This window comes from Oncorhynchus tshawytscha, linkage group LG09, assembly GCF_018296145.1.
Source record: "Oncorhynchus tshawytscha isolate Ot180627B linkage group LG09, Otsh_v2.0, whole genome shotgun sequence".
In the NCBI taxonomy this organism is placed as follows: Eukaryota; Metazoa; Chordata; class Actinopteri; order Salmoniformes; family Salmonidae; genus Oncorhynchus; species Oncorhynchus tshawytscha.
In genome coordinates this window covers 37,503,105-37,647,283 of record NC_056437.1, presented here as the reverse complement: position 1 = coordinate 37,647,283, position 144,179 = coordinate 37,503,105, and the positions used below count along the sequence as shown (strand labels likewise).

At 43.0% G+C, this 144,179-nt stretch overlaps 7 protein-coding genes and 1 non-coding gene across 12 annotated transcripts in view; 2 read left to right on the top strand and 6 right to left on the bottom strand.

The window, feature by feature from the left end:
* amot (angiomotin) overlaps positions 1-21,141 on the bottom strand; it is a 49,981-nt gene extending 28,840 nt beyond the window's left edge. Inside the window, exons 1-2 of one of the 5 annotated variants that reach the window (XM_042326851.1) lie at positions 20,893-21,141; positions 14,875-14,925 (exon numbers count right to left, since the gene is read on the bottom strand). In XM_042326851.1, coding sequence (XP_042182785.1) covers positions 14,875-14,925; positions 20,893-20,980 — 139 coding nt within the window. In that variant the 5' untranslated portion in view covers positions 20,981-21,141. Of the gene's footprint in view, positions 1-2,377; positions 2,973-13,441; positions 13,810-14,874; positions 14,926-20,892 lie in introns of those variants that run through there. The other 4 variants (XM_042326853.1, XM_042326852.1, XM_042326854.1 and 1 more) reach the window with 4 other exon arrangements.
* A 2,892-nt stretch (positions 21,142-24,033) lies between these two features.
* LOC112257913 (phosphoglycerate kinase) lies at positions 24,034-47,328 on the bottom strand. Its single transcript, XM_024431847.2, has 11 exons — positions 47,174-47,328; positions 36,094-36,144; positions 35,808-35,963; positions 35,455-35,599; positions 29,525-29,628; positions 29,210-29,329; positions 27,988-28,102; positions 27,560-27,739; positions 25,391-25,568; positions 24,955-25,053; positions 24,034-24,747 (listed from the first exon to the last, which is right to left on the bottom strand). Exons 1-11 carry the CDS (start codon positions 47,236-47,238, stop codon positions 24,707-24,709), a joined length of 1,254 nt encoding a protein of 417 aa, XP_024287615.1. The 5' UTR covers positions 47,239-47,328; the 3' UTR covers positions 24,034-24,706.
* An 8,719-nt stretch (positions 47,329-56,047) lies between these two features.
* LOC112257912 (cytochrome c oxidase subunit 7B, mitochondrial) lies at positions 56,048-57,334 on the bottom strand. Its single transcript, XM_024431846.2, has 3 exons — positions 57,210-57,334; positions 56,387-56,505; positions 56,048-56,131 (listed from the first exon to the last, which is right to left on the bottom strand). Exons 1-3 carry the CDS (start codon positions 57,244-57,246, stop codon positions 56,048-56,050), a joined length of 240 nt encoding a protein of 79 aa, XP_024287614.1. The 5' UTR covers positions 57,247-57,334.
* Positions 57,335-57,546: 212 nt separating this feature from the next.
* On the top strand, positions 57,547-57,657 carry trnal-caa. Its single transcript has 2 exons — positions 57,547-57,584; positions 57,612-57,657. It is a non-coding gene; the product is annotated as a tRNA-Leu (tRNA).
* Positions 57,658-65,015: 7,358 nt separating this feature from the next.
* Positions 65,016-67,974, bottom strand: LOC112257911 (membrane-associated progesterone receptor component 1). The gene is made up of 3 exons (XM_024431845.2): positions 67,640-67,974; positions 66,617-66,772; positions 65,016-65,989 (listed from the first exon to the last, which is right to left on the bottom strand). Exons 1-3 carry the CDS (start codon positions 67,932-67,934, stop codon positions 65,895-65,897), a joined length of 546 nt encoding a protein of 181 aa, XP_024287613.1. The 5' UTR covers positions 67,935-67,974; the 3' UTR covers positions 65,016-65,894.
* A 1,206-nt stretch (positions 67,975-69,180) lies between these two features.
* On the top strand, positions 69,181-75,549 carry LOC112257910 (ras-related protein Rab-24). Its single transcript, XM_024431844.2, has 9 exons — positions 69,181-69,577; positions 70,324-70,510; positions 70,651-70,719; positions 70,917-70,995; positions 71,481-71,548; positions 71,655-71,754; positions 71,933-71,983; positions 72,102-72,161; positions 72,334-75,549. Exons 2-9 carry the CDS (start codon positions 70,397-70,399, stop codon positions 72,396-72,398), a joined length of 606 nt encoding a protein of 201 aa, XP_024287612.1. The 5' UTR covers positions 69,181-69,577; positions 70,324-70,396; the 3' UTR covers positions 72,399-75,549.
* Positions 75,550-78,236: 2,687 nt separating this feature from the next.
* Positions 78,237-103,594, bottom strand: nsd1b (nuclear receptor binding SET domain protein 1b). The gene is made up of 21 exons (XM_024431843.2): positions 103,458-103,594; positions 103,068-103,240; positions 100,997-102,935; positions 100,650-100,762; positions 100,302-100,557; positions 100,004-100,101; positions 96,917-96,962; positions 96,486-96,688; positions 96,094-96,231; positions 92,722-92,845; positions 92,296-92,496; positions 89,582-89,761; positions 89,189-89,345; positions 88,673-88,878; positions 88,390-88,502; positions 86,996-87,265; positions 86,384-86,500; positions 83,266-83,407; positions 81,687-81,793; positions 81,236-81,437; positions 78,237-80,962 (listed from the first exon to the last, which is right to left on the bottom strand). Exons 1-21 carry the CDS (start codon positions 103,498-103,500, stop codon positions 80,331-80,333), a joined length of 5,460 nt encoding a protein of 1,819 aa, XP_024287611.1. The 5' UTR covers positions 103,501-103,594; the 3' UTR covers positions 78,237-80,330.
* Positions 103,595-105,776: 2,182 nt separating this feature from the next.
* LOC121847270 lies at positions 105,777-109,327 on the bottom strand. The gene is made up of 2 exons (XM_042327850.1): positions 109,095-109,327; positions 105,777-106,810 (listed from the first exon to the last, which is right to left on the bottom strand). Exon 2 carries the CDS (start codon positions 106,791-106,793, stop codon positions 105,777-105,779), a length of 1,017 nt encoding a protein of 338 aa, XP_042183784.1. The 5' UTR covers positions 106,794-106,810; positions 109,095-109,327.
* Between the last annotated feature and the right edge of the window lie 34,852 nt (positions 109,328-144,179).

The window sequence follows — 144,179 nt, the reverse complement described above, 5'->3', positions numbered from 1 at the left end:
ATATTTTGCATGGGTCCCCAGACCCTCAAAAAGTTCTACAGCTGCACCATCGAGAGCATCCTGACTGGTTGCATCACTGCCTGGTATTGAAACTGCTTGGCATCTGACTGGAAGGCGCTACAGAGGGTAGTGCGTATAGCCCAGTATATCACTAGGGCCAAACTTCCTGCAATCCAGGACCTATATAATAGGCGGTATATAATAGGTGGTGTCAGAGGAAATAAAATTGTCAGACTCCAGTCACCCAAGTCATAGACTGGTTCTCTGCTACCACACGACAAGCGGTCCCGGAGCTCCATGTCTAGGACCAAAATGCTCCTTAACAGCTTCTACCCCCAAGCCAAATGGCCACCGGACTATTACATTGACCCCCCCCACTTGTTTTGTACACTGCTGCTACTTGCTGTTTATTATCTATGCATAGTAACTTCACCCCTACCTACATGTACTAACCTATACCCCCGCACACTGACTCGGTACCCCCTGTATATGGCCTCGTTAATGTTGTTATTGTGTTACTTTATTTTTTACTTTAGTTTATTTGTTAAATATTTTCTTAACTCTTCTTGAACTGCACTGTTGGTTAAGGGCTTGTAAGTAAGCATTTCACAGTAAGGTCTACACTTGTATTTGGCGCATGTGACAGTTTGATTTGAAATTATTTAAAGTGGAAAATCGGATGTCTCAACGTCATTCTTACCGTGGAATTGCTCTTTTCGGTTCACTGTTTTTTTGAAAGTCCTTTGTTGGGGAGAAGGAATTCAATAAACCTACATTTGAATGGATTAAAAACTCTAGTTCTGGTTGGTCGGGAAGGGTTTGGGGAGAGGTGCTGACATGGGTAAAGTGATTTTATTTGATGATTTGAAGATCTTTGGCCCTCTTCCTAAATGGGAATCATCATAAACGGACCAAACCCAGCAGCAGCCATTTTGACAACGCTGACATGCTTCCTCTCTGGAGCCTCTCTCCATCACTCTCTTTTTCCAACTCAATCAAAATCTCTGTAATGTGGTTTAATTCTCTCCGCAACACATACAAATGTTCCTGATTCAGAGCCAACCTTTCAGACACCAACCCCCCCCAACCACTCATATACAACTCCCTAAACCTCTTACCACACACACACACACACACACACACACACACTTGATGGGAAGCATGTGCTGCAGAGATGAAATCGCTTTTTCTCTCTGTCACACTGGCTGTGGGATGATTTTGTCTTCCTCAACAGTTAAGGAAAATCACCCTCTCCCATCTTCTTTACCCTCTCCTCACCTCCTACTCCCTGGCTCTACCTTTCTTTCCCCCTCAACCCCCTCACCTTTCAGCTCAACCCTTTCCATGTTTCTGGATCAACAGTGTGAAGAAAATCAACTGCAGTGGCAGACTCAGACTTCCGTCCTACTCTGTCCCAGTAGAATTACACTACCACCGATTAGAACTTCATCAGGATTTGTGAGTGAGCCCTTGACGGAAATGCTCCTGTGTCTAAAACAAACTCCATCTGGAAGTGGAGCTGGACCAGGGGATCACAGCTGGGAAGTGCTGGAATGGTTGTGCCCAAAACACTGATACTGTACTGAGTAACAACATCCACCTGGGCACCTAGTGAATGATGGGTCCGGGGTGTTGCGTGTCTGTAAATGAGTCAGTATCTGGCCACGCCTTCTGCACCCCCCCACACCACCACACCACCACCTTCCATGAGTTCCAGGACTCCGCCTCCCACACTGACACATTCCAGAGTGGTACTAGATGTCTCTTCCCTCCCTGGAGTTAGCAGGTACATTGTGGCCTCTGGTCCCAGTCATTGCGTTGCCCAGCCTCCCACTACCCATTGGGACAAAGGGGACTGGTGGGCCATTAAGTTGATTTTAACAGGTTGTGTGTGTGAAGGGGAGCAATGTGGCACGGAGGCTGTTAGTAATTCACTGAAGTTGCATTTTTAATTCATTAATTAATGAGTATGCTGATATTACTAAAAATATTATTATTAAGCAGATTGTGGATCATCTACACCCATTGTGGATGTCGCGTGAGCTCAGAGGAAATCAAGAGGCATTTGGATTATTCCTAGGCTGAGTCAGCAGACATGACTTCGGGCCTCCTCTACAGAAAGAGGGGAAAGGAGGGAAGGCAGGAGAGAGAATAAGAGAAAAATGTGGTACTGAGGTTGAGAGCAAGCGGCTAAGGAGGGAGATAGAAGGGGAGGCTGAGGGAGCAAACTACAGAGAAAGAGCACTACAGAGAAAATGAGCGAGAGAAAACAAGATAGGAGAGATAACGAGAGAGCGAGGCAGAGTGAGTGGAACAGTCAGAGACATTCCAGTGCTGTGAGTCAATGGTGCTAGGCACTGCTCTGGCAGACACTCACCACCACCTCTAAGACTCAAAGGCCTCCGGCTCCTTGGCTCCCCATTGGCCCAGGCAGGGCCACCATACAGAGGAAGGAAGGGGACAGGACAAGGGAGGGATAATCAACACTGGCTCAGATCCAAACAGTCAGAGACCAGAGAAGGTCATTGTTCTTTGTAATTTGAGCATTTCTTGGAATCCTGTCAAACGGAAGGAACCAAATCACTGTGGTCAAAGAGAATAACCCTAGCTTTCCCTCTGGAATGTATCCTAACACACACACACACTTTCATGTAATATACAAATATTTCAATGGGTTAGGTATGAATTGGGCAGATGTAGGCCTAGTATCACAGAATTTGATAAGATAAAATGAATGAATGAAATCCACCTTCCTCAAAAATCCGATGAGAATAAGATCATTCCATGAGGCATCACTGTGTCAAGTGTGTAAATTAAGAACATAAGGGTCAATTAGAGTTAGACTAACTAGTGTGTAATCAGAGCAGACTGAACAGAACAATCCACAACCTCCTTGAGAATAGGGAAACTCAGCAACTCCAGCTCATATTTACCTTAGTATGATCAGTGGTTACATAGAAATAACATTCTCATATACACTTCAATGTGTGATCATTACATGTAAATCATTCTTAGTCTATAGTGATACAAGTTATTGAACGTGTTTAGTCTACATACCCTTTCTTTCAAACTACACCAACAAGGCCCGTTCCTTGTCGGAGAGCATGTGTGCCACACCAGCTACCCCCAGGACTACTACTAGCATACCACATTCCTGAGGAGCAGGGGGACATCTGTCCACACTAATTGAACCTACAGGGGGATAACATACAGAGGCATTCAGTTTAATAATGGAACAGAAGTCTCCTCACAGGCACACAGAGCTGCCAATGGTACTGTCACACAAAGGCTAGAGGATGAATGTGAGTGAAAATAGACTGGGATAAGGCTCATTTATCTGCCATGAATGGAAGGACTGACTGTTGTTATGAAGTTGGAAAGCCTTTTGAGGACCTTCACAAGCAAAGTGAAATGGTCCCATGTCTAGGTCTCAACTACTGTATAATACATGCACAATTAAAGGAATATAAGGTTCAAAACTGAGCACAGGACACAACAATGCATGATACATGCATTAGTCCATTACAGGATTTATGACACATATGAAAAGGGACAAAGGGGGTGGGGTGGGATAATGTATTGGGTAACTACAGTAATTGTAAAACTTGGGATAGGGCACCAAGAAACATTGTATGCTGTAACTTAGTGGCAATGTACTTAATGAAAAATAATATTAAACTCAATCCGCTACATCACATTTATGGAGTGAGATTTGCTTCTTTATTCTGTAAATGTGTCTACCACCATCCGTGCATATAGTCCACATAACTCAAACAATTATGATCTGTAAATATTTAGTAAATACAACAATCTGTAAAAAAGATTTCAAATATTCACTGTCACAAATAATTGGATGATCTGTAAATATATTCATCATAGCAAAAACATTCACCATGTCACAAATAAATGGATGATCTGTAAATATATTCATCATAGCACACAAATAAAACTACAATGTGAGCAAATGTTCAGAATTCCCTAACATATACAACTGTAGAATGTGCATTTGTGCATTCAAAAAGTGCTTGTTGATCTGTATTCTGTGCTATTTTTTTGGAATATGTATTGTAATCCACAAATGTGGCTTCAGATGAGTCGACTATCTCTAATCACTGGGATAATCTGTGTGTCACGGCTGTGTCCTTCTCAGCAGAATGCTTTCTAGCTAGAAGAAGAAAGAACAACTTCATGAAATATGAGTATAACATTTATTTATTCATTCAATAAATTATATTAACATTTAACAAATTACTTTCATATGAATGTTAAATTTGTCTATTGGAGCATGCAACAGGTACATCATCCACTTCAAATGATACTTTTATAAAAAATTTACCTTTAGGATGCCACTCAAAATAAAATAAAAAAACCTGTCTGACTGTGCCCACCCTTTACAAAATGAGCAAAACATCTAATATTTACACTACCGTTATTTTTTTTACGTCACTTACAAATGTCCTTGTTTTTGAAAGAAAAGCTAATTTTTTTGTCTCTTAAAATAACATCAAATTGATCAGAAATACAGTGTAGACATAGTTAAATGTTGTAAATACTATTGTAGCTGGAAACAAATGTTTTATGGAATATAGGCCCATTAACAGCAACCATCACTCCTGTGTTCCAATGGCACGTTGTGTTAGCTAATCCAAGTTTATCATTTTAAAAAGGCTAATTGATCATTAGAAAACCCTTTTGCAATTATGTTAGCACAGCTGAAAATGTTGTGCTGATTGAAAGAAGCAATAAAACCGTCCTTCTTTAGTCTAGTTGAGTATCTGGAGCATCAGCATTTGTGGGTTCGATTACAGGCTCAAAACGGCCAGAAACAAAGACCTTTCTTCTGAAACTCGTTAGTCTATTCTTGTACTGAGAAATGAAGGCTATTCCATGCCAGAAATCGAAGATCTCGTACAACGCTGTGGACTACTCCCTTCACAGAACCGCGCAAACCAGAATAGATAGAGGAGTGGGAGGCCCCGGTGCACAATTGTGCAAGCGGACAAGTATATTAGTGTCTAGTTTGAGAAAGATGCCTCACACGTCCTCAACTGGCAGCTTCATTAAATAGTACCCGCAAAACACCAGTCTCAACATCAACAGTAAAAGTCTGAGAGATATGCTGTTCTCAGCCTCTCCAGCTTCATGAGGAACAGCTGCCAGTCCAACCCTAATCCGCCAGCTCTCCTCAGCAGATATGGAATATCTACATAGGCATACAGAGGCCCATTATCAGCAACCATTACTCGTGTGTTCCAATGGCATGCTGTGTTAGCTAATCCAAGTTTATCATTTTAAAAGGCTAATTGATCATTGCAAAGATCCAAGATGGCGTAGCAGTCAGATGTCTTTGTCCTCATCGTGTCCTGTGTATTTTTTCTTCGCATAGATTTAAAAAATATTTTTCTTACCTCAAATTCTACAATCTCCTGCAATCCGCCTCACCCAATGTGGTATGGATCTGCTATTTTCTTTCTTTTGAACCGGAAACCCCAACAGAAGCTAGCCAACTAACTAGCTAGTAGTCAGCTAGACAATGCTAGCGGTCATCAGCTAACCTTTAGCCCGGACAACTCTTGCCAGGCTGCACAGCGCGACTCAAACCAGAGCACATTGGACTTATTTTTCTCCATATCTCCGAATTCCTACCGCAAGCTCTGAACCATTTCACCTGGATCATCGCAGCTAGCTAGCTGCTATCAGTGGCCAGTCCTGGCTAACGTATCTGTCCTGAAGCAAGAACCAATTAGCCTGGAGCTAGCCTTTGCTAGGCCCATCTCCCAGCTGGCCAAAGAGGTCCGTCAGCCACTCCTTGGGCTACAATACCCATTTTGCCTGGACCCCTTACTGGCGACACAGACCCCCGCCGATCCATCACGACTGGATTACCGACGTAATCTTCCCGAGGGTTTTTTTTCGAAGTGGCTCCTCCATCACGATGTCCCCTGAATGTCTGCTAGCCTGTTAGCCGCGGCCCGCTAGCTGTCTAGAGCATACCGGACTGTTAACTGAAGAAACCCATCGGACAAATTCTTTGGCCACTATACCTATTTTGCCAATTGGCCTGGACCCTTTACCACACGGAGCCCTGCTGATCCATCACGACTGGACTACTGACGAAACAGCACGAGGGGGCTACAACTGACTTCTTCAGTCGCGATGTCCCTTTAAGGCCCTTCTGCTAGCTTGCTAGCCTCGGCTCGCTAGCTGTCTGAATCGTCGCGTCTCCAGCCCGCCGAGCTACTCACTGGACCCCTATGATCACTCGGCTACGCATGCCTCTCCCTAATGTCAATATGCCTTGTCCATTGCTGTTTTGGTTAGTGATTATTGCCTTATTTCACTGTAGAGCCTCTAGCCCTGCTCAATACTTAGCTAACCCATTAGTTCCACCTCCCACACATGCGGCGACCTCACCTGGTTTAAATTATGTTTCTAGAGACAATAGCTCTCTCATCGTCACTTAATACATAGGTTTACCTCCACTGTATTCACATCCTACCATACCTTTGTCCGTACATTATGCCTTGAATCTATTCTACCATGCCCAGAAACCTGCTCCTTTTACACTCAGTTCCGAACGTACTAGACGACCAGTTCTTATAGTCTTTAGGCGTACCCTTATCCTACTCCTCCTCTGTTCCTCTGGAGATGTAGAGGTTAATCCAGGCCCTGCAGTGCCTAGCTCCACTCCCATTTTTCCATTTCCATCCCCAACTATAACATTTTCCGACAAGGTAGAACTGCCAAAGGAGGCGGAGTTGCAGTCTACTGCAGAGAAAGCCTGCAGAGTTCTGTCTTACTATCCAGGTCTGTGCCCAAACAATTTGAGCTTCTACTTTTAAAAATCCACCTTTCCAGAAACAAGTCTCTCACCGTTGCCACTTGCTATAGACCACCTTCTGCCCCCAGCTGTGCCCTGGACACCATATGTGAATTGATTGCCCCCCATCTATCTTCAGAGCTCGTGCTGTTAGGTGACATAAACTGGAACATGCTTAACACCCCGGCCATCCTACAATCTAAGCTAGATGCCCTCAATCTCACACAAATGATCAATGACCTTACCAGGTACAAACCCAAATCTGTAAACACAGGCACCCTCATAGATACCATCCTAACCAACCTGCCCTCCAAATACACCTCTGCTGTCTTCAACCAGGATCTCAGCGAGCACTGCCACATTGCCTGTGTCTGTAATGGGTCTGCGGTCAAACGACCACCCCTCATCACTGTCAAACTCTCCCTAAAGCACTTCAGCGAGCAGGCCTTTCTCATTGACCTGGCCAGGGTATCCTGGAAGGATATTGACTTCCTTCCGTCAGAAGAGGATGCCTGGTTATTCTTTAAAAGTGCTTTCAACACCATCTTAAATAAGCATGCCCCATTCAAAAAAATGTAGAACCAGGAACAGATATAGCCCTTGGTTCACTCCAGGCCTGACTGCCCTTGACCAGAACAAAAACATCATGTGGCATACTGCATTAGCATCGAATAGCCCCCGCGATATGCAACATTTCAGGGAAGTCAGGAACCAAGATTTTACTTTACTTATTTGGACCTTTATTTAACTAGGCAAGTCAGTTAAGAACAAATTGTTATTTTCAATGACGGCCTAAAAACAGCGGGTTAACTGCCTTGTTCAGGAGCAGAGCAAGAGATTTTTACCAAGACAGCTCAGGGATTTGATCTTGCAACCTTTCGGTTCCTAGTCCAATATACACCGGCAGTTAGAAAAGCAAAGGCTAGCTTTTTCAAACAGAAATCTACATCCTGAAGCACAAACTCCAAAAAGACCTGGGACACTGAAGTCCATGGATAATAAGAGCACCTCCTCCCAGCTGCCCACTGCACTGAGGCTAGGAAACACTGTCACCACCGATAAATCCACGATAATTGAAAATGTCAATAAGCATTTTTCTAAGGCTGGCCATGCTTTCCACCTGGCTACCCCAGTCAACAGCCCTGCAGTCAACTTGCCCAAGCCTCCCCATCTCTCCTTCACCCAAATCCAGATGGCTGGATGTTCTGAAAGAGCTGCAAAATCTGGACCCCTACAAATCAGCCGGGCTAGACAATCTGGACCCGCTCTTTCTAAAATGATCAACTGAAATTGTTGCAACCCCTATTACTAGCCTGTTCAACCTCTCTTTCGTATCGTCTGAGATACTCAAAGATTAGAAAGCTGCCATGGTCATCCCCCTCTTCAAAGGGGGAAACACTCTAAACCCAAACTGCTACAGACCTATATCGATCCTACCCTGCCTTTCTAAGGTCTTCGAAAGCCAAGTTAACAAAGAGAACACCGACCATTTCGAATCCCACCGTACCTTCTCCGCTATGCAGTCTGGTTTCCGAGCTGGTCATGGGTGCACCTCAGCCACGCTCATTGTCCTAAATGATATCATAACCGCCATCCATAAGAGACAATACTGTGCAGCTGTATTTATCGACCTGGCCAAGGCTTTCTACTCTGTCAATCACCACATTCTTACCGGCAGACTCGACAGCCTTGGTTTCTCAAATGACTACCTCGACTGGTTCACCAAGTACTTCACAGACAGAGTTCAGTGTGTCAAATCGGAGGGCCTAGTGTCCGGACCTCTGGCAGACTCTATGGGGGTGCCACAGGGTTCAATTCTCGGGCCAACTCTTTTCTCTGTATACATCAATGATGTCGCTCTTGCTGCTGTTGATTCTCTGATCCACCTCTACACAGACGACATCATTCTGTAAACTTCTGGCCCTTCTTTGGACACTGTGATAACTAACCTCGAGATGAGCTTCAATGCAAAACATCTCTCCTTCCGTGGCCTCCAACTTCTCTTAAATGCAAGTAAAACTAAATGCATGCTCTTCAACCGATCGCTGCCCACACCTGCCCGCCTGTCCAGCATATCACTACTCTGGACGGTTCTGACTTAGAATATGTGGACAACTACAAATACCTAGGTGTCTGGTTAGACTATAAACTCTCCTTCCAGAACCACATTAAGCAAACCAAAATTAAATCTAGAGTCGGCTTCCTATTTCACAACAAAGCATCCTTCACTCGTACTGCCAAACATACCCTCGTAAAACTGACTATCCTACCAATCCTTAACTTCGGCGATGTCATTTACAAAATAGCCTCCAACACTCCACTCAGCAAACTGGATGTAGCCTATTACAGTGCCATCTGTTTTGTCACAAAAGCCCCATATACAACCCACCCTTGCGACCTGTATGCTGTCGTTGGCTGGCCCTCGCCTCATATTCGTCGCCAAACCAACTGGTCATCTATAAGTCTTTGCTAGGTAAACCCCCGCCTTATCTCAGCTCACTGGTCACCATAGCTGCATCCACCTCGTGACATGCCCTCCAGCAGGTATATTTCACTTGTCACCCCCAAAGCCAATTTCTCCTTTGGCTGCCTTTCCTTCCAGTTCTCCACTGCCAATGACTGGAACGAACTGCAAAATTCACTGAAGCTGGAGACTCAGATCTCCCTCACTAACTTTAAGCACCAGCTGTCAGAGCAGCTCACAGATCACTGCACCCGTACATAGGTCATCCAATTACCTCATCCCCATACTGTTATTTATTTTGCTCCTTTGCACCCCAGTATATCTACTTGCACACTCATCTTCTGCACATCTATCACTCCAGTGTTTAATTGTTATTTTGTAATTATTTCACCTCTATGGAGATTTATTGCCCTTATCCTACCTCATTTGCACACACTGTATATATACTTTTTCTATTGGCTGTATGTTTGTTTATTCCATGTGTAACTCTGTTTTTTTGTGTCACACTGCTTTGCTTCATCTTGGCCAGGTTGCAGGGGTGAATGAGAACTTGTTCTCAACGAGCCTACCTGGTTAAATCAAGGTGAAATCAAAAAAATATAAGGGTGACTCCAGGATGCTGGCTTCCTAGGCAGAGCTGCAAAGAAAAAAACATCTCAGACTGGCCAATAAAAAGAAAAGATTAGGCAAGAGAACAGACACTGGACAGAGGAACTCCTACCTTGAAGGCCAGCATCCCAGAGTCGCCTCTTCACTGTTGACGTTGAGACTGGTGTTTTGCGGGTACTATTTAATGAAGCTGCCAGTTGAGGACTTCTGAGGCATCTTTCTCAAACTAGACACTCTAATGTACTTGTCCTCTTGTGCAGGTGTGCACCAGGGCCTCCACTCTTTCTTTTCTGGTTAGGGCCAGTTTGCCCTGTTCTATGAAGGGAGTAGTACACAGCGTTGTATGAAATCTTCCATTTTTTGGCAATTTCTCGCATGGAATAGCTTGACAAGTTTCAGAAGAAAGGTCTTTGTTTCTGGCCATTTTGAGCCTGTAATCGAACCCACAAATGCTGACGCTCCAGATACTCAACTAGACTGAAGGCCAGTTTTATTGCTTCTTTCAATCAGCACAACATTTTTCAGCTGCGCTAACATAATTGCAAAAGGGTTTTCTAATGATCAATTAGCCCTTTAAAATGATAAACTTGGATTAGCTAACATAAAGTGCCATTGGAACACAGGAGTGATGGTTGCTGATAATGGGCCTCTGCACGCCTATGTAGATATTCCATTAAAAAACAGCCGTTTCCAGCTACAATGGTCATTTACAACATTAACAACGTCTACAATCTATTTGTGATCAAAGTTGATGTTATTTTAATGGACAAAAAAAAAGTGCTTTTCTTTTAAAAACAAGGACATTTCTAAGTGACCCCAAACTTTTGAACGGTAGTGTATATGCTGAAACAAAATGACATTTTACTACATTCTTTAGGTCATCATTTCAATCTGGGGACCACAAGGGATGCACATAGTTTTGTTTTTACTTCATTACACAGCTGATTCAAATAATCCAAGCTTTATAATTTGAATCAGCTGTGTAGTGGTGCTAGGGCAAACCCCCCCAAGTCCACCCCTTGGGGTCCCCAGGACCGAGTTTGGGAAACACTGCTATAGGTCCTTGGACGAGTCAGCAGTCAGATCAAACAACTCACAAAGGGCCTGGAAAAAACGAGAACTTGACTAGTGGAGAGTTGCAGTAGAATCCAAAAGCAGCTGGTCAGTGGTAGAACAGGCAAAGAGGGGTCATGGTTCTAGGTTGACTCAGAATGGACAGCTCTGTAAAAAATGAATAACAATACTGAGTTGAGCAGCACACACCACTTGTTACACAAAACATTTGAAATAGCATGTTATTAAGCTATTTGGTCAAGCTTATAAAACAGGAGTCACTCAATAAATGGAGGCAAGAGGACCACATGCTGGAACCCAAGCCAAAAGCACACGGTTTTTGTTCCTGATGACTTGTTAACTCCTTCCCTGTGTCTGAATGGATGACAGGGTGTGTCAATCAGTGCATATATTGTTTCTGCACCTCCATGTGCCATCATTATGCAGTTTTACATATTCATAAGTTTGATCAAGTTGTAATAGGTTTACATTTAAATGGGTCATTTCATACTTCAAAACATGTTCACGAAAATGATCAGATTACATTGAATCATAATGGCCTGTGCATTGTTACACAATTAAACCCTCACGTTATTGTCAGGTTAATCATTTTTTACTGATAATAGTCTTTACAGTACAAGTATAATAACTTTGCCTTTTATTCAACTGGTAACATTGCCCAGCCCCTCAACGGTGCAACACAATACAGAGAGGGATTGAACTGACCGTAGTCAGACACGGAATGCATATTAATAAATAGTAGGTAAGGATGAACAACAAATGACTTGGCTAGCTAGCAAGCAAGCTTACATGGAGCAAAAAATAGCTAGCTGATTTTCTAATGTTTTTAATCAGAGAGTTATAATTTCTTAACTCCACACCAGTTGGGAAAGAGTGATTAGTCCTGCCAAAGCATCAATTGCCCCGTTTAGTCCCTGAAAAGAAAACGGATTGAAAAATATCATTTGCAACATCACCAATTCAGGATTTCAAAACTGAGCGGTTCTTTACAATTGACACATTCCTGAATTAACAACTAAGTTTAACTTTGGTTGTTCGGCTAAACAGCTGATAAGATCGAAGTGTGCAACTGCAGTCCGCAATTCAGGGCGTGTCCGAAAGCTGTGGGCAAAGGACACTGTCTACCGGTCGCCACCGCCTTCCGGGGTGCTAGCTTGCGAGTTAGTGACACTATGTGCTAGCTTGCTAGGGTGAAGGACACCGTCGACCGTTCATCCCTGCCTCCCGCTAGCACAGCAGGTGGGAGGCTGGGGCAACACAGTGTGCCGCCCCCACCTCCCGTGTAGCGGAGTCCTCCTTAGGACTAGCTGGCTAAGCTAGAACAGTGTCATACACTCCCGCCTGCCGAACACCTGCCCTCACCGTCGTTAATAGAACTGTGGGAAAAGGACATGGTCTACCAGCGTACAGCTATTCCCCCACCCCTTCTTCTGTCAGGTTTATCGGCGGCTGGCATCCAACATTATTCTGCATTACCGCCACCTACTGTACTGGAGCACCCCCGCTTGTCCTAAAAACATTTACCAAGTGTAAAGAGGGGTTCCTGCAGATTCAGGAATGCCCCGATTTGTGGGCCGCAATTGCACCCTTCTCATGAGTTACCTGTTAACTATCAGTAACGTTAGTGTCCAAAGCACACACTCGGCGTTGCATGCCCCAATGGTCGAATTTAACATTCATATGAAAGTCAGTTTCTAAACATTAACATAATTTGTTTAGTAAATAAACGTTATACTCACATTTCATGAAGTAATTTTCTCTTCTAGCTAGAAAGCGTTCTAAGGACACAGACGTGATCTGTCGGCACTCCGCGCATCAAGTAACAAAGATTATCCCAATTATTGGAGATAGCCGACTCATATGAAGTAACATTTGTGGATTGTAATACATCGACATGCAGAAAAAAACTCAATTATGTAAACAGAACACAGATCCACAAGCACCTTTTGAATGCGCAAATGAGCATTCCACAGCTGTACATGTTAGGGATTTCTGAACATTGGCTCACAAATTGTTCTACATTTGTTCAAATTGTAGCTTTATCTGTTAGACATGTTGAATATATTTACAGATCATAGATGTATAGTTTAATTTGTAATATTTTTACGGATTATGGTTTTTATGAAATATTTTAATACATTCACGGGTCATGGTTTATTTTTGAGTTATAGAATTAAGAAAAACAAATGTCACTCATACACAAGTAATGAAGCCAGAGAAAGAAAGAGGAAACATGGCCAACCCTTTCAGTGCCAGTACATAGGTGAGTCCAAACATGAGCATCATTGAACACTGTTCCACTGTAATATCACTGTTATGCCACCGAAGTGTCTACAAACGTATCTTGGACTACTGTTTGGTTCTCTTTCATAAACTACACAAATCTACTTCTGGTAGAGTAACCAACCAATAGCATATATCATACACTTTTAGAAGTTATGGCAAACAATATTCCGTTATGTAGTCGTGTTTACCTTTCAATTAAACTTCACGTAGAAACGACTACTGCTCCGTTCTCGACGTCCCTGCTCGGCTATTTCCATAGATTTGATACAGATCGGATACCGTGCAAAATTCCTCAAACAATTCTAAAAATTCTGATATGACTAATCCATGTTACTTCACGAGTTTCCTTCGAATAGCAGGCTGTTTGCTCTTTTCCACATAATAAAGCGTATGCTTCTGTTCCCATTTCATATTTAATCTGATGAAAAAGATTAAGAATCTTTTTTCCACTTGACTGCGCTATGAAGGGAATGCATAAAGGAACAGCCCCGAACCGCAAAGTTGCAGTAGCAGTGTATGCATCTGAGAGCCGACAAGCGCAACCCCCAACCCCTTCCTACCAAAGAAGTCAAAACTTTTCATGGAGAAAATCCCTCCTTCTCCAGTCTGCTATCGGAAGTAAGCCAATTTTGCTGACGTTTCGGTTGGCTTTTGGAACCGTCACTCAAGCAAGAAAAAAAGAAAAAAAAAAAATACAAAAGCCTTTTGTATGTTAGGAGATCAATTCCTTGGACCTGTCCAAAGCACCTACACAACCGAACTTGGTTAAACCTTATCGATATGAAAATGGTTACAACAGTAAAAGACGTATCTGTAAAAGTATCTAGGCTATATGAGCAGTTTACCGATTTTACAAACGCACATAGACCTGTCCTGGTATTATTGTTCTCTGTCTTTTATGAACTCCCGGGTAGGCCTATATATTCATATGGCTACAGTTCATGAAAATAGTCTACTGGGAGAGGAAAGTGATTTGCACCATGGAATCCCAATTAGATTCAAACTGTTTTAATACAGAGTTGACTCCTGGGTCCTGATAAGTGCACTTTGGGAAAAAATGCAAACTCCTTTTCAGTCACAATTCAATTATTGCCCCTGATGACTGACTGTATGTTGCTGTCACATCAGACCAAATTAATTGCAGTTACCAACACTCAACTGTAGCCTAGGCTATATAGCCTAGGCTATTAATACGCATAGCCTAAATGACTTAAAATCTCAAGCGTTTTAATAATGTTAATAAAAAATTCAGTCAAGTGTGTATTATCTGGGAAGTAGTCTATGATGCATCATCACCTTTGTGTACACTACAGGTGAACCGAGGAAGAACACATGATTAAACAGAAACATGGAGGAATGTGCACATCCCAGACAAATTAACTGCAAAAACATCACTGACAAGACTCATTACATCATTCAACAAAGGACAAAACACACCTCACTCATCATGTGATAAGTAGGCCAAGGTAGTGTTTTTCCCCCCATTTAACAATATTCTCCTACCCACAATAGTATGAATGTTTTGACAAAAGAATTCAAATGGATTTCCCATTCAAGCTCACCAACGGATGGGGGGGTGATATGTCTGAAAAGATAGAATGTAGGCTATAACTTAACTCACCTAACACTGAATCACTGATTTCCAAGAGATCCACGCCAGTTATTGCATTTTCTGTGAGAGAAAAAAGATGTCCTCCGACAATTTGTGACACATTGATAGACAATGCTGAACACAGCACTGTGTGATCTCCTGTAGACTACATTATTGCCCAAATGTAAGCTAGAGAGCAGGGATGATAGGCCCAGTCCTGGCCATTCTGCCACCCTCACTCAAACAAAACAATTTGCTGCCCCCTGCAAAAATGTAATTATCCTGTAAAATTACATTGAAAAGACATTTCAGGTGTTGAAGTTATGTTAAATTTAGGTTATTAATGAAAGGTGAAAAGATGTCTTTTCCAGAAGGTTAAAATAGGCATTTCCGGACGTTGAAAAATAAGCATTTAAAACAGACATAGAAATCAGGTTCATTTTCTGTTCTCAAAAGAAAGCTGAAAATACATAAATTCAGCAAAAAAAGAAACCTCCCTTTTTCAGGACCCTGTCTTTCAAAGAAAATTCGTAAAAATCCAATTAACTTCACAGATCTTCATTGTAAAGGGTTTAAACACTGTTTCCCATGCTTGTTCAATGAACCATAAACAATGAATGAACATGAGTCTGTGGAACAGTCATTAAGACACTAATATCTTACAGACGGTAGGCAATTAAGGTCACAGTTATGAAAACTTAGGATACTAAAGAGGCCTTTCTACTGACTCTGAAAAACACCAAAAGAAAGATGCCCAGACTCCCTGATCATCCACGTGAACGCATCTTAGGCATGCTGCAAGGAGGCATGAGGACTGCAGATGTGGCCAGGGCAATAAATTGCAATGTCCGTACTGTGAGACGCCTAAGACAGTGCTACAGGGAGACAGGATGGACAGCTGATCGTCCTCGCAGTGGAAGACCACGTGTAACACCTGCACAGGATCGGTACATTCGAACATCACACCTGCAGGAAAGGTACAGGATGGCAACAACAACTGCCCGAGTTACACCAGGAACACTCAATCCCTCCACCAGTGCTCAGACTGTCCACAAAAGGCTGAGAGGGCTTGTAGGCCTGTTGTAAGGCAGGTCCTCACCAGATATCACTGGCAACAACGTCGCCCTATGGGCACAAACCCACCGTTGCTGGACCAGACAGGACTGGCAAAAAGTGCTCTTCCCTGACGAGTCGCGGTTTTGTCTCGCCTGGTGTCGGATTCGCATTTATCGTCGAAGGAATGAGCGTTACGCCGAGGCCTGTACTCTGGAGCGGGATCGATTTGCGGGATCGATTTGCAGGTCCGTCATGGTCTGGGGGCAATCATCGAACTGAGCTGGTTGTCATTGCAGGCAATCTCAACGCTGTGCGTTACAGGGAAGACATCCTCCTCCCTCATGTGGTACCCTTCCTGCAGGCTCATCCTGACATGACCCTCCAGCATGACAATGCCACCAGCCATACTGCTCATTCTGTGCGTGATCTGTGCGTGATTTCCTGCAAGACAGGAATGTCCTGCCCACCGAAGAGCCCGGATCTCAATCCCGTTGGTTCGGATGGTGAGAGCTAGAATTCTCCCAAGAAATGTCCAGGAACAGGCAGGTGCCTTGGTGGACGAGTGGGGTGACATCTCACAGCAAGAACTGGCAAATCTGGTGCAGTCCATGAGGAGGAGATGCACTGCAGTACTTAATGCAGCTGGTGGCCACACCACTTCGCACTGGTTTTTATTTTATGCTGACTGTTATTTTTGATCCCCTTTTGTTCAGGGACACATTATTCCATTACTGTTCGTCACTTGTCTGTGGAACTTGTTCAGTTATTGTCTCAGTTGTTGAATCTTTTTATTTTACCCCTTTTTCTCCCCAAAGTCATGGTATCCAATTGTTTTTAGTAGCTACTATCTTGTCTCATCGCTACAACTCCCGTATGGGCTCGGGAGAGACGAAGGTTGAAAGTCATGCGTCCTCCGATACACAACCCAACCAAGCCGCACTGGTTCTTAACACAGCGTGCATCCAACCCGGAAGCCAGCCGCACCAATGTGTCGGAGGAAACACCGTGCACCTGGCAACCTTGGTTAGCGTGCACTGCGCCCGGCCCGCCACAGGAGTCGCTGGTGCGCGATGAGACAAGGATATCCCTACCGGCCAAGCCCTCCCTAACCCGGACGACGCTAGGCCAATTGTGCGTCACCCCACGGACCTCCCGGTCGCGTCCGGTTATGACAGAGCCTGGGCGCGAACCCAGGGTCTCTGGTGGCACAGCTGGCGCTGCAGTACAGCGCCCTTAACCACTGCGCCACCCGGGAGGTCAGTTGTTGAATCTTATGTTCATACAAATATTTACACATGTTAAGTTTGCTGAAAATAAACGCAGTTGATAGTGAGATGACGTTTCTTTTTTTGCTGAGTTTATTTTCCGAACATTGAAACCGGTTTCCTTTTCGGTTCTGAATGAAAGTTGAAAATATGTTAATTTATAGACATCCGTTTGGACTAAATCAAGGCCGGTCCAGACCGGATCAAACATAGATGATGTCGCTAATCACATAATTATTTCCAAAAACAATGGCAATTTCGCAAAACCAGTGGCATTTGGGCTTATTAGCGCTGATGCCACCCTGTGCTAAGCAGTGCCCAGTTTTCTTTTACCCCTTTTTCTCCCCAATTTCATGGTATCCAAGTGGTAGTTACAGTCTTGTCCCATCACTGCAACTCCTGTACGGACTCGGGAGTGGTGAAGGTCGAGAGCTGTGCATCCTCCGATACACAACCCAAACAAGCCGGAATGCCTCTTGACATAATGCCCACTTAACCCAGAAGCCAGCCGCACCAATGTGTCAGAGGAAACACAGTACACCTGGCAACTGTGTCAGTGTGCACTGCGCCCAGCCTGCCACAGGAGTCGCTAGTGTGCGATGGGACAAGGACATCCCTGCCGGCCAAACCCTCCTCTAACCCGGACGACGCTGGACCAATTGTGCGCCGCACCATGGGTCTCACAGTCTCGGCCCGGCTGGACTCAAACCCAAAATCTCTAGAGGCACAGCGATGTAGTGCCTTAGTCCACTGCACCTCTCAGGAGGCAAGCAGCGGCCACTTCGTCAAAGGCAGGGGCGCAACATATTTTGCGTGTCCATTCCTCTCCATGGTGCTGTTGGAGAAGCACATTGCTGTGGCTCTCATCCAACGTTCTGTAAAAAATTCCAACATAAATCCTGGAGCAGATATAGCTCACAGTGAATTCTGAAAGTATTCAGACAACTTGACTTTTCCAACATTGTCATATTGCAGCCTTATTCTAAAATTGATTAAATAGCCGTCGTCTCCCCCAGCAATCTACACACAATACCCCATAATTACAAAGCAAAAACAGGTTTGACATTTTTGCAAATGTATGTAAAAAAAAAAAATTAAACAGAAAATCACATTTACATAAGTATTCAGACTTTTTACTCAGTACTTTGTTGATGCCCCTTTGGCAGTGATTACAGCATCAATTATTTTTGGGTATGACACTACAAGCTTGGCATACCTGGATTTTGGGAGATTCTCCCATTCTCTGCAGATCCTCTCAAGCTGCACAGCTATTTTCAGGTCTGTCCAGACATGTTCGATTGGGTTCAAGTCCGGGCTCTGGCTTGGCCACCCAAGGACATTCAGAGACTTGTCCCGAACCCATTCCTGCGTTGTCTTCGCTGTGTGCTTAGGGTCGTTGTCCTGTTGGAAGGTTTACCTTCGCCCCAGTCTGAGGTCCAGAGTGATCTGGAGCAGGTTTTCATCAAGGATCTCTCTGTACTTTGCTCTATTCATCTTTCCCTCGATCCTCGTCTCCCAGTTCCTACAGCTGAAAAAGATCCCCATAGCATGATGCGGTCACCACTATGCTTCACCGTAAGGATGGTATTGGCCAGGTAATGAGCGGTGACTGGTTTCCTCCAGATGTGACACTTGACATTCAGGTCAAAGAGTTACATTTTGATTTCATCAGATGAGAGAATCTTGTTTCTCATGGGCTGAAATTCCTTTAGGTGGCTTTTGACAAAATCCAAGCGGGCTGTCATGTGCCTTCTACTGAGGAGTGGCTTCCGTCTGGCCACTCTACCATAAAGGCCTTTTTAAATTTTTTAAATGTCACCTTTATTTAACCAGGTTGGCTAGTTGAGAACAAGTTCTCATTTACAACTGCGATCTGGCCAAGATAAAGCAAAGCAGTGCAAAACAAACAACAGAGTTACACATGGAATAAACAAACATACAGTCAATAACACAATAGAAAATGTCTATATACAGTGTGTGCAAATGAGGTAAGATAAGGGAGGTAAGGCAATAAATAGGCCATAGTGGCGAAATAATTACAATTTAGCAATTAAACACTGGAGTGATAGATGTGCAGAAGATGAATGTGCAAATAGAGATATTGGGGTGCAAAGGAAAATAAAATAAAAACAGAATGGAGAGTGCTGTGAGCCTGATTGGGGGAGTGCTGCAGATGGTTGTCCTTCTGGAAGGTTCTCCCATCTCCACAAAGGAACTCTGGAGCTCTGTCAGAGTGACCATCAAGATCTTGGTCACCTCCCTGACCAAGGCCGTTCTCCACCGATTGCTCAGTTTGGCCAGCTCTAGGAAGAGTCTTGGTGGTTCCAAACTGCTTTCATTTAGGAATGATGAAGGCCACAGTGTTCTTGGGGAAGTTCAATGATGCAGAAACATTTTGGTTCCCTTCTCCAGATCTGTGCCTCGACACAATCCTGTCTCTGAGCTCTAAGGACAATTATTTTGACCTCATGGCTTGGTTTTTGCTCTGACATGCACTGTCAACTGTGGGACCTTATATAGACAGGTGTGTACCTTTCCAAATCATGTCCGATCAATTGAATTTACCACAGGTGGACTCCAATCAAGTTGTTCAAACATCTCAATGATGATCAATGGAAACAGGATGCACCTGAACTCAATTTCAGGTCTCATAGAAAAGGTTGTGAATATGTTTTTTAAAACTTTTAATACATTTTCAAAAATGTCTAAAAACCTGTTTTTGCTTTGTCCTTCTGAGTTATTGTGTGTAGCTTGACGAGGAAAATTATTTGTTGAATCCATTTTAGAATAAGGATGTAATGTAACAAAATGTGGAAAAAGTCATGGGGTCTGAATACTTTCCGAATGCACTATATAGTAGAAGTAGTATTTGGCACAGACTGACGGCGACGTCTTATTTCCACATCCACAGATGTTGGTTTTTGGTCCGGACCGCACCAAATCTGAACCAAAAAGATGTCTATGTTTGGGCCAAACCAAGGCTGGTCCAGACCGGACTAAATTTGATTGGTTCAGATTTGATCCTGACCAAAATCCAACTTCCGTGGAAATAAATCGGTCTGTGCTTACTGAGGTGTAGCCTACAGTGTGGAATTACATTTTATTTTATGAATGCCCATCTGTGGTTGGCCTACAGTTGGTAAAACACAAAAAAGACTAACAAAATACTTTTGCATTGGTCTGTGCTTACTGGGGCGTAACCTACAATATCAGCCACAATGGCATTTTATGAATGCCCATCCATGTGGTAGGTCTACCGTTTGGAAAACAGGTAGTTGCATTGGTTTTATTAGTCCTGATTACAGTGAATAATTCATTAGATTATTTTTTGGACGGAACGTTGGTAGGAAAGTCGTGCATGGGAATGAACAAGCGCCCCTGCCATTGACAAAGTGGGCACTGCTTATCACAAGGCAACATTGTCGCTAAAAAAAACCATGCCACTGGTTGATTGAAATTATCATTGTTTTTGGGAAGAATTATGTGAGGTTGGAGGTGTTGGAAAATGCCGCCCTCGTCAATCGAATTGACGAATGAGCGGGCTGGTCCTGGGGATACTGTTTGGCGTAAAACGTGCACCACTGTGTGGTGGAAATATGAACTGTAATGGGGCCTGAAAAGAATGTTGTGCCCTCTTTAAAAGTTTGGAGAGCTATGTTTACCATGTTCAACCATCTATTCATGGTGGTTATGAATTTGGATGCAAGCTGCGCATTATTGAACTCACCGAGAAAGCTCTGTGCGCATTCTGTAAGCCCGATGAGATGGATCCATTCCGCCACCTCCTCGGGACTCCAGTGTTCGACTGAGATCATTGTAAATGGTTTTCTTCAGATCTCACCGCCATTCCTCCCTTCAAAGGAACAAAGTGTTACATAACGTTATAGGCCTACGGTCCAGTTCCCTTGTTGGGCAATACCGATAAACTAGGCTACAGATAAGGTTGACAAAAATGTTGCCCGCTCAGATGCAACGTTTTAAATCGCCATTGAAATGGCGTAAACTGTCACATGTTGTCACTAGTGCAGTCAATTACCGCGTAACTCCCACTATTCAAAGGTCACGCAAATTACAATGGGGAATGGGCATGTAAATCAACAATAGAAGCCCTCCCTATGCTACTTTTAGTCTTCCAAAAGAACGCCCCGGTGTAAAACTATTTGCAACAATTGTATTTCGTGACCGCATAAATACACCTAGTGCTTGCACACCTTTGTAAAATTTATCATCGTTTCTCAACAGTAAAAGCTAACAAATCCACATTTTTCCTAGCATTGTCAAGAGCTGGGATTGCTGCAAAATGCACACCTCGCCAGGTAGAGGGTTGGAGCCTGAGAGAACGCTAACAGTTCGGTGCATTGTAGATAGTGTAGTTTTACAGCCCCACTGTATTTGCCAACTCCTTCATAGCCCCTGACATGATGAAAATGTACTCATACCATGCATCATCTCAGTCCCTTGAAATGTATGATATATGGAACCATTCATATATACACAATTCATACAAAAATAAAAGGCTACCAGTATGTTGCCTTTCTTGAAGTTCATTACTTAATCTGGAGAGCAATGTCCTCAACCTGTCCTCAATGTTAACATCATGTAAATCAAACTGTTGTTTGAGTATGACTTGTTAATTTCTGTTCATTCTCACTTTAAAGATATGTAGACATAGTACATGTAGCAATTTTATTTTACCTTTATTTAACTAGGCAAATCAATTAAGAACAAATTCTTATTTTCAATGACGGCCTAGGAACAAGGGGTTAACTGCCTTGTTCAGGGGCAGAAGGACAGATTTTGAACCTTGTCAGCTCCGGGATTCAATCTTACAACCTTTCAGTTACTAGTCCAACACTCTCACCCGCTAGACTACGCTGCCGTAGAAGGGTCAGGTAGGTTACTTTCTAAATGTAATCAGTTACTATTTACCTGTCAAATTGTAATCAGTACCTTAACCTTGTTACTTTTGGATTACTTTTCCTTTAAGAGGCAACAAGAAGTTGTTCTTGTTCAATTTTATTTAAATTATTACATTAAAAAACGATCCATCAAAGCATTTGCTGTGTCATCATGGTGGTCAGGCTTACTCATGTTGAACAAACTTAAACTTGCACCTTTTTTCAATGCTGAATCAAATGTAATTGAGAAAACAGTAGTGCTAAGCGATGAACGGAATTGTTGGTTATTTTTTGTTTTTTAAACAACTAATTAACCAAGGTCAGTTCGGACAACTGTGTGATCACACTCTCCGCAGCCGATGTGAGTAAGACCTTTAAACAGGTCATCATTCACAAGGCTGCAATGCCCGACGGATTACCAGGGCGTGTACTCCGTGCATGCACTGACCAACTGGCAAGTGTCATGTTTCAAGCAGACCACCATAGTCCCTGTGCCCAAGAACACTAAGGTAACCTGCCTAAATGACTACACACCCATAGTCTGGCTCACATCAACACCATTATCCCAGAAACCCACTCCAATTTCCATACCACCCCAACAGATCTACAGATGATGCAATCTCTGTTGCACTCCACACTTCCCTTTCAAACATGGACAAAAATAACACCTATGTGAGAATGCTGTTCATTGACTACAGCTCAGCATTCAACACCATAGTGCCCTCAAAGCTCATCACTAAGCTAAGGACCCTGGGACTAAACAACTCCCTCTGCAACTGGATCATGGACTTCCTGACAGGCCACCCCAGGTGGTAAGGGTAGGTAACACATCCTCAACACGGGGGCCCCTCAGGCGTGCGTGCTCAATCCACTCATGTACTCCCTGTTCACTCATGACTGCACAGCCAGGCACGACTCCAACACCATCATTAAAATTGGCGATGACACAACAGTGGTAGGTCTGATCACAGACAATGACGAGACAACATTTAGGGGAGGTCAGGGACCTGGCCGTGTGATGCCAGGACAACTTCTCCCTGAACGTGATCAAGACTAAGGAGATGATAGTGGACAGGAAAAGGAGGACTGAGCACGCCCCCCATTCTCATCGACGGGGATGTAGTGGAGCAGGTTGAGAGTTAAGTTCCTTGGTGTTCACGTCACCAACAAACTTACCTGGTCCAAGCACACCAAGACAGTCGTGAAGAGGGCACGACAAAACCTATTCCTCTTCAGGAGATTTGACATGGGTCCTCAGAAGGTTCTACAGCTGCACCTTCCTGACTGGTTGGATTACTGCCTGGTATGGCAACTGCTCGGTCTCTGACTGCAAGGCACTAGAGGGTAGTGCATACGCCCCAGTACATCACTGGGTTCAAGCTTCTTTTCATCCAGGACCTTTATACCAGGGGGTGTCAGAGGAAGGCCCTAAAAATTGTCAAAGACTCTAGCCACCCTAGTCATAGACTGTTTTCTCTGCTACCGCAACGCAAGCGGTACCGGAGCACCAGGTCTAGGGCCAAGAGGCTTCTAAACAGCTTTGGTTAAGAGCTTGTATTCAGCGTATGTGACAAATAACATGTGATTTGACAACATGTAATCAGTTACTCCCCAACCCTGTGTGGTAATGCCATGGTATTCAGCATAATAGTCACTATTCAGCATAAGTATAGTACATGTTTTGGGGCGGGAGGTACCCTATTGGTTAGAGCGTTGGGCCAGTAACCGAAAGGTTGCAGGATCAAATCAACCGGCTGACAAGGTAAAAAAATCTGTCGTTCTGCCCCTGAACAAGGCAGTTAACCCACTGTTCCCCGGAAGGCCATCATCGTAAATAAGAATGTTCTTTATGTAACTAAGTCAAATAAAGGTTAAATGTTAAAAAAATAACATGTAGCAGTGTTCAGCATACACACTTATAATTAGCAGTGAAAATGACACTTACATAAAAATAAATAGAGTCAAATATATTATATTTTACACCAAGTGTTTTATTCCGTGAGCATCTGCTCAGGTCACATGACTTACAGTAGCTCGACCCCTCTGAAACCCCCACTGGGGAACGACTATTTTACAAGCCACAGGGTCATAAGGATGACATAACAGGTGGGAGGACATGGTTGAGACAAAGGGGGCAACTGACAGAGCCAACATTTTTGTGGTGGCTGAGGACAAATATAAAAGGTCTAGATAGAGTTACAACACACAATTTTACGCTAGAAGGGTTGTAATACTCCCAGGGCTGGCTGGCTAAACAAGAGTGATGCACCCGCAGGCGCTCTTTAACACATGGCACATTCCTGTATGGTGAAAACGACTGTAGCTGCAGCCGACTGGTCTCCGAGAGAAACACAGCAGGAAGGAACATAAGTGCATGTGAGGGTGGCTTCAGCTACAAACGCCTCCACTTCCTCAGTGATGTAGATATGGGGCAGGTGCAAAAGTGAGAGAGCTCATTCCCATTTGTGCCAGCCATCTGTACAGTAGTAGACTAGAAAGCAGGTGATTTGACGTCTGGGTCACTGGATGGTGGTAGAGGTGCTAATGCAGGGCGGGAGACAGAGCTTTTTCACTTGGGAGCTGGGGGTCCAAACTCTGGCGGGTGAATTGGTCTTCACTCCCCCCTCTCCTCGGTGATGGGGCTTAGGCGCTGCTGAGGGCATTCACACCGGGCAACACTTTACCTGTGGGCAGAAAGGAACGACACTGCTTTGGAAAAACTCTTCAGCATTACTTAAGTCATCATATCCATGTATGATGTAACTATTGATAACAGTACCAAAATGTAATTTTGTTCCTTCTAGCCTGCATCCCCTTAGACACCGATTTTGAACTGGGCATAAGTCAAAGGTCAGCGTGACGCCAGTAAGGATTAGACCGCGATCACTCACCCTCCAGAAGCTCCAGGCTGGCTCCGCCTCCTGTGCTGACGTGGCTGACCTTGTCCTCTGTGCCCCATTTGGCACAGCATGTAGCGGTGTCGCCTCCACCTGGGCATCACCAAGACAACAAGTAGGTAGCATTCAAATCATAGAGATCCTTCACTGTCATAGTGATCCCTCACTACTATAGATGTGAGGAAGAAAAGGTGCTTGGCACCATCTGGCAGTGAGAATGATATCAAGAGTGGATTAACCAAAGCTTCCAATCAAAATGGCAGTGCAAGTATAAACTTGAATAAATAATTTTTACCATGATGCGCAAGAGTAGGCTTTGTTTAACGAATGAGCTATCATATGTGTATTTATTTGCAAAAGTTAGGATTAGGTGCAGGGACAAATATGTTTTTTGGTCATTGTATATAAACACAATGGTCGAGGGTCTTACCGATGATTGTGACGCAGCCTGACTTGGTGACCTCCACCACTTTATCCATCAGGCCCTTGGTTCCTTTGGCGAAGTTCTCAAACTCAAACACACCCACGGGGCCGTTCCACACGATCTGCTTGGCTCTGCCTACAGCCTCAGCGAAGTGCTTGTTGCTCTCTGGTCCACAGTCCAGACCCTGAAGAGAAGAGAGGGTGACACAGGGACACAGAGCTCAACCACAGTTTTGTGTGTTGTTGAGGGTATTCAGCTACAGTATTTACATAAAAAAATCCTAGCATTAATTTGGCTCTCGAAGTGATACAGTATATCAAATTTCTAGCTAGCACAAGAACTATCAGAAAAATGTCCATAAAAACCCTTCAAGACTATAAAACCTGATCAGTGTTATGTTTATTAGGCATCAAACGGAGGGGGAAAAAAACAATTTACACTGTATTTTTCCAATAGGAAGCACTTATTTTTGTATTCTGTAACAAAATGTTTAAAAATGTTTTACGTTGCGTGCCCCAATGAACATGACCTACAGTGCCTTGCGAAAGTATTCGGCCCCCTTGAACTTTGCGACCTTTTGCCACATTTCAGGCTTCAAACATAAAGATATAAAACTGTATTTTTTTGTGAAGAATCAACAACAAGTGGGACACAATCATGAAGTGGAACGACATTTATTGGATATTTCAAACTTTTTTAACAAATCAAAAACTGAAAAATCGGGCATGCAAAATTATTCAGCCCCTTTACTTTCAGTACAGCAAACTCTCTCCAGAAGTTCAGTGAGGATCTCTGAATGATCCAATGTTGACCTAAATGACTAATGATGATAAATACAATCCACCTGTGTGTAATCAAGTCTCCGTATAAATGCACCTGCACTGTGATAGTCTCAGAGGTCCGTTAAAAGCGCAGAGAGCATCATGAAGAACAAGGAACACACCAGGCAGGTCCGAGATACTGTTGTGAAGAAGTTTAAAGCCGGATTTGGATACAAAACGATTTCCCAAGCGTTAAACATCCCAAGGAGCACTGTGCAAGCGATAATATTGAAATGGAAGGAGTATCAGACCACTGCAAATCTACCAAGACCTGGCCGTCCCTCTAAACTTTCAGCTCATACAAGGAGAAGACTGATCAGAGATGCAGCCAAGAGGCCCATGATCACTCTGGATGAACTGCAGAGATCTACAGCTGAGGTGGGAGACTCTGTCCATAGGACAACAATCAGTCGTATATTGCACAAATCTGGCCTTTATGGAAGAGTGGCAAGAAGAAAGCCATTTCTTAAAGATATCCATAAAAAGTGTTGTTTAAAGTTTGCCACAAGCCACCTGGAAGACACAACAAACATGTGGAAGAAGGTGCTCTGGTCAGATGAAACCAAAATTGAACTTTTTGGCAACAATGCAAAACGTTATGTTTGGCGTAAAAGCAACACAGCTCATCACCCTGAACACACCATCCCCACTGTCAAACATGGTGGCGGCAGCATCATGGTTTGGGCCTGCTTTTCTTCAGCAGGGACAGGGAAGCTGGTTAAAATTGATGGGAAGATGGATGGAGCCAAATACAGGACCATTCTGGAAGAAAACCTGATGGAGTCTGCAAAAGACCTGAGACTGGGACGGAGATTTGTCTTCCAACAAGACAATGATCCAAAACATAAAGCAAAATCTACAATGGAATGGTTCAAAAATAAACATATCCAGGTGTTAGAATGGCCAAGTCAAAGTCCAGACCTGAATCCAATCGAGAATCTGTGGAAAGAACTGAAAACTGCTGTTCACAAATGCTCTCCATCCAACCTCACTGAGCTCAAGCTGTTTTGCAAGGAGGAATGGGAAAAAATGTCAGTCTCTCGATGTGCAAAACTGATAGACATACCCCAAGCGACTTACAGCTGTAATCACAGCAAAAGGTGGCGCTACAAAGTATTAACTTAAGGGAGCTGAATAATTTTGCACGCCCAATTTTTCAGTTTTTGATTTGTTAAAAAAAGTTTGAAATATCCAATAAATGTCATTCCACTTCATGATTGTGTCCCACTTGTTGTTGATTCTTCACAAAAAATACAGTTTTATATCTTTGTTTGAAGCCTGAAATGTGGCAAAAGGTCGCAAAGTTCAAGGGGGCCGAATACTTTCGCAAGGCACTGTAGGTTGCTCTCCTCACCATCCAGCCTGCAGGGATGCCAGCAGCCACGGTTGCGGTGCCAGTCTGGGCATGCTCGTCAAACTTCTCTGCGGTGATGAAGTCGACGGGGAGGTTGATCTTGACCTTGTTCTTCTCGGCCTTGGCCATCAGCTCCTTGACGATCTTGGCACCCTCATCATCGTATAGGGAGGTGCCGATCTGGCAGGGAGGAGGGGATCACTCATTGTAAGATGTAAACTATAACCGTGATATACACCATAGTCGAACATTAAACAAATGTAACTACATTGTGCAGAGGCACAAGAGTTCTGAGTTATATTCATTTAAATAAATGAGGTTAAAATCCCGATTTAAATATCATTTTCCAAAAAAGGGGTAACATCTCTCCATTTCTCCCACCCTCCCTACCGCCTTCTCCCCATCTTCCTCCCTCTCTCTGTTCTCACCTCCATGTTGTTAAGGACCTTGAGGAAGGTGAAGGCCATGCCACCACCAATGATCATCTCATTGACCTGGTCCAACATGTTGTTGATCAGCTGAATCTTGTCCTTAACCTTGGCTCTGCACACAACAACAGACAAAATCTATAAAAACTGTTAAAGATAGTAAAACATTGATAGCCCAATAATATGAAGCCCATTTATCTAGAATCTATTATAAAACACTTAAGAGGAGTTATAATGCATACATGGTAAAACATTCTAGTTGAGGAAGAGTCATATTGGGACAGAAAAGTTTGTTGTAGTTGACACTTGTTTCTTTTGTCTCATGAATTTAGTGCTAAATCCTACCATTTGTCATCCATTGTTGAGGGGCTTATCATTAGCCAATTCATATCAATGTCCTTTGTCACTGGCAGAGGTCCACAAAGCTGAACTGGGTAAAAATCTTTGAAAATACAGAACTGTGGCAGTGAAAGAACCTGATTAGCTGCACTCAGAGACACTGATCGGACATGGCGGTTGCACAATGCCCAGCTGAAATGGGCTCCAAGACTGAGCCAATTTCAACATGTGAGCAATGGTAGTTAGCCGTGTGTGCACGCGCGCTCTTTAGTTTTCCCACTGTGCTAGGCTGTAAAGTGCTCAGTCACAGGAGGTTGGTGGCACCTTAATTGGGGAGGACGGGCTCGTGGTCGTGGCTGGAGCAGAATGAGTAGGATAGTATCAAGTCCATCAAACACATTTTGATACCATTCACCTCGTTCCAGCCATTATTAAGAGCTGCCCAGTAGGAAAAGACAGTACGGTCACACAGATTGAGGTATTACACAACACGCTTAAGGTCTCAATTCCTGGACTGCTTTCTGTGTATTAAAAAATAAAAAATCCTGCACTTGAGAATGATACTACAACAGCCCAAGGCTGATGTGTCAACAGAGAAAGAGAGAGAGAGTGAATGAGTGGTCGAGAGAATAGAAAGAGAGCAACAGTGAGAAATATTTAAGTGAGGTTGCATGGCTTTCATTGTGCATATAATATGACCAGACCAGTCTATTTTAGCTGGATCAACCAGTTGAAGAGCCAGTCCCCAGTAGTGATACCATAGAAGCAGATGCAGGTCTCTGGGTACTTTATTCTTAACTCATCACAGAGCTATCCCTGCCCCGTTGACAATCAGTGACATGGTAAACGAAAGCATCAAACGGTCCTTTGACCAGTTACTTACCCTCCGAGGATGGCCAGGAAGGGCCTGGCTGGTTTCTCCAGAGCCATGGCAAAGTAGTCAAGCTCCTTCTTCATCAGGAAGCCTGCGGCCTTCTGGGACAGGTTCACTCCAACCATGGAGCTGGGGGAAGAGAAAGAAATCACTATTATTAAAAAAAAAAAAAGGAATCAGGAAGGGACAAAGTATTTTAAAAATGAAAGTATAGGAGAAAGGGATTGGCAATAAGTGATGGCTTCTAAGTTTCATTAAAACAGCAGATCCAAAAAGATCAGAGTTTATGCTTGACTCCTCCACAGAATGTGTGGTGACCCCTACCTGTGGGCTCTGTGTGCTGTGCCGAAAGCATCGTTGACGTAGACGTCTCCCAGTTTGGACAGAGAGGCTCTGAAGGAATCAATTTGCTCCTGGGTGGCTTTGGTCTAGAAGAAAGGAGAGAACAGACAGGTTACTACCAGCAGGAGCGGTTTACACACCTATCAGAGAGAACTGTACGGCCAATTGTGCAGTAAACAGAGGCCTAATTTATTCATATTGATGACAATTAATAAATACTACATGGGATGATATAAAATAAGCCATTTTCCACATTCATCAATATAGCCCATATCATCTATCCATGTTCCGCAACTGTATTAAGGGTTTATAATACGAGTCAGAACACTTGGTGTGGCACCTAGGAGCGTAGTGATATGAGACAATTCAGAGGCTCGACACACAAGGCACAATTCAAAACCAGGCAGAAGCTGGTGTATTTCTTAAATCAAAAAGGTGAGTTATAGAAATGGTCCAAACGTGGTCCAATCATTTGAGCAGTCTTTGTTGTGGCGAATTGGGTGCTGGCAGCTGCAACCTTTTGGGAGGTGAGACTAGTTTCCACGGTTGTTAGTCATACATCCTTCTTCCTCTCTGGTTCTGAATGTTTCCCATAATCGTACCCATATGAAAATGGATTCACTCACCGAGTTTGTGGGTTCCTGGTAGTTGAGCGCATAGCACTCATCATCCATCTCCTGCTCAGAATCCCACCACCACTCTTCTTCTTGAGTGCACTGGGCTTTCTGCAGTGCACTGGGGTCATACTCACAGGCATCATGGTTAACACCAACATGTGATGGACAGGTCTGAGATACTTCATTCTTGTGAGATTTACCAAGACAGTCTGTCTGATTAATCACAGAGATGAAATATGATTGGGTGTCCGTCTGGCTGTGACCATCTATTAATGTGCTGGTCTGGCAGCTTACATCTTGAGAAACAGTAGAAGACCCCCCAGTCTGGGTTTGTTCATCTTGACCCTCAGTTACCTGCACTAGTTCTACCACTTTGGCTTGTAGCTCACCCTTCTCCCACTTCAGGTTCTCAATGCGCTCTCTCTGGACTGTGCATTCTTCATTGAGGTCTTCAATCTCTTCTCGAAGACACTTTTTCTCCTCTTCAGTTTTGCAGAGGAGATCTTGAAAAATCTTTAGCCTCCTCTTCAACTCTTCAGCTTCATCATGTGGAGCACATTTTCTTCTAGTTACCCATTTCAAAGTTTGCAGCTCCTGCAAGGTCTCGCTCCAATACTTCTCCAGCTTGGCGGCTCGCTGTTGCTCTTTCTGTAGAACGACTCCTTGTATCAGCAGGCTTTCTTCAGCCTTCTTCCTTTTCTCAGCTTCGGCAGTTAGCTGAGCCTTTAGCTCATTTCCCCCATTATCTGGCTTGCTGACAGAAACTTGGCCTTCTTGCCCAAATCCTTCTTCCTCAGGGGACTGGATGATTAAGTGTCCATTCTCCATGCTGACAATACACTGTAGAGTACCACTATTGGCCAAAGCATCTGGTTCTGCATGCCAGGCTTTTTGGTGCACATCTAGTGCCACATCCATCATGTTATTTAGAGCTTTCCATAGCTCCTTTGACCCTTTATCCATTTCACATCTCTGGACACCTGGTGGTTTCTTCAGGATGTTTAGGAGGAGCTCCCTTTGAGCTTCTGGCAGTACTTCTATGCCTTCTCCCTGCAGCCATGGAACAGTGAGGGGGACCTGTCATCCATCCATGAATGTCTGCAATTATTTTGGTGCAAATGTGTGAGCGCTCCAAATTCTCTCATGCACTACACCTCTAGGCCACCAGATAAAGCTGTGCCTGTATTACCTCCACCGGTGTGGCAGAACACTGGGTGTGACATGGGGTTGCAAAGGATCGGAAACCTTCCGGTAAATGCCCAGAAATTTTCCATGGGAAGTTATGCTTAAATTCATCATAAAAGTTAGCTTAAAACAGTGAACCTTTTTTTTGTAGGATGCACATAAGGTAATTCTAGGTATTGTGGCATATTTTGGTTAAACTACCCCCATGGTCCTCCTGGAATAAGTTTGACTCGATGGAGGAACGTAGTCAGAGAAATGCTGATGAACGTCTTGCTCGAGCTGTGTATTCAACTGGTTAATCTCTGATGCTTACGGGCAATGTGTATTGGAAGAGATTTCTGAATGTTCTTCGCCCAGCATACACCCCTCCAACCAGACATGCTTTATCTACTCATTTGCTGGATGCAGAGTTCAGAGTCCAAGTGCAGGTCAAGCAAATCATAGAGAAAGCAGACTACATTGCAATCATCTGATGGGTGGTCAAATGTTCATGAGCAAGGAATAATTAACTACATCATCTCCACCGCTCAACCAGAATTCTACAAGAGCACAGACACAAGGGACAACAGACACACCGGTCTCTACATTGCAGATGAGCTGAAGGCAGTCAATGACCTTGGACCACAAAAGGTATTGCATTGATGACAGACAATGCTGCGAACATGAATGCTGCTTGGTCTAAAGTGGAGAAGTCATACCCTCACTTCACACCCATTGGCAGTGCTGCTCATGCATTGAATCTGCGCCTCAAGGACTTCATGGCACTGAAAACAATGGATACACTCTACAAGAGAGCCAAGGAAATGGTTCGGTATGTGAAGGGTCATCGAGATATAGCAGCAATCTACCTCACCAAAAAAAGTGAGAAGAATAAGAGCACCACATTGAATCTGCCCAGCAACACCCGTTGGGGTGGTGTTGTCATCATGTTTGACAGTCTCCTGGAGGGGGAGGAGTCTCTCCAAGAAATGTCCATATCAGTCTGCCGACAATGGCCAGCCCAATCAAGAGGATCCTCCTGGATGATGTATTTTGGGAGAGAGTGGTAAGCAGCCTGAAACCTACAGCAGTAGCCATTGCATGGATTGAGGGAGACGATGCCATCCTGTCTGCTTGCAGATGTAAGAGAAGAAATCCGTACTGCCCTGCCCACTTCACTGTTGCTCCAAGCAGAGGAAACTGCAGTTCTGAAATACATCAAAAAGTATGAAGACTTCTGCCTGAAGCCCATACACGCCGCAGCGTACATGTTGGACCCCAAGTATGCTGGCAAGAGCATCCTGTCTGGTGCAGAGATCAACAAGGCTTATGGTGTCATCACTACATTGTCTCGCCACCTTGGCTTGGATGAGGGCAAGGTTCTTGGCAGTCTGGCGAAGTACACTTCCAAGCAAGGGCTTTGGAATGGAGATGCAATATGGCAGTTGTGCCAACAGATCTCGTCAGCCACCTGGTGGAAGGAACTGTGAATCTGAGGCTCTTTCCCCCATTGCCTCAATCATCCTTCAAATCCCACCAACATCAGCCACCTCAGAGCATAACTGATCCTTGTTTGGGAACACGCACGCAACAGGCTGACCAATACAAGGGTTGAAAAATTGGTGGCCATCCGGGCAAATTTGATGCTTTTTGAGCCTGACAACGAGCCATCCTCAACAAGGTTGGAAAGTGAAGATGAGGCCTCAGTCTGATGTTCAAGAGGTGGACATTGAGGAGGTCCAGGGAAAAGACATGGATGACTGAGAGGAAGACAACCAAAGCTTTAGTTTCTAGACTCAATTTACAGATCTATGTTGAAAATATTTTTGGGAGATGTGATGGATCACTGGGGATCATTCAATATTCCCTTTTCTTGTTCAGTGAAATCATGCCATGTGACAAGTCAACTCATTTAATTAAAGTTCAATTCATAACTAAATAGAAATAAAAACTATTGGAAGGATTTAATCATTTGCAATTATGTCTACTTATGATAAGGTTTATGTTTGTCTCCATATGGTAAACATATCTAATGCAAAAAAACATCTACATTTAAATCGTATTAATATTAATTTGCATATATTTCCGTTAATTCCACAATATTCCCGTTAATTCCCATGGAAAGTTTCCACCTCTGAATATTCCCCAAAATGTGCAACCCTAGTGTGACATAGAAATGTAGTGATGCAAGACAATTCAGAGGCTCACACACGCCACAGAATAAAGGTACCAAATAAAGGGTGGTTTACACAAATGGTCAAACGCTGGGCTCCACTTAGAGCATTAGTGCTGAGCGATTAACCGAATGTGTTCTTTTTCGGTTTTTAAACTACTAAGTGACCGACGTCGGGTCAATTATTTATATTCCATTTAGTTTGTTTTGTCTGTGAGCTCAATGCGCAGTTTCTGTAGAGATAAATCAGATCAAGCCTGAACTGTACATGTAGTAGGATGTTGTAGTTTCCAACAGGCCAATATTCTACAGTTTAGCGCAAAAAAAGTGGTAATTACTTACAATGACCATAATCCATTACACACACGCCTACTTATCCAGTCTGTGTGGAGCACTGAGCTATAATACCAACGGTGTGGAGCAGGCAGAGTTTGAGAGAAGAGAGAATGGGTGAAGCAACTGCTTTCTGAGGCATCTCTACCTGAAAATATATTATATCTTATATCTTAAGTGATTGATAGCTGTAATTCAAAGTACTGCTGAATACCTACTAAAATGGTGATTTTGTTAGACAGCATATAGGTAGCAGCTCTATAGATATGAGATGACTTGGAATGAAATAAAAATAATATTTTATTAAAGTCAATTATGGTTAATAAGTGGTAAACGGTTATGGGATGTCACTAGCATTCCTTAAATTTTAAAACTTCTATTAATTGTTTTATTCTGTGTGACAGCATTCAGCCCAAATAATACATAGTGCATTTAATGTCAAAAATAATCATTGAAACCGAAAACCGTTAAAAAAAAGCTCTAATCGCTCAGCACTACTGAACATAAACTCAAAGGGGAAGTTCTGTATTTTACAACCTAATATTAATGTTAGAAGGTCCCTCACTCTGAAAGTAGTCTATGGGCCAGAAGACTGTAAACCCACGGTTCATTTTTCTTTGAACAGACAATTCTAGATAGTGTATCTATGGGAGCACGTGGTGAATATACTGCAGTAATGCCAGGGGAGTGGACTGCATGACGAGGGTACTGTAAGTACTTTATAATAACGTTCCTACTGACCTTTAACAGCAAAGTTCTTGACTCTTTCACAGAAAGGTCACAGAAAGGTCATGGCTGATCTATGGTGTCCTGTCCAAATGCCAGGAGTTGGCACAAGTACAGTAGTCCAGGTCATCATAGACCTTGCCCTTAACCACAGAGCTGGGATCGGATTACACTATACCCCAATCCTATCCTCAAGCATTAGATAAATGAAAAAGATCTGACCCCGAATCAGCAGTTAGGGGTAACATCTAGACTTACCTACTCTGTCGCCTGCCACCCCCCAGCCATTGAGGGATTTTGTGAAAGGTCGACAGCTACCCCCCTTCCCAATCGCCTCCCTCTTTTAAGGGTTGCATATCAGCCAGGGCTCACAAGACAAGAAAAGCAAAACGCTAGACCCGAGACAACCCACTGCCCTTCACCCAAATGTCAACAGGTCAGGGCTGCATCTCAGGTAAATGAGAGGAGATGGAGAAGTAGAGGTAGAATCCTGGCCATTGATGCAGGCAGGCACAGATACTACAGGAAACTCATCCTATAAACCTATGCATTTACATAATACTCTCAGTGGTGCAACCTTCTTAAGAGCCGCTAACAGTTTTAGTATGGATGTACTCAGTGACGCAGTAATGTGGCTGTACTCCTCAAACAGATGAGACGCCATTTTCTGTACATTGGTCTCCATATTACAAAATTCCTGCTTTTTAGGTCAGATGGCTGACTGATGTGTCATTATTTTGCAGCTTGGCTCTATTTTCATCTGTGATGCCTTTAGCAGCTCTGCTGACGCCAACACCACAGGCATGACAGTTGCAGCTTGGGCCTCTGCAGGGTAGGAGCCCTCATTTTATGTAAATAGAAAGGGCCTCTGGGAATGTCTACTGCAGTCGTTGACCAACCTTGTTTCCGGAGGCGTCCTTGCCCTTGCCCTCCTCTGCAACGTGGAACCTCAGGTTCTCCAGGAGGATGACTGAACCGGCGGCAGGGTCAGCACAGGCCTTCTCTACGTCGGGACCAACGCAGTCCTTCAGGAAGTGCACGTCCCTGAAAATGGGTGTAACACACGCACGATGAGTACTTTATTCAGACATCACTGAAACATTGTCAGTTGAGAGAACTAAAGTGTGTCAATAGAGATCATACCAATTCATTCATTGGTACAACTCAGTCAATGGCACAGTAACACACATATAACTCTTCTATTTCACTCGCAGCATGGTAATAGCCAGCTATGCCATGAGGTCTCACTCACTTGCCCAGCAGGCTCTTGAGCTCGGCAGCCACAGGCTTCAGGGAGAATTTGTCAGGCATGGGGTTCCCATCAGGACGACCCAAGTGGCTCATCAGTACCACAGCCTTGGCCCCATGGTCAAGACAGTGCTTGATGGTGGGGACAGCAGCCTTGATCCTGGAATACACAGGCACACAGTATGAGCAAAGGCTGGAATCGGGCTCCTATAGAATAAACTAGTAGCACTTGGTCTAATCATGTGTATTAGTTACTGAAGATGATAAAATGAAAATAAGCTCATTATTACCTCTGGTTGTTCGTTATGTTATGGTCCTTCATTGGCACATTGAAATCAACCCTGCAAAAGACATTTATAACATTCAGCTTTGGGCACAGTAATAATAAGTGTTTTGAGCATTATAAATGTATGGTTGAAAAGAAAGGGTATATTACTGGAAACTACATTTACCAGTAAACTACTAGAATTTTGGTAACTTTTAAGGATTTTATGTAACCTATCACAAGACATCTAGTGGCCCTTTTGGGTGTCCAATCAGCTCCGGCCCTCTGTGTGGCCTTATCACATGTCAAATATGAAATAATTGAATAAATAAAAATAGAATGACAAAGCTGTAAAACATTATCCTAAATATAAATAAGGTTAGTAAATACAATGAGTGTTTAATATGAGGGTTTCAGAATGAAATATCCTTTATATATTTTTACTAAGATTTATTTAACTGTGTCAATATGCATTTGTCGTCAATGTTTGTGTCAAACTGGTGGCAGTTGTCAAAAAAAGTCAATAACTTAGAGTTGCAGAGATAATAGAAAATAATTATATTGTTGATTAGATGTTCCCTCAAACCATATTTTCTATCTACTAGAAACTCATGAACAGACATAATAGAATACTATAAAAAATTTAAAAAATAAAAAAGTTATTCCTGTATGACGCACACAGTGACATGAGAACATGCTGCATCCCTCATTCTCCTGCCCATTACCTAACTCCATCCCCCTCTCGGTTTCTCCTCTGGCCCACTTGATGCAGTGAAGTGCAGGATCAGCCAATGTGTGCCACAACCGTACTCTATTGTACTAGAACCCTACGGTCAGCATAGGGGAAGAGTGACACTGCTATGGAATGCCTTTGTTAGCAATGACCCCTTCAAAATGGGTAAATGGGAACAATTCACCACCGCACTGGTGATGCCCTTGTAATAGTCTACCATTTGTTTAACCTGCACCTTACACTACAGGGACGTAAAGGCAGGTGTTTTATACGAGGGATAAAAGACTGAAGGTGGAGCAAGGATATGCATATACGCAGAATAAGGCCAGCACATTGGCTGCTTGACAGGCTTGGCACAGGCCTGCCAGACTGTTCGCTCTACCACAGCAAAGTCTCCATAACAGCCCAAGGTCCTGACAGTCAGTCACAGTTTGTCCTATTCTGCACAAGTAAGCAATGCCACTTCATAGAAATAGGATGTACAGACAGATATGCATGTTATGGCAAGCCCAGGATGGAATGTGATGAGATATTTTCATAGTAATTTGTCCACCCCAGGGTTTCCCAAACTCAGTCCTGGGGCCACTGCTGGGTCCACATTTTGTTTTTTACCCTAGCACTACACAGCTTGATTAGGAGTTAGTTATTTGAATCAGCTGTGTAGTGCACTAAAGGGGGGTCTTAGGGTTTCCCAAACTCTGTCCTACACTCGCTTTAAGTCATCTGTGTTGATAGGAGTGTGGATTTGACCTTTAGGAAGGAAAAGGCCTAATGCATCTCCTGCAGTCATCATGGGTACATGGAGCTGGGGACTCCAGGATGCCCTATGACATTTAAAAGTGGGTGTCGTTTTTCAGTGTACTGAAGCACCCCTGGGAGCCACACATGACAACAATATCTAAGCAAATGTCATCAGCTAAAATGGATAGGATGGTGTTTATAGGATTAACTAGCTAATTGAATATAAATACAGTAGAGTATCCGCAGCTTAGAGCTTTGTACTTTAACTCGGATATCATCTTCATGCAAAATAACTTAAATTGTTGCAATTAACATTCTAGGGATGCTTGCATCCATTCTGCATCACTCCTATGGCATGTAATTGGTTTGAATAGGGAAAATGTGAGACAACAACTACCTGTGTTCTGTCACGAGTGGTGGTATGCATCACCTGCTGAAGTACCCAAAATATACCTATTAAAAATGTCACCAAGTAAGACCATTATTACTGTTCCAGCTGGCTGATATGCGTTATTAGGTAGGTAATGGGAAGTGTAACACAGAAATGTTAGACCAAGCTTTACTTGGCGATATGTCTTCAATTCCCAACTTGGAAGATAACACGTCTTCTAAACTTCCATGTCTTAAAGTTGTGGCCAAAAGTTGAGAACGACACAAATATTAATTTTCCCAAAGTTTGCTGCTTCAGTGTCTTTAGATATTTTTGTCAGATGTTAATATGGAATACTGAAGTATAATTACAAGTTTTTCATAAGTGTCAAAGGCTTTTATTGACAGTTACATCTAGTTGATGCAAAGAGTCAATATTTGCAGTGTTGACCCCTCTTTTTCAAGACCTCCGCAATTTGCCCTGGCATGCTGTCAATTAACTTCTGGGCCACATCCTGACTGATGGCAGCCCATTCTTGCATAATCAATGCTTGGAGTTTGTCAGAATTGGTGGGTTTTTGTGTGTCCACCCACCTCTTGAGGATTGACAACAAGTTCTCAACGGGATTAAGGTCTGGGTTGTTTCCTGGACCCAAAATATCGATGTTTTGTTCCCCGAGTCACTTAGTTATCACTTTTGCCTTATGGAAAGGTGCTCCATCATGCTGGAAAATGCATTGTTCATCACCAAACTGTTCCTGGATGGTTGGTAGAAGTTGCTCTCGGAGGATGTGTTGGTACCATTCTTTATTCATGGCTGTGTTCTTAGGCAAAATTGTGAGTGAGCCACTCCCTTGGCTGAGAAGCAACCCCACACATGAATGGTCTCAGGATGCTTTACTGTTGGCATGACACAGGGCTGATGGTAGCGCTCACCTTGTCTTCTCCGGACAAGCTTTTTTTCCGGATGCCCCAAACAAAATCGGAAAGGGGATTCATCAGAGAAAATGACTTGACCCCAGTCCTCAGCAGTCCAATTCCTGTACCTTTTGCAGAATATCAGTCTGTCCCTGATGTTTTTCCTGGAGAGAAGTAGCTTCTTTGCTGCCCTTCTTGACACCAGGCCATCCTCCAAAAGTCTTTGCCTCACTGTGCGTGCAGATGACTCACACCTGCCTGCTGCCATTCCTGAGCAAACTCTGTACTGGTGGTGCCCCAATCCCGCAGCTGAATCAACTTTAGGAGACGTCCTGGCGCTTGCTGGACTTTCTTGGGTGCCCTGAAGCCTTCTTCACAACAATTGAACCGCTCTCTTTGAAGTTCTTGATGATCCTATAAATGGTTGATTAGGTGCAATCTTACTGGCAGCAATATCCTTGCCTGTGAAGCCCTTTTTGTGCAAAGCAATGATGACGGCACGCGTTTCCTTCCAGGTAACCATGGTTGACAGAGGAAGAACAATGATTCCAAGCACCACCCTCCTTTTGAAGCATCCAGTCTGTTATTCGAACTCAGCATGACAGAGTGATCTCCAGCCTTGTCCTCGACAACACTCACACCTGTGTTAACGAGAGAATCACTGACATGTCAGCTGGTCCTTTCGTGGCAGGGCTGAAATGCAGTGGAAATGTTTTTTGGGGATTCAGTATATTTGTATGGCAAAGAGAGACTTTGCAATTAATCTGATCACTCTTCATAACATTCTGGAGCATATGCAAATTGCCATCATACAAACTGAGGCAGCAGACTTTGTGAAAATTAATACTTGTGTCATTCAAAACTTTTGGCCACGACTATAGTTGCAGGGGGTTCGTTTGAATTGTTACATTAAATACATTTGCTCCAAGAAGTAATCCAACGATGTGTACGCACTTTCGACTTTGTGGTGGAAACCAATAATGAATATAAAAACACTGGATTGCTGATGCTATATATTGGCCATTGAGAGGCTTTGAAGACACGGTCGGACATATTTGCACTCCTCAGTAGGAGCAGTCCTCCATAGGAATGAATGAAATTTCCACAGTATTTCAGCTAAATGTTTGAAGGACAACATTATATAAAGACAATTTTATTTAAGTGTGTTTTTGTTGTTGTGCGGACAGTAACATAAGTAATCTCAAAAGAAATGCCTTATTTTTTATTTGTATTTTATGTTCACATAATATATATATATTTTTTTAAATATGTAGACATGAATGCATTTCTATAGCTTCCAAAACATTATTTTTTCCCCACAGTGGGGTGGGGGCAAGATAGGTGTCTTAAACACAGCACCCCCTCAGTCAAATAGTGCAGGGTTTTCCAAACTCAGTCGTGGGCCTTTAGCTTTGGGACACATCGGAAGTTTGCATTGGTTGGACTCCCTGATAATACACAACCAATACACAGACTCCCGATGTTCTGTCCCAAAGCTAAAGTAGGGCTAAGGTTGGTTGAAAATTCTCTGTGCTGCGCTTCACATTACCTACCTTATAACGCCAATCAGCCAGCTGGAGACACGGAACGCCCCGTTCCATGTGTCCGTCAACGTGGCACACGGAACGGGGCGCACATCACACGTTTCCATTTGCGGAGGCTTTCCAGACAGACAAGCGATGGGCAGAGCAGAGTTCATACATAACTCAGTGTGTTTGCTTGGCCACACGGAGTACAAAAACATTTTGGAATGTTGCAGATAGAAATGCCATGAATAGAACTGACATCACTCGTGTCCAAATACGCCAAGGTAACCTGTCCAAATGACTATCGCCCCATAGCACTCACATCTGTAGCCATGACATGCTTGAAAGGCTGGTCATGGCTCACATCAACACCATCCCAGACACCCTGGATCCACTCCAATTCGCATACCGCAATATCTATTGCACGACACACTTCCCTTTCCCACCTAGACAAAAGGAAAACCTATGTGAGAAAGCTGTTCATTGACTACAGCTCAGCATTCAACACCATAGTGGCCTCCAAGCTCATCACTAAACTAAAGGCCCTTGATTTAAACACCTGCCTCTGCAACTGGACTTCCTGATGGGCCGCCACCAGGTGGTGAGGGTAGGCAACGACACATCCGCCACACTAACCCTCAAAACAGGGGCGCATGCTTAGTCCCCTCCTGTACTCCCTGCTCACCCACGATTGGGTGGATGTGCACGACTCCAACACAATCATTAAGTTTGCCAACGACACAACGGTAGTAGGCCTGATCACCGACGAGACTACAGGGGAGGTCAGAGAGCTAGCAGTATGGTGCCAGTACAAAAATCTCTCCCTCAACAAGAGGAAGGAGCTGATCGTGGACCACAGGAAATGGGGGTCCGAGCACACCCCCATTCACGTCGACAGGGCTGTAGTGGACCAGGCAGAGAGCTTCAAGTTCCTCAGCGTCCACATCACTGGAGACCTATAAGATCCACACTATAGGTCTTTACCTATCCAAAAAGTTGGACCCGTTCCAAAACGGACCTGGGGCTTCCCCACCCGGACATGCAGAAAAAAACATGTAAATATCGAGACATGTTCCAAACAGACCCGAGGACAACTAGACCAGTTCCGTATGAACCTGGTCAGATCCAGAACCAGTCCGAGTCACTTTATTAACTGGAGCTGATTAAGCACAAGAGGAGGGAGAGGGGTGCCGCTCTAGCAAGCAGGGGAGGGGCTGTACTGTGAGCGAGTGACATGGGAGCAGGGAAGAGAGAGAGAGCAACCAACCAAGCCGACTGACACTATAGTTGACTTTTCTTTTTTTACCTTTATTTAAGGTAGCCTAGTGTCATAGCTAGGTTATTTATCATCATCAACTATGATTGCATAATACCTGTCTTGGACTGCTATGAACCAGGAGAAGCAAGTTACGCTAGCTAAGGTTAGCTAGCTAGGCTAACTGAGGCTGCAGTGTAGCCTATAGTTACAAATAACTTCATTAACATATTTAGTAGCAGCCTGCCTAAATGTTGGCTCTTTGTCGTTGTAGCCCTTCCTTCTCCTTTTTGTACTGACTCTCTTGCACACTCACTGGACTCAACCCACACATACTACAGACACTCCAACAAAGACATACATATTGACCCCACACACACACACTGCTGCTGCTTATTATCTTTCCTGATTGCCTAGTCACTTTTACCCCTACCTACATGTTCTCAATCACCTCGTACCCCCAGCACCAGTAGTCCTTTTATATAGCCTTGTTATTGTTATTTTATTGCGTTACCCTTTACTTTTTTTGTGCTAATTTTCACTCTGCATTGTTGGGAAAGGGCTCGTAACTAAGCATTTCAGGGAAAAGTCTATTGTGTATTCGTCGCATGTGACAAATAAAATGTGTTTCGATTTTGTCCCTACCGATGTGAAGCTAGCCATAATAACAAATTAGCCACAATAGTGGAATTTGCAGTTCCCCTTCAAAAGATGACCTTATTGAAAGTGATACAAATAATGGAATCATGCCATATTTGGATAATGCTGATTGGAATGTTACATAATTTAAAATGAAACACAAGAGTTTGACAATATACAAAAGAAACTAAATCCCACTGGATGTATTAGACTGCATAATTGCATTGGGGGAATACTTCTATACACGGTATAGCCTTACCTATGATTTCCCACAGTCAAAGTCCTGCAATAAGAGCTAAGAAGCTAATATGTGTTAACTCTTGAGAATTGTGTTCTGTTGGTGCATGCCGATTCCCCGTTTCATGGGTGCATAATCTATAGGTTGCCCCCAATTCAATTATGCAGTCTAATACATCCAGTGGGATTAGTTTATTTATTGTCAAATTATATACACTGCTCAAAAAAATAAAGGGAACACTTAAACACAATGTAACTCCAAGTCAATCACACTTCTGTGAAATCAAACTGTCCACTTAGGAAGCAACACTGATTGACAATAAATTTCACATGCTGTTGTGCAAATGGAATAGACAACAGGTGGAAATTATAGGCAAGACACCCCCAATAAAAGGAGTGGTTCTGCAGGTGGGGACCACAGACCACTTCTCAGTTCCTATGCTTCCTGGCTTATGTTTTGGTCACTTTTGAATGCTGGCGGTGCTTTCACTCTAGTGGTAGCATGAGACGGAGTCTACAACCCACACAAGTGGCACAGGTAGTGCAGCTCATCCAGGATGGCACATCAATGCGAGCTGTGGCAAGAAGGTTTGCTGTGTCTGTCAGCGTAGTGTCCAGAGCATGGAGGCGCTACCATGAGACAGGCCAGTACATCAGGAGACGTGGAGGAGGCCGTAGGAGGGCAACAACCCAGCAGCAGGACCGCTACCTCCGCCTTTGTGCAAGGAGGAGCAGGAGGAGTACTGCCAGAGCCCTGCCAAATGACCTCCAGCAGGCCACAAATGTGCATGTGTCTGCTCAAATGGTCAGAAACAGACTCCATGAGGGTGGTATGAGGGCCCGACGTCCACAGGTGGGGGTTGTGCTTACAGCCCAACACCGTGCAGGAAGTTTTTCATTTGCCAGAGAACACCAAGATTGGAAAATTCGCCACTGGCGCCCTGTGCTCTTCACAGATGAAAGCCGGTTCACACTGAGCACATGTGACAGACGTGACAGTCTGGAGACACCGTGGAGAACGTTCTGCTGCCTGCAACATGTTCCAGCATGACCGGTTTAGCGGTGGGTCAGTCATGGTGTGGGGTGGCATTTCTTTGGGGGGCCGCACAGCCCTCCATGTGCTCGCCAGAGGTAGCCTGACTGCCATTAGGTACCGAGATGAGATCCTCAGACCCCTTGTGAGACCATATGCTGGTGCGGTTGGCCCTGGGTTCCTCCTAATGCAAGACAATGCTAGACCTCATGTGGCTAGAGTGTGTCAGCAGTTCCTGCAAGAGGAAGGCATTGATGCTATGGACTGGCCTGCCCGTTCCCCAGACCTGAATCCAAATGAGCACATCTGGGACATCATGTCTCGCTCCATCCACCAACGCCACGTTGCACCACAGACTGTCCAGGAGTTGGCAGATGCTTTAGTCCAGGTCTGGGAGGAGATCCCTCAGGAGACCATCCGCCACCTCATCAGGAGCATGCCCAGGCGTTGTAGGGAGGTCATACAGGCACGTGGAGGCCACACACACTACTGAGCCTCATTTTGACTTGTTTTAAGGACATTACATCAAAGTTGGATCAGCCTGTGGTGTGGTTTTCCACTTTAATTTTGAGTGTGACTCCAAATCCAGACCTCCATGGGTTGATACATTTGATTTCCATTGATAATTTGTGTGATTTTGTTGTCAGCACATTCAACTACGTAAAGAAAAAAGTATTTAATAAGAATATTTCAAATCATTCAGATCTAGGATGTGTTATTTTAGTGTTCCCTTTATTTTTTTGAGCAGTAATATATATATATATATATTTTTTTTTACAAATTATGTAACATTCCAACATTGTTTAGCATTATTTAATCTAAATATGTAATGATTTCACTATTTGTATCCATTTGCATCGCTTTCAATTAGGGACTTTCATTTTGAAGGCAAACCACACATTGAGGTTGACAGCTGCCAGTAACCATAGCAACAGAGTAAAAAAAGATATATAATCAACGTGTGAAAAGTGAACAATAACCACAGAAAGTACAGTAGGAAGATAGGCTAAAACTGCTCCTTCAATAGAAATGCCAGATCACACTTGTAGCCGATGTCATGGCGTTGTTGGCTAGCTAAGCGCATGCACGTCATCAGGTCTAACAGCCGTCTCGTGCCTAACTGCCCATGTGCAGGCCATCAAATCAAAGGCACTCCTTCGATATGGAGTAGTTTGACGAAAATGTGTCCGTTTGTCACTTTCACGAGGTTGGAGTAATAACATGTCCAACTATTCAAACCCCGGCCTGGTCTGTTTCGCAAGCGTTTGCGGAAGTCTTGCAATGTTGCGCCTCTGGGTTTAGAAACTCTGTACAATAACACCATAAGCATGTATAAAATGTATTTACTGTCAATCGAAATGATTAACCCAAAAATAGTTTAGAAATAATAATTAGCATTGTTAGACATGCCTCTGTAAATCTATAATGTTAGCCAGCTAACTACCTAGCTAGAGTGGCAAGCTTGGAATCGGTCACCTGTAATTAGTTTATAAATAATACATAAACAAAAAAAATACTTGAAATCCCACTGGATGTATTAGACTGCATAATTTAATTGGGGGTATACTTATATGCACTGTACAGCCTTATATGGATTGTGCACCCATGATACCCATGGGGTATCAGCATATTCAGTGACACGGGGAAAATCAAGAGATTACACACATATTGTCTTAGCGCTTATTGCAGGACTTTGACTGTGTGAAATCACCTTCCCAGTCAGCCTATTGTGCATATTGAATATTCAAAATTGCACTGTACAGCCTAACCTATGGACAATGCACCCCATGAAATAAGCTAACAGCCTACTCAGTGACACCCACAGAACACAATTCAAGAGTTTACACAAATATTACCCCGGAAATAGAAAACAATGATTTGTATTGTTAGACGTTACTCTGTAAACCTATAATGTTAGACAGCTAACTACACTGAACAAAAATATAAAATGCAACATGGAAAGTGTTGGTGCCATCTTACATGAGCTAAAATAAAAGATCCCAGAAATGTTCCATACTCACAAAAAGCTTATTTCGCACCAATTTTGTGCACAAATGTTTACATCCCTGTTAGTGAGCATTTCTACTTTTCCCAGATAATCCAACCACCTGAAAGGTGTGGCATATCAAGAAGCTGATTAAACAGCATGATCATTACACAGGTGCATCTTGTGCTGGGGACAATAAAAGGCCACTAAAATGTGCAGTTTTGTCACAACACAATGCCAGAGGTCTCCTGTTGAGGAAGTGTGCAATTGGCATGCTGACTACAGGAATGTCCACCCCGCCAGAGCTGTTGTCAGATAATGTAATGCTAATTTCTCTACCATAAGCCGTCATGTGGGCAAGCGGTTTGCCCACTCTGTGAACCGAGTGCCCAATGGTTATGGTATGGTTATGGTATGGGCAGACATAAGCTATGGACAACAAGCACAATTGATTTTATTGATGGAAATTTGAATGCACAGAAGTACCATGACAAGATCCTGAGGTCCATTGTTGTGCCATTCATCTGCTGCCATCATCTCATGTTTCGGCATAATAATGCACGGTCCCATGTCGCAAGGCTCTGTACACAATTCCTGGAAGCTGAAAATGTCCGTTTTTTTTCATGGCATGTTTAGGATGCTCTGGAACAACATGTAAGACGGCGTGTTCCAGTTCCCACCAATATCACACAACTTTGCACAGCCATTGAAAAGGAGTGGGACAACATTCCACAGGGCATATTCAACAGCCTGATCAACTCCATGCAAAAGGTGGTGTCGCACTGCATGAGGCAAATGGTGGTCACACCATGGGTCACACGATACTAACTGGTTCTGATCCATGTCCCTGACCAACAGATGCAAATCTGTATTCCCAGTAAAGTGAAATCCATAGATTAGGGCCTAATGAATGCATTTAAATTGACTGATTTCCTTATATAAACGGTAACTCGTTAAAATATTTGAAATTGTTGCGTTTATATGTTTTGTTCAGTATAGCTAGCTAGAGTGGCAAGCTAGGTGATCTGTCACATTGTGGCCTACATGCTGACTGCACATGCATCGCCGGTTTTCAGTAGTTACAACAGCCACAAGGTCAAAATTGGCTATATGATAAGAATTCATTAAAACAAAAATGTCCTTTGTTCTTCATTTAAGGTTAGGGTTAGGCAGAAGGTTAGCAGTGTGGTTAAGATTAGGTTTGAAATAAGACTTGAAATAAGCGGAATTTCTGACTTTGTGGCTATGGTAAATAGTGAGGACCCGTATCACCACGAAGAAACACTAATAAAAGGTCTGACTAGGCGATATTTTTAAAAGCCAACCAAATGTATATTTTAACTGCAATTAAGTTCAATGTAGCTCTTCGATAACAATGTATCGTGAATGTTTCCAAAGCTGAAGTATCAAGCGTCTCTCAGTTACTGTCTTGTAACGAATCACAGTGCGATGTCTAATGCTGCGTTCATGACAACCGCGAACTCGGAAAAACGAGTCCGACTAAGGATATCGTTTAACGGTCATCCAACTCAGAATTACAAGTCGCAAACTCGGGCATATTTTTGAACTTCGACTTTCCGACCTGAAGATCACTGATTTGACCTCGTTTACCCAGTTGTCTTGAAAGCACCAATAACCCCCTTTCCGATGGCTCAATTCGAACTCACCTCATGATCACGCGCTTCCCCTTCACGTCCACCTTGTCCAGGGTGAGTTTATTTGACAGCGACATTTTGGATATTTTAGTTGCACCTGCTTTTCTGCCTTTACCTCACTCTGCTGTTGGGTAGTTCCCGAATGAAATCACATTTGCTCAGCAAGGAAGCACTTCGGGTGGGCGGGACGTTACACGCCCATCCACGGTGTATTGGTCCAAAGCTAGTACGGAACTGCTGCATCAGCACTGCCATTGGGTTATGCCAGTGCCAGTCATATGAGCTGTTCTCCATTCAAAACTCAATTTAACGGGAAACGGCGTGTGACGAAAGTCACGTAACGTTTTGCTCGAAGACTATTTTTATTATTTAAAAAATAAAATACAATACAAATCATTGTAATGCAATTAAAAAATATACAATATAGAAAAACAAAGAGTATGCAAACATTGCTAACAGCCAGGGGAATACAAACAATACATTATATGAAGACCTTGTAAAAAGTCCAAACATTTACATTTTGTGTTGCTTTTTTGTTATGAGAAGAAATTGTTTACATATTGTTGAATTTAATTCTCAAAAATAATAAAGAGGTTTATTGCTAAAATGTAATTTATGAATATGGAATTTAGCAAAAATAACAATGAAGTTTAAGAAGAAGAAAGGCTTTGCATAGTCTTTGCTATATTTTGTAAAACCGAATATCACATTTTCAAGTAGAAGGGCAAAATTAGCATGTATATAATCAACAGATATTTTGTCACAGCTTCTTGTTACTTAGTTAGTACTTACTCGTAGCTCAAAGTAGCTTATGACTTTTTTAAACGTATAATAGCTAATAAAGTCAGACACTACTTCTATAAGAGAAGTACCAAAATAAAAGTAAAACAGCCTGCGGATGTTCTTTACAGAATGTACAAGAAATAATATATTTTTCAAACGTTTTAAGATAATGTTTAGTGGGTTAGCACTTGTGTATTAATGTATATGAAAGTTATTTAATCGTATTAGTTCAAAGAAACTTCTGAGAAAGAGACCAGACATTTTTCCAATTAATATTTATTAAAATGCCATTCCAGAAAGATATGACATATGGGACTTAAAACAACATCCCATTGAAATAAGGCATTCTGCTCGAAGTGGCGCTTTCCAGACAACTGAGGTTCTGGAACAGACTTTGAGATACGTTTCCTCCGGTTTGGTTGGTGTGGTTTGAAGCAACGAGTGACGTGTTTAAATGGTAGCGCCCATGCTAACAGCGTTCCCTATCTGGTCGTTCTATACAGCACCGGTTCCGTTCCAAAATGTACTAACGCAGCACAGGGTGTCATGTAAAACCTTTTCCAACGACCTTTCTTTGGAGGGCATATAAACTCAGCAAAAAAATTAACATACCTTTTTTAGGACCCTGTCTTTCAAAGATAATTCATAAAAATCCAAATAACTTAACGGATCTTCATTGTACAGGGTTTAAACACCATTCCCCATGCTTGTTCAATGAACCATAAACAATTAATGAACATGCACCTGTGGAACAGTCATTAAGACACTAACAGCTTACAGACGGTAGGCAATTAAGGTCACAGTTATGAAGACTTAGGACACTAAAGAGGCCTTTCTACTGACTCTGAAAAACACCAAAAGAAAGATGCCCAGGGTCCCTGCTCATCTGTGTGAACGTGCCTTAGGCATGCTGCAAGGAGGCATGAGGACTGCAGATGTAGCCAGGGCAATAAATTGCAATGTCTGTACTGTGAGACGCCTAAGATAGGACGGATAGCTGATTGTCCTCGCAGTGGCAGACCATGTGTAACAACACCTGCACAGTACAGGAACATCCGAACATCACACCTGCCTGACAGGTACAGGATGGCAACAACTGCCCGAGTTACACAAGGAATGCACAATCCGTCCATCAGTGCTCAGACTGTCCGCAATAGGCTGAGAGAGGCTGGACTGAGGGCTTGTAGGCCTATTGTAAGGCAGGTCCTCACCAGACAACACCGGCAACAATGTCACCTATGGGCACAAACCCACCGTCGCTGGACCAAGACAGGACTGGCAAAAGTACTCTTCACTGACGAGTCGCGGTTTTGTCTCACCAGGGGTGAGGGTCGGATTCGCCTCTATTGTCGAAGGAATAAGCGCCTCACCGAGGCCTGTACTCTGGAGTGGGATCGATTTGGAGGTGGAGGGTCAGAGCATCATCGGACTGAGCTTGTTTCCATTACAGGCAATCTCAACGCTGCGCGTTACAGGGAAGACATCCTCCTCCCTCATGTGGTACCTTTCCTGCAGGCTCATCCTAACATGACCCTCCAGCATGACAATGCCACCAGCCATATGGCTTGTGATTTCCCGCAAGACAGGAATGTCAGTGTTCTGCCATGGCTAGCGAAGAGCCCGGATCTCAATCCCATTGAGCACGTCTGGGACCTGTTGAATCGGAGGGTGAGGGCTAGGACCATTCCCCCCAGAAATGTCTGGGAACTCGCAGGTGCCTTGGTGGAAGAGTGGGGTAACATCTCACAGCAAGAACTGGCAAATCTGGTGCAGTCCATGAGGAGATGCACTGCAGTACTTACTACAGCTGGTGGCCACACCAGATACTGACTGTTACTTGTGATTTTGACCCCCCTTTGTTCAGGGACACATTATTCCTATTCTGTTAGTCACATGTCTGTGGAACTTGTTCAGTTTGTCTGTTGTTGAATCTTATGTTCATACAAATACTTACACATTTTACATTTGCTGAAAATAAATGCAGTTGACAGTGAGAGGATGTTTCTTTTTTTGTTGATTTTACATGCCAGCCCTTGTGCTCAGAGTCCCCATCTCTTCTGCCACACATCTATCAAAATGGCCTTGATCTTACCTCTACCCAGTGGAACACTAATATCAATTACATCCAGTTTCAAAGCTCTTTTGGCTAATTGGTCTACAATTTAATTCCCTTCCACACCCGAATGATCTGGGACCCAGCAGAATCTCACTAATACACCCATTCTCTCAATTCTTGATAATATTAACACCTCCAATAGTAGGTCACTCCTATTAGATTTACCAGATGATAACTATTCCACACAGACCGATAATCTGAACATACTATAATTCTAACAGGTTGTACATCCTCACCTACTGGAGGGCAACTATTATCGCCAACAGTTCAAATGGGTATACTGACAGTTCATCTGTTAGTCTTCAACATATCTGCACATGAAATTCAGGAACGTAAACAATTGCACCTGTACGCCCACTATCTGGGTCCTTGGATCCATCTGTGAAAAGCTGTTTAAAAAAGCATAACTTCTACCAATGGAATTGTCAACCAGTTTCCCTATATCATGGACTTCTGACCAATCTTTCCTTTTCTTTACCAAGGTTAGATCAACAGGATCTGGGAGTAACCATGGAGGAACATCCCCCATCACCACAGAAGGGCCATCCTCCTACTCCCTCAAACCACTCATCAATCAGCAAGCTTTCCAACTAGCCAACCAAAGCCACTACCTTGCCTACTAGTATATATTTGTTTTATTTCACCTTTATTTAGACCAGACCTGCTGTTTTCAACTCTCTAGAGACAGCAGGAGTGGTAGAGATACTTTTAATGATCGGCTATGAAAAGCCAACTGACATTTACTCCTGAGGTGCTGACTTGCTGCACCCTTTACAACAACTGTGATTATTATTTGACCATGCCGGTCATTTATGAACATTTGAACATCTTGGCCATGTTCTATTAAAATCTCCAACCGGCACAGCCAGAAGAGGACTGGCCACCCATCATAGCCTGGTTCCTCTCTAGGTTTCTTCCTAGGGAGTTTTTCCTAGCCACCGTGCTTCTACACCTGCATTGCTTGCTGTTTGGGGTTTTAGGCTGGGTTTCTGTACAGCACTTTGAGATATCAGCTGATGTACGAAGGGCTATATAAATAAATTTGATTTAAATAGGCCGTAGTGGCGAAGTAATTATAATTTAGCAATTAAACACTGGAGTGATAGATGTGCAGAAGATGAATGTGCAAGTATATACTGGGGTGCAAAGGAGCAAAAAAATAAATAACAATATGGGGATGAGGTAGTTGGACGGGCTATTTACATATGGGCTATGTACAGGTGCAATGATCTGTGAGCTGCTCTGACAGCAGATGCTTAAAGTTAGTGAGGGAGACATGAGTCTCCAGCTTCAATGATTTTTGTAATTTCTTCCAGTCATTGGCAGCAGAGAACTGGAAGGAGTGGCAGCCAAAGGAGGAATTGGCTTTGGGGTGCCCAGGGAAATATATCTGCTGGAGCCTGTGATACGGGTGGGTGCTGCTATGGTGACCAGTGAGCTGAGATAGGGCGGGGCTTTACCTAGCAAAGACGTATAGATGACCTGGAGCCAGTGGGTTTGGCGACGAATATGAAGCGAGGGCCAGCCAACGAGAGCGTACAGGTTGCAGTGGTGGGTTGTAATATGGAGCTTTGGTGACAAAAACGAATGGCACTGTGATAGACTGCATCCAATTTGCTGAGTAGAGTGTTGGAGGTTATTTTGTAAATGACATCGCCCAAGTCAAGGATCGGTAGGATAGTCAGTTTTACAAGGGTATGTTTGGCAGCATGAGTGACTGATGCTTTGTTGCGAAATAGGAAGCCGATTCTAGATTTAATTTTGGATTGGAGATGCAAAATGTGAGTCTGGAAGGAGAGTTTACAGTCTAACCCAGACACATATTCTAAGTCAGAACCGTTCAGAGTAGTGATGCGATCGGTTGAAGAGCATGCATTTAGTTTTACTTGCATTTAAGAGCAGTTGGCCACGGAAGGAGAGTTGTATGGCATTGAAGCTCGTCTGGAGGTTAGTTAACAGTGTCCAAAGAAGGGCCAGAAGTATACAGAATGGTGTCATCTGCGTAGAGGTGGATCAGAGAATCACCAGCAGCAAGAGCGACATCATTGATGTATACAGAATTGAACCCTGTGGCACCCCCATTGAGACTGCCAGAGGTCCAGACAACAGGCCCTCCAATTTGACACACTGAACTCTGTCTCAGAAGTAGTTGGTGAACCAGGCGAGGCAGTCATTTGAGAAACCAAGGCTGTTGAGTCTGCCGATAAGAATGTGGTGATTGACAGAGTAGAAAGCCTTGGTCAGGTTGATGAATACGGCTGCACAGTATTGTCTTTTATCGATGGCGGATATGATATCGTTTAGGACCTTGAGCGTGACTGAGGTGCACCCATGACCAGCTTGGAAACCAGATTGCATAGCAGAGAAGGTACAGAGAAGGCAAAGCTCCACAGTGGAGATTGGAGTATCTGTCCATAGGACCACTTTAAGCCCAACTTCACAGAGTTGGGCTTTACAGAAGAGTGTTAAGGAAAAAAAACAATCCTTAAAGAAAAAAATCTGCAAACATTTGGTGTTCGCCAAAAGGCATGTGGGAGACTCCCCAAACATATGTAAGAAGGTACTCTGGTCAGATGAGACTAAAATTGATCTTTTTGGCCATCAAGGAAAACGCCATGTCTGGCATAAACCCAACACCTCTCATCACCCTGAGAACACCACCACCATGCTGTGGGGATGTTTTTCCATCGGCAGGGACTGGGAAACTGGTCAGAATTTAAGGATGTCGCTAAATACAGGGAAATTATTGAGGGAAACTGTTTCAGACTTCCAGAGATTTGAGACTGGGACGGAGATTCACCTTCCAGCACCTCCCTAAGCATACTGCTAAAGCAACACTCGAGTGGATTAAGGGGAAACATTAAAATGTCTTGGAATGGCCTAGTCAAAGCCCAGAATCTAATTGTGTGTGTGTGTATGTGGGGGAGGGGGGGGGGTAGTATTTATGCACGCCCAAGTTCTTTTTTTTATGTCTCATTTCTTGTTCGTTTCACAATAAAAAAAAACATTTTGCATCAACAAAGCAGTAGGCATAATGTGTAAATCAAATGATACAAGCCCCCCCCCCAAAAAAATCTATTTTAATTCCTGGTTGTAAGGCAACTAAATAGGAAGAATGCCAAGGGGTGTGAATTATTTTGCAAGCCACTGTATAGGGAAGCCCCAATAGCCAAAATACAACTAATAGCACTGCCTTGAGGAATACCATTGTCAACTCCATAGGCATCACATAAATCCTATTTTAACTTGAAGAGCATTTTAAATGAGGCCAAAACCCAGTTATCTCCCACCAATACAACATTGCAGCAACACATGGCAACAGCACATGATAGCAGCCCAAAACCTGGTACAAACATTACTGTGGAGAGACAAGAGCACAAAGGGCATGAAGGTAGAGACAAACGAATCAGCCACAACTGTCAGGAAGTGTCCATGATTGAGTATTTGAATGAAGGGATTGAGATAAAACTGTCCAGTTTGAGTGTTTGTTGCAGCTCGTTCCAGTCGCTAGCTGCAGTGAACTGAAAAGACGAGCGACCCAGGGATCTTTGTGCTTTCGGGACATTTAACAGAATGTGACTGGCAGAACAGGTGTTGTATGTGGAGGATGAGGGCTGCAGTAGATATCCCAGGGGGGACTGAGGCCTAAGAGGGTTTTTATAAATAAGCATCAAGCAGTGGGTCTTGCGACAGGTCTACAGAGATGGACCAGTTTACAGAGTAGTATAGAGTGCAGTGATGTATCCTATAAGGAGCATTGGTGGCAAATTTGATGGCCGAATGGAAAAGAACATCTAGCTGCTCGAGAGCACCCTTACCTGCCGACCTATAAATTACGTTGTCATAATCTAGCATGGGTATGCTGGTCATCTGAATCAGGGTTCGTTTGGCAGCTAGGGTGAAAGTGTGATGAGGAAACCAAGTCTAGATTTAACCTTAGCCTGTAGCTTTGATATGTGCTGAGAGAATGACAGTGTACCGTCTAGCCATACCCCCAAGTACTTGTATGAGGTGACTACCTCAAGCTCTAAACCTTCAGAGGTAGTAATCACACCTGTGGGGAGAGCGGCATTCTTCTTACCAAACCACATGACCTGTGGGACGGTTGGAGATTGAATATTTAAACAATGTTGCAGATGTCAGAGAGACAGTTGTTGAAAACGCTGTTGAAATCTAAATGTTAGTCTACAAGAAATGTGAGAATGTCAAGATGCTTTTTATAGTGGAGATTAAGTTAACTTTCCTGCCTGGGTTGACAGTGGATTGCGCAATTGGATAGAACAGAGTAAATAGGCATTTTACCGTCAGATTTAGCAGGTGGTAATTTGTGGAATAGACACCGGCTGGAATGCGTTTAACCAATTAGCATTAAGGATTAGACCCGCCCGTTGTATAAACAAAGTTCACATGCTGCACATGTTATAGTTAGTGAGCATAGAACTATACTACACTGAGCAGTGGCTATGCAGTTGATATTGCCTACAGTGGATGTAGAAATTTATATTATCAGAATAAATAGATCTAAATGCAGAAAGATGAACAGAGTGCAAGTGCAGTTATTTTGTGTACAGTTCAGAGATGGCTTGATGTGCAAAAGAATGCATAGTCCTATAGACTGTGCCACATTGCTGTTTGAGGGCCACAGCACGGAGACTGTTCAGGTGGTTGGTTGGTTTTGGTCATGATTGACCTGAACCGCCCGCCAGAGGTTCAGCAAAAATCTTTCCTGCATGCTTCCATGCCCTGGAGTTGTGCAGTACCGCGATAGAGGCAGCTGATGCACTCTGGCCACCAATGCATGCCCACACACACAACCATTTTCACCATAGTTTTTGCTATATGATAATTAACTATACAATCAAACATTTAAAACAAACAGGGTCGCATCCATAGATACAGAACAAAGACTGAACGACTCTGGCCACCGAACCAATAAAATGAGCGACCAGCCACGTTGGGTAGCAACCCTCGATTTCTTTCGGGACAATCTTTTGGAAGGATTAAATTAATCAAAGCGTTAATGAAAATGTCAATCATTATTTATATATGTTGCTAACCCATTGTAGAAAAGTGATAATGCCCTCAAAGCTGGTGTTTGTGCCAATATCCTCCAAACACCTTCTCAGGCATTATCACTTAAGTTAATGCAGTCTGCATGGTCTCTAAAACATCCTATCACCAGCAGCACCATATTACCTAATAATTCTGAGTGTGTGTGTAAATGTACTGGGAATAAAGGTGAGTCTGATGAGTGAGCATTCCCTGGCTATACATCTCATGGCTGTATCTGTATCAGACATGGGGTGAAAACATTTACCGAGCAACAGCACCCTCAGTTACATATTGGTCAGGCAATTACGGCATGTCAGAAATGTTTCCTCCGACACATTGGTGCGGCTGGCTTCCGGGTTAAGATGTGTCAAGAAGCAGTGTGGCCGGGCTGGGTTTCGGAGGACACAGGGCTCTCGACCTTCGCATCTCCCAAGTCCTTATGGGAGTTGAAGCGATGGGACAAGACTAACTACCAATTGGATACCACAAAATTGGTGAGAAAGGAGGGTGGGGGAAAAGTCAGTAGTGACAGGACATGCATCCAAGCCTGAACCTCAGAATCACGTAGAATGACATCCGTAAATACACTGAACATTGACAAATAACATGAAAGTATTTTCAGATAAAGACTAAACATTGAGCAGGTATTGTCCATAAAGTTCTTGACTCTTACTTTCCTGATTCCATTTGACAAGTGTAGACCCTTCCATGTGAAAAGGTACATGAAAGGGGACACAGTGTGCTTAAGTAAAATAATCAGTCAACGTTTTTAGTTTAAATTTAATGTATATTATAGGCAATGCCAGCGCGGTAACAAGCTGAAAATGTGGGTATCCATCTGTACAACCAGAATGTTTATAGGGATATCTGGGTTAAGGGTTGTGTGGTTGACTGTGGTCTATCTCCACAGAGGAAAAGGGAGCAGCCTCAGTCCATTATTCTTCTACCTCCCTCCATGGTTTAGGCTGGACCTTGCCGACTGGAGACAGATTCCATGTGATGCCGGTTTGTGTCAGTACCTGAAAACGAGGAGACTGAGAATCAAAAAACACAGCTGATGTGTGTATATAGCAAGTGAATGAATACTCAAGTGAGGATTTCTGTATAAGCACTTTGTGACAACTGCTGATGTAAAAAGGGCTTTATAAATACATTTGATGTTGATGCATAGCTTTTGGGGAAGGAATAATACACACAAGACTATACAAATGTATACATTGTTCTATACCACAAGGTGTTATACAAGAAATGTGCACAAAGAGATTAAAACGTACAAATCCCCAGACAGACACACAAAACGCGAATCCTCCGATCATCAGGCCGGTGCCATACTTGGCATGGAATTCGGGGGAGTGGGTCGAACTGAGCCTCACTTGACGGGCACCTTGTCCTGCTTTGAATATATAAAACAAAATATAGCTGCATTGTTTGCGCAGGGAACAACATCCACAGAATGAGTGATTATCATTGTTGAGGAGGTTATGAGCCCTTGGTTATACTGTTTAACACAGGCGTAAAACAATTAACAGGGTTATGGAACGCAAATGTTAGCACACAGGACTTATCGTATCCAAAGAGTCGTGAGATGGAATGTCAATGTGACTTCTCCACTGACTATCACATTGTCATGTTGGATCTGTAGTATCTGACTTTCACGTATGTATTTGTATGCTAAACTGGTGCAATACCCAACCTAACGCCTGGCTTTGGGGAGGAGGTAACGAGAGTCTAGCTAACTAGCTAGGAGGGAAGTTGACATTGGAAATGACCGTCTCATTGTTCCCCTCACTGCCTGCAAGTTAAGCTAACAATGACAAAGTTACAGAATAAAAACAGACATGACAAATCAAGGTAATGTTTTTGTAAAAAGATTTAAGTAAACAGCATGCCATCTAGTAGCGCTAGCTTGGCTGCTACATTCACGCAGTCAAAATTACAAGCGCTAAAGACTTGGTAACGTTAGGTAGGCTAGCTTAAGACAGCTACTGTTAGCCATGTTGCTAAGCACAGTCACACAATAATTGCTCGTTTACAGAAATGTTCAAACGAACACAAGATGAAGGAATCAGATTTCTATAACTTTAAACGACGTCTTACCGGAGACGTTCAGCGCTGCTTTAACAAACCGAAACATGTTGGCTCGACTTGAGGTTTGTGGATACCCTTGAAGAACAAAATGGAAGAACGTTGGCTACAAATACCGGAAACTATTTAAAAAGGACTTTACGCTCATGCGCATAACTAACGCTAACTGACATGAGCGTTTTTTTTTTTTTTTATGTTTTACTGTATGTTTTACTGTTGGTGCGTAATGCACTATGTTGTAAATAAACATTCAACCATCTAGAATAATAATGCATAAAATAATAATTCACTGAAATTATTGCTGGCTTGAAATCTGAAATACCATTATTTTCCCAATTTTCACATCAGTGTCAGGATGGCCGAGTGGTCTAAGGCGCCAGACTCAAGGATCATCTCCTTCCGTATGAACGGGAATTCTGGTCTCCGAATGGAGGCGTGGGTTCAAATCCCACTTCTGACATACGTTTTGTCACATTTTATATCATACAGGTTCTGTAATTACGTGATAAAATGTTTTACACACTGTAGAGAACCCGGACATTGTGATGAGTAAATACAGTGGTTTAAAATACTTAAGTAAAAATACTTTAAAGTACTACTTAAGCAGCTTTTTGGGGAATCTGTACTTTACTATTTATATTTTTGACTACTTTTACTTTTACTTCACTACATTCCTGAAGAAAGTAATGTATCTTTTACTCAACAAAAAAAATCGTGACACCCAATGATTACTTATAGTCCATTCGGAAAGTATTCAGATCCCATGACTTTTCCCACATTTTGTTACTTTTCTATAATGAATTAAATAAATACATAGTCATCAATCTACACACAATACCCCATAATGACAGGGTGAAAACAGTTTTTTTTTTGGCAAATGTATTAAAAATAAAAAGCAGAAATACCTTATTTACATAAGTATTCAAACCTTTTACTATGAGACTTGAAATTGAGCTCAGGTGCATCCTGTTTCCATTGATCATCCTTGAGATGACAACTTGATTTGAGCTGTCCACGTTTGGTATATTAGGATAGATAAACAACAATTATTCAATATAACAAAGTTAACAGATTTGAACAAAGATAAACGAAACAGAGAGGAAATCTGGTGGAGGTGGTTGAGCAACACTGGGCTGTGACTGGAGCAGAGATGGAAGGAAAGGTAGGAAGGTTAGGAGTTGAGGAGGATGGGATGTAGTGGTGGAGTGGAAAAAGGTAGAGGTACAGTAAGTGTAAAGGTTAAGAAAAAGAAGCCTGAGGAGCCTTTGCAGGTCTTGTCAGAGGAGAGCAGTGATGAGGGAGGTAAGAATCATGGTGGAGTCACGGCGGTGATTCTGACCGCGTTGGCTAGGGATTTGGAGAGTAAAGTTGGAGAGGTTGACTGCTAAAGTTCTTCATGATGGAAGTTTGGTGGTGGTGGTGTGTATCAATGCTAAATAGTATAAGGCACTCAAACTCAAGCACTAAACTTTGAGGATCTGTTATTGCCAAGTCACTGTCAACTGCATTTATTTTCAGCAAACTTAACATGTATAAATATTTGTATGAACATAAGATTAAACAATTTAGACATAAAATGAATAAGTTCCACAGACATGTGACTAACAGAAATGGAATAATGTGTCCCTGAACAAAGGGGGGTCAAAATCAAAGGAACAGTCCGTATCTGGTGTGGCCACCAGCTGCATTAAGTACTGCACCTCCTCATCATGGACTGTACCAGATTTGCCAATTCTTGCTGTGAGATGTTACCCCAGTCTTCCACCAAGGCACCTGCGAGTTCCCGGAAATTTCTGGGGGGAATGGCCCTAGCCCTCACCCTCCGATCCAACAGGTCCCAGACGTGCTCAATGGGATTGAGACCCGGGCTCTTCGCTGGCCATGGCAGAACACTGACATTCTTGTCTTGCAGGAAATCACACACAGAATGAGCAGTATGGCTGGTGGTATTGTCATGCTGGAGGGTCATGTCAGGATGAGCTTGCAGGAAGGGTACCACATGAGGGAGGAGGATGTCTTCCCTGTAACGCACAACGTTGAGATTGCCTGCAATAACAACAAGCTCAGTCCGATGATGCTGTGACACACTGCCCCAGACCATGACGGACCCTCTGCCTCCAAATTGATCCATCTCCAGAATACAGGCCTCAGTGTAATGCTCATTCGTTCGACGATACTTTTTGCCAGTCCTGTCTGGTCCAGCAACGGTGGTTTTGTGCCCATAGGCGACGTTGTTTCCGGTGATGTCTGGTGAGGACCTGCCTTACAACAGGCCTACAAGCCCTCAGTCCAGCCTCTCTCAGCCTATTGTGGACAGTCTGAGCACTGATGGAGGGATTGTGCGTTCCTGGTGCGTTGAGCGTTCCTTCACGCAGATGAGCAGGGATCCTGGGCATCTTTCTTTTGGGGGTTTTCAGAGTCAGTAGAAAGGTCTCTTTAGTGTCCTAAGTTTTAATAACTGTGACCTTAATTGCCTACTGTCTGTAAGCTGTTAGTGTCTTAATGACTGTCCACAGACTCATGTTCATTAATTGTTTATGGGTCATTGAACAAGCATGGGAAATGGTGTTGAAACCCTTTACAATGAATATCTGTCTTGTCATTTGGATTTTTACAAATTATTTTTGAAAGACAGGGTCCTGAAAAGGGATGTTTCTTTTTTTGCTGAGTTTGTGCGAGCATATGTTCCGAAACCATTGAATTGCTATAAATGTTTGCCCAAAGGTTTGGGCATGTGGTGTGAGGAGATGAACGAAGTGTGGGGAAGAACATGTATGTGGAGATGGGGTTCAGTTAAAGTACTGTAGTGGCACCCATAGTGTAGTGTATGGGGGTTGTTCAGTGATGAAAAGACAGGTTGAAGTGCAGCAGGTGAGGAGTGAGCGTAACATCTCGTATTCAGAAGCAATGAAGGTAGTTTACACAGAAACAATCGAGGCACCTAGAAGAGCAGGTATTCCAGGGCAGATTGAGATGCAGGTTGGGTGTGATGGAGGGAGCAGAATGGGGGAGAACACAAGACTGGACATGAGGAAGTGTGTTACATTTGTGACATCAGCAATCAATTGCACAGAAATTACAATCGAGGACTAAGAAGATAAAGATATCTTGGGATTACAGGACTGACATGGGAAAATGTACAGGATGACCTCAATAAGATTGAGAATCAGTCCAGCCTGTGACGTGGTGAGGTTGGGCGCAGAGAAAAGACCAGATGAGAGAAGAGACCAGATGAGAGAAGAGACCAGATGAGTAATCAGTGGTTAAGGATTAACATAATACTTTACTGAGAAACAGTAGCCGCAGGATCACAGTGCACTTGAAAAACAACAAACACTAAGTATTGACAACCATACACAGGAAATGACCGCACATGGTAAATAATTCAAGCTTCTTCAAAGAGCAACAGAAAACACACCACTTTTAACAGGGAAATCATAATGAGTAAATAGGACACACCTAAGTGCCGTTAATGTCTCTAGGACGGTCTCTGACACCCTCTGGTGACAGGTGGAACCATGACACAGTCAGGAAACATGTATTGGTTAATTTGCATTATGGTGTTAATCCTTTAATGGAATGCCAGACGTTTGATGGCTAATGGGCAAGAGTTCAAGCAGTTTCTTGAGGAGTTACCAGCCAAACCTGATGTGATGCGTCTCCAGGAGACATGGCTAAAACCTACTCTAGATTTTGTATTACTAGGTTATGTTGCAGTCCATAGAGATAGGGTGGCAACGTGAGGAGGAGGGTGTGCTACCTTTATAAAGCGGGAGATCCCATATAGGTGTGTGGGAGAGGGTGTGGAGCAGGAGTATGTTGTGGTAGAGGTGTGGTTGCCAGGGGGAATATGGTAATAGTGAACCTTTACAACTTGTGTAAGAGACTAGATTTGCTGGCCCTTGGGAATGTAGAAGGTCAAGATAGGAGACGGGTAATGTGGTGTGGGGATTTTAATGCTCATAGTACACTATGGGGAGGGTCACGGACTGATGTAAACGGACAAGTGTTGGAGGAACTACTGGATGAGAAAGGGCTTGTGAGTCTTAATGACGGCCGGGGAACCAGGATTTACCCAATAACTGGAAATTAATCTGCTCTGGATCTTACTCTGATCTCAAGTTCAATGGCAGGCGGAGGTAGATTCCTCCAATACCTCCCAACTACAGTGGGTAGTGATCACTATCCTATCATTTGTACTGTAGGAATGAGGGTGGAGGTTTCAGTAGGAAATGGATTGAGGAGATGGATTTTTGGGAAAGCGGAGTGGCGTCAGTTTCAGGAGTTGAGTGAACAGGAGCTGTCTCAGGTCAATGATGGAATAAGGTGATTCCTATGGGTACAGGGGAGAAAGAGTAACGCAGTCCCATGGTGAAGAGTGTAGGAACAGGGCTTTCAGAATGTTGAAAAGGTCCCATAATTACCAGCACCTGATTCAATATAAACAAGCACAAGCAGTATTAAGGAGGATCATTAGGACAGCTAAGAGGGAGTGTGGGCGCCGATTCTATGGAAACATCGGCAGGACCACTCCTGCGGGAGAAGTATGGGGGATTATTAAGAGGATGTGTGGGGTCAGAAGAGATTGGGATCTCCCTGTGCTGAAAAATGGGGAGATTGTTGCAGTGAGAGATGCTGAGAAGGCAGCGATGTTAGCCCAGGCATTTGTGAAGGTGCACAGCTCAAATAATCTGACAGAAGAGGGGCAACGTGGGAGAGATGGGTCAGAGGAGAACATCCGGGGGTTGTGGATCAGAAAGAGATGGTGGGGGATACATTGAACGGCCCTTTTACGTTGGCTGAGATGAAGAGAGCATTAGCTAAAGCTGGGGTAACATCTCCTCGGGAAGGATGAGATGTGTTACATCATGATGGCTCATCTCAGTGACATTGCAATGGGGAAAGTATTGGGCCTTTTCAATAAGGGGTGGCAGGAAGGGAAACTGCCTGGAAGTTGGAAGCAGGCGGTAGAGGTACCAATACATAAACCTGGGAAAAACCCCAATACTCCTTCAAGCTGTAGGCCAATAGTGTTGACATCTCACGTATGTAAACTTATGGAAAGGATGATAATGGAAAGGCTGACTTACTTTCTGGAGAGGAGAGGACTAATGTCACCTGATCAAAGTGGGTTCAGGAAAGTCAGGGGAATGATGGATCCTGTACTGTGACTTGAGTCAGTCATACGTAAGGCACAGGCAAATGAGGTGGTGGTGGTAGCCGTTTTCTTTCATGTAGAGAAGGCTTATGATATGATGTGGAAGGAAGGCCTCCCTATCAAGCTGGATAACATGGGGGTTGGAGGAAGGGTTTTAACTGGATAAAGGATTTTCTTTTTGGTCGATCAATACAAGAGAAGGTGGGGGGCTCTATGTCAGAAGGCTATGAGGTATATAATGGTACCCCCCAAGGAGGTGTCATTAGTTCTTTGTTGTTCTCCATTATGAGTGACAATGTATTCTCTCAGGTGAGACCTGATATTGGGAGGTCATTATTTGTGGATGATGGAGCGCTGTGGAAGAGAGGGAGAAATATTACCCATACAGCCATAAGAGTTCAAGAAGCGATTTGTGAAGTTGAGCAGTGGTCCCTCAGGTGGGGCTTAAAGGTTTTCAGTTGAGAAAACACAGATTGTGTTTTTTTTTCTAGAAGGAAGGTTGGGGAGGAAATATACTTGAAGTTGTATAGAAGGAATCAGGAGAGGGTGGGAGTGTTTAGGTTCCTGGGGGTCAGGTTTGACACTCGAATGACATGGGCGGAGCATATTAACAGAGGAGTTGTCAATAGAATTAAAATATTGAATGTGATGCGTTGCTTGTCAAGAATGGAGTGGGGAACAGATAGAATTGCATTGAAAATGATTAATTAATAATTTTGCACACCCAATTTTTCAGTTTTTGATTTGTTAAAAAAGTTTGAAATATCCAATAAATGTCGTTCCACTTCATGATTGTGTCCCACTTGTTGTTGATTCTTCACAAAAAAATACAGTTTTATATCTTTATGTTTGAAGCCTGAAATGTGGCAAAAGGTCGCAAAGTTCAAGGGGGCCGAATACTTTCGCAAGGCACTGTACCTGTATAAGATTCAGGAAAAGGTGGGGGCAGGGAAGTCCTCAGGCCGAGAGAGAAGGGAGGAAAGGGTATTCACAAGGCTGAGACTGGGACACACAAAGCTAAATAGTACATTGAAAGTGGTGGGGAAACATCTGACTGGGAGGTGTGATCTGTGATCATTGTCAGGAGATGGAGACAGTGGAGGATATTCTACTTCAGTTCCAGAAATATGTGAGAGAAAGGGAGCGATTGTTATTAGATTTGAGGAGTAATAGGGTTGAAGAGCCAGGATTATGTGAACTGCTGGGGAAATCTTCAGGGGATGTAGTATTTAATTATGGAGACCTTCACTGTCTCTGGTCCACACTCCAGTCCAGTTGGTGGCGGTAATGCACCTTAACGTTGGTTGCCAACCAATATATAAAATCCACAAGAAGTTTATGTTAGAGCAAAAACCAAGCCATTAGGTTGAAGGAATTGTGTCGAGGCACAGATCTGGGGAAGGGTACCAAAAAATGTCTGCAGCTTTGAAGGTCCCCAAGAACACAGTGGCCTCCATCGTTCTTAAATGGACGAAGTTTGGAACCACCAAGACTCGTCCTAGAGCTGGCCGCCCGGCCAAACTGAGCAATTGGGGGAGAAGGGCCTTAGTCGGGGAGGTGACCAAGAACCCAATGGTCACTCTGACAGAGCTCCAGAGTTCCTCTGTGGAAATGGGATAAACTTCCAGGACAACTATCTCTGCAAAACTCCATCAATCAGGCCTTTATGGTAGTGGCCAGACGGAAGCCTCTCCTAATTAAAAGGCACATGACAGCCCCCTTGGAGTCAGAACATGAGAAACAAGATTGTCTGGTCTGATGAAACCAAGATGCAACTCCTTACGGTGAAGCATGGTGGTGGCAGCATCATGCTGTGTGGATGTTTTTCAGCCGCAGGGACTGGGAGATTAGTTAGGATTGAAGGAAAGATGAGTGCAGCAAAGTACAGAGAGATCCTTGATGAAAACCTGCTCCAGAGAACTCAGGACATCAGACTGGGGATCAAACATGATCGAACATCTCTGGAGAGACCTGAAAATAGTTGTGCAGCTACGCTCCCCGTCCAACCTGACAAAGCTTGAGAGGATTTGCAGAGAATAATGGGAGAAGCTCCCCAAATACAGGTGTGCCAAGCTTGTAGCGTCATACCCAAGAAGACTTGAGGCTGTAATCGCTGCAAAAGGTGCTTCAACAAAGTACTGAGTCAAGATTCTAAATACTTATGTAAATGTGATATTTTTTTATACATATGCTTAAATGTCAAAATGTGTTTTTGCTTTGTCATTATGGGATATTGTGTGCAGATTGAGAGGGAAAATCAATTTCAGAACAAGGTTGTAACGTAACAAAATGTGGAAAAAGTCAAGGGGTCTGAATACTTTCCGAATGCACTGTAAATATATTTAAAACCAAACACTTTTCGACTTTTACTCAAGTAGTATTTTACTGGATGATATTCACTTTTACTTTAGTAATTTCCTATTAAAGGTATCTTCACTTTTACTCAAGTATGACAATTGGAAAATACTTTCTCCACCACTGAGTAAATACTGTTCAGAATTATAGACTAAAAAACACCTATTATTTCAGGTGGGCACACAATGCACACAATCATGCCCATCATCAATCCAGAGCTTTGTCACTAGTGTGTCCTGAATATATCATGCTCAGACCCAACATTCATAAACACACATCAACAAAAAACACTGACAAACACCATATACAGGTTGATTAAACATTTGGGTAGATTTATTTATCATATCAAAATATCAGTGTCATGATCACACAAACTAGGACATTCCTTTGTAATGCATTTTGTAGAGTGTTTCCTGTGTTTACCAGTATTTGAGTCCAGATTCTGGCCAATTCCAGGGAGTATTTGCCATGGCATACATAATTGGTACAGGAAGCACCTTAGTTCACTCAACATTTTTTATATTTTGTGCTACAGTATAAACATCCTAAAACATACTTCATCCAGTGCAAGCCCTACACTAGCAGTGTGTGGAATTATCAGACCAATTGTGTTATTATTACAAAGTTATGCTGAAAGTGAATGCTAGAGTGAGTATATCAAGCATGATCTTCTCTAACGCATATGAGAAACTAACTGCAGTTCAGTCAGACCGAGTATGTGATATTTAGCTATGCTTAGTGATGGATAACTCAGATTTTTTTTAATAGATACTCTAACACCAGAGCCAAAAAACAAACAAAATATTTCTGATGGAATGTTATCTGCTTGAGTTGAAAATCTGTGGTCATCTCATGATTACAAAAATGAAATATGTTCATCTCAAGCTACAGTAATAGATCTTCCATCAGCATCTACATGACAACTAATAGTACCTATATAACTTTACAAAGACACCACAGAATTCAAGAATTATTCAAACCTTAACCAAAAATCCACTAGATTTTGGTAAATTAAGGTCTGTAGCATTTGAAATTAGCATAAGAGGCGATGGTCCATGAAAATGTGATAATACAAAAACCATACAGGAGAAAGCATTGCGTTCAATTGCAGCAACACAAGGCAATATCCATCACATTATCCTGAAAAAATTAAGGCATCTGAATTTCCCTTGTGTACTTGAGTTCTAGTCCTTCTTTTTGTCCTTGACCTCCTCGTCATCTGTGTACTCGGTAGGTTCTTCTCCAGCTTTCAGAAGTTTGCCGACGTAGTCATACTTTTCTGTGAAAGACAGGAAGAAGAAGAAAATTACATCGAGTCCTTCGCCAGACACAACATCAGAGCCATTATCAAGGACATGGTAATCACTGGGTGGAGATCAGCCTTGGCCCAGAAAGACTCCCATGTGTGGTTTTAAATTCACAGCACTACTCAATGGTATGTAGATAAAAGTGTATCAAAAAGATTCATTTTGATGCAAAGTACTATTACATTATGCCCTGGCATGGCACTATACTATTGCTTGTGCGAACTCTTCTGTCGTTGCCAAGCCATTCAACTGAGGAACACAGAGGAGTTGACTAAAGCACAAAAAGACTGGATCACACAAACACTAGCTATGCCCTGAGGCACAATACAGAAATGGATTTTAAACACCCATCATTCTAAGCCATCAAAACTGTTCGGGGGCATGAAGAACTTGCACTGGGCTATCATTGTAAATAAGAATTTGTTCTTAACTGACTTGCCTAGTTAAATAAAAACATTTTGTTTTTAAAGACTGTTGAGTGGTGTGTGTGATGTTCACTACAAGAGGTTCATTCCGCTTGAGGTAGAAGTAGAAAACACAGTATCAGAATTTAAACCAGTGTTTTGTAGCAACTTCTATCAACTCCTGCATAAACTCACGAGTGAACTGGGTCTCCCATTCGTTGAGGCTCTCTTGCTGCATGGCGTTGAGGTCCGAGAGGTCGTCGTGGGTGTCTTTCAGGGCCTCCTTCTCCAGACAAAATGTGGCCAGGCCCCTGGAGGCATCTTTACCAGCAAACACTCCATAGGGACCCTCTGGAAACCATCACACAGACATAAAGTTTGATTTGAAATTCAGCCAAGTATTTTATGAACTAAAATGTGATTGTGAATAGACAGGTTCTAATAAACTATCAGTGTGTATACATTGGCCGATGACTACCATTTTCTGAAAGTATGCAGTTTTATAGTGTAAATTAAATTCCACAAGCTCTCCAACAGACATAGTTGACTGTATTCTATGACAGCTTCAGAGATAGCTCCAACAGTAACCCATTTTTTTTATAGATGTTGAGGCTGACAGAAGGGACAGTCTGAATCTGTGACATGAGAACTAGCATTGCTCTCTAATAGGCCTCAACAAGCCTAACTTTGTGCAACCATCTGGTCTGGCTGAATTTCATTTTAAACCTTTGTGCAAGGCATTCACCTGTGTCAAACTATTTATTTTAAAATGGAATGAAGGCAACTGAAACACAACATCATAAACGAGGAGCAGCAATAAGGGACATAGACTATAATAGACTGAAAATACTGCAATTTATACATATTTTCAGAGAGGGCGTTCCTCAGGAGGGGTTGCGTGACAGTGCAGGATCAATCAACTCGGTGAGAGGTTACATGCCAACTAGACTGACCACGTCACTAGCAGCTCGCGTGTTGTGAAATTCAAACCTGAGCAAATGATTCATGAATAAGAGAGAGGGGGAGTGGCGTTTTAGAATGGTCGCAGTTACAATGTAACAACTTAGTAATATACACACATACATATAATTAACACATTTAGTAATACAATCGAAAGACCAGCAAGCCACTTGGCTACAGTTGCGCCAACCATTATTCTAGGCGGAAATAGCCAAGTCCTTGCTCGACGGACAGCACATGAAAACAAACGTATTTTACCTGGCCCGTAGAATTTCTTTCCTCTGGTTACATCGAACACCTTAAAATTGACAGCCATGAGAATTCTTGGATTTTGCAGCCCATCGTACGGTTGCAGCTCCGTTAACGTGAAATCCCTTTTCTTGAGTTTAGGCAGAGGTTCCTCGACCTCGCCCATATCTGCAGGTTTGTCTCCGCGGAAGATTTTGTACAAAAGAAATATACAGAGGCCAAGCAGACTCAAATTCAACGGGGAAGTAAAAATTTCTTGCAAAATTCCTGGATAAATTTCCTCACCTCCCTCTGTATCAGCCATGTTTGTTTCTCTATGCTTGGTTGGGACTGTACTGGGACATGAGGCTTTTCGAGGGTGGGATCAATGCACCAATCACAGAGACCAAAAACCACTGTTATGCAGTTTTAACCAATGGGCTTCGTGTTGGAACTGTAGTTTTGAGAAATGTATTACTTAAGAAATAATACCTGCGAACCCGGGAATTAACTCACGAGTCCCAACACAAACCATGATCTAATTAACTATGTACCATATGGACAAATAAGCAGAATGTTTTTATGTAGGCCTACTAATAGCAGAAACTCATTGCACATCGAACGTTGCGACAATGGATGTTCTGATTCCCGGCAGGACACAGCCCTTGGGAGGAGTTGTCACACGATAGATAATACCTGTGTTCGGGGGCATTCTTGCATTTATACACCGTTTTTGCCATTACAAAAAAAGATTGCCGTTTTGAAACTGCAGTAAAAGTGCAGTATCTGCAGTCGACTGTGATATTTTGGACGCGATATTTTGGACGCTGCAGAATAACTACAGTGTAGTTATTCTGCAATTACTGCGTCCTAGTTATTCTGCAATTACTGCGTCCAAAATACTTCACTCTAACTGCCGTTATACTGAAAAATTACTGTAGTAAAAAACTGTTATTTTGGACGCAGTATTTACAACATAATGCAGTTAGACTGCACTTTAACTGCATTGTACTACAGTTATACTGCTCTCTGACTGCAGTCTTTTTTCGTAAGGGTGGTAGAAAACTCAGCCTGCACTATTTTAAAAGAGTGCTGGTCGTTAGTTATTTTCTCATGTTTTGAGCCAGTCCTTAATTCTAATCATTATATTCAATCGACTTTGCTATTCTAAACTAATAATTGACATGTAGCTAGCTAGTTCAATGATGATGAGAGACAGGAACTACAATAAATAATGATCAATGGGCTTTGTGTTGGAACTGTAGTTTTGAGAAATGTACGACATCAATTTGATGCATATTTCACATATTCATCTATTTTATATAAAATGTTCAAAGCATAAATACATTCAAATCAGAATTTTGGGAGCAACTCATATGACCGTAATTGATTGAAGAATGATCATCTTGCCTGGTGAGTTGGGCATGTTTTTTAAATATTTTTTTATATCAAACAACATTTAACTGTAATTAAAATGATTTGAACCATTTTGTGTTAAAAAAGGGGGACTTTGAATACGACGTCATCGTAATGGTGATTAATGACATCACATCCTGTATATTTATTTATTTATTTAACCTTTATTTCTTCTGTAGAATGTCTCTCCTCTAAGTAGTTCCCCATAACAAAGCCTCTTGCAAGCTAACGAATGAGGCTGAGCCTGCCAGAAATGCATGTCGAGTAAGATTTGCCATACGGCATAGCAATGTCATAGACAATATACAGTACGTGTTAGGGATCTTTCTGTTGCTTGTCATTTTAGTTTGTAGTACAATTGACGTTGCGTAAGCTGACAACAACAAGAGCAACCTCGAGTGGCTCAAACACTGGCTAGCCAGCTAGTTAGATAGCTAACTTTAACTGTAACGAAATGTTCACATAAGAGCTAGCTATTACATTTAGTTTAGTATAATCCGACTCGGTTCTCATTCTTCAATTTGAACACATTTAGCTGAGTTTGCCAAGCAGGTAAGTGTTTTGGTTTTAGAAAACGTTACCTAGCAAGTCATCATTAGCTAATGTAACGTTTGATGGCAAACGTTGGCTAGCTAGCTAATAGTACTATTGCAACTGTCAAGCTAGCTAGCGAACAGTTAATTCGCATTTTGTGTCATCTTTCAGGTCTGCTAATTGTGTGTACCATTTTGTTGATTGTTGACCTCTCTAACGTTATCGTATTGGTAACATTACGTGTATTTTAACTATCTAGCTACACACCCATGCCCATTTGAACTTCTTGGAAATTGTTGACAGGAGCCACAAATGTAATGACATGAAATGTATGCTGCTCCCTTGGAACAAATTCTGCTTTCGCAATGTATGATACAGTTGGCGCGTTCACATACTAGTCTGAACTAAGAAACTCGGAGATGTCCGACTGGCTAACTGGTTCAATGCGGCACGTGTATTATTCCAACCTGTTAGTAAATCGGAAATGTCAGTTTCCTAGTTCCGACTAGCAGATTAACCCGTCATTCTGTTGGTGCGGTGGGTGGCTGCCACCCATTAAATTGAGTGTCACTTCAAAAAAATGTTAAAGTTATTTTCAATTGGAGATTACATTAGGGACCAAGCTTGAACAGACAGTTTGATACCACATTTTACCACAGTTTTGTTTCTTCACGCAGCATGGGTTTACAGGCCCAACTTAATCTTACTAGCTACTTGCTGCTGAATAAAATACGAATTGTATTGTCTCTCTTTTTGTTGCACAGCTTTTCAGCATCCTGGTCTACCACTCTCCTGCTCCTGCTCCTCCTCTCCTATCTCATCTTGGTCCTGTGCAGTATGACAATGCGTGTGGATGCCAAAGTAGTTATGCTTGGAAAGGAGAGTGTAGGTAAGACCAGCCTTGTAGAGAGATATGTCCACCATCGCTTTCTCGTCGGCCCCTACCAGAACGTGAGTATCAGTTAATTTCCTAGGACAGTGTGTGATTCCAACTGGATGTGTGGGATGCTCTCTCTGCTTGTGTGTGAAGATTCTTTCTCAATATTTGACTTGCTACATTTTTTTTCTTGCAATCTGTCTTTCTTCAATAGACTATTGGGGCTGCATTCGTTGCCAAACCAATCCAGGTGGGAGACAAGGTGGTTACCCTGGGAATATGGGTGAGTGACAATGACTGATGTCATCCTACGTAAAATACAATGGCAAATACATTTGCATGAGTCTCTATACGCTTTATGGCACTGTCTGGTGAATTATAATCCCTGGAAAATAAATGAATGAATCCATCGTAGCTTGATATGGGGTAGCTACTGGCTATGTGTGGATCACTATAAGTGATTCCTTCTCTGCAACCCAGGACACGGCTGGATCAGAGCGCTACGAGGCTATGAGTAGAATCTACTACAGAGGAGCCAGGGCTGCCATTGTCTGCTATGGTAAATCCTAATCCCCATGGAATGACACTGTCAGTAGCACTCTGTCTAGGTTTATTATTGTTTACTTTTTTGTCATTGTCTACGTTTTATTTTTATTTTGCTACTATGGAGTTCTTATATCCAAAATGTTTCATTGAGGAAATTCTTGTTGAGAGCAATTAACGTCTCTGCATGTTGTGAATTGTGCTCACGTGTCCTGCACTCATATAACCCTCATTGGGGGAATTTTCATGGTTTGGAAAATATCTGATGAGGCATTTACCACAGTTGATGACTCAATTTGTTCTGTTTCTTTTTTGGTTGTAGCTGGTTCTGTTTTTAGTGTGGTTTTTATGGGCTGATTTACATTGCAACAGTACTATCTAGTAATAGTAATACAGAATATTCTAGGTTGAATATACTTTTATAACTATGAAAACATATCATGTTTTAGTCAAGTTTTGTGTTTTCATTGATCTTTATTTGTGTGACTTTCCCTCCTGTAGATTTAACAGACACCAGCAGTTTCCAGCGAGCTAAATTCTGGGTGAAGGAGGTGCAAAACTGTGAAGAGGTTAGAGACCCTTTTATAAAAACACAACTCACTTTCCATGATGGGTATTGCCCTGTAAATTATCCTATGTAACTGCTCACAATTTCCTCTATGACCTCCATTGAAGCACTGCAAGATATACCTGTGTGGCACAAAGGTTGACCTGATTGAGAGTGACCGGGGCCTGCGGCAAGTAGACTACCATGACGTTCAGGACTTTGCTGATGGTAAATTGCTATGATAATCATCATCACTAACTCACACTTAATCATGGAGTCTGAGTGTCTTACCAGACATCAATCAATCAAATCTATTTATAAAGCCCTTTTTACACCGGCAGATTAGTATAAGGACTGGCTGTTTTAGAGTAGTTTATGTTTATTCTTTCAACATTCTCATCTACAGAGATTGGGGCTCAGCATTTTGAAACATCCAGTAAAACAGGCAACAACGTGGGTAAGTGACACCTCATATGGTCAGTTCATTTCAAATCTAGTGTATAGTCTCATAAAACTATTTCCCAAAAATATGAATTGCAGCAGTAGACTCATATTCTCTTTTAACCACATTCCAGATGAGCTGTTCCAAAAAGTTGCAGAGGACTTTAATAGCATCTCCTTCCAATTCATGACCGGTGAGACTTTGGCTCTCTTCTTAGATATTGCTTCTATAGTTTAGCTGTCAGTGTACATTTAGTCTGCAATGGTAGTATTACTGTCATGAATTATCATTCTCAATCTCTACTGTGGTGAATTATTGCTCTCCTGAATAGGTCTGGTTGATACAACTCTGCTCTCTCTTTACAGAAGAGACAGGTATTGACTTGGGTCAGAAGAAGGACTCTTATTTCTATTCCTGCTGCCACAATTAAACCTTTACTGGTAGACAGCAGTCACTTGCCCTAAAACCAACCTGGAAATGTTGGAAGGATGCTAGACATCCCACCTGGAGCCTGTTAATTTAAAATCAGAGAAAGAAAGAGAGGAGTTCAAGCAGTACTGTGTTTTTTTGATAGCTTTTTTCAGTTGTGCCATAGAAGGCTCAATGCTCACTGCATTTAAAGGAGTGCTCATAATGATTGGACTTCCCCTCTCTCAGGACAAAATACCTGCCAAGGGGGATATCGGAATGAAGCAGACAAGAAAATAGCACTTCAACCCCACTTTTAAAAAAGCCTTGTTTTCCTTAGTGTCTATCAACTCACCTTAATGCCGCTACACACTTCATGCAAACAGAGCCACGGAGCATCGCATACGATCCATTCCCAAATTTTTGCCAAACAAATATACGTAGAACTATGTGTGACAATTACTCTGTCGCTGCGTTTATGTAGTTGGATAGAGGTGTATAGGGCCATTTAGGGCCAGTTCAAAGTTTACTGGGGCGGGGGGGGGTTAGAGTGTCCAACTCGAGGTGTCAGGAAAAATAATGTACGACCACAAATAACAATAACTGTGTTTATAAATGTGGATATCGACTTCGCCACTTCAGCATGGTTTTGTGGCACAGTCGATGCACTACGATCAGAGCCGGCTGCAGACAATGCTCAGCTAGCTAGAAATCTAATTTCAATGCACCACACAACCCATAAGCAAAGCATACCCATTTCAGGCGCTTCAAGTTCATGGTTTGTGTTTTCAACACTACAATGAAATATACTGTCAATCTCGACAAACAGAAAATAGGCCTAGATCCTGCCCTACCTTGCAGGCCTACCCAGTATCGAAGGCTTGGCTTGGCAGTCTCCAAATGTCATTACACTTTTTGGTGTTAAAAATATGTCTCTTTCCATTCATCAAATGGCTGCTGCACAGTTTGGATGCTGGAATTACATTTAGGACGAACGTGCGCTGGTAGCCTACTTTTGATTAAAACATTGTGACTGGTTGTGTTTATGCCACACATAAAATTCAATACATTTTAAGAAGTTAAATGACAAATATTTAGGCTACATTGAAGCGTTAGGTTCTAGGTGCGTGAGAAATAGCCGCTGGGATGGATCTCTTGAGGCAGAGCACACGTTAAGCTTTTCTGAATAATGGCCTGCTGGGAGCATATGTGGCCACATTTTTATTATAGAATGACTTGGGAGAATGATGATCCGCAACAGACAATGCATATCAGTATCAGAACTTAAAATACAGCCAAACTGGCCTGCTACTCTGCCTTTCTATACCTTATTAACAGGCGAGTAGACCCACAAGTGATCCAAATGGAATGAAACATTCAAATCACAGGGCTTTTGCACCATTATTTAAATAACATTTTCACTGCAGTTTATAGCCTAGAGTTGAATTTTGTACTTGAAAACAATAATGTAATATCTCATTGCATTGTGGTGTTATAGGCTAGTCTATGTAGGATAATTGAAACATAATTGTCCCAGAACCAGATGACTAGGGGAGCTTTTTGAGTTGCGTGTCTCATTTCTTCACAGTTCTTTCATGTGCAATGACCCACCTGGCCTTTTTGCTGATAGTGAAAATTGGTGCAACTTTGAATGATTTTATCTGTGGTATGATGCTAGTTAGCCTATTGTAGATCTGGACAAATGATCCACCTAGCGCTATTGTCACTATGAATGGTGGATAGAAGGCAGGATAGACTGGTATACTATACTGACCTGTGGTATAGTAAAAGGTAGCTCACGGAAAAGCATAGTGCATAAGAGAATTACCAAAGCAACTTGATATAAGGGAGGCGCATGCAAGCGGATGAGGACATTTGTCTTGGATGGAAGAAATTATATAGTAAAACCTGCAAAGGGACGAATGTAAACCAGGGAAACAACACACTACCCTCCCCTGTGCCCAATAAAAACAACCCTCCCAAAAGCAAAAATAAAGAAAAAACGTTAGACGACACCCCTATTTTGGACCACCGCACCCCAGTAAATCTCAAACCTTCCCTTATGTAAATGAATTATGCCAATGACATGTATAGCTTTTATCCCATAATCAAATGCCTTGAGTGAGTGTGCTTTTTAAGTACTTGATTTCAATGACCATACTGTGGGTTTTGGGGCTTTAAACTATAGACTATTTTCATTGTCTACTCTAGGTTGCAATGGACTTGCCATACTATGTACCTGCACATTTATTGTCATGTAACATATATTTTTCTGTTGTCATAAGCTCTCATACAGTTGAACGTATATGGAATGCACCAACACAGGAAAAAGTTTATGGGTAAATGTTGTAATAAGAGAGTTACGTCGCCATGGCTAAAAGTACTAGATAATGCCATTGCAAAAAGAAACCCTATATACAGACAGCTATGTGTAGCTAATGTATTTAATATCCAGCAAGTCACTAACTTAATGTTTTACAGACACCTCATCAAACCGTGGCTGACCATTGTCGTTACTTCACACACAATGGGAAGTTTAAACTTTCTGTGAATGTATTGTTAATGTTTACACTTTGAGACACCTTTGACCTTTTGAGACAGTCTAGTTAATGGCTGATTTTTACTAGATTTTACCAATGTGTGTTCAAATTAGCTTAGTTAGAACTACTATTGAATTTGAGTGCAAAGATAAATGAGAGGAAATACTGAAACCTCACTGAGGTTTTTTCTCAGTCCCACTGAAGTTGTGCATGTAGGAGACTAGTAGTAAGCAGCAGCAATGGGCCCACAGGCTGGTTTTCCCTTGAGTAATGAATCACATATCCATCATTAGCGGTGTATAGCAGGCTCCATTATTGTTTACACATGCAGCATCTTCTATGTTGTCACTCCCCAAGGGCGCAGACCTGGTGCCTGAGAAAGAGGGATAGTTCACATATTTCATTTTCTGAATGGTTTACAGGACTCTTATTAGAAGGTGCAATGTGTACAAGCATGAAGCCAGAGGTTGTTTGCAGTCCCACATGTGTCTGAGGCCTTGTAGATAACATGCATATATTTCCAACACTACAGGTCCACAGAGTCTGCTGATATGATCATTCATTGTGTGGACTCCAGTGACTGTGTTTTCTAGCATGTTGTAAATTGGAAAAATAAAGATTCCATTTCTGCAAGTCTCTTTGTTAGTGTGTCTGTGTGACACTTACAGTACATTAGCCTGGTCAACCAGACTGACCGCTGCACGCAATATTGTTTAACTCCACTATATCATATACAGTTCAAGTCGGAAGTGTACATACACTTAGGTTGGAGTCATTAAAACTCATTTTTCAACCACTCCAGAAATGTATTGTTAACAAACTATAGTTTTGGCAAGGCGGTTAGGACATCTACTTTGTGCATGACACAAGTAATTTTTCCAACAATTGTTTACAGACAGATTATTTCACTTATAATTCACTGTATCACAATTCCAGTGGGTCAGAAGTTTACATACACTAAGTTGACTGTGCCTTTAAACAGCTGGGAAAATTCCAGAAAATGATGTTATGGGCTTTATAAGCTTCTGATAGGCTACTTGACATAATTTGAGTCAATTGGAGGTGTACCTGTGGATGTATTTCAAGGCCTACCTTAAAATTCAGTGCCTCTTTGCTTGACATCATGGGAAAATCAAGAGAAATCAGCCAAGATCTCAAAAAAAGAATTGTAGACCTCTGCAAGTCTGGTCCATCCTTGGGAGCAATTTCCAAACACCTGAAGGTACCACGTTCATCTGTACAAACAATAGTACGCAAGTATAAACACCATGGGACCACGCAGCCGTCATACCACTCAGGAAGGAGACAGGTTCTGTCTTCTAGGAGATGAACAACAGCAAAGGACCTTGTGAAGATGCTGGAGGAAACAGGTATAAAAGTATCTATATCCACAGTAAAACAAGTCTTATATCGACATAACCTGAAAGGCCGCTCAGCACGGAAGAAGCCACTGCTACAAAACCGCCATAAAAAAGCCAGACTACGGTTTGCAAATGCACATGGGGACAAAGATCGTACTTTTTGGAGAAATGTCCTCTGGTCTGATGAAACAAAAATAGAACTGTTTGGCCATAATGACCATCGTTATGTTTGGAGAAAAAAGGGCGATGCTTGCAAGCCGAAGAAAACCATCCCAACCATGAAGCACGGGGGTGGCAGCATCATGTTGTGGGGGTGCTTTGCTGCAGGAGGGACTGGTGCACTTCACAAAATAGATGGCATCATGAGGTAGGAAAATTATGTGGATATATTTAAGCAACATCTCAAGACATCAGTCAGGTAGCAGTGCCTTTAAAGTTAAAGCTTGGTCGCAAATGGGTCTTCCAAAAGGACATTGACCCCAAGCATACTTCCAAAGTTGTGGCAAAATGGCTTAAGGACAACAAAGTCAAGGTATTAGTGGCCTTTCACAAAGCCCTGACCTCAATCCTATAGAAAAATTGTGGGCAGAACTGAAAAAGCGTGTGCGAGCAAGGAGGCCTACAAACCTGACTCAGTTACACCAGCTCTGTCAGGAGGAATGGACCAAAATTTACCCAACTTATTGTGGGAAGCTTGTGGAAGGCTACCCAAAACATTTGACCCAAGTTAAACAATTTAAAGGCACTGCTACCAAATACTAATTGAGTGTATGTAAACGTCTGACCCACTGGGAATGTGATGAAATAAATAACATATTAAATAAATCATTATTTACTATTATTCAGACATGTCACATTCTTAAAATAAAGTTGTGATCCTAACTGACCTAAAACAGGGAATTTTTTACCAGGATTAAATGTCAGGAATTATGAAAAACTGAGTTTAAATGTATTTGGCTAAGGTCTATGAAAACTTCCAAGCAACATGTGAGGTGAAACAGGGGTGAGCACAGCGGTCAGTTTTATTAACAAGGCTAACAGTACACTGAGCTAAAACTAAAAACAACTGCCAGTTGCTATAACATAAGCACCTCTAATGTGGATTATTATCTACCCCAGCCCAATGCAATCATTTGTTAATTGTTATTACAGTAAGATTGCTTTTAACTTAAAATGTACCTTCTGAAAAATAACAATACAAACTCGGTCCAAAATCAAAATGGCAAAAACAGTTGAAGAAAAACATTCAGATCATGTGATTGCAACTTAGCTTTTTCTTTATTATGTACAAACAAATACAACACCTTTCAATCTCCCCAAGGCAGAAGGATATTATTGAACTCTCAACGGTTACATTTTGAACAGATTAATTACACATGTCTGAATAAGGCAGAGAGGGAAGGAAGTCAGAAGCTAAGAAGCATGACAGCAAAAAAAAAGCTTTGTTACATGTGTATGAATGTATATAAACAGTGATACAGCCTCCCAACTCTTTGTGCATTATCAGACAACCCTTCAAAGAGGACGGAGGGGTAACTGACCATGTAGAAAAAGATATACAGCTCATTATCGTATCACAAGTTCCAAAGTACTGTGGTGATAGTTGGGAGTTTCGTCTCATGTGATGTGACCAGAAATGACCCTCGACCTCCTCTTACTGTGCTATCGTAGCCTACTATTATCTGCTTGATGACTGTGATATTGTTACAGCAATATAAAGTGTTACTTACCACATCTGTTGACAGCAACTCAACCAACAACCAATATGTATTAAAGTTGAAGTGATCTTGTTCGTTGGACAGGTTGATGACAGAGCTGAGTCCAGAGAACGCATATCTTCTGGCTCTAGACTTATTTGAAGGTCATGTTTTTTTCATTCATCATATTTAGCTTTTATATACAGGCACAAATATTCTTCCAACAGATGTATTAATCAGTTAGGATCTTATATCTGTGTTGTTAAAATTCGTTTTTTTTTTTTTGTGCTATTAAAATACAATTATGAGTTACTGTATAACTCCTGGGTGAAGATGTTCAAGTCAGGCCATGACGATGGTGCCTGTATCTCTATATTGGAGCAACAGCAGTGGGCACCATGCCGACCTTCACAGTACAGTATATGGATAAGAAGGGACCGAACTGTTTCATACATTTTTCAAATCATTAAAAAAAACTGGTTGGATTTCTATTCAAATGCAAGAAATTTCACATATTTGCATGATGAATTAAAACTAAGCCAGTTAAGTTTTAATACATAAAGGCTGCTAGAGATACTTCGACATGACTAAAGTTACAAGATTGGGCGATATTAATCACTACAAATATTGCTTATTGTAAAGGCATGATACAAGCTTCAGAAATGGAAACACAACATCCCCATAACAGGGAAATGGCAAATCCACTTCATTCTGTTCTATGGCCCTCCAGAACCAACTTCACCTCCCTTCTTTCATAGAAACCCCAAAACTGATAGACTCAATAGAAAAGGCATAAGTAGAGATGAAAAACGGACACAACAAAGACAGCGAGACAGAGACAAGCTTCAAGAGGGACAAAACACATAGCAGAGACAAACATACTGTAGTGAAAGCATTTTAGCTGGAGAACAGAACAGATCTGTCATTTTTAGTGCTAAACCAAAGACAGGAGTATAGCCTTTCAAATGGAAAGTATGGATGATATAAAGAGACACAGCAATGCCACTACTATAAATCAGTCCCGTCTTAATTTGTGCGTTATAAAGGTCTACATAAATATGTCATAGAGAGTATAATTCACACACAAGAGCTAGCTATCTTAGATGTAAGGTTACGTCAAGCAGCGTACTCAACAGCTGAGTACAATGGCACTTTCACATTGAAGGTTCAGTTCAGTTTCTAGACAAAGCTCCACCATGTGAGGAAGCTTGTGTTCCAAGACCTACAGTACAGCCAACTGCACTCAAACAGATATCAGTACATAAGAGCTAATGGTGATGCAATGCCAGGGTTAGGGGGGAACGCAAAGTGCTGTCATGGATTAGGATGTGGGCATGTTCAATATCAAGCCATCTCCTTGATGTACTACCCACATGTACTAACTAAGCCATTTGATTGCATGTGTATTGTCTAGGTGTCTGTATCATTTGGTGTGGTAAGGCAGGGGGCAGCAGAGACAGTAGATTAATGATCATCAAACAGATACGGATATAGACTGTGCACTGCACAACAATGACAAGGATGAAAGGACTGGTTGATAGTGTGACTAATCATTTCCATGGCTGATGTACTCATTTCACAGATTTACTCATTTGTGCCATGCAGGAGAGTTGCTTCAGAGAGAAACAGTTTGACAGACTCAACTATAGGCTACTTGCTCATGAGGGGATATCCGTGCCTTTGACAGCACTGTCCCGCTTCTCTTCAGTCTCCCCTTTGAAAAAGATGACCCTTCAGATAAGTTAGTTGCTGTGTCCTCAAAGAGGAGGTGCAGAAGTGTAAACATGTTCTAAAACAAAAACCAGCAGCTTTGACAACGAACCATGAAGAGATCCAAATGGGCCTAGCTATATGAATACAGTTCCCATCATACTCCATTGTGCCCTTAAGCACAGATCCAGGATCAGTGTACCCACCCCAAACCGTAACCTTGACTATTAGGGGGAAAACGCTAGACGTGACCACAAATCAGTGTCCAGCGGCAACTCCATCCTACTTCGTTTCGACACACCAGCCCAGACTCCATTGTAACATCCTGCTATTTCTCGGGGGTCTGACTGAACAAGGCGGTGTGTGAATTCACAGATCTATAAATCCTCTGGACAAGAACAGATCCTTATATACAAAGATGAGTGAATCTACATGATGCTGAGCTCTGGCCCACCCCCAAGAACAAGCAGGTAGCCCTTTTCCCCACATGGTAGACCTTCAGGACAATCACATGCTCACTGGACAATAAGAGCAGTGATTGATGGGGCTATTCTGTGGTTTGGCTGATCAGTGTCCATGTCCCCTCCACCCTGTATGAACTGTGTGGAATGATAAGCCACCATGCAGTTGTTGAAAAATTATGTCTTTACTCTTCTTCCTCCACTTGTTCTTCTACTTCATCTTTTAACTCAAGACCCTCCATCTCGCCATCCTCCAACTCTCCATCCCCCTCTTCATCACCCAAAGGATCCTCAATTTCTTCTTTCTCATCTTCGTACGAAGAGATGGGTGAGTACTGGGGAAGGAAAAGGTGAGAGCTATCGGGGGCCTCAGAGCTGGCTAGAGGGGTGCTGATGGGGCCAGATATTGGGACAGAAAAGTGACCAGAGATGGGGCCAGAGATGGGGCTAGAGATGGGGCTAGAGCTGGGGAGAGGGGGGAAAGACTCAGACTCAGGACCAGGGCAAGGCTCAGGGTCCCCTGTAGTAGTGACTGTAGCAGCAGCACCAGCCACAGCAGCACCAGGGATTACTACGCCAGCCCCCAGGCCCGGTGAGAGAGCACAGATGTTGGGTAGGTGCTCCCTGATCTCCCCTGGCTCCAGGGGGTCTGGTCCACAGGGGTCGTGTTCGCTGCAGGACAGCCGTCCGTCCAGCTTGGAGATGAAGAGCATGCCGTCGCGGTGCAGTGTGCAGTAAGAGCTGGGACACATCTCACAAAAGGAGGCTGCCTCCTTACCACACAGGTCACACTGGTGCCACGGGCACTCCCACCGACCTGCAGCACAGAGCAGGGAGATAGATACAGTATATCAGACAAGGGCAGTCAGACACAACTACATCAGCAGTAACACAGAGAAGTAATCAGCTCACTGAGACTGCTAACCAGGGATCTGGCAGACTTCAAACAGTGAAAATGCATGAAATATGTCATGCATATCATTCTCAATCACACAAACCTACAGTAACAGAGGGGAAATATAACAAACCATTACGAGCTATAATACTACGATATCATCTCCTCTGACAGGAATCTAACTGTACCACTGACCTGCAGGCCTCTTGGCGAGGTTGAGACAGTCTGCGTGGTAGACCTTGGGACAGCCTGGTCTCTTACAGGACACAATCTGTCCCCCGTCCCCACAACTGAAGCACTCGTCCTCCCTCTCCTTGGTCACCTCCATCTTGTTCTTCCGTTTAGCCAGGACCTTCTTCTTCAGTTTGCGGCCCTTGTCGTCTGCTGGAGGGTTGTTCTGGGGAAGGACGAAGTGTCAGGATGTTGATAGAGACACAGAAACCCAAACTGAAGATGGCCCTTTCATTCAATTATCTCATTCCCGTTGACATGACTACTCTTTTGAATACTGTATCAAAGGCCTCTTGGATTTGTGAAAAGATCATTTAAAATCGTTATCATGATTGTTTCTACTATTGATGTATCTTATTCATTCTGTGGATGAATGTCATAAATAACAACATCTGGTTCCAGTGTCTCCTCTCACCTTTGGCCGAACTCCTAGGAAGCCGCTGCAGTTTGGAGCTTCACATTTACACACAGTCTTCCCATTCCCAAGGCACTCCAAGTTGTAGTTGAAAGTCAGCTCTGTGTCTGGAGACAGACAAAACGACCCATAGAGGACAGATATAAACCAGTATCCACAACAAGTGATAGAGAGATGGACATGAACTGCTGATGGAATAACCTATGTAATTACCATGTAAGAAAATTGTTTTGTAAATACACTAATTATGACCTACTTTGCCCTCACAGTGGTAAATATTATGCAACTTCCTTTTCTTATATACCTGATACAATGCTACCCGTATACACTATATATACAAAAGTATGTGGACACCCCTTCGAATTAGGGAATTCGGCTATTTCAACCACACCCGTTGCTGACAGGTGTATAAAATTGAGCACACCACCATGCAATCTCCATAGACAAATATTGGCAGTAGAATGGCTTTACTGAAGAGCTCAGTGACTTTCAACATGGCACCGTCATAGGATGCCACATTTCCAACAAGTCAGTTCGTCAAATTTCTGACTTGCTAGAGCTGCCCCGGTCAACTGTAAGTGCTGTTATTGTGAAGTGGAAACATCTAGGAGCAACAACTGCTCAGCCGCGAAGTGGTAGGCCACACGAGCTCACAGAACGGGACTGCTGAGTGCTGAAGCGCGAAGCACTTAAAACTCGTCTGTAACACTCACTACCATGTTTCAAACTACCTCTGTAAGCGACGTCTGCAAAATAACTGTTCGTCAGGAGCTTCATGAAATGGGTTTCCATGACCGAGCAGCCGCACACAAGCCTAAGATCACCATGCGCATTGCCAAGCATCAACTGAAGTGGTGTAAAGCTCGCCGTGGAATCACGCTTCACCATCTGGCAGTCTGACTGGTGAATCTGGGTTTGGCGGATGCCAGGGGAACGCTACCTGCCGGAATGCATAGTGCCAACTGTAAAGATTGATGGAGGAAGAATAAAGGTCTGGGGCTGTTTTTCCATGGTTCAGGCTAGGCCCCTTAGTTCCATTGAAGGGACATCTTAATGCTATAGCATACAATGACATTCTAGATGATTCTGTGCTTCCAACTTTGTGGCAACAGTTTGGGGAAGGACCTGTCCTGAATGCCCCCATGCACAAAGCGAGGTCCATACAGAAATGTTTTGTTGAGATTGGTAGGGAAGAACTGGCCTGCGCAGAGCCCTGACCTTAACTCCATCAAACACCTTTGGGATGAATTGGAACCCCGACTGCGAGCCAGGCCTAATCGCCCAACATCAGTGCCCTCACTAATGCTCTTGTGGCTGAATGGAAGGAAGTCCCTGCAGCCATATTTCAACATCTTGTGGAAAGACTTCACAGAAGAGTGGAGGCTGTTATAGCATCAAAGGGGGGACCAACTCCATATTAAAGCCAGTGATTTTGTAACGAAAATGTTCGACAAGCAAGTGTCTACATCATTTTTGTCATGTAGTGTAGTTCTCCTGCCAATGCCTACATAATGAAATGTGTTGCCAAAAACCAAAGCTATAATATAGCACAAACTCCTTAAGCCAAAGCTCCGCTCACCTGCAGGGACATCTATGAGAGTGAAGAGTCCCACACGTGTGTCTCCATTCACCGTCCACTTCTGTGTCTCACAGTTGGGCCGGCAGCTGTGGTTCATGAAGCGGGCCTGGTTCCCCTTTGGCCCAGCATCAATGATCCGATCCTAATCAACACACCGACATGGACAACACTGTTCAATAATCATTACTTTTGGGTGTCTTTATGATACCATGCAAAGCAGATGTAAATTTCTGAGATGAAATACAGAAAACCAAAAGAATCCCCTCTCTTGAACGATAGGGAAAAATTTAGCTTTCTGCCTAAATAGACATACCCAAAAGTAATAATTTTTCATAAGATGGCCATAAACATAAATGGTAATGCTGCATAAATTTAGAAAGGTGTAGAACTCACCTCTAAGGTACTTTTTTAAACAATAAATAGCTGAGGTGTACTCACTTTTGAGGACCTAAGCTCAAGTACATAGTTCAAATATTATGAAATATAAAAAATTATAAATATGACAGGACTGCCAACTTTTGGAGAAAGCTTGGAGTGAGATTTGCTATGTGAATTTCATTAGCCCTGTCACAACCCCTAGATGGAGGACTGGGTGTCCTCCCCCAGGAAAATGTTCCTCATTTTAAGCTAACTTCCTGCAATTCTACGATTTTTGTCATGGCATAGGCCTATGACCAGGGTGGAAAAGTTTAAAATAAAAACCACAGGTCAGGTATATTCAGGATGCTTTCAACATTAAATAAACACTCAAAATTGGATGACTTTGTTTCTTTGAGATTATTATTTTTGGGGTGGGATGAAATTTAAAGTATGCTAACATTTTTTTGTTAACATATTTGTAGGTTGTTTGACGCTTTATTCAGACAGTAATGAAATGAGATAGGGAGACTGGCAAATTCTACAAACAGGGCGAAGGTTGGAAAAAGAGATTGATCCCTGTTCTCATCTGATAAATTACATTTGATTTCTGGAGCATTTAATATGGAATAATATGACTTATTCAAAACTGTCCATGAATGGCTGCATTAATACATAGCGTCATACAATTCATTTTCAAAAGACACAAGTAGTCATATCAGATTTCAAATATGTGATTACACTGTAAAAATTGGGAAGAAGTGTAATAATAAAATAGGTGTGGGGAATAACAGTAGTCTTCTTGCTGACAAGCCACACTAATTACCCTATATTTTAGCCCACTGTTAAGAATGAGAATTGTTCCACTGATCAGACTAGATCAAGTAAAAACTGTAGATAATAAAATCTCCCGAAAACAAGATTACATAAATCTGCCCCTACACACTAACCAAATTATTGGTATAGTTATAGTCTAGAATTTGTATAGTCTAGAATCAAACTTACACTTTTCGGTTCACAGTCTGTTTGACAAAATGATTATCATAGTTACAAATCAGGTTACCCTACCAAACTTCCCTGATAAAACATACTGTAGGTCTGTCTGCTGCCTTTTCGTTGTAATAGCCTAAAAGGCAATGCATTGTCAATCTGACGTCTGCATTGGCAGTGCAGCATTTATGGCGATACGGCCTCTGCAGAAGTCAGTGGATTCATACTTCTTGCGCTTCCCAAACAGCACAGAGCTGTTGTGAAGGAAGTTGTCAAGGAAATTAGTTTGTGTTTCAACAGGACCTCCCGCCCCCACCTACCGTCAACCAATCATGTCAATGCGGAGCTATACAGCGATATAAGAAACCCTCCGCACTGTTACCAAATTTGGGAGTTGTACCGCGATGCGGTATGGAGCTAAATGTGGCCTCTGCATGTCTCTGGAGGATCCATGATTGAGTCACACTATCCATACGGAGCCTCCGAACACATTTTGGATTAAGCATAAATGAGCTTTTATCCTAAATGCCAATCACCAAAAGAGGGGACTAATGCAAGTGTGGATTAAATCGACTTTAGTACATGCTGTCAAAAGGCTGCATTCTGCAATGCGGACGGGAGTAACAGCCACCTAATTTAGTTGACAACATTGTACATAAAACAGCGCTACAGTGCAGCTCTTTTTACTCTAATCTTGAGGGGTGTATCTTTAAAACATGCAACCAACCCCCTGATCCCTTACATAACTAGGCCAATCATATGCTTCAATGTGCCGCGGTTCACAGTGCTGTGGCAAGACAGGACAATGAAAGAGGTTACGCTCGTGATGATGTTAAATTGAATGTGCAGATGCTCCGATTTCAAAACGATTCGGAGCACAGATGAAAGGTTAACGCGCTGACTATGCAATGGACTACATAAAAGCAGTACTTTTCAATGGACTAGATAAAAGCAGTACTTTTCAATGCGTGAAATATAAGAGGTGTGCCGTGAGAAGAGGGTCAAATGCGGGTCAAATGCGTGTCTCACGGCCACTGCGTTAGAGTTGGCGTTATTTGTTCCCCTATTCAAAAAAATGGGGCAATAGGGCTTGAAAGGACTACAGTAAAACATCAAATTATAAATGACTTATTATAAGATTTCACCTTTCTTATAACTGTAAAATAAATATGAGCATACTTAGTGACAGTACAATATTGGCACTGTTTCATATGGCTGACGACAGAGACTTTTCTGCCAAACGTCCTCTGAGCGGCGTTGAGATACCATTCAAATTTGTGCAGACTCGTTACAACTTCAGAGCTATAAATCCGCCTGAGAACATCACAGCGAGCTGAAACCACTGTTGTTGCATCCGCTTGACTTTTTACATGTGCTGTGAGATTCACAGGCAAAGAAAATGTGACGCGTCGCTCCCTATGCAAATACCAGATTTCCTGTGTCCGTGAAACTCACAGCTGCGCTTGCAATAGCGCATATGAATCAGGACAACCAGCGCGTTCATAGAGTGTATGTAACGCCGTTCACAGAGCGGCTTGTTCACAGAAATATCATTCGGAATCGAGGACTTAACATCTAAGAGAGCAAGAAACCAACAATTGTCAATAGTAGTGATAATAACCAATAACATAGCCAATAGCATTAATAACCCATGACAACTTCCTGTAGCTAGTTACAGAAATCCTGGTTAAACGTCATACGATTACAGAGGTAACTTCAGGCCAAGAGACAGTCACACGAGAGCTCTGAAATCCTGACTCCTGAGCCATACCTTGTCCAGAGTCAGCATGTAGAAGTTACAGATGTCGTTATCCTGGGCGTGTTTGATCCTGACCCGGCACTCATCCTCATCGATCACTTCTCCTACGTACTCATTCACAAACTCCCCCTGAGAACACAACCATGATCGTCAGCATGAGAGACACAGTGGAACACTCATTCTACTACCAATCATTCTACTACTCAAATAATTACTCTTGGATTCATCTGAGAGCTCCCTTGGGTTTAACTGACTTTTGAAAGGGTAATTTACATGTAAAGATCATTGCAGATAGACTTGTGCAAATCAATGTTTCAAAGCCATGATGGCCATTGATGACAGGGCTTCGTCAACTTTATGGTTTGATGATTAGATTAACATATCACTGATTACCATTTCAAAAGTCATACTTCATGATTCCTTTAACATCCAAAATATTATTTACACTTTCTAGAAAAAAAGTCTGCTGGAATTGAAATCTGTCTGGATTGAAGAAGAATCAAATAAAGCCCGTTTCAAATCTATAGCCTTTTTAAAATATAGTTTAAGCCCCAGGGGATACAGTTTCATGGTGGCACATTGATCTCTACTTTACATGATTAATGGTAAAACCTCTACCATTACCTTCTTGATGTCATGGGCACAGCGAAGGCCCCAGCCTCGTGCCAGAGTCCTGAAGATCTCCACCTGGCTGTACTGGCGTTTGGTGAAGGCCTGGTTCAGGCAGCCATTGCCCGCTGGGCACACCTGGGGGTGGCACTCGTACATCAGCATGCGGTTAATACACTCAGAGTCGATGCCACACGGGTTCTCGTCTGAAGCCGTGCAGTTACAGCGTGGGATCTCTGATAGGTCGGCCGTGATGAACTGCACCTTCCCGATTGGCCGATTCACCTGAGGGGTTAGGCGAGTGACTTCAGAGGAATGAAGTTGCAAAGGACGGTGTGGTAATACTTCTACAGCTCAAAACTAAAACTTAAAGGTCCAACGCAGACTTTTTAAAATCTCAATATCAAATAATTTCTGGGTAACAATTAAGTACCTCACCTTACTGTATTCAATAAAAATGGTCAAAAATGTACAAAAATAGCTTGTTAGCAAAGAGCAATTTCTCAAGCACGATTTCTGTTAGTTGGGAGTCTGGGAGTGGTCTAAGTGGGGAAGGGAAAACTGAAAACTAGCTGTTATTGGCAGAAAGGTTTGTAACTCTCCTTCTTATTGGTCTATTAACTAATTTACCGTCTGGTGACGTTACCAGGCAGGCCAAAACTTCATCCCTCCAAAACAGGCTGAAATTTCAGGCAGTCTTATCAGACAGCTCTTACACTAAAAGGCCATTATTATAATTTTCACAATTTTACATTATTATTGCAACGTCATAGTAGAAATACACACTGAGTGTACAAAACATTAGGAACACCTGCTGTTTCCATGACATAGACAGACCAAGTGAATCCAGTTGAAAGCAATGATACTTTATTGATGTCACCTGTTAAATCCACTTCAATCAGTGTAGATGAAGGGGAGGAGACAGGTTAAAGACTGATTTTAAATCTTGAGATATGGATTGTGTATGTGTGCCATTCAGAGGGTGAATGGGCAAGACAAAATATTGACGTGCCTTTAAATGGGGTATGGTATTAGGTGACAGGCGCACTGGTTTGGGTGTGTCAAGAACTGCAACGCTGCTGGGTTTTTCACACTCAACAGTTTCCTTTGTGTATCAAGAATAGTCCACCACCCAAAGGACATCCAGCCAACTTCACACAACTGTGGGAAGCATTGGAGTCAATATGGGCTAGCATCCCTATGGAACACTTTCGACACCTTTTAGAGTCCATGCCCCAATGAATTGAGGCTGTTCTGAGGGCAAAAGCAGGTACAACTCAATATTAGGAAGATGTTCCTAATATTTTGTCCACTCAGTGTATATTAAACACAGGAAAGTCATGTTTTTGACTTCAATGGGCCTTTAATGTATACATTTTGTGCGGCAAGAGATGTGGCAGTTATGGTACCTTGATGTGTCTGTATGGAGGGGGTTTCTTGTCATTCCTCCTGTCCTCCTGAAGCTGTCTCAGTTCTTTCTCTGCCTGCAGTTTCAGAAACCTGCGAGCAGCTTCCTCCAAAGCTGGGGAAAGATTAACATAAAGTCAACGACAACCGTGTCACAATTCACTTTGACAAAACACTCTTACTCTCTGCACACACCCACGCTACACACCCACGCTACACACACTTGCACAGCTCAAGCCTCCCCTTCAAATGTGCTCTACTGCCAATCAAAATTGGTGTGAATACCTTTCTTGTAGATGACGTCTACACCTTTCCCCATCTTCTCCTTGTTGTTGGTGTCTACGTCCATGTAGGGGAAGACTCTGGCTTGGTAGGTCCACAGGTAGTCGTTGGAGCCAAAAAAGTGCACAGGGAACTCGCCTACGTCGTGCCTCATACGTAGGATGTTTTCCGGGATGTTCTTGGGATGGTTGACCTCCGCAGGCCACCACCTAGACAGAAGATAGGAAGGGAAAAGACGATATGAACGAGAAAAGGAAATGGGCCATGGCAGAAAAACCACAACCATTTGCAACCACTGCCATATTGTGAAGAGAAATACAGGTGCATTTCAGTTCTCAGTACCTTGGTGGTTTTGTAATGTCAGAACACCTAAAGGACACTTTATCATGAGGAATGTGGTTCAGGCAGGGGAGGACTTAATATCCTGGATGCCATCTGTTTCGTCTTTAGGCAACTTGTTGTTGTTTTGCCAAACCAATGGTTAGCCAGTGAGGTTGGTCCCCAGGCGGCTGTACTGACCTGTACCGGCCCACTTTGACCCACAGGATGTCCTTATAGTGGGGCTTCTTCCCGGCCTGGCAGTCGTTACAGAACCAGCTGCCCTCGGGCATGTCGATGTTCAGACACTCCCGGTGGAAGGCAGCAGGACACGACTCACAGCACAACAGACTGCCCCCTGGAGCATGGGAGAGGAATAACAGTTTGTCTACTGGATTGGTCTATGAGAATAAAAAACTCAGATGAGCAAACAGAGATGTAACTGGGCTGTAGTACATATGAACTCTGATCATGTGTTCTGCGAAAATTGTACCCTGATCATGTAATACACATTACATATGTAGGTAAGTATTTACTGAGTGTATCTATGCATATCGGACTCTAACAACCCAACATATGTGGATGCCGGCGTACCTTCAGAGCAGACAAAGCACCAGCTGACGTTGACGTGTTCATGGTTTCGGAATCCCCTGCGGGGGGTGAAGTGGTTGGGACACAGGAAGCTGTTGTTGGCCAGGACCACACTGCCCGCTGCCATGCAGTAATCGTTGGCATGGTACGCCACAGGGCATCGCACACAGCGTGTCAGACGACCTACAGGACACACAACACAGGGGGGACAGAGGCAGAATGAGCTGTTAGTTAGAATATCTAGTACACATACAGTACCCATCGAAAGTTTGGACACACCTACTCATTCAAGAGTTTTTATTTATTTGTTACTATTTTCTACATTGTACAATAATAGTGAAGACATCAAAACTATGAAATAACAAATATGGAATCATGTAGTAACCAAAAAATTGTTAAACAAATTAAAATATATTTTATATTTCAGATTCTTCAAAGTAGCCACCCTTTGCCTTGCCAACAGCTTTGCACACTCGTGGCATTCTCAGAACCAGCTTTATGAGGTAATTACCTGGAATGCATTTCAATTAACAGGTGTGCCTTGTTAAAAGTTCATTTGTGGAATTTGTTTCCTTCTTTATGCATTTGAGCCAATCAGTTGTGTTGGGACAAGATATGATTGGTATACAGGAGATAGCCCTATTTGGTAAAAGACCAAGTCCATATTATGGCAAGAACAGCTCAAATAAGCAAACAGAAACGACAGTCCATTATTACTTTAACTTCTTATGGGCAGGTGGGACAGTAGCGTACCACCTGGCCAACATCCGGTGAAATTGCAGAGCGCGAAATTCAGAAATACCAAATTCAAATATTTAACATTCTTGAAAATATATGTGTTATGCATCAAAATAAAGCTTGTTAATCCAGCCGCTGTGTCAGATTTCAAAAAGGCTTTACGGCGAAAGCAAACCATGCGATTTTCTGAGGACAGCGCCCCACATACAAACACATGAAAATCATATCTCAACCAGGCAGGTGCGCCACAAAAGTCAGAAATAGCGATAATTAATGCTTTACCTTTGAAGATATTCTTCCCAAAAACATCACAAAACGTCCTTTTGTTCGATAATGTCCTTCTTTATGTCTCAAAAATGTCAATTTATTTAGCGTGTTTGATTCAGAAATACACCGGTTTCAACTCGTCCAACATGCCTACAAAGTATCTAATAAGTTACCTGTAAACTTGGTCGAAACATTTCAAACAACATTCCTAATCCAACCTCAGGTACCCTAAAACGTAAATAATCAATAAAATTTAAGATGGAATAAACTGTTTGTAATACCGGATAGAAACAACGTGAAGCATGCTCCAGTTCATGCACACCAAAACAGTAGAGTCCACCTGGAGTGACACTTACAATACTGCCCTCTACCCTAGAGGTTAAGACAGGCAGATCAGTCAATATGGAAAATTTGAAGAACTGAAAGTTTCTTCAAGTGCAGTCGCAAAACCCATCAAGCGCTATGATGAAACTGGTTCTCATGAGGACTGCCACTGGAAAGGAAGACCTAGAGTTACCTCTGCTGCTGAGGATAAATTGTTAGTTAACTGCACCTCAGATTGCAGCCTAAATAAATGCCTCACAGAGTTCAACTAACAGACACATCTCAACATCAACTGTTCAGAGGAGAATGCATGAATCAGGCCTTCATGGTCAAATTGCTGCAAAGAAACCACTACTAAAGGACACCGATAATAAGAAGAGACTTGTTTGGGCCAAGAAACACGAGCAATGGACATTACACCGGTGGAAATCCGTCCTTTGGTCTGATGAGTCCAAATTTGAGATTTCTGTTCCATCCGCCGTGTCTTTGTGAGACACAGAGTAGGTGAACGGATGATGTCTGCATGTGTGGTTCCCACAGTGTAGCATGTCGGAGGAGGTGTGATGGTGCTTTGCTGGTGACACTGTCAGTGATTTATTTAGAATTCAAGGTACACTTAACCAGCATGGCTACCGCAGCATTCTGCAGTGATACTCCATCCCATCTGGTTTGCTCTTAGTGGGACTATCATTTGTTTTTCAACAGGAAAATGACCCAAAACACAGCTCCAGGCTGTACTTGACCAAAGAGAGTGATGGAGTACTGCATCAGATGACCTGGAATCCACAATCACCAGACCTCAACCCAATTGAGATGGTTTGGGATGAGTTGGACCGTAGAGTGAAGGAAAAGCAGCCAACAAGTGCCCAGCATATGTGGGAACTGTTGGAAAAGCATTCCTCGTGAAGCTGGTTGAGAGAATGCCAAGAGTCTACAAAGCTGTCATCAAGGCAGTGGGTAGCTACTTTGAAGAATCTCAGATATAAAATATATTTGGATTTGTTTAACACTTTTTTGGTTACTACATGACTCCATATGTGTTATTTCTTAGTTTTGATATCTTCACTTTATTCTACAATGTAGAAAATTGTAAAAATAAATAAAAACCCATGAATGAGTAGTTGTGTCCAAACCTTTGACTGGTATTGTATATTTACTTCCCACAGCTAATTTCAAGTAGTGGGTCTTTCTATCATGGTGTTGATATGAACTATCTGAATTTCTTGTGCAAAATGAAAATTATTTGAGAAAACACATGTTTGCAAACATTTAACCTCATCCCGTTCTCCTGTAGAGTTACCAGGGTAAGGTGATTGCAATTGAGAAGATTTGCATAAAATCTAATTAAACTGAACTGTGCTGGGTGGGTGGAGCAAAGCAGCACACACCTTTGGGGATGGAGGGGTTGACAGGGTTAGTGATGAAGCAGGACAGACAGACGTGGAGGGAGCAGCGGAAGCCCCCGTGCAGGGGGGCAACGGGAGCGTGATTGGCGATACACTCTCCATGGTAGAACTTCCCACACACTGGGATCATACAGCGCCTCACGTTCTCCCCGGGCTTCTTACACGCAAAACAGGTATGGACACCTAGCAACAAACACATCAAGTTTAATAAACTGGTTTGCTTTTACAAGCCAGAGAGGGGAGAGAATCAGCAAAATTATGTGTGAAACAATCAGATAGCACACTGATAACTCTAGATGCAACTAATAATAGTCTTTCCACAATTTTGTCCAAGTAGGAATGAGGCATAAAAAATATGTTAATGAGGATACAGTGGTTGTGTTTTTACAGAATATATGCTTGACCCACCAGACTTGCACTCCTGGCAGACGAACTTCCCTTTAGGAGGCTCTGTGAGGCCGCTACACTGGAGGTGGAAGGCCCCACAACACTGGCCCTCACACAGCAGAAGCTCCCCAGTCTTCTCACATACCTACCCGTACAGTCCATAAAGGTTTACACAACATTAGAACAATGTACACAGCTGTCTGAAACTTTCTGATGGGCAAAGAGCAAATAGACTCCACAATCACTTATAGCACTTTAACCTTTTCACATGTGAGTTCCAAATATCCCTAACTGTAACCCCAGCGTGAGTTGTTTTATGCACATTCCAAAATGTGATTGTTTCGCAACATGATAGTTATCACATGCTGCCTGATAATTATCTGTAGGTTATGTTTCAACTTGTCAATTTCAAATTATTTTCTGTCAAGTTTTATTCTCTAACAACAGTTTGAATTGAGGTGTGTTCCGCCTCCTCATTAATTCACATAGAAGTATCCCATTTCACTGTTGCAGACAATTTATGTTTGAGGCTTTACTGAGCTGGACAAATTTCTTCAAGGAGAGCCCAAGCACTTCCCCAGTGTTACGCAGATCAAGTATGCAGACATTTACCCAGTCTTGCACAAACTTTTTCCCTCTGGCACATTTTTTGGCTGGCGCTCACAATGCCACTATTGTTGTTTTCCCAAAAAATTATAACTTTGGACATGTGTGTTGCTATCAAAGTAAGTGCCTTATTTTCTGCATAACGTGTTGTCGTTTCACAGTACAGTACCAGTCAAGAGTTTGGACACACCTACTCATTCAAGGGTTTTTCTTGATTTTTTCTTGATTTTCTACATTGTAGAATAATAGTGAAGACATCAAAACTATGAAATAGCACGTATGGAATCATGTAGTTACCAAATAAGTGTTAAACAAATCCAAATATATTTTATATTTGAGATTCTTCAAAGTTGCCACCCTTTGCCTTGATGACAACTTTGCACACTCTTGGCATTCTCAGAACCAGCTTCACCTGGAATGCTTTTCCAACAGTCTTGAAGGAGTTCCCACATATGCTGAACACTTGTTGGCTGCTTTTCCTTCACTCTGCGCTCCAACTCATTCCAAACCATCTCAATTTGGTTAAGATAGGGTGATTGTGGAGGCCAGGTCATATGTTGCAGGTCATCAGACCAAAGGACAGATTTCCACCCATCTAATGTCCATTGCTCGTGTTTCTTGGCCCAAGCAAGTCTCTTCTTCTTATTAGTGGTGGTTTCTTTGCAGCAATTCGACCAGGGAGGCCTGATTCACACAGTGTCCTCTGACCAGTTGATGTTGAGATGTGTCTGTGAAGCATTTATTTGGGCTGCAATTTCTAAGGTTGGTAACTGAATTTATCCTCTGCAGCAGACGTAACTCTGGGTCTTCCTTTCCTGTGGTGGTCCTCATGAGAGGCAGTTTCATCATAGTGCTTGATGGTTTCTGCGACTGCACTTGAAGAAACTTTCAAAGTTCTTCAAATTATCCGTATTGACTGAGCTGCATGTCTTAAAGTAATGATGGATTGGCATTTCTCTTTACTTATTTAAGATGCTCTTGCCATAATATGGACTTGGTCTTTTACCAAATAGGGCTATCTTCTGTACACCAACCCTACCTTGTCACAACACAACTGATTGGCTCAAACGCATTAAGAATGAAAGAAATTCCACAAATGAACTTTTACCAAGGCACACTTGTTAATTGAAATGCATTCCAGTTGACTACCTCATGAAGCTGGTTGAGAGAATGCCAAGAGTGTGCAAAGCTGTCATCAAGGCAAAGGGTGGCAATGTCGAAGAATCTTTAACATAAAATATATTTAGATTTGTTTAACACTTTGTTGGTTACTACATGATTCCATATGTGTTATTTCATAGTTTCTACAATGTAGAAAATAGTAAAAAATAAAGAAAAACCCTTGAATGAGTAGGTGTGTCCACATTTTTGACTGGTACTGTATGTACAGTATATGTAGAGCATAATGTATTTACAGTTTTATTCACATTGACATGTACTTGTGACAAATAATGCATTCCGATTATTGCATAGATTGTAATAGATACCTGCGATATGTGTAAAATACTCTTTTAAGGTTGTACTAATTATGATGAGCTAATGCTAAGCTATTTGCCAGCTATGTGAGGCACCATGTTTGTTGACATTATACAATGCATTCTGGGTGTCACGTAAACATCTGTCAGACCAAAGATGTTATAATGAGATGAAGGAATGGTTCACTTATCTTTCGAGTAAACTTCCGCAATTGAATGGAAGTGATTGATCGTAGACGACACACCACTTCAACATGCATACTGCAAACAGACCAAACTCATCTTGCCTCCTCTTCATATCTTTGGTTGGAGTGAAAAAACAAACATGGTGGCGCGCACAAACTAAATATCGGCGGATTACTTAAGATTTTTAGAAAGTGTTTTACTCAATTATTTCGATCAATGGTGAGCTCACCCATGATGTGATGAATTATAAATAGTAATTGCTGTTAGATAATTCATATTGTGGTTTCTGTCAGCCGAGAGTTAGTGCTAGGACTAATGTAGCCTACATTTTCCGGCTGAATGATTGTGTTATGACGTTGCTACTTCTGTGAATGTCTGAACATTGCATCCAAAAATAAACTGCTCACATTCAGGACATAACTTTGTGAGGACTGTGTTTGTGCAAAATGTTTCTGTGAAAAAACAGTGTGGCCAGCTCAATCGCAGACTGTTGCGTCAATCGAAACTGGACGTTCTAAATAAGAGTTCTAATCACACCGGTTTGAGCATATCCTGCAGGGACCACTGTAGAATGATCACACCCGTTTGTTGGTACATATCAAAGGGTTAAATAAACACAAGGTAACCACTCTTTTTATAGATTTTTTTCCCAATTTCGTGGAATCCAATTGGTAGTCATAGTCCTGTCCCATCGCTGCTTCTCCTCTACAGACTCGGGAGAGATGAAGGTCACGAGCCGTACGTCCTCCAAAACACAACCCAGCCAAGCCGCACTGCTTCTTGACACAACGTCCACTTAACCCGGAAGCCAGCTGCACCAATGTGTCAGAGAAAACACTATACACCTGACTAACGTGTCAGCGTGCATTGTGCCCGGCACGCCACAGGAGTCGCTAGTGCACGATGGGACAGGAATATCCCTGCCGGCCAAGCCCTCCCCTAACCCAGACAAAGCTGAGCCAATTGTGCGCCACCCCATGGGTCTCCCGGGCGCGGCCTGCTGCGACAGAGCTTGGACTCAAACCAGGATCTCTAGTGGCACAGCTAGCGATGCAGTGCCTTAGACCACTGCGCCACTCTGGAGGCCCCTTACCACTCTTATATTGGTGATGTTAGACGTACTCACCTGACACACATTCTCCTTCAATGAGGCGACGCCCCCTCTGTCCACTATGATCTTCTTATTGGGGAAGAGTGTGTCATCGCACTGTGAAGACTCCTCCCTCATGGATGAAAAGCTGTCATCGAAACTGGATGCAAAACCCTGAGGTGCAAATAAGAAGAAAATCAGCAGGACAGTTCAAGCGCCGAAAGCCACATTGCAAGCAATCATGCCGTAACACTATTCGATGCAGAATTTTTTTTTTCAGGTACATATTGATGCATGTTTTAGTGTTATTGTTTTCTTTTTTGGGTCGTTATTTTGTAATTACAATTTTACCATGTAATTTCTATGTTATTATCAGGTAAAACATATGGACCATCAAATTAAGCTGCAGATTTAACCTCTTGTCTGACCTCTGGGTCTATGGTGTCCCTCCCATCGTCATGGAGATTAGTGTCCTTAGTGGGGGGCGTGGTGAGGTCGATGTCTGACCCCCTCTCCATGCAACTCTGTGTCTGGGGGCAGGGTGCAGGGGTGCAGGGCAACATTGTGGAGGATGCAGTGGTGGATGTCATTGGTTGCTTGATCTTTGATTTAAAGGATTGTTGTCCAGAGCCTGGGGGAAAAAACAGTCAAGTCAACTTTGACCCCAAGACCAATCAAACCTCTGAATTGACAATCATGAGGTAAATGAAAGCAGTATCACAAAGCATTGTGATAAACAGTGTATAGCCTTACATTTCTTAATGCTTTTCCTGTACACATCTTACACAACAGTGGGAAAGACGCTTAAGAACTGTGTAATGCGGACAGTTTGAGGGAGGTCCTTCCTGTGTAGACTGACCTGAATGAACAGCCTGGCTTGATGAGCTGGACTTCAGGGACTTGACCTGTAATACACAATTAACCAGTCAACCCCTGCTGTAAAGCCTTCACTACTGTGAAAATCAATGGACCCATAAGATACAAAAATCCTTAAAGGGGCAATCTGTAATTGGTAAATTTTTTTCTTTACTTTAAAATTAATTATATATAGCAATTGTTTCTTGAAGAATGTAACGTATAAATGCCTCATGAGCTTATTTCAACTGTCTAACCCCATCAGACCCAATATATATATATTTCCCTCCACTGTTTGTAAACAATGTCATTGTAAACAAACACTGTATAGCTTAAAAACATGATTAAAACTATCATTTTGATCTCATAGATGGTCAGTCCTTGCATCCATTGCCCCATCTATGAATTTGGTGGTTACATTTCTCCAGCTCCATTCCTAAGCTCTTTACCCAAAAAGGTGTGGGGTGTATGCTTTGTTATTGATTGAACTGCACATTGTCCCCTTAACCTTTCCGCTACCGACCCACCTCGACAACATCCGGTGAAGAGCGCCAAATTCAAAATACAGAAATAGTCATAATAAACATTTATAAAAAATACAAATTTATACATCGGCTTGAAGATTAACTTCTTGTTAATCCAGCCACTTTGTCAGATTTCAAAAAGGCTTTTACGGCGAAAGCATACTATGCGATTATCTGAGGACAGCGCCCCACTTACAAAAGCATACAATAATTTTACAACCAAGTAAAGGAATTACAAAAGTCAGAAATAGCGATAAAATGAATCACTTACCTATGATGATTTTCATATGGTTGCAGTCACAACAGTCCCAGCTACACAATAAATGTTTGTTTTGTTCGATAAAGTCCCTCTTTATGTCCCAAAAACTCAGTTTTGTTGGTGCGTTTTGTTCAGTAATCAACTGGCTCAAAGGCGATCAAAAAATACAGAAAAATACATCCTAATAGTACCGGTAAAGTTCGTCGAAACATGTCAAACGATGTTTATAATTAATCCTCATGTTGTCAATTGTCTAAATAATCGATAATATTTCAACCGGACAAAAGCGTATTCAATAGAAAGGAAAAATAACAAAGGGCGTGCACTTGGTCACACACGCAAACCAGCACTGCATGATTCTACAGTCCACTGACAGAAAGTCTCATTCTTCTTAATTTTTCAGAAAACAAGCCTGAAACAATGTCTAAAGACTGTTGGCATCTAGTGGAAGCCATAGGAACGGCAATCTGGGTCCTAACACATTAGATACTCTATACTCTCTTCAATTGAAAACTACCCACATCTAAAAAATCCCACTTCCCGGATGGATTTTCCTGAGGTTTTCACCTGCCATATCAGTTCTGTTATACTCATAGACATTTTTTTTTTATTGGAAACTTTAGAGTGTTTTCTATCCAAATCTACCAATTATATGCAAATCCAAGCTTCTGGGCCTGAGTAACAGGCAGTTTTCTTTGGGCACGCTTCTCATCCAGATGTCGAAATACTGCCCACAAGCCAAAATAAGTTTTAACCTTTCTAGGGCAGGGGTTCCGCTCGACAACATTCCGCTGAAAAGGCTGCGCGCAAAATTCAAAAATATTTTTTAGAAATATGTAACTTTCCAACATTAACAAGTCCAATACAGCAAATGAAAGATAAACATCTTGTTAATCTACCCATTGTGTCCGATGTCAAAAATGCTTTACAGCGAAAGCACAACATATGATTATGTTAGGTCATAGCCAAGTCGAAAAAACACAGCCATTTTTCCAGCCAAAGATAGGAGTCACAAAAAGCAGAAATATAGATTAAAATGAATCACTAAACTTTGATGATCTTCATCAGATGACACTCATAGGACATCATGTTACACAATACATGTATGTTTCGATCGATAATGTGCATATTTATATCCAAAAATCTCTGTTTACATTGGCGCCTTACGTGCAGTAATGTTTTCATTCCAAATCATCCGGTGATTTTGCAGAAATACTCATAATAAACATTGATAAAAGATACAAGTGTTATTCACAGAATTAAAGATAGACTTCTCCTTAATGCAACCGCTGTGTCAGATTTCAAAAAAGCTTTACGGAAAAAGCATAATCTGAGAACGGCGCTCAGAACCCAAAACAGCCAGAGGAATATCCGCCATTTTGGAGTGAACAAAGTTAGAAACAACACCATAAATATTCACTTACCTTTGATGATCTTCATCAGACGGCACTCCCAAGAATCCCAGTTCAACAATAAATGACTGATTTGTTCCATAAAGTCCATCATTTATGTCCAAATAGCCACTTGTTGTTAGCGTGTTCAGCCCAATAATCCATCTTTTTAAAAAATTTTTTTATTTATTTTACTAGGCAAGTCAGTTAAGAACAAATTCTTATTTTCAATGACGGCCTAGGAACAGTGGGTTAACTGCCTGTTCAGGGGCAGAGCGACAGATTTGTACCTTGTCAGCTCGCGGATTTGAACTTGCAACCTTCCGGTTACTAGTCCAATGCTCTAACCACTAGGAATCAATCTTTAGGATGTTTTTAACATAAAATATCAATAATGTTCCAACCGGAGAATTCCTTTGTCTTCAGAAAAGCACTGGAACGAGAGGTAACTCTGTCGGGAGCGCACGTCATGAGACCAAGGCACTCTGCCAGACCACTGACTCAAAGAGGTCTCATGAGCCCCTCCTTTATAGTAGAATCCTCATTCAAGTTTCTAAAAGACGGTTGACATCTAGTGGAAGCCGTAGGAAGTGACACTTTATCCATATCCCACTGTGTATTCGGAGGCCAAGCTTTGAAAAACTACAAACCTCAGATGTCCCACTTCCTGGTTGGATTTTTCTTAGGTTTTCGCCTGCCATATGGGTTCTGTTATACTCACAGACATCATTCAAACAGTTTTAGAAACTTCAGAGTGTTTTCTATCCGATACTAATACTAATATGATATATTAGCATCTGGGACAGAGTAGGAGGCAGTTTACTCTGGGCACGCTATTCATCCAAAAGTGAAAATGCTGCCCCCTATCCCAAAAAGGTTAATGAACAAAGCACAACCATTCCCTAACCCCTCCATACCTTTTTCTTTGGGATTGTGGCAGCCTCTGAGTATTCCAGAATCTTCAGAGTGGGTTTTCTCTGTCTCTTACGGATGGTTTCCAAGTAAGGAATGTCACCTGCCACAGGACAGCGTTATTATGGACCTTTACACACATCTGGGTTAATGAGGTGTTTAGGATCTAAGACCACTACTACAGAGGAGTAATGTAATAAAACCAGTAATTCCTTGGTTTCAGGGCACATTGCTTACGAAAACATTTTGTAATTTTTTGCAATTCAACCAAAGTATACATTTGATATGTAACTGGTTTCTCACCAACATTCTTTGTAAGACTGTCACACAACAGCGAAGGGTCTGCTTCAGGAGGCAGGGTTAGAGTATCTATGGACAGGATAGGTGCATCCTGAGGGGGAGTGTTCTCTATTCGGGGAGGGGCTTGTCCATTTGGGGTCTTGGATGGTTCCTCTGGGGGCAGGGATTGTATTTCAGGAAGTGGGTTCAGAGGGGCATGGTCATGTGTGGGTTTCTCTGATGGTAGGGGATCTGGTTTGTTGCTGTTGGACTGTGCCACCTGGAAAAGCATGAAGAGGGTATAGAACTGGTATGATGATACAAAACCCTGAAAATCCAAGAGATGTAATACTGTATGTTTGAGTGAGCTACCTTTCCCAAAGACTGGGGGGCCTTTTTCTGTTTCTTCCTTGTGGAGAATATCTGATCATACTCTTCTGTCCATTCTATGAGTCTTTTGCTTGGTTTTCTAATTCGTTTATGTGCTGATGAAGGACAAGTGTGCAAAAAGTATGAATATGCCACACATGTAAAAACCATGACATTTCATGATCTACAGAATTTGGCATCATGGCCCTGAATCTGAAGCTATCACATTATAGCTTTTGATATTTTCATTATGGTATAATTCCCAAAGCAAAGTCAATGCATTGATCAGTCATATTCTCCTTTGGGATACCTTTCTGTCAAACCAAGAAGAAGAAAAAACTATTCCTTACCTGTGGGAGCCTCCTGGCCTTCCCCAGTACTTTGTGTAGTGTTTGCAGAATTGATGGTAGGGATAATCTGCTGGTCCAACCTTGTCTTTGTCTGAAAGGACACCGATGGGTCTGCACCACCCTGCTCCAAAGGCACCATGTTCTGTAGTCTCTCATTCATTAGCCCACTGCAGCCCTCCCACAACCCCCCTAATGTCCCTGAATCATGGTTAAACTTCGGACAGGCATTGCTAGAAAGATGGTGTGAGGCCTCCATCCCAAGGTAGCCAGGTCCAGGAGACCTCTTACCACAAGGCTCTTTTCCATTAGGTTTATTTTTAGTCCCAGACAAGCCTCTCTTTTTGGCTGACCTTTTCAAGTCCTGGTTTATGCTGCCTTGAAGTTGTGGGATTTCTACTTTCAGAGAAGACTTGAGCTTGGGTTTGGCCTTTGTTTTGCCCTTGCACTGTTGACTTTTACTGAGACTAGGGCCTCGACTGAGTGACTCCTCTCCTAGTAAGGGTGGAATTACTGAAGGCTCCTCTTTTACATGGGCAGTGGGTGGTCCGATTTCCAGCTCCAGGGGTGTACCATGTTTCTCCCTGGTATCGTGCTCGTCCTTCAGCAGCATGAGAAAAGTACTGAACTTGTAGTTAGTGTCTGGTTTAAAAGACACATGTTTTCCATCACCATCACTTGATTCCAGGGACTTGAAGGATAACTCTTTGATGTCTTTGAAGACATCCATGGGAGAGAAGCATGGCGAGGGAGAGGAACAGGAGGAGATGTGAGACACACAGTTCTCTTGCTTTTCCTTCCCAGAAGTTAGAGGTATGAAATCCGCAGGCATCTGGGATACAAAGAAGCTCTCACTTTCTGTCTTAACCTCTGCCTCAATGTCCTTCGACCTGGTGAACTTTGATGAAGAGCAATTTGGAAAAGCCATGATCTGATTATCGTTGTCAACCTTTGAAGGTTTGTCCTCTGTATAACAGTGTGTTTTGGTCTCTGGTTTATCAGAGAGCGTGTTTGTGGAAGATGAGACCTTCCGCTCAGCTTCCTCCATAGCTTTAAGAGCTCTGGTCATGAGGCGGTTGCTAGCGGGCAGATGCACAGGCTGCTTGCCCAGGTCCTTCGACTGATCCGTGAGCTTGGGCACACTTAAGACTGGAGTCTTAAACTGATTACCAGTAATTTCTTTGACTGTTGCATTGGACACTGGAGTCTTCGACTGATCAGCAGGGCGTTCTTTGACTATTACACTGGACACTGAAGTCTTCAACTGATGACTAGAGCATTCCTTGATTGCCACACTGGACACTTGTGTCTGTCTGTTGACAGCAGCTGCAGTTTGAGTATTTTTCTTGCAGGGGCCCTTGCTAAAGGAATTGTGTTTAGATATGGAGGTGGTAGTGATGAGTCGCCTGTCTTTTCCTGGTTTGCTGAACCACAGGCCAGTTTGGACTTCAGGCTGCTTCTTCACTTTTTCTACTACTGGAACTGAGGGCTGAGTCTGAGAGGGCTTGGATTGACGCTCAAGTGCTTTAGGACACAAAATATTGGGGATAGAGTCAATGTCCAAATACGGACATTCTTCGATGTCCCCCTCTGGCTTGTCAGTGCTTCCAAATGTTTCGGTGTTGAAGAACTCATTTTTAGCTTTTGATGCTTTAGTTGGATTCTTCTTCCTCTGAGGCTTCTTGAAAATGCTTCCTTTTGGGGAAGATTTACTTTGTGGTGACACAGTTCCGTTTGTTATGTGACTTGGTGCAGGGGATATAGAGGCAGATGGAATGGAAGAAGGGGGAATTGGAAGGTCCTTGTTCTCTAATATGGACCCATCATGGAGGGTTGTATCTATGGAGTCAGGTCTAGAGGGCCCCATTTTGGGCCGCTCTGGGAGGACAGCTTCTGCCTCAGCCACACTTTTTCCCCAAGATGCTTTAAAACGCTTGGGTATCTATGGAGGAAAATAAAGTGTTTTTGTAATCACAAATATATGTATTTTGGATATATTCAGGTAAAACATGATTGGTTATTGTCCAACATACAAAAAAGCTGAGCCACATGTTTGATTCACATTAATAATTACAGTGTATTTGTAGTCTTTGTCTCTTTGCCTTCCTCTCCTGCGTATCAAGGGGAGCTGTTCAAACTCAAAGCCTCCATGAAAAGTGTGTGTAGCTTTTCCTGCGACCCAGGCCAGTTCCAACGGCTCTCCAAAGGTCCTGATGTGGTACTGCCGACAAGGCCTATCACTGGGCTCTGAAACATCACCACACAGGAGCAAAGGATCCGGTAGATTTCATATTCATTTAACCTTTATCACAGGTATAAAATACATTTTGCAAGAGAGATGTGTCCATTTCAATGTAAAGTCGATTGTGAAATATAACACTTCCAAGCTAGTACAAATCTGTTCTACAAGATCAGTTAAAAAAAACAATGAGTTGTTACAATAATACCCAGGACCAGGGCCTACCTTTCATTTTGTGGTAGGTTCCCTGTACTGGGTCAACTGTCATCTCACAAGGCCACCAGGGTCTTCGGTTGAACTTTGCCCATATAACTTCACCCTCTAAAAACTTTACAGGTGGAAGGGACTTCTTCTTTGGGCTGTCCATCTGTTGATAGACATCAAATAATCAATATTTAAATTACTTCAAGAAATGTTTAAATTCATGTTATATGCAGTACCAGTCAAATGTTTGGACACACCTACTCATTCAAGTTTTTATTTTATTTTACTATTTTCTAGAATAGTGAAGACATCAAAACTATGAAATAACAGATATGGAATCGTGTAGCAACCAAAAAAGTGTTAAACAAATCAAAATGTATAGATGTTTAGATTTAAGATTCTTCAAAGTAGGTACCCTTTGACTTGATGACAGCTTTGCACACTCTTGGCATTCTCTCAACCAGCTTCATGAGACAGTCACCTGGAATGCATTTCAATTAACAGGTGTGCCTTGTTAAACGTTAATTTGTGCAATTTCTTTCCATCTTAATGCTTTTGAGCCAATTAGTTGTGATGTGACAAGGTAGGGGGTATACAGAAGATAGCCATATTTGGTAAAAGACCAAGTCCATATTATGGCAAGAACAGCTCAAATAAGCAAAGACAAACAACAGTCCAACATTACTTTAAGACATGAAGGTCAGTCAATACAGAACATTTCAAGAACTTTGAAAGTTCCTTCAAGTGCAGTCGCAAAAACCATCAAGCGCTATGATGAAACTGGCTCTCATGAACACCGCCACAGGAAAGGAAGACCCAGAGTTACCTCTGCTACAGAGGATAAGTTAATTACAGTTACCAGCCTCAGAAATAGCAGCCCAAATAAATGCTTCACAGAGTTCAAGTAACAGACACATCTCAACATCAACTGTTCAGAGGAAACTATGTGAATCAGGCCTTCGTGGTTGAATAGCTGCAAAGAAACCAATACTAAAGGACACCAATTAGAAGAAGAGACTTGCTTGGGTCAAAAAACATGAGCAATGGACATTAGACCATTGGATATCTGTCCTTTGGTCTGATGAGTCTAAATTTCAGATTTTTGTTTCCAACCGCTGTGTCTTTGTGAGACGCAGAGTAGGTGAACGGATGATCTCCACATGTGTGGTTCCAATCGTGAAGCATGGTGTGGGGGTGCATTTCTGGTGACACTGTCAGTGATTTATTTCGAATTCAAGGCACACTTAACCAGCATGGCTACCACGGCATTCTGCAGCGATACGCCATCCCATCTTGTTTGAGCTTAGTAGGACTATCATTTGTTTTTCAACAGGACAATGACCCAACACAGCTCCAGGCTGTGTAAGGGCTATTTGACCAAGAAGGAGATTGATGGAGTGCTGCATCAGGTGACCTGGCCTCCACAATCACCCGACTTCAACCCAATTGAGATGGTTTGGGATGAGTTGGACTACAGAGTGAAGGAAAAGCAGCCAACAAGTGCTCAGCATATGTGGGAACTCCTTCAAGCTGGTTGGAAAAGCATTCCAGGTGACTACCTCATGAAGATGGTTGAGAAAATGCCAAGAGCATGCAAAGCTGCAATCAAGGCAAAAGGTGGCTACTTTGAGGAATCTAAAATATAAAGTATATTTTGATTTGTTTAACACTTTTTTGGTTACTACATTATTCCATATGTGTTATTTCATATTTTTGATGTCTTCACTATTATTCTACAATGTAGAAAATAGTACAAAATACAGAAAAACCTTTGAATGAGTAGGTGTGTCTAAACTTTTGACTGGTACTGTAAGTAAAAAAAGTATTATATCAGAATTTACATGCCAATTTATATACGCAAATGTAAATATATGCAAGCATTCCAATATTTTCCAAGACTATACGGTTGCTGAGTTGCCAGGACCAAAGTCCTTGTAAATTAGGTTAGGTTAAGTTCAATCCCTGCAACTCTATCCTAATTTTCACCAGATGCAAGATAGTGCAAATCCACATTATATTACCAACTACCTTTTAAACACTAAAATGCATATATCAGCTCTGTGCACACTCTCTAGCCTAGATGTCAGTCAACCTTACTAAACTTGTATCAACTGATCATGCATAACATTCCAGCCACTAAACAAAGCTCTGGATATGGCCTGACTAATGACTTTTCTCTGTGCAGGTGTTTTATTAATTTCAAAAGGTATTTCAAAAGGTATAATTTCAACTATTGATTGTAATTCACCATATGATATGCTGGAATTACATGGATCATCTCCAGCTCTGAGGATCTTATCTATTATAGAGGAAGTGACCTCACTTGACCTTTCTTGCTAATTAGTTAGGATTTAGGCCTCTCACTATCTTCATTGACATTTCACATATAATCAAAACCAATAAGCTTGACAATTTATGTTGCACAGTAAAACAGGTGATCTGGACTGAAAAGGAAGTACCCAGGCCAGAACTGTGAAATGTTACAGGATTAAATTTGAGGGCTGTTGGGTACTGCATGATGTTGCTGTCAATAGCCATGTTATGTAAAAGGTTCATAACAGTAGTAGGACTTGCCATTGACGGCCCAGGGGGGCTATTCCCAAGAGAGAGCGGCTCACAGTTACTCTCCCAGTCCTCGTTTGAACCTTCATGTGCCGTTAATGGGGGGACACTAGGGGACTGCAAGCCTTTACCCACAGATAGCCCTGGCTTCAGTAATTTCTCTACCTTCAAGTTAAAAAATTCAGGAAGAGGTTCAGGTGACTTTCCAACTTTGCTATGTCTGTCTGTCAGAGGTAAAGCTGTATCCTCATCATCCTCTTCATCATCATCATCAAACAAAGTGGACTCAAAGTGCAGGCAGCCATTCGCAAAAGGGCTATTGCTATCCAGTGAAAAGTCTGGACTAGGTGGGTCAGAGAAGCAACAGTCACTCTTCTTCTCCACACTAGGATTAGTCTTACTGGTGTCTGTGTCTCTCCTGCCTGGCTGGGGAGCTGTGAGGGCCAAGGAATTCCCAAAGTCAGTTTTCCCAACAGCATTCCGGGTGTGCGAGACCTCCCTCTCCCCCTCTCCAACCTGTATCAGGTCCGGGTGGCTGACCATGGTGGTCAGGTGCTGTAGCCTTCTCAGAGGACTGTAGGAAGAGGATAGGTTCTTGGGCATGAACCCATAGGTGGATGGAGGTTTGAGGGCAGGGGCGGTGGACAGCTGCATGGCACGTGGAGGGTCTAGTCTAGAATTGGGGTTATTGTGCTTTGAGGAGGGAGAGAAGGGGTCATTGGGGGCAGAGGTCACTGTTGGGTCAGTGTGACAGGCCTGAGCCTTGCTGATGGGCAGTTCATAGGGCCGACTCATCCTGGTAAGGCTCCATCCTAAACATAAAAAAACAGAAAATAGGCCCAAAAAATATTTAAAAAAATAAGTGATAGCAACTTTAATTGCATGGATTTGCAATTATTGATCACATACAATTTGTTTTACTGTTCGTGGTTAGCTATTATAGAAAGTGGCAAAAATGTGGATGGTAATGGTATATTATTGAAAAGTTAATAAAATTGTTATAAAAAAAACAATAGTGTTGTAAAATTAGGAAAGTTTTAAATGACTGAGTTTCGTTATATATAAAAGTGTGATATGGTTATCTTTCCCCACCTAAAAAAAAATGAAAATAAAGTATTAGGCAACAGTGTCATTCCACTCCTCGCTACACCGCCAAGAACGTGGAATTGTGGCAACCTATTGCGCGTTTGGCAGGCCGCTGGTCATGTTAAAATTAGACCAGAGTACCTGTAATGACACGCTGTCCTGCCCAGCAACAACGAAGGGTTAAGTTGATTTCAAAAGACTGATGAAGAAATCGCGAAACCAAGAATAAAATGGACAGCTCCTGACAGCGCCTGTGCATCAACTCTGTGTGCCATGGCTCACGAGGCACCACAGAGATATCGGTTCAGTGCATAGCTGGCACGCGAACATACAGTATCGACACACAAGTTCACACTGCCACACATACGTACAGACTTCCACCGACAGATGTATACTGTGCACAATGAAGGAATGTTTAAACAAATAAAAACGCGTATGACAATGATATGCCGCAAGAATCTTACCATTTAAATGTCGGTCACCGCAAAAACAACTGTCAAACCTTTCATTTCTATCATTAAATATGCTATTTTCGAATTTTGTGAAAGCGGATGAGGAGAATCCCAGCAGCAGCAATACTAGGCCAGGATCCTGTGGACATATACTCTACTTGCGATAGCTCTTACACCACCGGCGGCCCCTTCAAACGATAAATATATGCATGCATTTCACTTACTGAGAGAACCACCCATTTACAGCGACATATCATACAGTGCTATAAGTTTCTAATTCCTTGTTACCTCATTTTCAATGCATTATTAAATTATGACTATTTCCTAGCTGTCGACCTGCCCCTTGCAGCCCCTGCCTGCCCGTGTCTGTGTGAGAGCGGACCAATCGGCACTGCCTCCCAACCCCCAGCTTGGAGTAATGCTGAGGCTTTGAGTTCCACCAAAAATATTTGGGATGGAAAAATTACGGGCATATTCCGCTCTACTGGTTTTTAATTATCACATAGATGTTCAATTGCTGTCATTCACATGAATCACTATGACATGCCTGTCATTTGCTCAATCTGTGCCAACAATGGCATCATATCATACCACATATGGACATCTCATGCGCGTTTAAATTATGGGATTAGAATGTTTTCATGTAAATGCATTCTAATATAGGCTACCCAGAAAACAGATGGCTTCCTTGTCTTTAGACGAGTTGCAAAACCTTTTTCTCTGCTCACCGGGTCCTTCAAAATGGAGTCGGTTCACAAAAAACAGGCCACAAAGTGTTAATATGCTCGATATGAAGTTCACATCAAAGCGAAAAAGATTGAACCGCAACGCACACATTTCCAATCCATCCAAAACATTCCAAAGCCTCAATGCAAAGTTGCATTCATTCATTAAACACCATTGAATAAACCACTTTCCACAATAATATTTAGTGTATATCATATGTCAGGTTACAGAAGAAAGGTTCACGACGGGCAAAAGTAACTGGTGTGTGTAGTAGGGGGACAGTGTTCCATAATTCGCAGGCATTTCCATAGACTCCATCATGCCCTGAACGTAAAAAGAGAGTTTGAATCACGTATTGTCTTATTTGTGTGGATTGTTGCAAAGGAAATTATATTGGTAGAGACCGTGGATAGGGGGTGGAGTGGAGTCGTCCTAGATACATGCACAACCATTAAATATGCAAAGATGTTAATCAAATAACAGTTCTATATTTCGAGAAGGCAAGCTATGTCTTCACACTCTCCATAAAATTAATATGCGATATTTTTGATCGAGGGGGAAATCTGAAGCCTCACGGAAGAACTGCGCTGCCTGCTCAGCCTCGCTCGCATGAGCCTGGTGGGAGAGAGGGCCTGCAGTGTACGGCGATGGGCACACACACAGTCAAAATAGCGCCCCGACAGATCAAACACGTTCATGCGTCTACAAGCCCTACTAAACACGTCTTTCTTTCCTTTTAGACTGCACTGTAACGAGAAAAATATATATAACACGATGTAAAGCCTATCTATTTACATATCCGTCAAGAAATCGACTTAAAGTAAACTCTTACATCATCATCTTGTTGTGAGCCGTGTGTTCCTCTGTGCTGTGCTGTCTCTGTGTCTGTGCAGTTCGTAATGTCGGCAAAGTCAGTCATAGCAGAAGACAATGGTGGTTTGAGATAGGAGCACATGAGTTTCTGATGAAGTTAGTCAGGTTTAAGTAAGCCTTTTTATGGACCACTCTATTCTTATCTTATTTTACACCACATGCTGCCATGCCTGATTTATACACCTGTGCTCCTCCACCTCTACCCGAGCTGTTTTCACTCTTCACCTGTACAATGTGGACTCTTACAAGTATCTTATCTGTAAACGAGTTCATCATGCCTCTTTGTGGGGAGAGTGATTGACAGGCCCATTGTAAAGTCTGTCACTGCCTATTAGCCTACTTACTGACAGCTTGATTTGGTGACTTATGTTAATGAACTGTCCTCTATGAGTCCATGACACGACTATAATGTAATTCAGTCATATGTCAGTATCCATACGCATGCTTTATTTGGTAACCCTTTACTAAAACTCTCTGTCATAAGCGCTACATAACACTGTTAGGCCTATAACACTTTTAACACTGCCATATGTTATTAACAGTAAGCTTTTGAAGTCAGTTTATAACCACCCTTAGCAGTGTTGTAAGAAAGCGGAAGTTGCCGGTTTTCAGGGATACAGTAACCTAACTGCTGTTTCCCCTGAAAAAGGGAAGTGGGGACTCCGCTCTGGCGTATTTCTACGCCTACTACATTAGTTTAGCTTGTATGACTTATGATGACATATGCCACAATGAAGTAATTAGCTAGGTTTAAAATAGCCCAACTGGCTTAGGCAATTCTGACACAGCCAGAAGAGGACTGGCCACCTTCATAGCCTGGTTCCTCTCTAGGTTTCTTCCTAGGTTCTGTCCTTTCTTAGGGTGTTTTTCCTAGCCACTGTGCTTCTACACCTGCATTGCTTGCTGTTTGGGGTTTTAGGCTGTGTTTCTGTACAGCACTTTGTGAGATCAGCTGATGTAAGAAGGGCTTTATAAATACATTTGATTGAATTAACAGTGTCATGATGACAGTGCAAAGTCTGCTGTCACAAGCGCACACCAACAGTCATGACTGTTAATGACATAAGTAATGTCATTTTTATAACAGTGTTATATGTAGTATAAAGTGCAACTCTTTTTTCAATACACTACTAAACGTATTGAAAACTGTAATTGGCCCATTGATAATTCGAGGTCAGTGGGTCAATCAGATCTAACAGCTATTGGTGGTGGTGAATGCAAAACCCTGAAAAGTAAACAACTAAGTCATGATGCATTGATTATACTTAATACGACCTCCTGATTGCATGAGTGTAATTGTGTAACTGCAAATTAGAGCTTTTAACAGCAGTTTTGTGTTCTGAGGATGGTGACAGTCACCTCTTCAAATCCACGGTGACGCTGTCACCTTAATGATGATGCCATACTCCTCCCTGCTCTCCATCACCTTCCCGACCTGCTTATGAGTTATGACTCATCTGGCAAAGAAACAGAAACGGTTGTTATTACAAGTAAATGACATGCCTCAGAGGAGTAACCATTTCTATTTCTGTCATCTGTCACATTGCTACCAGTGTCCTTGAACAAAACAATCTCTCCTTCTCCTCCATGTGAATCAGTGCTTCATCTGAGCCATTGGAGCATTACACCTTAAAGTGTTCTTTAAGCAGACATTTATTCAGGTGGGGAAGTGGGTAGAACCACCATATGTAACATGTTGTTGTGTGTAAAAAACGGTGCATCCATTGCGTTATTATTGTTGTCTATTTGTGCGGTGGATGCAGCAGTTTGTTAAAGCCCTGGTTGGTTTACTCCCAGGCTCCTGCCACGCTCTGTCGCTCCTGTGGAGGCCAGAGAGAAAGGGAAGAAGGGAGGACATATGGAGGTTGTTTCCTGCGGCCTTGGGAACAGGAACTAGGCCGTCGCTTAGTTAGTGGCACGCCATTTCTTCCCCCTTCCACCTGCAGCATTGTGTATGAGACATGAGCCCATTGGCTCAGAGGACATGCAGCTGTACTTATGAACTTCAGTACTTATGAACATTAGAATCACGAAGGCCCTACAACTCCTACTCTTAATTATTTAAACATCCAGTGCAATAGAATAAAGGAAGTAGACACTAGAAGTAGAAGAAGTAGAAGAGCGGACATACTGTACTTGTATGGCGTTTGTATGGCCTATCAGGTCACAAAAAAATTATTTAATTTAAGTTTGGAGGCCAAATGTCCCAGACATTCAGATCTGATCTAATGAGGCCTACTGGGTCTGCGGCCAACAGGCTCCACTGCACTACTCACTCCTTACTCCACCTAGTGGTCAAATATAAGCTTGACCTCTGCCACCCAAAGCTCTAAAGCGACCATTATTGTTTCAGTAGGCCCTATTATGCCCTATAAGGGATGAATAGATATGGCATTGTTCTCTAAAAACAAAAACATTCAATATGATATTATCACATAAGTATAAGGAATGTGAAGATAATTAGAGGTAATTGTAAATGTTTACACATTTAACATTTTTATTTCCAACATCGTCGATCTACAGCAGAAGTATTTTGAATATTGGGTCCTCGCTGAACAATGTTAATAAAAAAGGAATACAATACATACGCCTACTATACAAATACAACTTTTAATTTAACCTGTAGTGGCATAAGTCTACCACCAAGGGGCAGCACAACACATGGTAAAGGTGGAGGACAATGTCCCATCTGCTGTGTTGCTCATACCAGTCCAGTGATATGAAGGACAAGACATCATGATGAAAAAATGAATGAAATAAACAGAAATTATTTCAAACCTCATCTATCTACACTTGGAATTGATCTCATTGGCAAATATACATAATATATACTGAACCTTTAGACCCTTTTGCTATAAAAACATCTGTATACAGTATATGCATATCCATCATGGCAGCCTCCCTCCCTCTGCATATATGGGGAAATGGAAAGGGGGATACCTAGTCAGTTGTAAAACTGAAAGCATTCAACTGAAATGTGTCTTCCACACTTAACTCTCTGAATCAGAGAGGTGCGGGGGGCTGCCTTAATCGACATCCACGTCATCGGTGCCCGGGGAACAGTGGATTAACTGCCTTACTCAGGAGCAGAATGACACATTTTTACCTTGTCAGCTCGGGGATTCACTCCAGAAACCTTTCGGTTACTGGCCCAACGCTCCTACCCGCCAGGTTAGATATCCCCTCTGTAAATTCTATATCCTTACTGTAAATCATATTATACTTCAGAGTTTTATGTTTACTGTATTCATATTGTATTCTGTATGTTGACTATGTTGACTTTATGCCTGTATTCTGTCTGTACATGGGCTATTTCTGGCATCACCAATTCACTGAGTCAAATTCCAGGTATGTGTAAATGTACTTGGCAAGTAAAGTGATTCTGATTCTGATTCTGAAAAACAATAAATCCATATACGTTTACTCATATAACAACACAGAAGTTGGTTTAACAAATATATGTCAGATCAATATTGTAAAACACAGTGTGTTCTCAATGACTTACCTGGTTAAATAAATACATATTATAAATTCCTTTCAATGAAGGCACCAAATTGAAATCAGATATGTGTAATACCTGTGTTGTGTATTATGTGTACCAATGCAATATATACCATTGTAACAAAAATGGATAATAACAATAATGCTTGTGTATTTGCCATGTAGATTGATTAGACAGATACATTATTGATCTCACACCAGGAATGATTTGAATAGTGCCACAATGAATACTTCAGTTCACAAACAACAGAAACGTTATTTCCAACACGACAACCTCTGAGTTGAAACTTTTATTAAGCACTGAATAGCAACTATAGCATTAAGCTTTGCACTGAATCACTAATGGGACGATGATTGGGTGTGTAGGCGTGCATATGTGTGTGTATGTATGCAAGCATCCATGCATGTGTGCATGTGAGTGAGTGTGTGTGGGGGGTGAGGTCGCTCGTGAATGAAGTTTTAGGCGTCTCTCTGTCACTATATCACAAAGGAAAGTTTCTGGAGGCCAACGCTGTCCTCCTCTCCCTCCAGGAACCCACTGTGTGGAAGACTCTTCCTGTTGTTTAAAATTCCGCTCCACCCCCCCACTGCTTCCAACCCCAATGATTCACATCCCCAATCCCAGCTGTCAGCTGTCCGTGCTTTTGACAGCTCTCTTCTCTTCTTTCTACCCAACTCTTTCTCTCTCACCCTCTCTCCCTCTCTCTCTCTCTCTCTCCCCCCTCTCTCTCTCTCTCTCTCTCTCTCCCCCCTCTCTCTCTCTCTCTCTCTCTCTCTTTCTCTCCCCCTCTCTCTATCTCTCTCTCTCTCCCTCTCTCTCTCTCTCTCTCTCTCTCTCTCTCTCTCTCTCTCTCTCTCTCTCTCTCTCTCTCTCTCTCTCTCACCCTTCACATCTCTCCACATAGAGAACCTTGATTTACAAAGGTAGTTTCATGTAAACTGGGATTTGATTTGATTACAGTTTTTCTCAATCACTAAAACACCATTTCTGAAACCTTGCTCCATTTCCTGAAAACATTAACAAAAACTCATCTTCAAGCACTATTTACATAACCTCTGACTCCTCTCGCAAAATGAAACATTCACCTCAAAACAGTTTTTACCTGTGTTCCAAATCAAACACTGCTCTCAAATCATAAATAAAGTGATCAAAATGATATACACTATCAAGCAGTCAGTAAACAATACACTGAAAAATAGAAAACACATTGTTCAAAACATACAATTCTCAGGGAGAAGTACATTTTTAATCTAAAAAAATATTCATATTTTTTCGTCATTGTCTTTTGACGAAGGAAAACATGTTCTATCATAGTAGCTCAAAATTGATCAGAAATTACTACTCTGCTTTGCTCTTTGCAATTTTGTTTTTTTGTTCTTCCTCCTCCTTGTACCCCTATTTTTACAGTACTGTACCCTGCATCTCACAAACTTGTCCTTTGTCTCTGTGATACTGTAATTCTTGTTCTTTGTTGATATGAACCTGCAACCAGTCAAAATCTATTGAGCAGTCAGTACTGTTAATACATGGAAAGCACAATGTTCAGGGCCATACAATTTGTCCATTGTACAGTATACATCCTACAATGCACTGTACTACAGTATACAATACTAAAAGGGACAAAAATCAAAGGAGTAAATGTGATCAATGTGCTTCTTCTTGTCTTTGGGCTGGGTCAGGCCAGAGCACTTCGTCGACATCACAAGCAATATTGTCCCTCCTGAGGCAACGGGGGAAGAAGCCTCTTGTGTGCCGTATCCAGCCCAGACATGATTCCTCACCTATATCACCACAGGCTAAATCCATGGCTTGTAGCAGATTTACTCTGGTGTAGGGTTGTCTATCATACACCTTCCATCTCCAAGAGGAGAAAAATTCCTCAATCGGATTCAAGAAAGGCGAGTATGGAGGGAGGTACAAGTTCATAAACTGCCCATTGATGTGAAACCATTCCCTTACCTGAGCAGCTTGGTGGAAACTGACATTGTCCCACACTATCACACAGGTGGGAATGGGATTCTCATTTAGTTTTTGACCCTGCTGCTTTTGACCCTGCTGCTCAAATAAAATGTCTCTTAGATTGGCAATAAATCTTAGAAGGTGCTGGGTGTTGTATGGCCCGAGTGTAACATGGTGATGTAGAACACCATGGTTGCTGATAGCAGCACAGATTGTGACATTGCCACCTCGTTGACCAGGGACTTCAACAATGGCCCGCTGTTCAATCATGTTTCGGCCTCTCGTTCTCCTCTTCGTTAGATTGAAGCCTGCTTCATCGACAAACATGAACTTATGGGGTCTGTCCAAGGATTCCAAGTCAAATATTGTCCTTGAAGAAATACAATATACTGTATGTAGGATTTTGTAAGTCGTACAGAGACAGTGCTATACTGTAGAGTACAATTAGGCTTCTGATTCCTATACATTGTATGTACTGAAGAGTAATGTCATTCACATAGTATGTGTTAGTACTGTAGACAATCTGGAATACAGTAAATGTTTGTGAATGCACACTTACTTGCACATACTGAGCTCTCAGTTCTTTAACCCTTGGTGAGTTGCTCTCAAAAGGTACTATGTAAACTTGTTTCATTCGCATCCTGTTACGATGGAGGACACGGTCAATTGTGGAAATGCTCACAATGTCGATTCCCTGGATGTGTGTGTTGTCTTGTATCACTCGTTCCTGGATTTCTCTGAGTCGTATTGCATTATCTTGAAGGACCATGCAAACTATAACGGCCTCTTGCTCCCGAGGGAATATAGCTGTCCTTCCACCTGCATGTGGCAGCCTTGCAATTCTGCAAAAAGTAGTTGTGCAGTTACAAAACATATTCATGCAGTACAATACACAGTGATTAACTTTACACATGTCTATTGAAACACCTGCATATAGTGTAGTACAGTACATTTGCAATTACAAAAATACAGTAGTATCCTGTACCTGTTCTCTTTTCTGAATGTCCTTACTATGGTGGACACAGAAAATCGGCTCAAATTGGGTTGTACTCTAAGTCCTGCTTCCCTCATTGTCAGTCCATGGACAAGAACATGGTCTATAACTGTTGCACAAATTTCATCAGATATTTCCACTCTTTGTCTTCCTCTTCCTCTTCGTCCTCCTCTTCCTCTTTCTTGCCCTCCTCCTCCTCTTCCTCCTCGTCGCCCACCTCGCATACGCACTCGTCCTCGTCCTCTCACATTGTTTCTTCTATCCATTCTCAGACTTTCTCCTTCCCACCTTCAACAACCTGTTTGCTCTCTGAACTGGCTTATATTGGTTGTGTCGCATCATTTGAAACAGGTTAAATCAATTTTGAGTGGTTGTGTTCAATCAATGACATATGTTCTCTATTTGTATTTCATTGTTGCCACTTGTGTTTACCAGTATGGATGACATGTGCATTAGAGTGCAGAATGTGTTTTGAGAATGAGAATGTGTTTAGAGTTTTGCTAAAAAGTCTAAGTGAGATCTGCAAATTGTGTTTTACCATGTGAAATGGTTTAAGGTATTGACAACAGACTGCATAATTAGCTAAATGAGTCCAGGCAACTGAGAACTTTGTTCAGCCAATGGGTTTTAGTGTTTTAGCAATTGAGAAAAACTGTAATTAGGATCCCCATTACCCGACGCCAATGGCGAGAGCTAGTCTTGCTGGGGTTCGACACATAACGAAAAATACATTACAAACAAAATACGTTACAATTTACAAGCATTTAAAAACTTTAACATGTAGTGTGTGTGTGTACACCTATTAGTTACATAGACATGTCAGTACATACACACAACAAGTAGGTCACATGGGGGAGAGGCGTTGTGCTGTGAGGTGTTGATTTGTGCTCTGTAAGATTGAAGGGAGTTCCATGCACTCATGGCTCTGTATAGAACGGTACATTTCCTTGCATTTGTTCTGGGCCTGGGGAGGGTTACGAGTGCATCATGGTGAATTCATAGAGAACATGGTGAATGAAAGGAACCCTGGACCCTCTCCCATTGTCACACCCTGACCATAGTTTGCTTTGTATGTTTCTATGTTTTGGTTGGTCAGGGTGTGATCTGAGTGGGCATTCTATGTTGTGTGTCTAGTTTGTCTGTTTCTGTATTTGGCATGATATGGTTCTCAATCAGAGGCAGGTGTTAGTCATTGTCTCTGATTGGGAACCATATTTAGGTAGCCTGTTTGGTGTTGTGTTTTGTGGGTGGTTGTTTCCTGTCTTTGTGTTTGTTGCACCAGATAGGGCTGTTTCGGTTTTCCACGTTTATTGTTTTGTATTATGTTCACGTTTAGTTTTCTTATTAAAAAACATGAACTTGAACCACGTTGCATTTTGGTCCGCCTCTCCTTCCCAGGAAGAATCCCGTTACACCCATCAAATCTGTTGACAGGACTCAAGTAATAAACCTCCGCTCCATTCATTCCAACATATCCCAATAGGCACAGAAGTACGCACGCACAGCTGATAAATATACTGTAATGTGTGGAACTACAGCTTGATGTGCCAATCTCTTCTCTACAATAGGCCAACTTTGTGAGCCAATTAGGGTAAGCTCTGTCTGTATTTGTAATAGACATGCGGATAGGCCATGTTGAAATTCTTCAAGAGTTATGCTGATCAATCAATTAATGTTATCAAGATTGCTTTTAGCTTTCTCCTGTAGGTACGTGATTTAAGGGCATCTCTTATACAGTAGCTGTGTTTACAAAATGACAAACACTATTTATGGGGATGACAGAGGGGAATCTGAGCACTCCATCAAATTCCATTAGTACTGTATATTCAAAATGCAGATGGCATAAAGCATAGCGGGTTTTTTTGTATGTGCATTTTAAACGTTGGCAACACACTGGGATGGGCAGGGCACATCAGCCCACTTATGTAATGAAGCATTAGAGCAAGAAGGGTGTTGATATTCCATTGTTATTTTCTCAGAATCGTTAAATAAAATATATAAATCAGCGTCTTTTGGATTTTGGCATCTTATGTTTAAATATCTGCAAAAAGTTAGAAGCAAGTAACAACACCCTCGGCTGAATAACTAGCCAGAGATGTTTTTAAAGTCTGCCATCCTCTCTACCCTTCTCAGAGCTCTTCACTCTCTTCCATACACATGCATTGAGCCTATCGCTAACTTGAGTCAAGGCGCCAAAAACACATTGTTTGATGTGAGTGTCCGGATGAATCCGCCCTCGCTGCTTCCACACCAAATATCTCAGGAGACCATTAAAAAATGTCACTTCAATTAGTCTTTTCTCTCTAACCCAAAGCTTGGGCCCTTCCACACACCCATACACACACTCACACATGAAAATAAAGTGAAAAGAAGAGGAAGTCTTGAGGGGCTTTGAAAAGCACGATTGGGAGAAGCCTCTTGTGCCGGGAGAAAGGGAAGATGTGAATAACAAGCATTGGGAAACAGCAGCTAACACAAAGTGGACTGGAGTAGCCATTCTCTCTGCCCGGGTTGAGTCTCCTCAAGGGGGGGCCGGGGTCTTCAGGAGCCCGAGACCTGCGCTTAATGAGAAATTCCTGGGGATTTAGAGGGGAGCAGAGGTCTTCATTTTCTCACTGCGCCCACGGCCCCCCAATACCGGGAGGTGCGGGCTCCTTTTGAACAGCTCATTCAGCGAGCTGGGGTCCTGCTGGATTATGCATATGAGCTGTGTCTCATAGGGCCACAGCCTGCCACCTCGCTGAAGGAGCCCACATAGGGCAGGGGTGTGGGGGATGGGGGGCTGGGGGGGGGAGCTAATTCTCTGAGTGTCTAATTAAAAGAATAAGCAGGCTGAGATGAGAGTGCTTGATACTGCAGCTGCCTGCGTTGTGATGGTGAGTGCCCAGTGCTGGCCCTGGGGGCCCCTAACTGAGAGGCCCCTACAGCTGGCCCCCTGAACCAGCAGGCTGGACATTGTGCCGGAGCTTTGCTGTGGGCCGACTCGTACCCATCACAAACAAACCCCACTGGGCAGCTGACGGCTGCATGGTCGGGCCTGGATCTGGAGACGTTGTTCCCCCAGGATCCCAGAGAGAGTGGCGGTGCTGGCCCGCATGGTGCTAGTCCAGTCAAAACAACCAGAACCAGAGCACAAAGCACGACGAGGAGCTACGCCAGAAACATTCGCTCCAGTTCTGCACTGTGGACAGTGATGCCTCTGAATGAACAGTAGAGAGTTTAGCTTTGGGTGTTTTCACATCGATCAGGCACAAAAATATGTTGAAAATCAAACCTCTGTTAAAAATGTTAGAATACAATATTTTCTGCTTATATAGTTGTCCCAATTACATGTATGTTAACATTTGTACTTAGTCTAGAATAAGATTCTCTCACAGTGACCCCTAAATGTCCTTTATATGGCCTCACACATAAAACTCAGTCACCTGATCCTTTATTCATATCATCCTTTATAAACTTTTTAACATTTAAAAAAAAAGTATAATAATATACGATTTTTTTACCTTTAGCCATGGAATGTACAGTTTAGGGATTTTTCTGAATTGTCTGGAATTGAATTGGAATTGACCCCAACTCTGATAAGCATCGTAATCTCTCTGAAGTAAACTGTCTGTCTGGCATGGGTGAAGGTGGACATCTTTAGCAGACAGTCTTTTACCCTTCTGTCTCCACAGTGACCAGAACAAAAGCTTATGGTGGGCCGTTTAACCAGTGTGTCTCTGAGACCAAGGTGTCAGCCTTCAATGAGTCTATTACCACTCTCACCAAAACAAAAGAACCAAATTTCAATCTGGACTGGAGCCAGACAAAGTCACAGATACAGACCGAGCACTATTCTCTCTCTCTCTCTGTTAAAACGATAAACATCCTATTTCTTTACAGGGTACGTTTTACCATTGGGTACAAATAAAAAGCTTTGCACTAAGAGGTCGTTCTTCTAGAAACACGTAGTCCAATTAATTAGTTTATTAAGGAGAGAGAAAAAAGTTTTTCGCCTCCTTTCGCTTGTTTCCAGACAGGTTTAATGTGCATTTAGTCCTGGACAATGGCCGGCCCATTCATATGCAAAGGCAAGGTATATGGAGCGAGCCAATTTTGCGGCCAATGACTCAGACTCTGATTGAGGGGCACTGGGGCATGACAGTGTCCCCCCCCAACCCCACCCGCATCCTCCTTCAGCCCGTTGTGGTCATCCCCCACCCCCTGACCACCCCAAAAAACCAGAGTCTCTGCACAGAGGGGCGCGGGGGGACAAAGCCTGCAGCCGTGAAAAGGTCCTAGTAAAAGACTGGCGCTGGCCTTTCATTGAGATGTCATTCTGCATCGTAGCACCCTGAGATGAGCTCTGTCATAGCCAGAGATGCACTTATAGTAGGCAGTCTTGATTGGGGGCTGGTATATAAGGGGGGTGATGACCTAATGCTAACCAAACCCCTCTCTATTCTTCCCTCTGGCTCTGCTAAAGTGGCCTGACTGACACTCCCACCACCTCTAAATGCGATCCCTGCAGTGCCATGGTTACAGAGACACCAGGTCCAAGTGTGGGGAGAGGAGGAGAAGAAGAGGCAGATCTTATAGGCTAGCTGCCATACAGAGCCTTTCTCTTTCTCTTTATTCATGTGTGTTTCCAATAACATACTGTACACAGACTCAGCACATGGGAACATACTTGGGAGAGAAGCAAAACAATATTGCAAGATCTTATCTATTGATACTCTTATTTTAGAGGTCTAGTCTATCTCCTGAACATACAGAAATGCCAAGACAAAAGTATCGTTAAGTTATCAGGATGTATATTCTTTGGCTCAGGAGTAATAAGGACTGGTCTGAGAGAATTCTGAAATATTCAAACCATATTTAAGGTTTCAGAAGCTGGATTAGTGTGCAAATATTCAGGGTTTACGGTTAATCCAGGACCAAAGTCTGGCTGTGCAGCCTGGTCCCATAAATTAAACGTAACATAATAAACAAAACATCCAGGAAACAACATCCAGGAAACTAAATGTATTATGACATGTTACATTTGGTATGGTTACATAAGACAGAAGATCTTATGGTAAAAACGAAAGGATGGATTTATAATGCGGACGTCTAGCAACCCGAAGATTGCGAGTTCAAATCTTATCATGGACAATTTAGCATTTTAGCTAATTAGCTACTTTGCAACTACTTACAACTTTTTCACTACTTTGCACCTACTTAGCATGTTAGCTAACCCTTCCCCTAACCCTAGCCTTAACCATTTAAACTCCTCACCCTAACCTTAACTTTAACTTGAACCCTTAACCCTAACCCCTAGCCTCACTATTAGCCACTAGGCTAACGTTAGCAGTAGCCACCTAGCTAACTTTAGCCACAAGAAATTGCAATTTGTAACATATCATACAAATTTGAATTCGTAACATATAATTCGAAATGGATGATGGATATCCACAAACTAATACATACCATACCAAACGTAACATATCACACTAATTTGAGCATCCTGGATTTTAGTTTATCATGTTATGTCTACCCCTGAGTCCAGGTTGGGCGCTGCAGGGTTAAATCTTCATCATGGCTGTCAAAACTGATTGACATGTAACGTTTGAAAGAACGTCTGTCAGATCCCAGACAATTGAACTTGCTGGACTGTGACGGGAGGGCAGCAGTGTGTGTGTGTGTGTGTGTGTGTGTGTGTGTGTGTGTGTGTGTGTGTGTGTGTGTGTGTGTGTGTGTGTGTGTGTGTGTGTGTGTGTGTGTGTGTGTGTGACCGAGAGAGAGGGCATGAGAGAGAAAGATACATGTCAAAGTCACACATCTATCAGGACAATAAGGCTAGCTGGCAATAGAATGTGGGAGAGACAGAGATGGAGACAGACAAAGAGATAGTGTGGGTGATGGAGACAGAGAGAAAGAGAGAGATAATTAAAGAAAAGCAGGGACACAGGATTGGATGAAAATCCTAGTGACAGAGAAAGTATCAGAGGTAGAGATAGACATATGCATTGAGTTTACAGAACATTAAGAACATCTTCAAAATATTGAGTTGCACCTCCCCTCCCCTTTTCCCGTCCGAACAAGCTCAATTTGTCGGGGCTTGGACTCTACAAAGTGTAGAAAGAGTTTCACAGGGATACTGGCCCATGTTGACTCCAATGCTTCCCACAATTGTGTCAAGTTGTCTGGATGTTCTTTGGGTGGTGGACCATTCTTGATACACACGGGAAACTGTTCAGTGTGAAAAACCCTTGAAAAAGTAAAGGAGAGCCGCACACTCTGGGAGGTCAGATGCAATAATTGAATAACCAACGTTCCCGACAGACAAGCGGTCTTCATCAGTGGGAAAAACCTAGCAGTGTTGCAGTTCTTGACACAAACCCTCTGAATGGCACACATACACAATCCATATCTCAATTATCTTTAAGCTTAAAAATATTTTTTTAACCTTGTCTCCTCCTCTTCTTGTACACTGGTTGAAGTGGATTTAACAAGGGACATGAATAAGCAATTATAGCTTTTACCTGGATTCACTTGGTCAGTCTATGTCATGGAAAGCGCAGGTGTTCTTAATGTTTTCTACACTCAGTGTATAGAGAGAGACAAAGAGAAGAGGATGTATTGCATTGGTTTCATGGAAATATCTGTATTTGTTTAATGTAAAGTGCAGCCTATGCATGCAAACGTGAGACTTTGAATAGCTTTGAAGTTAGCTAGTGCAGGAAGGAAAGAGTCAGAGTACGAGATTGACATGGCAGCATGTATTTGCATGGGGCCTCTGAGTTAGAGAGTAACAGGAAGAATGTGAAAGGAGAACAACTGTATCCAATATTGGATCAATGAATGTGGGAAGCTGTGCTGACAGCTTTTGCATGGGACTTATGTCAAGAAATCTCAGAGAGAGAAAAGATAGAAAATAGCAGAAATAGAGGACTGACAAGGTTAAATGACAGTGGACAGCTCACGTCACTGGGCAGTATAGGGTTAAGGTTACACACACACACACACACACACACACACACACACACACACACACACACACACACACACACACACACACACACACACACACACACACACACCACACACACACACACACACCCATTGACACCTGAGATGAGGCTAAGATGAGCAGGGCTGAGCTGACCCCTAAACTCTGACCTTGGCCACAGCCGGTGGGAAGACTCTCTCTTCCTGTCCTTATATCCCACTGACTGTCCTGATCTACTGGAACACCGTCCTTTTCTCCCTACAGGTTCACTATTACCTCCTATAAACACGTGCACACATACACACTAGCCTATCTCATCCCATCCTCCAGTCATAACCCATAAATCAATCAATCAATCAAATTATATCAGTGGAGGATACACAGAGGAGGGAATGGAGGACAATCCTCAGTGAATTTCATAAAAATAAAAATAGTGAAACATTTAAAAAGTTATCCTTTTGAGGTAAAACAACACAACATATTGTATATTCACATTACCAAATAACTGATTAAAACACTGTTTTGCAAAGAAGGCCAACAGTAGCCTCAGCACCACTCTGTAGGGTAGCACCTCGGGGTAGCTGGAGGACAGCTAGCTTCCGTCTTCCTCTGGATACAATGACTTCAATACAAAACCTAGGAGACTCATGGTTCTCACCCCTTCCATAGACTTACACAGTAATTATGACAACTTCCCGAGGACATACTCCAACCTATCAGAACTCTTGCAGCATGAACTGACATGTTGTCCACCCAATCAAAAGATTATAGAATGGATCTAGTACTGAAAGCAAAAGATACAGCTAGCTAGAACTGCAATGCATAAAATGTGGTGAGTAGTTGACTTAAAGAGAGAGAAAGAAAATAGTTTTTAACAAATTAATTTCTTCAAATATTAAGAGCGAGAAAGAGATAGCTATATTTAGGATTTTTTTTTCAATTTCACTTTCACTTACTTAGGTAGTAAATGCAGCTAACTAGTTTAGCCTACTCAAACACCTGGCTCAAACAGAGGGATGCTATGTTAGCTAGCTGGCTAAGACTATCCAACACTGAAACTCATTCAATACAAGGTAAGCTTTTGGTTTTAGATATGTATTGCCACCTTGGCTAGCCGGTGTAACTGCTAAACCGCTTACTGATTATACACTGTACTGCATGATTGTAGCGGGTTTACTAATGCATTAGTTTTATTAGCTATGTTGACTATGACGTTACTTTAGATAATATGGTGACAATGATGTAGGCTGTGTGTAGCGGTTATGATATGAAGGTTTGGCTTGGAAAGGTTTTTTCGCCTGGTCACAGACAGCTGATGTTGTGCATTGAAGTCCACACGCGAAGGGAAAAGGTGAGAGCAGGAGAGCTCATAGATCCGAGAAGGAATACAACAAGCTGTTTGTATGTGGCTATGAAAGTGAACTGTTTGTGTGTGATCAGCGGCGTATGCATTCCGCCAATTCTGTTGAAAAACGTTTCTTAAACGGAAGAAAACGGAATGATTCGGGGATCAACATACCTGAATTTATCCAATAGAAACCCATGTTTGCAGCTGTTGAACTAATGATTACACCTTAGATCAGCTAGATGCAGGCAAGAGTGTGCAAGGCGGTATTAAATGTGTCACTGTCCATGTCACCTCAAATCTTTCTCTCAACCTGTGTGCACCTGCATTGTAAACTTTCATTCACAGGCTGGGTTGTAGCAAGCTCATGATGGGTATAAGGAAAATGACATTGAACTGGTTCTAAGAAAATTACATTGAACTGGGTGAATGGAATATGAATGGAATATGAATGAATATGAATGACAGTTATCCAATAGACTGTAATAGAAATAAGGCCATGCTCATCAAATTTTTTTGCATCCTCCCTCATCTTAAACGGCACCGACCACCACTGAATTCTACTCATACTGGAATCAAAAACCTATTCCTCATACTCCTTATGAACCACTACTCCTAAGCATCTGTTCCAACCAATACCTACTGAAATCCCCTGATCCACTCCCCATAGCAATCAACCCCTACTCCCTCTTACCCCTTCTTCTCCTCTACTCCTCCAACATCATTGATTAGAGCTCACGTGTTCATGCAAGGCTCAATGTCTCCATCAGTGACCAGGGGACGGTTGACTGAGCCCAAGCTCTCCCCAGCCTTTGTCTTCTGTTTGGGGGTTCCGAGGGGACAATCACTGGGCGTTTAACTACCCTCTTAGTCTGCTCTTTGTGCCGAGCCACCACACTGTTTCAAGACATCATTTGGAAACTGGTACAGCTCCTGGTACAAGACTCGGACTTGGGACCTGGCAGTTGCTGCTGATGGAGTTGTCTTCCTCTTTTTGTTATTGTAAGGAGACACAAGAAGGGTTTTGGACAGAGAGCTGCAGAGAAAACAAAGTCTAGTGCCCTTCAAAGACGATGGAGTGACGGAGTGTCAATGTGGCTGGGATTTTGTTTGTTAAATAAATGAACCAGACTGCCATTTGAGGAGTCCGGAGTACAAGATAGGCTCTCTTTAGTGTTGTTAACAAGGCCCATTTTTTATTCCAGATGGTGGATGAGGGAGCACAAACATTCTTTAAGTGGTGAAAGTGTTTTTCCTTGCCACACTGGTTTTTGAATCTTGGCACAATCAAATTTGTGGGAGGAAATTTCAAGAATATTTGAGAAAAAATTGGTCTCGTAAAGTTTTATAGTATATAAAAATTCTGCAGGCCCAGTTTTTACAGGCATACTCTGCCTCTGTGAGCCCCCTTTGTGACACACATCTCTCTGTCTCACTCTCTCTCTCACATGCACGAATGCACAAATGCACGTTCACACACACACTGGCAGAGAGAGAGAGAGAGAGAGAGAGAGAGAGTGGCTTATGAGATATCCCAAAGCAATGTAATGAAAGCTAAACATCCCAAGCAACAAACCTTGAAACGTGACATGTGGAACAACTTTGGTCTCGGCGGTGTGACAGAAAAATGCCAAACTGTTCCCCGAATCCCGCGTTTAAAAATGGACAATGTATATTTGGGTCCTGTTGGTGGCTAGGCTTCTGGGATTGGCTTGTTTGTTTAGACTGGAGGCAGTAGTAATGTGGTGAACAGCAACCCAGGAGACTGGCCAGGAATATGTCCCATAGCGCTCCTCAGGCCACATCAAAGCCTCAGTGCACATCTCCCTCCCGGCCCAGGACACTACCATTCGTCTCAGGAGTGTAGCGCAACTCCTCTCTCCCTGTCCCCCTGTCTCCGCTTTCTCACACCCTCCATCCCTCCACCCACGGCAAAGAAAGGGGGGCTTTTCTAGGCCCTCACCTCCCTCTCTCCTCCTCCCCAGGCCGTGGCGCCTGCATGGGCCTGAACTAGAACAATGAGGGACAGTGTGGAGGGATCCAAGGAGCTTGCCTCTGGCTACCAACTTCCTGGACTTCCTCCCCTCTCACCTTTTAATTGGTCAAACTGCCTGGTGCTGTGTGACGCCTGTGTTTTCCACCCAGTGGCGTTGGTTGCGCTAGACTGGGGCCACTGAGCCTCCAGACAGTGGGGCTCCTGTACTGGCCTTATTGGTCTTTCCATGATGGAGCCTTGCTAGTTATTTACCTGTCTCTCTATGTATTATTGCTATTGTCAGTTATGGGTTCATATAAAACTGTTAAGGGGGAAAAATAAGAATTAGTTGTGTCGTTGTAAATGCTTGAGCAAGGCAATGGCTTGTCCAGCTTTCATCGGAAGACTTCACCTCCCAGCTCAGTCTGGAGTGGACACCTTATGTTCTCTCTCCATCTCTCTGCTCTCTAAGTCTTGAATGACTGAGTTTGTCAGGACGAGACTTGAAGTCTCTCTGCTCACTCTCTCTTCCTCTCTCCTTCCATTTCTCTTTCAGTGTTTTTGCATCTCCATGCTCCTCTCTCATTCTCTCTCGCCTTTCTCTTTCTATTTGTCATCTTTCTCTCTCTCTTACCCCCATGCTCTCCCAACCCTCTACCCTCCCCATCTCTTGTGGAGTTGACCCATGGGGCTGTGTGGTCAGGTCGCTGAGCTCAGCTTGTCCCTGACAGCTTGACTCCCCCAGTCACGAGGCCTCTGGTCCAGGCTGTCTCTCCCCACAGCATCATCCTCAACCCTGGGAGATTGGCTGGGGGAGGTGGTTGGGTGACCTGTGTGTGTGTGACCTGGCTTGGTGTGTGAGGAGGGTTACTCTGCCGCCCCATGGACGGTCACAACAGCTGGGCCTTGTCTTAAGATAGGGAGGTTGAGAAATGTCAGATGAAAGTAAAACAATGAGGTAGAACAAACGTCTCCCTGAGAGGAGGGACACGGACAGGGCTTTCTCTTTCCCAGAGAACTCAAACAAACAAAGAAAACAACCTGATCACACAGACATGCTCACACACACAATTGCTTGCACACCCACACACACACACACACACACACACACACACACACACACACACACACACACACACACACACACACACACACACACACACACACACACACACACACACACACACACACACACACACACACACACACACACACACACACACACAGCTAACCTGTCCTTGTTTGACGTCTGTCTATGTTGTATTTCTATTTATTAGGATCACCTTCCTGAGGTCCAAACACATTAACCCTCCTGTTGTGTTCGTTTCATGTGAATTAATTCTGTGTTCCCGGACCGCCCCATTATAGTTGATTATGAATCCAGAATAATACACATACAGTATTATCACCTAATGTTGTGTTAGATCTTTGTATCAACTTTTGTTTTTGTGAACATTACAAGTTTTGAACTTCTATTTGCTATTTATGGCCTGTAGGCCTCATTGACCTGAGCTCATACAACTCGTTTTTGAGTAAAAAAAGCATAATGTATTGATTATTTTGACTGTAACAAATACTCAGATGAAACATATTGTGCTATTTATCACAGACTACTTTGTGTCAAAGTTTAACAGTTGTCTTTAACAGTTGTCTTTGCAAACGCGTCTCCCTCCAAGTTGGTGATGTTTATCATTATAGTTTCAATTTACTCTGTCAGGAACAGTTCGAAGCAGGATTTATGTCATCAACCCGGGATATGGTGTATCTCGTTGGCCCTTGGGTCATCCTGATAACATTTTCAGCCAACAGCCGACCTCTTCTCTCAGGTGGGGATAAAGACCAGGACAAATTCCCATTCTTTGACCGGAATGTAACAGCCTCAGCAGGGCACTCTTCCTCATCACTGGGTTGTTCCACATCGGTTGTCTCTTGGTCTGAATCTTGTACTGTGTTGTCTTCAACTTCTAACACTTTTTCCTTTAATGAATCTTCAGTCAGTTTCCTGGCCTCTCTCCTCCTCACCAGTGTCATGATCAAAGATATGATCAAGAGCCTCACATACAGTATATCGTTTGGTCATTGTGCTGCCACAGAATTAACTGTGAGCAAGGCCTCAAAAAAGCTTCATATACCAGAGCTGTGAGAAAAGTTCTATATATCATTGAAACAATGTTGCGATTGTTTGTTAGAATGCCAACAGGTGTGGTTCCAGTGGGGGAAAGATTCTATTGGGGAAAGGTTCCCGTGGGGTTTGCCATGGAAGCCAAGAAGGGGAGTGAGGTGAGTGTGTGTGTGTGTGTGTGTGTGTGTGTGTGTGTGTGTGTGTGTGTGTGTGTGTGTGTGTGTGTGTGTGTGTGTGTGTGTGTGTGTGTGTGTGTGTGTGTGTGTGTGTGTGTGTGTGTGTGTGTGTGTGTGTGCTCAAACACACATGCATGTGGGGGTCTGGGAGACGAAGTGTGTCCATCTGATGAATGGGCATGTGCCTGAACTCAATTTTATACACTAATTGTAGTCTCACCCATTAATTTCTAATGACCGGGAATAGCACAGGTGTACAAAAGTTCAATAAAACACCCAATGAAAATCATCAAAATGTATTGTGTGTGTTCAGATGCCCTGTGTGGACAAAGTCATGGAACCTTATGACAATCAGATTAAATGAACTACATTGTTGAGAGAGAAAACTTGTAAATTGGTCCAATTCGACAGGAACACAACAGGAGGGTTAAGGCACTTACATTACACATAAAACAAAAGATAAAACAGTACATCATATAACATTATTTCAAGTCATTGTTTTACAAGTCACAAGTAAGTCTCAAGTCTTAGCAATCAAGTCACAAGTCAAGTCCCAAGTCAAGACAGGCAAGTCCGAGTCAAGTCTCAAATCAAGACCGTCAAGTATCAAGTCAAGTCTCAAGTCCTAAACTTTGAGTTTCGAGTCCTAAATAAGTCATAATGTGCTCTTCACAAAATGTAATACCATTTCACATTTTTAACAACAGTAATAGTATATTACATTTACGCAAATCATGAATGATTTAAAAAATATCTATATATTTATTACTTTCCAAATAAACTTTATATTTCCATGGAAATACATGGGTAGCCATGAGAAAGACACACCCCCCCAATAGTGATCGTCTATCGAGGATCGCTACAGTGCGCAATCGGGATATGTAGGCTTATACACAATCGCCCAACCTTAACACACACACACATTCTCTCTATGTGGTTACAGTAGGCTAACGTATGTCAATGGTTTTAGGAACAGCAGTAACATCAAGCAGGATTTAGGCTACCAACTGCTTGGCAGTTATAACAACAAAAACAATAATAATTTTATGTATCATCTTTCCAAGGGCTCCATCTGAATTCACCCGCCGACGTTCCTCTGCACTGCCACGCACAACATTTCTCAGCTGGCACAATTTGATTGGCTGCTGTCAGATTCAAACTGTAATCCGTTAAATAAAGAGTTGATGAGCTGCACAATTTTTTTAATAGTATAATTTTTCATATTTGGGCTGGGGGAGGGTATCAAGTCAGGTCGAGTCATAAGACTCAAGTCTAAGTCAAGTCACGAGTCATTGGTGTTAAAGTCAAAGTTGAGTTGCAAGTCATCATATTTGTGACCCAAGTCTGACTCGAGTCCAAGTCATGTGACTCGAGTCCACACCTCTGATATGCATGTCTTGTGGGGTATGCGTGGTTGTCAGCTCAGTGCATTCAGCTTGTCAACACTTTTTACAAGAACAAGTAGTGATGAAGTCAATCTCTCCTCCACTTTGAGCCATGAGATATTGACAAGCATATTATTAACGTTAGCTCTCCCATGTACATTTAAGGGCCAGCCGTGCTGCCCTGTTTTGAGCCTATTGTCATTTTTGTAAATCCCTCTTTGTGGCACTTGACCACACGACTAAACAGTAGGACCTGCCTTGCTGACAGCGTTGTTAAGAAGGCAGAGTAGCGCTTTATTATGAACAGACTTCTCCCCATCTTAAAGTTGAAGTCGGAAGTTTACATACACTTAGGTTGGAGTCATTAACACCCGTTTTTCAACCACTCCACAAGTTTGTTGTTAGCAAACTATAGTTTTGGCAAGTTGGTCAGGACATCTATTTTGTGCATGGCACAAGTAATTTTTCCAACAATTGTTTACAGACAGATTATTTCACTTATAATTCACTGTATCACAATTCCAGTGGGTCAGAAGTTTACATACACTAAGTTGACTGTGCCTGTAAACAGCTTGGAAAATTCCAGAAAATGATGTCATGGCTTCAGAAGCTTCTGATAGGCTAATTGACATCATTTAGGGCAATTGGAGGTGTACCTGTGGATGTATTTCAAGGCCTACCTTCAAACTCAGTGCCTCTTTGCTTGACATCATGGGAAAATCCAAATAAATCAGCCAAGACCTCAGAAAAAAATGGTAGACCTCCACAAGTCTGGTTCATCCTTGGGAGCAATTTCCAAACGCCTGAAGGCACCACGTTCATCTGTACAAACAATAATACGCAAGTATAAACACCATGGGACCACATAGCTGTCATACCGCTCAGGAAGGAGAAGAGTTCTATCTCCTAGAGATGAACATGCTTTGGTGCGAAAAGTGCAAATCAATCCCAGAACAACAGCAAAGGACATTTTTTTACCTTTATTTAACTAGGCAAATCAGTTAAGAACAAATTCTTATTTTCAATGACAGCCTAGGAACAGTGGGTTCCTAGGCCTTCCGGTTACTAGTCCAACGCTCTAACCACTAGGCTACCCTGCCGCCCCAGAGATGCTGGAGGAAACAGGTACAAAAGTATCTATATCCACAGTAAAACGAGTCCTATATCGACATAACCTGAAAGGCCGCTCAGCAAGGAAGAAGCCACTGCTCCAAAACCGCCATAAAAAAGACAGACTACGGTTTGCAACTGCACATGGGGACAAAGATCATACTTTTTGGAGGAATGTCCTCTGGTCTGATGTAACAAAAATAGAACTGTTTGGCCATAATGACCATCATTATGTTTGGAGGAAAAAGGGGGATGCTTGCAAGCTGAAGAACACCATTCCCAACTGTGAAGCACGGGGGTGGCAGCCTCATGTTGTGGGGGTGCTTCGCTGCAGGAGGGACTGGTGCACTTCACAAAAGGATGTGGATATATTGAAGCAACATCTCAAGACATCAGTCAGGAAGTTAAAGCTTGGTCGCAAATGGGTCTTCCAAATGGACAATGACCCCAAGCATACTTCCAAAGTTGTGGCAAAATGGCTTAAGGACAACAAAGTCAAGGTATTGGAGTGGCCATAACAAAGCCCTGACCTCAATCCTATAGAAAATATGTGGGCAGAACTGAAAAAGCTGGTGAGAGCAAGGGGGCCTACAAACCAGATTTAGTAACGCCAGCTCTGTCAGGAGGAATGGGCCAAAATTCCCCCAATTTATTGTGGGAAGCTTGTGGAAGGCAAACCGAAACGTTTGACCCAAGTTAAACAATTTAAAGGCAATGCTACCAAATACTAATTGAGTGTATGTAAACTTCTGACCCACTGGGAATGTGATGAAAGAAATGAAAGCTGAAATAAATCATTCTCTCTACTATTATTCTGACCTTTCACATTATTAAAATAAAGTGGTGATCCTAACTGACCTAAGATAGGGAATTTTTACTGGGATTAAGTATCAGGAATTGTGAAAAGCTGAGTTTAAATGTATTTGGCTAAGGTGTATGTAAACTTCCAACTTCAACTGTAGCTGTTACGCGGAGCGGCACAGGAGAACCCAAGAGTGGACTTAGACGAGGAATGAACCAAGGTAACAAAGGGAGATATGGAGGCCAGATCCGGGGAAGCTTGGATGAGTTGTAGGAAACCAGATGTGGAGGCTGAGGTTGGAGTGAGCTGGGTTGGGACAGGGTAAACACGTCCGGAGGGGAATCCAAGGGAGTGGTGGTGTGGTGAGTCCAGAACAGGTTAGCAGGGTGGTGAGATGTGGAACAGGAGACAGGAGCCAGAGTCAGGCTGGCAAAACAGCAGAGAGAGGATAAACAGCACCAAGCAGGGAAACAGGTACAGCAGCGTAACCGGATATTAAATAATAAGGATCTGTTCTGACTCCAGCACACCTGTCTCCAACCACACAATCACACACAAGCAGAAAGGGAGGGGGAGAGAGATAGAGAGAGTGTACTGGGGGAATGACTGTCGGTCAAGCATACACCGGATGACCATTAAGGGGTATGGCAGGAGCAGATGTGACAGTACCCCCCCTCTACGTGTGCCACCTGGCACACAACCCAGCTTGTCAGGGTGTGAGGTATAGAAATCCTTTTGACCTGGATTGTAGACTGCAGCTGAAGCCGCTGCGACGGTTAGCTTGGGATTGGGTCCTGGCGGACGCACAAAGAACAGACAGGTCCCTCCTCCAGGTGCAATGACAACGGTGCTTGTGGTCCTGGACTGAGTTACTGTTAGATGGAGGAATTTCAGTGACAAAGTCCTGAGCTATGTTTTACCAGGGGCGACTGGGTATGGGAAGGGGGCGAAGCCGACCGGACGTAGGTTTGATGGAGGTTTTGTTCTGGGCACAGACCGAGCAGGATGAGATGATTTCCCAAGCATCTCTCACCATGGTGGGCCACCAAAATCGCTGCCGCAGGAAGGTGACAGTCTGGTTCATGCCAGGGTGACAGGTGAGGTGAGTAGCATGGGCCCACTGAAGAACTTCAGAGCGAACTGAATCTGGCACAAACAGAGCCTTACAAGGACTGATCCTGGATCAGACTGGTTCAGTTAAGCCTGACGAACATGGGACTCGATCTCCCAGGAGACAGCAGCAACGATGCAGGAGGATGGCATAATGGTTTCTGGCTCGGTTCCTGTGTTGTCTGCAGTGAACTGACGGGAGAAGGCGTCAGGCTTGGTATTCTTAGATCTGGGGCGAGAAAGGTTATATAACCTGCTACTGGGGAGGGGAGCTCCAGGCTGTAGGTCAATAACACAGTCATACGAGCAATGAGGTGGCAGAGACGGGGTGTGGTGCTTTCTGAACACAGAAGCTAAAATGTGATACTCTGGAGGAAAAGAAGACAGGTCCGGGGATTCTGGAATGGACTGGGGTACAGACAAGGCAGGTGGAAGGACAGAAGGACAGACAATTGGAATTACAAAATGTACTCCAAGTAGTAACCCTCCCGGTGGTCCAGTCAATCTGTGGGTTGTGTAGTTTTAACCATGGATAGCCCAAAACCAGAGGAGAATAGGTACTGTCGATTATGTGGAAACTGATCTTTTCTTGGTGATTTCCAGAGAGACGCAGGATGACTGGAACGGTTTTCTCACAGACACGGGAGAGAAGCTTACCATTGAGAGCAGAGGCATCGAGAGGTGAATTAAGTGGAACAGTGTCCAGGCCCAACTGGTTGACAACACTTCGGTCCAAAAAGCTCTCGTCGGCACCTGAATCTATAAGAGCAGCTAGAGGAAAAGCCTGACTCTGCCACACAAGGTTGGCCTCAAACAGGGGTCTGGGAAAAGATGAGCAGGCGATTTGACCCAATAGTATTTTCCCCATATCGCCCGAGCCTCTTCTTACTGGACGCAGGGAACAAGTGGAAACCAGGTGATCAACCTGGCTACAGTATAGATAGCTCATAGTATTGACATGCTGCTGCCTCTCCTCTGGAGATAGACGGGTCCAGCCGAGCTGCATGGGTTCAGGTTCAGAACATGTCTGGGGTTGGGATACAGTCAGAGGAAAATAACAAGGCAGATGTTAAGGAATTTTCAACCTTAACTACCCTCTCCCTCCGCCGCTCCCGGAGACGGTTGTCAATGCGAATAGTGAGAGAAATTAGTTCATCAAGATCATCAGGCTCCTGGACACCAACTCGTCCTTTAGGGTCTTAGTGAGTGAGTTCCGGAATGCTCCCTGAAGAGCCTCCTCATCCCAGCCGCTCTCTGCGGCGAGGGTGTGGAACTCACATGCCATTTCAGCAACACTCTGGGAATCTTGACGGAGGGAGAGGAGACGTTTAGCAGCGTCCTTTCCACAAACCGGGTCGTCGAAAACCTTCATCTCCTCCGTGAATTTCTATAAGAGAAGCAAATGTGTGACTGTCTCTCCCACACTGCAGTGGGCAAGGAAAGCACTGCTCCACAGAGGCAACCAATCAAAAACCAAATCTAGGCTTGTTCACTAGCATAAGAGTAGGGCTGTTGCTTAAATACTAGTGAACATTGTACCAAAAAGGCTCTGCAGGTTCCGAGATTACCATAGTAGCGCTCTGGAGTAGGAACAAATGGCTCCCAGGGCAGAGAGGAGGGACTTGAGACAGGTTGTGAGCTTTGGGTGTAGGTTCGACTCTGTAGGACAGACAGGTTCCGTGAAAACTAATTGATTGTCTCCAGAAGTGTTTTAAGAGCTTGGTCATGTTGATTGAGCAGGGAACCTTGACCAATGGGCATTTGGTGGAGAGTATCCAAGTCTGCTGGGTTCATATCTTGGCCAGATCGTACTGTTACGTGGAGCGGCACAGGGGAACCCAAGAGCGGACTTAGACGAGGAAACAGAGATGAATGAACCAAGGTATTTATTATAACACAGGGAGATATGGAGGCCAGATCCGGGGAAGCATGGATGAGTAGGAAACCAGATGTGGAGGCTGAGGTTGGAGTGAGCTGGGTTGGGAAAGGGTAAATAGGTCTGGAGGGGAATCCAAGGGAGTGGTGGTGTGGTGAGTCCAGAACAGGGTAGAAGGGTGGTGAAATGTGAGACAGGAGCCAGAGTCAGGGCGGAAAAACTGCAGTGAGAGGATAAACAGCACCAAGCAAGGAAACAGGTACAGCAGGGTAACCAGATCTTGAATAATAATAATAATGGCTAGAAGCATAAACTGACTGGGCAGAGATCACGATCTGGCAGGGTGGAAGTGGCAGAACTGAGTATTTGTAGAGGTCTTGATAATGGAACGAGTTGCAGCTGGTAAGGATCTGCTCTGACTCCAGCACACCTGTCTCCAACCACACACAAACAGAAAGGGAGGGGGAGAGAGAGAGTGAGTGTACTGGGAGAATGGCTGCAGGTCAAGCAGACACTGGATGACCACTAGGGGGTGTGGCAGGAGCAGATGACAGTAGCTACTGTTGTATCAACAAGTTTTGACCATGACAGTTTACAATCCAGGATGACTCCAAGCAGTTTAGTCACCTCAACTTGCTCAATATCCACATTATTCATTGCAAGTTGAGGTTAAGGGTTTAGTGAATGATTTGTCCCAAATACAATGCTTTTAGATTTTTAAATATGTAGGACTAAGTTATTCATTGCCATCCATTATGAAACTATATGCAGCTCATTGTTAAATGTTGCAGTCATTTCAGTCGCTGTAGTAGCTGACGTTTATAGTGACAAGTCAGTGGCATGCCGTTAGTAAAGACTGAAAAAAGTAAGGGGCCTAGACAGCTGCCCTGGGGAATTCCTGATTCTATCTGGATTACTGTATGATGGAGAGGGTCCCATTAACTTCTTGCGACTATCAAACCCGGATCCGGGAGCGTAATCATAGCCTCAAACTAATTAGCATAACGCAGCGGACATAAATACCCCTACAAAATCTTCCTATTCATGAAAATCACAAATGAAATATATTGAGACACAGCTTAGCCTTTTGTTAATCACACTGTCATCTCAGATTTTCAAAATATGCTTTACAGCCAACGCTAGACAAGCATTTGTGTAATTTTATCATGGCATAATGCTATGCTAGGCTCTGCTGGCAGCAGGCAACATTTTCACGAAAATAAGAAAAGCAATCAAATTAAATAATTTACCTTTGAAGAACTTCGGATGTTTTCACTCAGGAGACTCCCAGTTAGATAGCAAATGTTCCCTTTTTCCAAAAATATTCTTTTGGTAGGCGAAATAGCTCCCATTTGTTCGTCACGTTTGGCTGAGAAATCGAACGGAAAATGCGGTCACTACAACGGCAAACTTTTTTCCCCCAAATTAGCTCCATAATATCGACAGAAACATGGCAAACGTTGTTTAGAATCAATCCTCAAGGTGTTTTTCACATAACAATTCGATAATATATCCGTCGGGACAATTGGTTTCTCATAATTAAGAAGCGATTGGAAAAATGGCTACTTGTGTACTTTACGCAAGATTTTCTGCGGGAGCCATCATGTGACCACTTGCTAAATGTGGTCCCTTACGGCTATTCTTCAACATAAATGCGTAAAAAGACGTCACAATGCTGTAGACACCTTGGGGAATACGTAGAAAACGTAAGCTCATTCATAGCTCATTCACAGCCATATAAGGAGTCATTGGCATGAGGCGGTTTCAAAAAATGCAGCACTTCCTGATTGGATTTTTATCTTGGTTTCGCCTGTAACATCAGTTCTGTTGCACTCACAGACAATATCTTCGCCAGAGTGTTTTCTATCCAAAGCTGTCAATTATATGCATAGTCGAGCATCTTTTCATGACAAAATATCTTGTTTAAAACGGGAACGTTTTTTTATCCAAAAATGAAAATACTGCCCCCTAGTTACAAGAAGTTAAAGAACAACCTCTGTGTTGTGTTAGACAGGTAACTCTTTATCCACAATATAGCAGGGGGAGTAAAGCCATAACACGTACATTTTTCCAGCAGCAGACTATGATCGATAATGTCAAAAGCCACACTGAAGATTAACAAACAGCCCTCACTATCTTTCATCATACATTTCTCTCAGCCAATCATCAGTCATTTGTGTAAGTGCTGTGCTTGTTGAATGTCCTTCCCTGGAAGTGTGCTGAAAGTCTGTTGTCAATTTGTTTACAGTAAAGTAGCATTGTTTCTGGTCATACACCATTTGTTTTTCAAAAGATTACTGAGGGTTGGTAACAGGCTGATTGGTCAGGTATTTGAGCCAGTAAAGGGGGCTTTACTATTCTTGGGTAGAGAAAACACTTTTGCTTCCCTCCAGGCTCGAGGGCACACACTTTCTGGTAGGCTTAGATTGAAGATATGGCAAATAGGAGTGGCACTGTTGTCTGCTATTATCCTCAGTAATTTTCCATCCAAGTTGTCAGACCCCGTTGGCTTGTAATTTTTGATAGACCCAGGTGGCGACATGCATCTTTGCATGCCTGTCCGATATTTCAACTTGGATGTTGGCCCACCACCTCAAGCTCAACCTTGACAAGACAGAACTGCTCTTCCTCCCGGGTAAGGCCTGCCCACTCAAAGTCCTCTCCGTCATGGTTGACAACTCCACAGTGTTGCCCTCCCAGAGTGCAAAGAACCTTGGCGTGATCCTGGACAACGCCTTGTCATTCTCTGGAAACAGGTTCATGCTCTACAACATCCATAGAGTACGACCCTACCTCACACAGGAAGTGGTGCAGGTCCTAATCTAGGCACCTCTCCCTTCTGGACTACTGCAACTCTCTGTTGGCTGGGTTCCTTGCTTGCACCATCAAAGTCCTGCAACTTATCCAGAAAGCTGCATCTGGCCTGGTTTCAACCTTCCCAAGTTCTCTCATGTCACCCCACTTCTCAGCACACTCCACTGGCTTCCAGTCGAAGCTCGCACCCACTACAAGACCATGGTGCTTACTGACAGAACAGCAAGAGGAACTGCCCCTCCCTATTTTCAGGCTATGCTCAAACCCTACACCCCAACCTGAGCACACCGTTCTGCCACCTCAGGTCTCTTGGCCCTCCCACCCCTACAGGAAGGCAGCTCCCGCTCAGCCCAGTCCAAGCTCTTCTCTGTCCTGACACCCCAATAGTGGAACCGGCCAGGACAGAAGAGTCCCTGCCCGTCTTCCAAAAACATCTGAAACCTTACCTTTTCAAACAGTATCTTAAATAATTCTCCTCCTCACCTCGACTCCTGCTGATAGCTTCGTTATTGAGGAAAAATGCACTTTCTATGCCTGTGATATGTGCTTGTCCTACCTGGCTATCTCAAGATGAATGCACTAACTGTAATTCACTCTGGATAAGAGTGTCTCCTAAAAGACTAAAAGGTCAATGTAAAATGTATCAGTAATTTTTTCACCTCTTCCACACTGACTTTACGGAATTCAAAATTACAATGCTTGTCTTTCATAATTTGGTCAGTTATACTTGGATGTTTTGTGTCTGTGTTTGTCGCTGGCATGTCATGCCTAAATTTGCTAATCTTGCCAATGAGAAATCATTAAAGTAGTTGGCAATATCAGTGGGTTTTGTGATGAATGAGCCATCTGATTCAATGAATGATGAGGCTGAGGTGCTCTAAAGCTTTTTTCTATCATTCTTTATATAATTTATCTTTGTTTCATAGTATAGTTTCTTCTTATTTTTATTCAGTTTAGTCACATGATTTCTCAATTTACAGTATGTTTGCCAATCGGTTGTGCTGCCAGACTTATTTGCCATACCATTTGCCTCATCCCTGTCTGTCTATCTAGGCAGAAGGAGAGAATGTCCCCTGCAGGGGCTCATTTGGGCCCAACTGTCGCCTCTCGACCTTGACTGCACCGTCGACAGACCCTCACTCAACCCCCACTTCGGCTGCCTCTTCCTGGTCAGAGGCTGAGCTGGGCCCTGCTGGAGAGACGAAGACTGGGCTCCTGTTTGTTTTCCCAGATCTGAGAGAGAGAGAGAGAGAGAGAGAGAGGGGGAGGGAGAGAGCCAGAGAGCTGCCAGTTTGTTTTAATTACCCTCCCACTGGGCCCCTCTCTGGTTCCGTATGTGAAAGCTGGCTCCTGCCCATCTCCATGGCTCCTGCAGCCCAGCAGCGGTGGAGCTGGATTTGGCAGGCTGGTGGGGCACACAGGCCTGGGTTTCTCCTGGAGCTATGCTCTCTCCGGGTGGGTTCGATCCTGGACCTCATGGTGTTGGTGCGAGTTTCCACGTAGGAGATTAAATGAATGGCGAGACACCCCCTGAGTCTTATCTCTCCAAACCAGATTGTAGGAGGTGGGGGGTATTTGGAAATTTAAAAAGTCAACAAACAAGATTCCTGGTTTTATTCAAACCAGCCCAACAGCCTAAGCTGTGCATTCATTGATATTGAAAATACTGAAGGAATGAGGGAGTTATGTGCATTATACACATAGGGTGCAAAACACAAACGTTCTAACAGTAGCTTGCAGCTGCAAGTCAGCCAGTCATTCAGTCCACCCATATGGTCAGCACGGCAGCTGTGAGGCCTACGTGAGCAGGTTGACATTTATTAGGATGAGTCTTGTCCTGGAGGAAGAGCCAAATCTGTCTATATTGTAAACCCCCCCCGCTCTTTGGTTTTAATGTAAAGTTAGGGGTGGGCATTAGGGTTAGTAATGTAGTTGAGGTTAGGGTTAAGGTTAGGGTTATGTTTAGAATCAGATTTTATGAATTTGTGGCTGTGCCAGCTAGTGACCACTCGGCAGAGCTGCCTCCAGAACAAGATTCATGACGTTAACCTGCCCTACGTGACCAACCTCAGTGGCTCAGTCTTAGGAACTATAATACCCTGTCATCTGACCGGCTCTAAAGCAGCTCTACCCGGCAGGACCCAGTCCACCACGGCACCACAGCCACTTTAATTAGTCTGAAACTCTAAAACTCTCACATTCCTGCCCAGACCTAATTACTAGCTGTTCCTGTTCCCTCACACCACAGTGGTGAGCTTTCCTAGGGACAAGAGTTTGGCCTGACCATGTGACCTGACCAGAAAAAACACTGGGCCCTAGTCATTCCCTTAAACCTAAACCTGTGCTGTCAGTCAGTCCGTCCTCCAGTGAGTATGTCTGTCAGTCAGGCTCTTAATCCTGTGTGTCCGGGGCTCTGGGCTCTGGAAGAGAGAAGCTGTCCGGCTGCTTCCTAGCGTATCCGATGTGCCAGACACATGTGAACGGAGGAGAGGAGGGGATGAGAGGGAGGAAAGGCGAACTGGGGTAATAGAGGGGAGAGGAGAGGGGGAGCTGGGGAAAGAGAGGAGAGAGGGAGGGAGAGAGGGAGAGAGGGAGAGAGGAGAGAGGGAGAGAGGGAGAGAGGAGAGGGGGAGCTGGGGAAAGAGAGGAGAGAGGGAGAGAGGGAGAGAGGGAAAGAGAGGAGAGAGGGAGAGAGGGAGGCAGGAGGATAGAAGAACATGGACATTGGTGGTTTACTGTAACAGAGCTCATTAAAGGCCACAGAAAGCACAGGTGGCAGAGGAAGTACGGCACTCAGTGGCCTGCTCTGTGTGTCTGCCCTGCCGCTGCTGCTGCTGCCATGCTCTTTACTGTACTACCACTATTACTATAGCTTGCTCTAGTCTGGTGTCTCTCAGACTAGGGGAGAGAAGGAGGGAGAGAGATAGAGTTAGGGATAGAAAGAGAGAGCGCGAGAGGGAGAAAGAGAGAGAGAGAGAAAGAGGAGCTGAAACAGAAATAAACAGAGGGATAATAGAAATAAATGGAGATAGAAAGAGAGAGAGAGAGAGAGATAGAGAGAGAGAGGGGAGAGAAAGAGAGAGAGAAAAAGAGTGAGAAAGAGAGAGAGTGAGAAAGAGAGAGAGAGGGAGAGAGAGAGAGAGAGAGAGAGAGAGAGAAAGAGAAAGAGAAAGAGAAAGAGAGGGGGGAGAGAGGGCAGAGTAAAAAAAGAGCAGTAGTTTCCTAGTCTGAAGCGTATGTGACTATTACAGAGGTATTAATGTCTGCAGATTGCATGCTTGTTCCTGCCCTGCATCCGCCCGCAGTCCTCCGTCCACAGCCGTGAAATTGGGACCATGTGTTGTTGCCGCACTCGGTCTCTATCTCTCTCTCTATCTCTCTCAATTTAATTCAAACAACTTTATGGTCTCTCTCTCTCTCTCTCTCTCTCTCTCTCTCTCTCTCTCTCTCTCTCTCTCAATTTAATTCAAACAACTTTATGGTCTCTCTCTCTCTCTCTCTCTCTCTATCATTACAAGCCCTTCTTCCCTTTTGCCTCCTTTTTTCCTCCTTCCCTCCGCTCTCATGTATACTTTCTCTTGTTCCTCAAGGGACCCAGGACTGGGACAGGGATAGGCCAATTTCCTACTTTCCCCAATGACTGCCTGTGTGTGACACCCTACTCACAAGTTCACACAGCCTGTAATACTGTGACTGTGATACACTTTGGAGTTGGTGGGTTATTCTAACATGAACACTTGTTGTTATAATAATATAGGCCGACTAGTTGACATTTGTCTATTTGTTGTTAGTATGCTACTTGATTAGAACACCATTAGTGTTTCCTGGTCTGTTTTGGTGTTGATATTATGATATTGGGTTGTTTTGGCCCAGTGTTAATCAGTCACAGGGCATTGCAGTGGTATGATTAACCATATAGGCAGTCAAGTGTTGATATCACAGCTGACCAGGATCAGGCTCCGGCTGCATGGACCACTGACACCCTCCTGTTCGATGGCTCTGGGGCAGACACATCTCTGGAGTGTGGGAACACGGGCCACTCCCACCCCTGTCTCCCTCCTCTCCCTTCCTCCCCCCTCTCTCCCACCTGGCTCTGACACTGAAGCAGATACAGATGGGATTGATGGATCCTCTCAGCTCTCCACCACCTCGGCCCTTTCACCCCTCCTCGGAAGGTCACCCTTTCATTCATTCCACACTCCCCTCCCTTCCTCTCTCCCTACCTACCTCCCTCCCTTTCCCTCTCACTTTCATTCTCAGCACCCCCCTCTCTTCTTCCGTGAACTTTCGCTCCTTCTCTAACCTGCTGTAATGATAACATTGGGGAGCTGGCTCGAGTTTAAAATAACTGGCTACCCTGCGTGCACAAACCTTGCACAGTAAGACAGGGATTTGGAAAGTTATAAAAAATATTGTGTTCGGCTTAAGCACCTCTGGCTTGCTACTGTTATTAGATTGGATATTATTCAACAGAGGCCTCCAGACAGGAATAGTGGGAGAAAAGAGCCCTGCCTTTATTAGGTTAGCGTTGGCCATAGTCGCTAACACACAGACAGACCTGGCCCTTTCGATGAATGGATGGATTGAGACGTATGTGTGTTTTTACGTCACTGCCACAGCTAAGGGCGCTATTATCGTGTTATACCCTACATCCGCAAGCCAAGTCATTGATTACACTATGCTATTCATTCAAAATCGATTGATTAGTAAGGTATATCTTATCATTGGTGCTAGTGTGAGCATTTTGTGTTTAAAAAAACTCATCGACAGTTTGAAAAAAAGGAGCCCTAACCACTGTGTCATCCAATCCTCTTGCAGTGTGCAGTGTGGGCTAGACGAGGGAAGGTATGGGCCACCTGGGTAAACAGGTTCTCCTGGGGGGCTGTGGAATGTGGCACAGAGGAGAGTAGTGGACACTGTGAGGATAAGAATGGAGGGGTGGGGAAAAGGAGGGGTGGAGGGATAGAGGGGAGGGGGTTACCGAGGTGGTGGGGGTCACGGCTCGCCAGGATACGCAGGTCAAGTTTATTTTTCCTGTCAGGGGGCACTGAGAGAGAGGGATGCATGCGTACGTGTGAGATTGAGTGTGTTTGTGAGCATGAGTTTAAATGTGTGTGGTTTGAGAAGGTGGTTGATGGGCTGGCGGGTAGTGGGGTGGTTGGTGGGCTGCACTCTGACCCTTCTCAAAGTGAAGCCATCTTGGAGCCTCACAGAGGGAGCGTTATCCTTGGTGAGTTACTAAGAGGCCGTCTCTGTGGTCAAGCAGCACTCTGGAAAGACTCAGTAATACTCTTCCGTAACTGCTAAAGTGCACTTCTTACACAACGTCCGTCTGAGTCGCTGGCCAGGCTGCGTTATCTGGCCAACTCACTCCACACTTCACAGGTTCATCTTCAGAGGTCACCACAAACATCCTGTAGGAGATCCTATTGGACACTTCCTTCCTTCCTCCTCTTTCTCGGTGGTCCACTCCTGTGTCATCACAGATGAAACTGATGAAGGCCTGCCACTGAAATGTGACTGTGCATGTTAATGATAAATAAATGGCATCTAGCTTTTGGAGAGCGCTGTCCTACTCATAAATGAACAGGGATTCAGTACGCCACACATTAGAATAAGAGGGAGAACTTTAAAGGGAGCAAGTTATTTGCTAATTACCAGAGACGGCATGTTGATAAAGAAAGCTGATTCCCTAATTGGGAAATCATGGCTTCTGATCAATTATGTAGCTGATGTGGATACACACGTCCATGGAAGTGGCGGAGACACCGCACACCACAGACAGTAATGATATGAGAAGAATGAGAGGGAGTTTGTTCTCTGTCTGAGTCTGAGAGAGAAAGATCAATAGTAATGACACAGCTGGGCCAGTCTGGTCTGAGGTATGGCAAGCAGGCGGGGTCAGGTTGAAGGAGAACAGAGTTCATGTATGCTTGTCAGCCTGATCCGGCCCCACTCACACATAAGCTCAGTATTTGTTTGTTAAACATTGCAGAGGAGATTTTTCCCTCCTTCACAGGTCACGAAAACATCTTCTTGAGAAAAAGGGAAAGAATACGGTCCTTTGAGAAGGAGAAGTAGGTTGATTTGAATCCTGGAATGTTCTTATCTCATGAATGTATTATAAGGCTTGCTAATTCATACGTCCGTGAACTGCAGTGACATGCACAGCTTCCTAGACTGTATCCACTGTTAAATATACATTTCAGTGCACTCTGGACATTATAAAATGTTTACAACGATTACACAACCCAAGTACAGCAATCAAAATGAATGTATAATAAACAGCCTCAGCTGTGAGGAAACAGCATCGACTAGACGAGAGAATTACATTCTTGTTTTATTCACTTGACCTATCACAAGTTCTCGTTTCATTCATCTAGACCTCAGTAGCTCACTCACATGAAGCACCCTTTGTGTTTAAGGCTGTCCTATTATGGACACCGTATAGCAGGACTGACCATACAGTTCTGCTGAATGTGGCCTTGGGTGAGCCTCAACCAGAAGGCCAGTGATGTTGTTATGGTAAATAGTGTTACAGTGCCCTTGAGGTCGATCAGCCATGGTTATTCAGTAACCCGGCCCATGACCATCTCCCATGATCCAACAGACCAGGAAACAATAGCCCATGGAGCAGGTCAGTGTGGCAAACCAAACCTCCTGCTACACCATGGTGTGAAAAAAACAACACACAACCACAGTCAATAACCCATCCACATGTCCAGGGGACATTGAAACATGTATTTACACTGTGTAATTCAACAAAGTCTTTTGTCATGTGAAACAATGAGAAACTAGGGTGAGGTGGACAGAAGTTCACAGTAGGATGAGTACTTGTAGGCCAAAAGTGAGACCTGCTCCAAAACAAAGTGTCATAGTTTGGTATCATTGTCATGTACACTAA

Excerpts from the sequence above, each read along its gene's own strand:
- LOC112257913 (XM_024431847.2), bottom strand. The coding sequence starts at position 47,238 with ATGTCGCTGTCAAATAAACTCACCCTGGACAAGGTGGACGTGAAGGGG. Across the intron at positions 29,330-29,524 it reads ACAGCACACAGAGCCCACAG|CTCCATGGTTGGAGTGAACC; the intron begins GTAGGGGTCACC and ends CTCTTCCCCCAG. Across the intron at positions 25,054-25,390 it reads AGGCTGCGTCACAATCATCG|GTGGAGGCGACACCGCTACA; the intron begins GTAAGACCCTCG and ends GGTGATGCCCAG.
- LOC112257912 (XM_024431846.2), bottom strand. The coding sequence starts at position 57,246 with ATGTTTCGGTTTGTTAAAGCAGCGCTGAACGTCTCCG. Across the intron at positions 56,506-57,209 it reads AGCAGCGCTGAACGTCTCCG|CAGGACAAGGTGCCCGTCAA; the intron begins GTAAGACGTCGT and ends ATATATTCAAAG. Across the intron at positions 56,132-56,386 it reads GTGTGTCTGTCTGGGGATTT|GTACTGACACAAACCGGCAT; the intron begins GTACGTTTTAAT and ends CCTCGTTTTCAG.
- LOC112257911 (XM_024431845.2), bottom strand. The coding sequence starts at position 67,934 with ATGGCTGATACAGAGGGAGGTGAGGAAATTTATCCAGGAATTTTGCAA. Across the intron at positions 66,773-67,639 it reads AAAGAAATTCTACGGGCCAG|AGGGTCCCTATGGAGTGTTT; the intron begins GTAAAATACGTT and ends GATGGTTTCCAG. Across the intron at positions 65,990-66,616 it reads ATGGGAGACCCAGTTCACTC|AAAAGTATGACTACGTCGGC; the intron begins GTGAGTTTATGC and ends TGTCTTTCACAG.
- LOC112257910 (XM_024431844.2), top strand. The coding sequence starts at position 70,397 with ATGACAATGCGTGTGGATGCCAAAGTAGTTATGCTTGGAAAGGAGAGT. Across the intron at positions 71,549-71,654 it reads AGGTGCAAAACTGTGAAGAG|CACTGCAAGATATACCTGTG; the intron begins GTTAGAGACCCT and ends CCTCCATTGAAG. Across the intron at positions 71,755-71,932 it reads CGTTCAGGACTTTGCTGATG|AGATTGGGGCTCAGCATTTT; the intron begins GTAAATTGCTAT and ends TCTCATCTACAG.
- nsd1b (XM_024431843.2), bottom strand. The coding sequence starts at position 103,500 with ATGACAGTTGACCCAGTACAGGGAACCTACCACAAAATGAAAG. Across the intron at positions 88,503-88,672 it reads AGACGTCATCTACAAGAAAG|CTTTGGAGGAAGCTGCTCGC; the intron begins GTATTCACACCA and ends ATCTTTCCCCAG. Across the intron at positions 86,501-86,995 it reads GTGCCCATGACATCAAGAAG|GGGGAGTTTGTGAATGAGTA; the intron begins GTAATGGTAGAG and ends TTGTGTTCTCAG.
- LOC121847270 (XM_042327850.1), bottom strand. The coding sequence starts at position 106,793 with ATGAGTCGGCCCTATGAACTGCCCATCAGCAAGGCTCAGGCCTGTCAC.